Source organism: Erigeron canadensis, chromosome 4, assembly GCF_010389155.1.
Source record: "Erigeron canadensis isolate Cc75 chromosome 4, C_canadensis_v1, whole genome shotgun sequence".
Lineage (NCBI taxonomy): Eukaryota > Viridiplantae > Streptophyta > Magnoliopsida > Asterales > Asteraceae > Erigeron > Erigeron canadensis.
The window spans coordinates 32,127,966-32,269,883 of NC_057764.1; the positions used below are offsets into that span (position 1 = coordinate 32,127,966).

The 141,918-nt window shown below is 32.6% G+C and overlaps 21 protein-coding genes and 1 non-coding gene across 27 annotated transcripts in view; 12 read left to right on the top strand and 10 right to left on the bottom strand.

Annotated features, from left to right (window-relative positions):
* LOC122596517 overlaps positions 1-3,928 on the bottom strand; it is an 8,140-nt gene extending 4,212 nt beyond the window's left edge. Inside the window, exons 1-5 of the mRNA XM_043769105.1 lie at positions 3,839-3,928; positions 2,527-2,809; positions 2,273-2,350; positions 1,852-2,150; positions 1-122 (exon numbers count right to left, since the gene is read on the bottom strand). The exon at positions 1-122 is cut by the window's left edge and continues 421 nt beyond it. Coding sequence (XP_043625040.1) covers positions 1-122; positions 1,852-2,150; positions 2,273-2,350; positions 2,527-2,725 — 698 coding nt within the window. The 5' untranslated portion in view covers positions 2,726-2,809; positions 3,839-3,928. The remainder of the gene's footprint in view (positions 123-1,851; positions 2,151-2,272; positions 2,351-2,526; positions 2,810-3,838) is intronic.
* A 7,372-nt stretch (positions 3,929-11,300) lies between these two features.
* LOC122594945 (aldehyde oxidase GLOX) lies at positions 11,301-13,170 on the top strand. The gene has a single exon (XM_043767230.1). It carries the CDS (start codon positions 11,301-11,303, stop codon positions 13,128-13,130), a length of 1,830 nt encoding a protein of 609 aa, XP_043623165.1. The 3' UTR covers positions 13,131-13,170.
* Positions 13,171-13,579: 409 nt separating this feature from the next.
* Positions 13,580-16,270, bottom strand: LOC122598434 (protein NRT1/ PTR FAMILY 4.6-like). The gene is made up of 4 exons (XM_043771026.1): positions 16,186-16,270; positions 15,880-16,097; positions 14,900-15,337; positions 13,580-14,568 (listed from the first exon to the last, which is right to left on the bottom strand). Exons 1-4 carry the CDS (start codon positions 16,268-16,270, stop codon positions 13,597-13,599), a joined length of 1,713 nt encoding a protein of 570 aa, XP_043626961.1. The 3' UTR covers positions 13,580-13,596.
* Positions 16,271-18,800: 2,530 nt separating this feature from the next.
* LOC122596063 (protein PTST homolog 2, chloroplastic) lies at positions 18,801-22,025 on the top strand. Of its 2 annotated transcripts, none has more exons than XM_043768573.1 (7): positions 18,801-19,695; positions 19,785-19,945; positions 20,361-20,572; positions 20,658-20,803; positions 20,877-21,024; positions 21,178-21,246; positions 21,716-22,025. In XM_043768573.1, exons 1-7 carry the CDS (start codon positions 19,199-19,201, stop codon positions 21,812-21,814), a joined length of 1,332 nt encoding a protein of 443 aa, XP_043624508.1. In that variant the 5' UTR covers positions 18,801-19,198; the 3' UTR covers positions 21,815-22,025. The 2 variants fall into 2 exon arrangements, with proteins under 2 accessions (XP_043624508.1, XP_043624509.1); XM_043768574.1 differs by having other exon boundaries at positions 18,803-19,695; positions 20,364-20,572.
* A 1,070-nt stretch (positions 22,026-23,095) lies between these two features.
* Positions 23,096-27,451, top strand: LOC122596595 (keratin, type I cytoskeletal 10). Its single transcript, XM_043769206.1, has 4 exons — positions 23,096-23,905; positions 24,004-24,158; positions 26,469-26,543; positions 26,931-27,451. Exons 1-4 carry the CDS (start codon positions 23,170-23,172, stop codon positions 27,288-27,290), a joined length of 1,326 nt encoding a protein of 441 aa, XP_043625141.1. The 5' UTR covers positions 23,096-23,169; the 3' UTR covers positions 27,291-27,451.
* Positions 27,452-29,248: 1,797 nt separating this feature from the next.
* LOC122596783 (thioredoxin H2-like) lies at positions 29,249-30,298 on the top strand. Its single transcript, XM_043769415.1, has 3 exons — positions 29,249-29,435; positions 29,774-29,896; positions 29,975-30,298. The coding sequence occupies exons 1-3, from the start codon at positions 29,322-29,324 to the stop codon at positions 30,104-30,106; spliced, it is 369 nt and encodes a 122-aa protein (XP_043625350.1). The 5' UTR covers positions 29,249-29,321; the 3' UTR covers positions 30,107-30,298.
* A 1,479-nt stretch (positions 30,299-31,777) lies between these two features.
* On the top strand, positions 31,778-32,505 carry LOC122598669 (thioredoxin H2-like). The gene is made up of 3 exons (XM_043771253.1): positions 31,778-31,891; positions 32,081-32,203; positions 32,284-32,505. Exons 1-3 carry the CDS (start codon positions 31,778-31,780, stop codon positions 32,413-32,415), a joined length of 369 nt encoding a protein of 122 aa, XP_043627188.1. The 3' UTR covers positions 32,416-32,505.
* A 1,892-nt stretch (positions 32,506-34,397) lies between these two features.
* LOC122594812 (thioredoxin H2-like) lies at positions 34,398-35,016 on the top strand. Its single transcript, XM_043767121.1, has 3 exons — positions 34,398-34,511; positions 34,597-34,719; positions 34,810-35,016. Exons 1-3 carry the CDS (start codon positions 34,398-34,400, stop codon positions 34,939-34,941), a joined length of 369 nt encoding a protein of 122 aa, XP_043623056.1. The 3' UTR covers positions 34,942-35,016.
* A 1,375-nt stretch (positions 35,017-36,391) lies between these two features.
* LOC122595167 (thioredoxin H2-like) lies at positions 36,392-37,424 on the top strand. Of its 2 annotated transcripts, none has more exons than XM_043767492.1 (3): positions 36,392-36,567; positions 36,875-36,997; positions 37,089-37,424. In XM_043767492.1, the coding sequence occupies exons 1-3, from the start codon at positions 36,454-36,456 to the stop codon at positions 37,233-37,235; spliced, it is 384 nt and encodes a 127-aa protein (XP_043623427.1). In that variant the 5' UTR covers positions 36,392-36,453; the 3' UTR covers positions 37,236-37,424. The 2 variants fall into 2 exon arrangements, with proteins under 2 accessions (XP_043623427.1, XP_043623428.1); XM_043767493.1 differs by having other exon boundaries at positions 36,393-36,567; positions 37,104-37,424.
* A 305-nt stretch (positions 37,425-37,729) lies between these two features.
* Positions 37,730-40,231, bottom strand: LOC122595166 (dnaJ homolog subfamily B member 1-like). 2 transcript variants are annotated; one of them, XM_043767490.1, is made up of 3 exons: positions 39,491-40,231; positions 39,365-39,370; positions 37,730-38,479 (listed from the first exon to the last, which is right to left on the bottom strand). In XM_043767490.1, exons 1-3 carry the CDS (start codon positions 40,096-40,098, stop codon positions 38,023-38,025), a joined length of 1,071 nt encoding a protein of 356 aa, XP_043623425.1. In that variant the 5' UTR covers positions 40,099-40,231; the 3' UTR covers positions 37,730-38,022. The 2 variants fall into 2 exon arrangements, with proteins under 2 accessions (XP_043623425.1, XP_043623426.1); XM_043767491.1 differs by lacking the exon at positions 39,365-39,370 and having other exon boundaries at positions 39,491-40,226.
* Positions 40,232-51,999: 11,768 nt separating this feature from the next.
* On the top strand, positions 52,000-54,251 carry LOC122598334 (LEAF RUST 10 DISEASE-RESISTANCE LOCUS RECEPTOR-LIKE PROTEIN KINASE-like 1.5). The gene has a single exon (XM_043770928.1). It carries the CDS (start codon positions 52,200-52,202, stop codon positions 54,039-54,041), a length of 1,842 nt encoding a protein of 613 aa, XP_043626863.1. The 5' UTR covers positions 52,000-52,199; the 3' UTR covers positions 54,042-54,251.
* A 2,727-nt stretch (positions 54,252-56,978) lies between these two features.
* On the bottom strand, positions 56,979-57,050 carry TRNAQ-UUG. Its single transcript has one exon. It is a non-coding gene; the product is annotated as a tRNA-Gln (tRNA).
* A 707-nt stretch (positions 57,051-57,757) lies between these two features.
* Positions 57,758-63,939, bottom strand: LOC122595808. 2 transcript variants are annotated; one of them, XM_043768257.1, is made up of 9 exons: positions 63,716-63,939; positions 61,227-61,310; positions 60,761-61,114; positions 60,521-60,656; positions 60,244-60,409; positions 59,539-59,667; positions 59,261-59,455; positions 58,466-58,588; positions 57,758-58,059 (listed from the first exon to the last, which is right to left on the bottom strand). In XM_043768257.1, exons 1-9 carry the CDS (start codon positions 63,849-63,851, stop codon positions 57,952-57,954), a joined length of 1,431 nt encoding a protein of 476 aa, XP_043624192.1. In that variant the 5' UTR covers positions 63,852-63,939; the 3' UTR covers positions 57,758-57,951. The 2 variants fall into 2 exon arrangements, with proteins under 2 accessions (XP_043624192.1, XP_043624191.1); XM_043768256.1 differs by having other exon boundaries at positions 61,227-61,313.
* A 10,414-nt stretch (positions 63,940-74,353) lies between these two features.
* Positions 74,354-83,958, top strand: LOC122597417 (phospholipid-transporting ATPase 3-like). The gene is made up of 25 exons (XM_043770014.1): positions 74,354-74,536; positions 75,517-75,582; positions 76,190-76,251; positions 76,408-76,489; positions 76,588-76,698; positions 76,973-77,050; positions 77,227-77,323; positions 77,406-77,512; positions 77,603-77,668; positions 77,823-77,944; positions 78,017-78,182; positions 78,269-78,520; positions 78,639-78,743; positions 79,034-79,176; positions 79,295-79,396; positions 79,475-79,538; positions 79,625-79,837; positions 80,171-80,336; positions 80,436-80,515; positions 80,925-81,164; positions 81,256-81,477; positions 81,938-82,105; positions 82,230-82,583; positions 82,740-82,843; positions 83,214-83,958. Exons 1-25 carry the CDS (start codon positions 74,354-74,356, stop codon positions 83,515-83,517), a joined length of 3,657 nt encoding a protein of 1,218 aa, XP_043625949.1. The 3' UTR covers positions 83,518-83,958.
* Positions 83,959-87,408: 3,450 nt separating this feature from the next.
* LOC122598176 (serine/threonine-protein phosphatase PP2A-2 catalytic subunit) lies at positions 87,409-95,899 on the top strand. The gene is made up of 6 exons (XM_043770775.1): positions 87,409-88,222; positions 89,053-89,167; positions 93,159-93,267; positions 93,352-93,429; positions 94,588-94,779; positions 95,535-95,899. Exons 1-6 carry the CDS (start codon positions 87,970-87,972, stop codon positions 95,706-95,708), a joined length of 921 nt encoding a protein of 306 aa, XP_043626710.1. The 5' UTR covers positions 87,409-87,969; the 3' UTR covers positions 95,709-95,899.
* Positions 95,900-96,781: 882 nt separating this feature from the next.
* On the top strand, positions 96,782-98,862 carry LOC122596022 (probable inactive receptor kinase At1g27190). The gene has a single exon (XM_043768519.1). It carries the CDS (start codon positions 96,898-96,900, stop codon positions 98,710-98,712), a length of 1,815 nt encoding a protein of 604 aa, XP_043624454.1. The 5' UTR covers positions 96,782-96,897; the 3' UTR covers positions 98,713-98,862.
* A 10,070-nt stretch (positions 98,863-108,932) lies between these two features.
* On the bottom strand, positions 108,933-111,301 carry LOC122595178 (DELLA protein GAI-like). Its single transcript, XM_043767509.1, has one exon. It carries the CDS (start codon positions 111,257-111,259, stop codon positions 109,136-109,138), a length of 2,124 nt encoding a protein of 707 aa, XP_043623444.1. The 5' UTR covers positions 111,260-111,301; the 3' UTR covers positions 108,933-109,135.
* Positions 111,302-113,440: 2,139 nt separating this feature from the next.
* On the top strand, positions 113,441-116,608 carry LOC122596559 (probable serine/threonine-protein kinase PBL19). 2 transcript variants are annotated; one of them, XM_043769165.1, is made up of 5 exons: positions 113,441-114,414; positions 114,556-114,867; positions 115,006-115,341; positions 115,497-115,616; positions 116,393-116,608. In XM_043769165.1, the coding sequence occupies exons 1-5, from the start codon at positions 113,506-113,508 to the stop codon at positions 116,525-116,527; spliced, it is 1,812 nt and encodes a 603-aa protein (XP_043625100.1). In that variant the 5' UTR covers positions 113,441-113,505; the 3' UTR covers positions 116,528-116,608. The 2 variants fall into 2 exon arrangements, with proteins under 2 accessions (XP_043625100.1, XP_043625101.1); XM_043769166.1 differs by lacking the exon at positions 116,393-116,608 and adding an exon at positions 116,020-116,378.
* A 1,771-nt stretch (positions 116,609-118,379) lies between these two features.
* Positions 118,380-120,416, bottom strand: LOC122598368 (probable serine/threonine-protein kinase PBL1). Its single transcript, XM_043770961.1, has 4 exons — positions 119,403-120,416; positions 119,146-119,225; positions 118,777-119,056; positions 118,380-118,666 (listed from the first exon to the last, which is right to left on the bottom strand). The coding sequence occupies exons 1-4, from the start codon at positions 120,306-120,308 to the stop codon at positions 118,463-118,465; spliced, it is 1,470 nt and encodes a 489-aa protein (XP_043626896.1). The 5' UTR covers positions 120,309-120,416; the 3' UTR covers positions 118,380-118,462.
* A 2,139-nt stretch (positions 120,417-122,555) lies between these two features.
* On the bottom strand, positions 122,556-127,114 carry LOC122598543 (synaptotagmin-2-like). The gene is made up of 5 exons (XM_043771137.1): positions 126,991-127,114; positions 126,565-126,876; positions 125,825-126,160; positions 125,541-125,669; positions 122,556-122,777 (listed from the first exon to the last, which is right to left on the bottom strand). The coding sequence occupies exons 1-5, from the start codon at positions 127,033-127,035 to the stop codon at positions 122,658-122,660; spliced, it is 942 nt and encodes a 313-aa protein (XP_043627072.1). The 5' UTR covers positions 127,036-127,114; the 3' UTR covers positions 122,556-122,657.
* Positions 127,035-127,899, bottom strand: LOC122597418 (probable serine/threonine-protein kinase PBL25). Its single transcript, XM_043770015.1, has 2 exons — positions 127,093-127,899; positions 127,035-127,046 (listed from the first exon to the last, which is right to left on the bottom strand). The coding sequence occupies exons 1-2, from the start codon at positions 127,897-127,899 to the stop codon at positions 127,035-127,037; spliced, it is 819 nt and encodes a 272-aa protein (XP_043625950.1).
* Positions 127,900-132,871: 4,972 nt separating this feature from the next.
* Positions 132,872-137,204, bottom strand: LOC122597839 (transcription factor MYB1R1). Its single transcript, XM_043770410.1, has 3 exons — positions 136,752-137,204; positions 136,310-136,518; positions 132,872-133,550 (listed from the first exon to the last, which is right to left on the bottom strand). Exons 1-3 carry the CDS (start codon positions 137,032-137,034, stop codon positions 133,137-133,139), a joined length of 906 nt encoding a protein of 301 aa, XP_043626345.1. The 5' UTR covers positions 137,035-137,204; the 3' UTR covers positions 132,872-133,136.
* Between the last annotated feature and the right edge of the window lie 4,714 nt (positions 137,205-141,918).

Consider the following 141,918-nt stretch of genomic DNA (forward strand, 5'->3'; position numbering starts at 1 on the left):
TTCAAGAGATCTCCATATGGGTCCTGTTCCGAGTAACCCGAATTTTCATATTTTTCGAACTGAAGAATTTCCAAAACTGGATCTCTTAGAAAATCAACACAGATATTTACATGTAAAAGCACCTGCATCCTTCCAGATAAGAAAACAGAATAATAAGGAATAATGCATCCTTCCAGATAACAAATACGTCGAGGACCAGTGACAATGATTACATGGGTATTGCCTTATCCGAAAAGAAAATGTTTTTCACCGAAAAGAAAATGAGCCCCATTTTGCATGCTATCATAACAGTTAGATAATTTCATAACTAATTCTACTGCCACCCCAAAGAGAAAATGTGATTACATTTCAAGAGTCATATCTTATGCAATTTATCAAGGTCTTCAGTGTAAGTTGCTATGATATAGCAAAAATGCTAAAAACTAGACAAATAGAATTTCTTTTTCTGATTTGGCTATTTGAACAAGTGAGAGAGATAGAAGTTCTTTAAGAGACCTACGGTACTTGGATGTAGTGCCTTTGTATAAGAAGAGTACAGGAGTGAATATACATACAACTTCAGAAGATACCTATACTAGCAGAATATATGGCATCACTGAGTCATGTACCATTTGTAATACACGTGACTGGCACAAGGGGAATGCAACGACAGATATTGAATAAAGGAACAAGTGACATGTGTAGCATGTGACCATTTACTTACTGTAGATAGGCAGTTATATATAGGTCGTTCGGATTAAGAGTTAGTTAGATTTTAGAGTTTGAGATCATTGTGAACATATTCCCCATTTGTCTATAATCTTGAATTTGGTTCTTAGAACCTAATTCATATATTTTCAAGCGAAGAGGTGGGTTCAAGTCTCACTTGAGACATTAGCGTAAACAGCAGTGAGTAGGGATGTAAACCTGTTTTTCATAGAGAAGAAACAGCTACATAATTAAATTGGGACAATTTAATTGGTGTGAAGTCTCAATGTCTCATGTAGTTGTTAGAAATGGGAGAAGTCAGCCCATTATACAGCTCAAGCAAACTTATCTTAGAAATCATCTCCAGCCTTCTTTTTTACTTTCGAGACCCTCACTAAGAGTTAGAGTTACGGTATGCTTGTGTGTGTGTATACACACATACAGAAAGAGAGAGAGAGAGCAGTTGGTTCAAGCTTAATATTTAGCAAATAAAAGCAGACAATGTTGATTCAGCCTTAGAAATAGAGGGAGGAATACAAGAATATGAAAAGATCAAAGGAAAGCATGCAACTTAGAAAAACCAGAACTCGAAAGGTAAGAAGCGTATCCGTGTGTCATGCATCTTAAGAATTCAGGTAGGTGACATGTATAGTGGGAGCTATGCTATTAGCCAAGAGCTATAACACAGTACCCTAATTGAAGGAAGGTGCATAATTGGGAGTTTTGATGCTCTTACTAATGATTATGGCAAATGATGTTATAAAAATGAAAGTAATGATAATTTGCTTTTATACTTATTGGGGGCCATCAAATGTAAAGACCAGGATGTTCCTAAAGAAAGCAAAACGAAGTCTTACAAAGTCTACTAGTCAAGTTTAATTTCTCATCCCCGAGCAATTCACTTTGGACTTTTATTTATTAGTGGTCTGCAAGATCGCCAAGAATTTCATAGTAACAAAAACTAGCACTATATTTCCTCTAAAAGCATGTACAAATATGCAATTTGGTTTTGGCACAAGTAAATAAAAATAATAATAACTTATGCATTATAAACAAGAATAGAAATGCAGGACTTAGCATGCAGCTCTCTGTTTCTATCAAGGCAATAGATTAATATGAAGCTAAGCTGCTAAGGACATATTAAATATTGTTCACGAAACATACCACTATGTCTCCATTAGCAAGTAGACAACATTTAACGTCATTTTTTGCAACTCCACCAGAGGTGCTAGCATCGAGGGTTCCTCTGTCAGCTGGTACATCATCCTTACAGGATTCAACTGGAATGAACTTTCCTCCAAATGTTTCATCAGTTTTCCTTCTCGACCAAAGAGCTTCATCTGCCTCAGAAATTCGAGCAAAAAAGTGAGATTTTTTAAATCTTATCAACAACTCGTCTGCCTGATTTATGTATTCTTCCTGCTTGAACGTGGATAAGCTTGCTAAGATATGAACTTGTTCACCTGGGTTTAAAGGAATGTACAGTTTTCCCACGAAATGGAAAATGAGAGAATTAGGAAGATAAATTATAAAGAGAAAAGAGGTGAAATGCATAACTAGTTGATTATATTTAAAAATGAACAACCTGGAAAAACAAAAGAGCGATCAAAGGATCTAAATGATGTTATATCTGATTTTTCATTCCATATATCAGGAAGCTCCTCTGCAACGACATTGAACAACAATGATAATTATAATATGAACAATTATAAAAGCAGTTGTACATATAATATATGCCAATAAAGTTTCTTTTTAGAATAATTGTAGAAAATATCTAGTAACTTTCTGCAAAGACATAGAACAAAACAAAGAAATCAAGAAATATAGCAAAGGGATTACTGCATGGAATGGTAATGTATCCTTCGTCTTCGAGAACATCGATGTGCTTATCTACAATAGTTAAGCCATGCTGTGTACCTAAGGTCCCCAGTCTGCCATGTATACTCCCCGCTCCTTCACTTCTTCCAGCATAATCATTATTAATAACTGGATATAGGTTTTCAGCTATAAGATCATCTAACTTTCCACCTAATTTCATATTGTTTAATGCCGCACAAGCATCTTCCTCTTGAGTTGCAGGATCGGATGGCACTCCCAGAAAACCGGACCACCAACAGTTCCTCTGAAATATAAAAAGTAAGTCTTCAACAGAATTTGAGTCGGTAAGAACAGCCATAAGTTATCTGTTTTTCTAAAGCTATATTTTATCTCCGGGAATACACATAGTCACATACTCATTATTTTCATCTGCTTTGCTACATGCGATTTCTGATTATTTGCATTTTAACAATGCAAAAATCACATAACTTTCCCCAAACCAGAATTAAGTCCCTATGATATAAAAACATACGAGTGTCCTTCCTCTATTTTCACACTATAATAAGAACATTAATCTTACTTCTCATTTGAGATATCACTCTTAATTTTTCTACCGGGTCAAATGCTTAAAAAGTATCCAACCATATCCAGTAACAATTAAATCATAAATATGTATCCAACATTTAAATAATGCAATGATGAGGATCCAGCTCTCAGATACTGCCATTGTATGTATCCAGTAACAATTAGCTTAGACTGTTGTCAATAGATACGTTACATACAATAGACGTTGGACCAAAGTTAAATACGCTTTCAAACACTTATCCCGTTCTTTATTATCTTGTCAGTTGTTTACCATTATCTTACTAGTTCTCTATTACCACAACTTAGATGACGTTCCTACTTAAGCTCATTGCTAAAACTTCTTCTACTACCCCTTCATTACTTTGGCAATGCTAATAGATTACACCTATAACACTACACATAAGCATTTATAAATCATAATATGTCATCCGTTACGCGCATAAAACATAAATTTTTAAATTCTTCTTAAGCACTATGCAATGTACTTTTACAGCCTACTATCATTTAGATTTCTATAATTAAAATTGAAAATAACTATTAATATCATACATACTTATGAATTATAATGACTGTATAGTACTACTAAATTTATACATGAACTAACATTGAACTGGACATCGATCTACATGATTTGTATTGTGAATTACAAGCTAATTATTAGTAATTACAATGTGCAGGTATGTATATATATATATATATAAGGATTGAAAAAGGAATGAAAAAGAGTAATGTAGAAATGAAAGAATACCGATCGGAGAAGATGATGAATGAAGTGAATCGATCAATGTATTTAGGATGTATATTGTTGTAAAATCACTGTATGTATCGTGTATGTCATCATTGCACGTGAACACACTAAAACCGGTATTCCATTTCTTAAAAGAGCTTTTTTTTTATTAGTAATTAAAAAAAATTAAAAAAAAAAAGTTACAAATTAAACCTTTGAATTTGATAAGTATACATAGCTCCCTTAATTTTACATAACCTCCTCCTGAATTTTACATAATCCCCTCTGCTTTACCTAAGATAAGTATTGCATGTTTTACCTAACATTTTACCTTTAAAAAAAAATGAGTTCGATTCTTCGATATACGCAAAAGGTTGATATTGCTATAGCAAATACCGGCCGGTATTACCGGTATCGGAGGGTACTCCGGTATTTAAATCCCGGTATTTTTACGGTATTTTCACTATTCAATATCCGCCGGTATTTCCGGTATTCACGATATTTTCCGGCATTACCGTTCTGGTATTTTTAAAAAATGAATTTTAAAAAAATATATATTTTATGATATTTTAATGTTAATTTTTGTTATTTGTGAATTTTAAAACTTATATTTTGTAATGAAATACCTATTTTGTATTATTTTTGAGTAAATTTTAGTTGTATTTTGACTATCTATACTATCTTATAAAGCATTTTGCCCTTTTTTAAATCTTAAAAGATTATTTGAACTACCTAAATTATTCTCCTTCTTTTTTCATTAATTTAAACATCTCTATTTAATATACCTATAATACCCTTAAATCTCAACCACTCATTTTTTTCTTTCTTCTCAAATCTCAACCACTCATTTTTATCTCTCTTCTCCATAAATCATTTTATTCATCTAATTCATTTAAAATCTTTTATCTCAAAAACCATATATCGATAAATTATAAAATTGTATGAGGGTCCCCCACCATCTCACCGCCACATTGCGCGGGTACTATTGCTCATTTTTGTTAAATTGTAACAAGTTTTATAGGATTTTAATTAAAAAAAATAAAAAATAGGGATACCGGCCGGTATTTCCGGTAATACCGATAATACCAGAAATTTTTTCCACACTGGTATGATTAAAATACCAATTTTTAAAATATTGGGTTGTAGTTTTTAGTTGGCGATTTATGTCTAACTTTTTATTTGTGTGTATAACCAAGTCAATTCCAGCAAAAATGTAGACAATAATTTTAACTCTACCATAAATAAATATATAAAAAAGACTTCTTCTATACTTCCTTATAAAGGGAATTGAGATTAAGTATTAAGAACCTGATGTGACTAGAATGTCCTTCAGCTTACTACATTTATGCTCCCATATTGACCCGGTTGGACTAAACTACCCTCACCAATACTTACAAAAAAAAACCCTCTCTGTCGATCACTTCCTTTATCAGAAACACAAAAAAAAAAAAAAAAACCTCTGCCACCGCCATCAAAATCGATGGAGTTATGATTTTTTGCATACTGCAGATCGATATATACACCATACTGCAGATCGATATATACATCGCCATCAAAAGGTATGATTTTTTGTACACCCTACTGTTAATTATGTCATCTATTATATACACCCTATATATATATACATACTTTTATACATCGATCTGCAATATGTATAAAGATTTGGGGATAATGATAATTTTATGTTTGTTTATTAGAATTGTTGATCATGGATGTTTTAAAGAATGGATGGATGGCCACGAAAATTACTGCATTACTGTTGTAAAACTCACCGAGTAGAGTCGAGTATTTCCTGAGTACTCGCTACAAGGTAAGGTGTCGAGTTGGCCGATTACTCTGAGTACTTCCCGACTTGGCCACTTTGATCCCCGAGTACTCACTGCATACACCCGAGTACTCCCAACTCGCTTGTCAACCGACCTGCGAACGATTAACGATTTCCGCAACTTTAGCAAGACTAATGAATATAGTGCAAGTGATGTTTAGCCATGTGTTGATTATTTTCATGGGTGCAAATGATTACTTACTGCAGGTAGGCGCCTGATAGATCAAAACGGGCAGGGTTGACCCATATTCGCTTTAAACCCTTTCTTGATCGCTTTCTCCATCGCATCTCAATTTATATATTTCTCTGCAGATCACTTTATTGGCGTTCAGATTTATTATAAAGATCACTTTCTCAATTTATTATAAATTCAGTCCATTGGTGGTCAGATTTCAATTGTATCCACGGCGGTCAAAAAAATTCAGTCCATATGTATCCACGACGGTCATATTTTTTTATCGTAATTTTGTTTTACCTAAATTATTGATAGTACATATCAAAAGCTTATTTCATGAATTTTTTTCATTTATTTATGTTATCATGATTACATTTGTTGATTTTTGTTGATGTAACTTTCATACCAGGTATTTTGACTTTTATACCAAGTGTTAGCTACACCCCTGATCATGAAATTAGAAAAATGGAAGAATCAGTGCGAATACGAATAGAATCTGAACATGTAAAACTCATTGAAATGGTAAGATTTAGTCTTATTTGATTGTTATATTGGTAATGTCTTTTATCCTCTTATATTTCTTTGATTGAATCAAGTGTAATTTAGATGATACCCTTGAAAGGTTGGCTATTTCGACCCATTTACGACCGAACAAGTTGGAAGTTGGCTTAACGAGTCATCGTTTACTAAGTTATAATGGAAATGAGAGACTGCAGGTAACTCTAGAGAATTCAGAAATTTTCCCCTCTTTTTGTTTAAAATCAACTTACCTTATTGGATCTCCGTTTATTTTTGGAAGTAATCCTAATTGATTTGCAATTGACCCCTTTTTTTCTGGTAACTTTAAATATTAACAAAAACAATATTGATTTTGAATCTCTATATTTTTGGAAAATATTTTCCCCCTAACCTTGAATTTTGCAAATGCAATATATATATATATATATATATATATATATATAAAGCAATCAGTCCTATGGTATTTCATATAACCCTTGGTTCTTCAGTCATATGGTATGGTATATAAAGCAATCAGTTGCATTCAACACACTGATTCACTAACAAAGCAATCCAGATATGGCCTCCACCGGATCTCAATTTCCGGCTTCCACCACCAGACCTATAACCCCTGGTTCTTTTATACCCGTAGCCAATGCAATTACTCCACGCACCGATTCTACTTTAAACTATGGTATTTCATATCAATAACCCCTGGTCAGGTTTTTGGGGTAATGCACTATGTGTGTACATGCTATATGCTAATTGTATATCATCTATATGATTTTGAGGCTCCTACACACGTGCATAATGTGCTTAAAACACATTTGTCTGATCATACACTATGAGCGATATTTGATTGTTTTAGTAATTGGCATGATCATACATTATGGGCACACGTATAGAAGTTTTAGTCATCTCACTTTTATATACTATGATTTTTTATATATTTCAAAGTGAATTGGTCGGGTTTTTGGGTAATGCACTATGTGTGTACAGGCTATATGCCAACTGTATATCATCTATATGATTTTGAGGCTCCTGCACAGGTACAAAATGTGCTTAAAACACATTTGTCTGATGATACACTATGGACGATATTTGATTGTTTTAGTAATTGGCCTCATCATACACTATGGGCACGCATACAGAAGTTTTAGTCATCTCACTTCTATTTGATTGTTGCAAGAAAATGATTCAAAATCTTTTATGCATTTATATACATTATGGGCGATTTTTTACCCGTTTGACCTATATACTTTGTAACATCCTGAAATTTTAAGTTCATTTTGTTGACAATCAAAACTATTAATCAAAGTTGGTCTTGCATTTAGTAGCTGTATAATTGATGGAGATCATTATTGTGAGAATAATTATCATGTTATTATATTATGTAGCACTTAAGTAGAATAATGAGTGTTATTTATGTGGATAAACCCAATATATTTTCACTTTATTATAGTCTTTATAAATATTTATCATTAATGTTTGTTAAGGTGATGCGTATTCATATTTTATTGTCGAAAAATCAATGTTAGATGTTTTAAGGAGATTATTCGAGGTGGCTATTTGGTTAATAAAGTTAGAGGGGTGTTAAGTGTGGATTTGGTGAACTCGTACTGGTCGGGGATAAAATGACCTTATTATATATTTTAACCCTAAACCAAATTAAATATATTCCTCTTCAAAAGTAGCCGTCTATAGTTACAATAAAAAAACGAAGTCATAATACCAATTAGTTTTCATCCATACTGCCACAAAGAAAAGAAAAGGGTATGATATTGTGTCATGATTTGCCGATTGCAAAAAAGGATAAATAGAAAAATGGTTGTATTTTGTGGTGTAGCCGTCGACCTCATAGTAGAAAATATTAGAGATAGTTTGTTGGTCTTATGGAGAAAATAGAGATTGGAAAAAGAGAAATTAAGCGTATACGTGTTTAGCCAAGATTGGAAAAAGGTAGTCATATTCTTTGTCTTGTTTAATTTACTCTCAAGCTCCTAGCAATATTATAATAGTGAAATCGTTTTGTAATTTGGGGAGGCGGTCGAACAGGGATTTGATCATATCTTGTTGTCATGTTTTTTTTTAAATATAAGAATGAAACAAATGTTTCTTTTCTTTTGATGTTGTCAACTAAAAAAAAAGGGAAACAAATACATTGTTTTGTCACTTGTTTAATCGGAATAAGAGAAGACTTGTTGCAATATAATATATTATGGTAGTACTACTTATAATGATTCAACATCTAACAGTCTAGTGTATATTTTTTGATAGGCTTTTATTTCGGCTAGTTTTTTGGTTCACTTATTTTGATGTTCGTTTATAGGTTGTCGGTAATATATAACAAGCTTGGTAAACGATTATTATTTGCAGTTTATGAAGCGCAGAGGTAAGATAACTTACTTTTGACACATGATGAACACAACAAAACTTAGTTTTGATAATTAAACCCCATTTTATGTTGCTTAAATTATCTCATGCGTATGTTGGGTGTGGGATATATGAGGAAGGTTGACTGGGGTATTGTTTATGCATGTTTATGTAGCAATGAGATGTTTATTGCATGATTTACTTATGTAGCTTGTTGTTTGAGTTGTGAATATATTGTGTGGACTTGTTGACATAGAACACTAGACATGATTTAAGTTGCCATGTCACGTGCACGATAAGGGCCATAGTGTTGATGAGTAGATTTGGTTGCAACCTATTTGTGTAGATAAGTCTCGAGCATCGTGTTGAAAGAGTTAAGCTTAACCCACAGTTAGCCTATTTAGGCTAGTTGTGCTGCGTTGATCATTCAGGGGCACCGTACATGTTTCTCGTTTGACCCAATTAGCGTTGGTAGAGTAATTCCGGGTGAAGTGATTGACCACCAGTGTAGTAACGGGTTACTCATGGATTTGGTTATGCCTATCCATAACGACAATGATGGACCCCGTAAGGCTTACCCATCTAGTCGGGTGTGAGGTTTCCTGTTTGGCTATGTGGCCGCCTCACACAACTTATTTGTGCAGATTTTATTTGGCATAACCTTTGCGTTGATTGTGTTGCTTGTTCAGTTAAGTAGCTAGTGTTGATATGGAGGATTGCTAGACACATTATAGGATTTGATATTCCCACTATGCAGATTGTGTTGATATTGTTATTGTGCCTTTATGTATGCATGAGTTGTTTTATAATTGATTTAATTGGCAATCCTTTTCATTAAACTAACATGTTGTCTTACTCAGCTTTAATAGCTAACACTTGTTTTTGTGAAAATGTGTTGTGCCCTCAGGTTAGGCATTGATTGGCGACTTGGTAGCATGCTTGTGAGATGAGTAGCCTTACTGGAGTTTATGGATATTGACTTTAGTTACCCATAGTTGCATTATTTAAGTAGACTTATTATTTAGCCGTTTGGCCGTTACTTTGTTTATTTAGATTGTGGGTTTCATTTGAATTATTGTGATGATACTTGTTGGTAAACACCTTTTGAGACATTTATTATGTTTTATCGATTCCGTTAGGAATCAAATGAGATTTTTAAACGTCGCTTCCGCATTTTGCTAACGGTGTTATGTTTAAAGTTGAAATTTTTTTTTAAATCCACATTTTGATAAAGCAGGGTGTTACATACTTAGAAGCTGATTTCTTTTATCCAACCAGAACATTCAATATACAACATAACTTAAACTGACCCATTCTAATATAAATGGCTCAAAGATGCTGCCTTTAGTTGTGAAGCTAACGGATCAAGGCATAGACATAAACCGGTCATTGTTGCTTTATATGCTTTTCATTGGTGAGTGTTAGAGAATGACAAGTTCATGAGTGTTAATGTACCTTTCATGGCATAGACATAAATAAACCTGCCATTATCATTTTCAACCCTCTGTCAAACACGCATTACTATTACCAAAAAAACGTCATTATGTCCAGCAACCACCATTTTAGTTGGGTTTACACAACTTAACTGATGATACAAGAGTTATAAATAGTTACTATCAGTTGGCACTTACCCACTATGTAATTTAATGTTTTTGATTAGGTCACCTAATGTGCAAGGCAATATACAACACCGACAAGCCGAGAGGAAAGCAAATGCAATTCACTGGTCACTCTTTCTAGCATTCGTGATGCTTCGACATTTTAACACCTACCTTGATTAGTATTTAGCAATGCTACAAAATTTTTGGATCGAGATCGTAGCAATATTTGGCTATCTTTTAAAGCGGACTTTTGATAGAATTAACAACTGTTTATATCATCACTAATTTGATTCATTTTCTAAAAACTACATAAATCTTTATAAAGATCTTAGCTTCTTAATTTTCAAGTTAGAAAAGATCTAATTTACCCTAAACAATAAAAGATCAACATTCAACAATTTAATAATGATCGATATACAACATTTAGTAAGAGTGTTTGGCTTAGTAAAACATATAGATAGTAAAAAATATTTAATCCAGTTCATTAAATAGATATTTTCTTTAAAAAAAAACTAACTTATTATTATAGATTAATTTTTAGCTCATTGAAGTAACTAATTTTGTTTTAAAAAATAATAATCCGTATTATTATTAAATAAATCTAATTTAATTATCAACTAAAAAGTTTAATCTTATTTAGCCATTTCATTAATTGTGGAACACGGTTTTAAACAAAAACGCCATATTGTTACAGCTGTTTGATCAAATTTACTACCTTTTAAGAGATAAGTACCAATATCTGTTTTAAAATACTTTGATAATAATTGATAATAACAAATATTCAAACAAAAATATCATTCAGTAAAAATATATTGACAGCAGGAAATTTCTGTTATTAAAGATAAAAAGTTAACACAGACACACATATATATATACACATCCACAATTTCTTATTTCTTAAGCCTAAAACCCTACACAAATCCCCCTCAAAAATCCTTTTTTTTTCTCCACAAATTCAGTAATATATATATATACACATATATGTAACAGAAAAAAGTCAAAGAAAACAAGATGGCAACTTTATTCAAGATTCAAACTTTCTTCATCTTCTTTCTTGCAACACTTTTTTCCATCATCCCATTTTCTATCTCCGACCACCACCACCACCATCACCACCACCATCATATAACCACCACCCAACCACCGTCTCCAGAGGTGGTGGCGGTGGAAATCTCACCGTCACAACCACCCACATTCCCACCACAGAATAAGTCAACAAGATTGTATTTAGTCAACACCACTCCATCATCAAGAAACAACCACCACACTCCATTAGGCACATGGACACTATTACAAAAAAGTATAGGAATTTCGGCCATGCACATGCAACTTCTTCATAACAACAAAGTAGTCATATTCGATCGAACCGATTTCGGTCCGTCGAATTTATCCCTCCCGTTCGGTTCACCGTGTCGTCTTAACGACGAATACGTTCACCCCGATTGCACGTCTCATTCGGTCCTTTTCGACGTGGCGTCAAACACGTTTCGCCCACTTTACGTACAAACTGATGTATGGTGTTCTTCTGGTGCAGTTGACCCATCTGGGACATTAGTACAAACGGGTGGGTATCATGGTGGTGATCATAAGATCCGATTATTCGCTCCATGTAATGATCTTGACCCGTTTTGTGATTGGGTCGAATTGCAGAGGAATTTAAGTGTTCAAAGATGGTATTCTTCTAATCATATTTTACCTGATGGAAATGTTATAATTGTGGGTGGAAGAAGAGCTTATAACTACGAGTTTTATCCGAAAAACCCGGACGGAATGTCGAGTTTGTTAAGTCTGTTTAATTTCACTTTCTTGATTGAAACTACTGATTACCAAGAAGAAAACAATCTTTACCCTTTTTTACATTTATTACCCGACGGTAATTTGTTTGTTTTCGCAAACCAACGTTCTGTTTTACTGGATTACGTGCATGGCCGCGTAATCCGAGAATTTCCCCCGATTCCGGGGGAAAAACGGTCCTACCCGTCAACCGGTTCATCCGTTTTGCTCCCGATTTCGCTTGGTGGGAGTCCAGAAGATGTGGAAGTTATGATATGTGGTGGGGCCCAAGGCGGGTCCTTTTCGATGGCGGAAAGGGGGATTTATATGGCGGCGGCTCGGAGTTGTGGGCGGATGAAGTTAACCGAGCCGAACCCGGTTTGGGTTATGGAGAAAATGCCGCTGCGGCGCGTGATGCCGGATATGATATTGTTACCGACTGGAGATGTTTTGATAATAAACGGGGCGGCTCGAGGAACCGCGGGTTGGGAAAATGCGATTGAACCGGTATTGAACCCGGTTTTGTATGAGGTAAAAAAGAGATTATTTACTGTGCTTAGTCCAACCAGAAGACCAAGAATGTATCATTCAGCAGCTACATTACTGCCAGATGGCAGGATCTTAGTGGGTGGAAGTAACCCACACGTGTCATACGTTTTTACTGGGGTAAATTACACAACAGATTTAACTTTGGAGTCTTTTTCACCACCTTATTTGGACGAGCGTTATGCGTATTTTAGACCGACGATCTTAACCGTTGATTATGGGCTTGATGAGACGATATCTTACGGTCAGGAGTTTTCGTTGACTTTGACTATGAGTTTGACTGGTTTGGATAAAAGACTTATGGTATCATTGGTTGCACCATCATTTACCACACACTCTTTTGCTATGAATCAAAGGGTGTTGTTTTTACACATTGCTGACGTGGCACAGTTATCAGTGTTTGGATATAGAGTTACTGTACGTGCACCCTCATCTCCTAATATTGCACCCCCAGGTTACTATATGTTGTTCGTTGTACATGATGGTATTCCTGGTCAATCTGTTTGGGTCAAGTTGCTTTGACTCTTTTGTTTTTACCTTTTTTGAATTCTTTGATTAAATGTGAAGTTGGTGAAAGATAATTGACTTTTTTGGTTTTTTTCAGGTTTTGAAAGTGTTAGTGAGAAAAATGATGTTACTTTTGTATAGAATTATATATTTCTTTTCATATGTTGAAATGTTGAATATATCCATATCTATATAGAGCTATTGTTTTTATATATGATTCATGATCAATTTTATATCTATAGTTTAGGCCTAAAAGTCTAAAACTGCTGCAATAACATTCACTGATAAGGCATTTTAGTCCAGTCTTGGATAATTTGTAAATATGTGTGAATTTTGTATGATCATTTGGCTTTCTTAGAAAATGCAAAATACATAATGACAAGGTAAGATTAGGAAGATAAGTAGCAGATTGAATTTATGAAACATGATTACATACACATATTACATATGGTCTGCTAGAAGTATTAAGAATATATGATCTTTAAATGTTTGCTGATATAGATTTATACTTGTAACGATTAGCCCAAAAGAGATAGTTAACGAAATTTAAGATGCTAAAAGCACATAGTAACCAGTAAAACCTATCAAGGTGATACTGATTCAAGGTTTTACCCGACAACCATGAATGGTGGTGTCTTCCTGACCCCGTGATTCTGTTAACGAGTGACACGATAATGCCACTAAGGTAATAGCCCATGGCCAAAGAAACCCAAGAAAACGAGGTCGCTAGAGATCTCATTCTAACGGGTGCTTCAGTGAATGCAAACTCCATTAATCCAGCCAAGACAAATAGATCAGCAGATCCCAGAAACAAGTACTGAAATGCTATCCACAAGAAGGAAATAGGCAATGATCCGTTACTAAGTCCATGGGTTTTAACAACTTTCTTGCGTTTGACCTCAACTAAGCCTGCGATAGCCATGGCTATAATGGAGAAAAATAGACCTATGCCTACTCTTTGCAGATGAGAAATACCTGTTTCGGATTTGGTCCACTTTCGAGAATATGGGATTATGATGTGATCATATAACGGGGCCATGATCATCATGAAGACTATGGGGAAAATGGGTAGTGATCCGGGTGGGACAGCGAATGATCCAAGATTCGTGTTCATTGTAGTGGCTTGTTGAATTGAAAATGTAGAAAGTTGGGCTAAACAACAGTTGAGTATAATGCTGCAGGCAAATATAGGAAGAAGTTGCAGCATGATTTTGACATCTTCTACTTCTTGAACTGAGCACTCGAGTGATTTGTAGGCTGGTTTGTTTTCAGCTGCACGGTTTAGACAATTGAGATTCTTTGATAGGGTTGATGTTTCAGGCCCATCAGTTTTCATTTCATGTTCTTCCACATATGCTGGTATAAGAGGATACGGGTTTTGAGTCAAGTTGGTCATGACACAGTTCTTCTGGGATTTGGTTGTTGAAACATTTAGAGCTGCTGCAAGTAGAACCTGTTAAAAAATGTTGCATAATCAGTAAAGGTAGTGATTTTTGTCCCGTTAACTAGAATGGTTTAATTTGGGTTAGACTTAACCAATGGGTGTAGAAATAATCAAGAATGTAAAGGTCATATGGGTCGAAACTCGCCCAAATCTGAAATGTTTATAAGTTATAACCTTACCTTAAACATGTTGTATACACAAAAAAGTACAGATTTGTCTTACAATAACTTTAGGAATCATTTATCAGTAGAGCAATACCTATTTTTTTTTATGATGGTGGGTTAATCCATCTCATTTTGACACCTTAGACAATTAGCTTATAAAAATGTGGTGTTCTAACCTTAGCCATGGTTGTAAGAGGACTTCCTTTGGGTATCTTGCAGCGGTAGAACGATGAACCAGCAAGAAGTATTATAATCGACAACACAATTGATATGGTGGAAATTCCTAAACCCCACTGCCAACCTATATTGTCTTCGATCCATATGACAAATGTGACAGCAATTAGACCACCACACGACAAACAAAATACAAAATAGTTAAAGAAGGTTGATCTTTCCTTTCTTCCTTTAGGGGTACTTTCATCAAACTGTTCAGCTCCTAATGCTGGTAGTGAGCCCTTTATAACTCCGACGCCAATAGCCACAAGGTAGAGACCTATGAACAACATGGCAGCTTTTCCACCATGAACTTCTTCACATTTAGCGGTCTTGGATATGTCACATGATGCAGGTTTTAGGTAAGGTGAACGGGCTTGGAATGTGAGCATGATCAAACCCTGTTGTCACAATATGCTTGTGAAGGAATGTAATGAAAAATTTGACTTTTGAAGTCAAACACACTAATATTGACTTCAGAGGTTAAAAGTATACAGTACTATCTAAGACATAAGGTTTTGTTTTTATAAGCCAAACAGACTCAAAATTAGCTATTTTCTACCTTTATGCAAAACCACAACCATACCACTATAGATGGCAAGATGGTCGTTGAGGTGGGTTGGGTAATGGATCAAAACAACGGGTTGGGTTGAAACCCAAACCTATTTTTGTGCCGTTAAAAACTATTATCCCATTACTGTTTTAATAAATGTGATCATTTTGGAGGTTTACATGTTAACAACCCATTTGATCCATTTGACCCGTTTCCTATTTAGCCAAAAAAATATAAAATTCATTGACCCATTTTAGATAAAATACAACTTTAAATGACTCATTCATAGGTAAAATGATCAAGACTTCAATCAAACTTATGAAAATGATGATACAAGTTTGATTAAGAGATGATCAAATGCATACCAAGTGAGATACAAAGAACATTTACCAAAAACTCGATGCCTGCACTCATCACGTATATGTAGTAGCTCGTAAAGAAAGCATCTGACAAGAAGCCACCAACAAGTGCAAGAAGGAATGCAGTGCCCATAAAGTTTGTGACATCAATTGCTGATTTTGAAGGAGAAAGATTCATATGTTTAGAAAAATATAACACCAAATTACTTGCATTTGCTAAAAAGGCCAAGTTTTCAAGAACTTCCACAACTGCATGCATAAAAATGTCAACCTTAGTATATTGGTATCAAATTTGTTATAATATCAGTTTTGAATTTGAAAAGTAATGGGCTCATACCCAAGACAAACAAAGCCGCACGCATGCCACCATGACGACCTCTAAACGCAGGCTTGTACCTGTAATCTACATACCCTTCCCACATGTTTAGCTCATGCTCGACTTCCTGTAACGAAATTCTACTGAATCAACTCAAAAAGGACTTTGAAATTCACTTAGAAAAATAAGGATAAACAGAACTTACCATTATATCCTACAAATGCCAAGTATACTATGCGAAAGTAATCTTAAATCAACATATAGAACTTTACAGGTTGAATTTTACTCTATTTAGTAACAATATTATATTGTCGTACTGATATATTTTTAGGACACGTCTTTTATTATACATTTATGTTGACAATGCATTTTAAATGTACATATATGATATATGCATATTTATTGCCTTATTGGGACTTGGGAGTGATAAAAATAAACATAATGTGCATGAGAGTAAGCAATGCAATTCTTTTTTCTTTCTTTTTTGAACATTTTGCAATGCAATATATATAGTAAAGACTGAAGAGGTTGGAAGATGAACATTAAGATTCTAACATCAGCAAAGTAAATGAATAATCTGATCTCATTCATGATAGTTGACATAGGTAACAGCAAAACACAAACTTTATAAATCATATAGCTTATTTTTTGTTAAATTGCATTTATAATGAAATCCAGATCATTTTGAAATCTTTTATGTCCAATCCTTATAAATATTAAAGGAAAATGATAAATCTTCATAACTAAATAGCCTAATAATCCTTCTAAAGCATTAAGAAGGTGACATGTAGTATCCACTAATTCTATTTCTTAATTTTGCCTCTTGATTCTTCCACATGTCATCATCTTATGGTTAGAAAAATTATTATGATATTTGATTAGGAGGATTAATCATTTCCCAATACTAAATCATCTATTGATGGTTTATGAATCATATAAAATATAACAATAATATGAATAAAATAAGGGAAAATGATCCATACTGCAGACTTTATCTAAGATTAGGTACTGTCACATTGAAAAAAGGTACATATTAAACCTTTGAATTTGATAAACATACATAACACCCCCCCTCAATTTTAAATAATCCCTTGTGCTGTCACCTAAGATGGGTATTGCATGTTTTACCTAACATTTGCCTATAAAATAAATAACCTAAACTTCTATACTATATAATAAAAAAAATTAATTACTTAAATGTTATCTAACGTGTGCTCGATATTGTTGTTTTCATACCTTACATTTAGTTATTACGTGGATCATACACAACGTTGTCAAAATTCCACTCAGACCATACCTAGACCCAAACGCCATTAGCTGACCATCAAAACACACCCCCCACACACGACTTGCATGTGAGGGGTAACAATGTAATTTTACGTTTCTTAATTATTTAAATAACACATAACGTTTGCTCGATATTTTTGGTTTCATACCTAACGTCTAGTTTTTACTTTTTTTTTTGAAAAGTGAAATTCGCTTAAAGCTTCGTGTCGCGATTCGACATGGGGCGATCTAGGATATGTTGTCTTAACCAAGTCCACGCTAGAGAGCTCCTTCAAAGTAGAAATGACTATTTCAAATAGGCATTTCTGCTTTGAAGGAACTGTCTAGCGCGTAACCGCTTAAGACAACGTATGCTAGACCTCCCGCTGTCGAATCACGACAAGAAACTTCAAGCGAAATTCACCTTTCAAAAAAAAAAGTAAAAACTAGATAATGCTGGTTTCATACCTAACCTTTAGTTATTAATAAATACAAAATTAGGTATGAAACCAGCATTATCGATCAAACGTTAGCTACCATTTATGTAATTAATAAATACAAAATTACATTTTAACTCTCACGTGCAAGTCACTTGAGTATGATTCGCGTAATAACTAAAGGTTAGGTATGAAAACCAACAATATCGAGCTAACGTTAGGTACCATTTAAGTAATCTATATTTATCTATACTATTTTATAAAAAGAATAGTCCATGTTGAAAGTTACATAGTAAAAAATGTCTAAAATAACCTTAATAGTTATATTACACTATGAGTCCTTTATCTTTTAAATTATCTCCATTAACCATTTACATCAATTACTTTTATATCAAATACCTACACCACTCAACGTCGCCTTTACCACCAACAATCCCCCCCCCCCTCCACACACTGTTGCCGCCACGAACACCGCCGTATTGGGCGGGTACCGTGTTAGTTAACTCTAAAAAGAATAGCCCCATGTTGAAAGTTACATGGATGAAAATGTATAAATACCATTAATGATTATATTACACTATCATTCCTTTATCTTTTTAAATATATATCTCAATTAATCCTCTACATCAATTACTTTTACATCAATTATTTACACCAATCAACACGACTTTACCACCAATAGTCATCTCCCATCACCATACAGTCGAGCCATGAATGCCGTCATATTATGCAGGTACCGTACTAGTTAAGTTTAACACGTATAGAACGATAATTTGAAGGCATTATTGTTCAATTGGATACGACAAGTTTTTAACACGTTCTTTTTAGACGTGTTATTTGTATACTAGTCATTATGTTAACGAAGCTTACCTGTACGGAAAAAATATGTTACTCATATTCTATCTCTCATCCAATTGTTTGTGTGAGAAAAGCACATACTGTATCAAAAAATATCCAAATCCAAAATAGTGAAAATACCAATAAACATGGAGCAAAACTTGGAGTGTATTACTCCATGTTCATCTGCTCTCTCTTTACTCACTTAAGTATTGTTCTTTGCTTCAAAAACCCTTTTCCCTAGTTTCAAGATATTCCATCTTTTTCTGACTCAAAGTTAAAATCTCTAAAAATACCAACTGTTTGATGAAATGCCTCAAAGAAATTTTCTCTTATTACTTTGTTAGATGCACATAATTTGATGAATTCGTTGTTTAGTTTACTGGGTTAGAAGTATTTTTCAAGATTACTCTATATTTTATATATATATATAGTGCGCTTTATTGTTTTGGGTTTTAGTTCGCACACTAAGTGTTTGATGAAATGCCTGAACGATGGTTTCAGTTATTACGTTTACAAATGGGCATAGTTTGATTTGGCCTGTTGTTACTGTTACTCGGTTGGGTAGTCTTAAGGTCAGGGCACAAGCTGGTTTGTTAGTAGTAGTGAAAAAAGACAACTTTTCGGGGTTTAAAGAGTTGAAGAAAAAGGAAAGGTTTTGGGTGAACAAAGATAGGTTTTTGTGTAAAGGGTCATTAGAAAGTGATGCAGAGTTGGGCTTGGAGCAAGAGATTTTGGAGTTTATGAAAATTTCGAAGAACCCGGATGATTTTCCGACCAAGAAAGAATTGTTGGAAGCTGGAAGAGTTGATTTAGTTAACGCTATTGCCAAGAAAGGCGGTTGGCTTTCATTTGGTTGGGATGATGATTCGGATTCTGGTGACGAGAGTGAATGTGGAAAGCAGGAATTTGATGACCTTAGAGATGTACATACAAGAAATGTAAGTAGTCAGCTGACTAATGAGCTTGCTTCATCCTCCGGGAGACCACTGTAAGTTTCTCTCGTTTTTTTGACAAATATTTTGTGAAACATGTACATTAGAGAAAAGTGATATATTGTTATATGGCTATTATTATCAGAGAAACGGTAGTTCAGGATGATGCCGGGATTGAAGGTATACTGCATAGATTAGAAAAGTACAGAAGTTTGTCTTTTGGCATTAGTGGCGAGGGAAATGAACGTGGTATCTATGGTTTGAACAAGGATAATGGTAGTCACAGAGATTTGTCTACTAATGTGGGTGAGTAACGGTTAAAACTTATATGGTGGTGATGCATCTAGATGCTAAATCGAGTTTCAACCCATTTACTAATGAATGGATTGATCCTGGTTATGTTTACATCTTTAACGGGTCAAACGGGTAAAATAAAGAACATGGTCTCAACTGTTGGAAGTTGCCCAATGTGTATTCTAATTGTATATACCCGATAAAACATTTGCTTTTTTTTGATATACTATAAATTAATATGGTTTGGTAATCGTATTTCATGCACTATCTATTAAACATTAAAAGTTCTGGGTAAAAATATCAGGTTAACCCAACCAGATCAATACAAAATTATCTGTTTTGACTCGTTACAGAATCACCTGCCCCATTCATTTTGTGCTCACTGGGATAATTAAGTGTTGTAGCATTGTTGTATGTTGTCATTTAGCAGCTACCGATACCTATTCTGGCAAGAAGTCAGGTAGAGGAGATTACGAGGATTCGATAGATAAATTGATGACTACAAAAGATGGTGAACTTCATAAGAGACGTAATGAGATAGATTCAAATTACATAAAATCTCGACTTCAAAAAATGCAGTCTGAGCTTTCTTCAGCCATTTGCTTGTTTCGGTCCAAAAGTGAGACAAATAATCCAGATGTAATTCTATAAAATATGATATCTTTTACGTTTTATATCGCACAAAATATGATAAAATTTTGATCATCTTATGATACCTTACCAGGGTCATAAATATTCTTCCAGTGAGTTACAACATCTTTCTGATACATGGGAGTTTCAAGAAAATGAGATTATGAATGCCAAAGATAGGCTGAGATCTATACGTGCAGAACTAGCAGTATCAGAAGGAAAGATGGCATTATCAATCATGTATGCATTATCCATGTCTATTATGGTAATTTGCTTCAGGGAAACATAATGTACTAACAGTTTCCTGTTTCAGTGAAGCACACAAACTACTTGAGGCGAAACAAAAGAGAATTGATAGTGCATGTAGAACTCTACAGATTCTTCATACCACCTGCATAATTTGGCCTAATTCAGCCTCGGAGGTTCTCTTAGCAGGATCATTTGACGGTTGGACCACTCAGGTTCTCTCTTGTTACTTGTCAATTAAAATATGTGTTTTATCATTGTAGAACCTAATATTTGTAACAATGTCTGTAATTTTGACCAAGATTAACATTTCACTATTGTACGTGTTGCTTACCAGTCAAATCATAACTAGTTATGTTGTAATGCAGAGAAAGATGGAAAGATCACAAACGGGCATTTTCTCTCTGTCATTGAAGTTGTATCCAGGAAGATATGAGGTAGCTACTTTTCGCTAACTCATCTCATGATTCCAATTATTAGAGTTGACAATGTCTATCCAGTTGCCAGATGAATTTAGTTTATTTTGGTTGCCTTTTATATCAAATTGTCAAACAGGTTTATAAAAGAGGGACATGTCAAAAGGGTTGAAAGCCACTTTAAGTGGCATTTCTAATGCATACAACCTTCGAATTCAGTTTTATATTAGAAATTAGAAAACTTGGATTGTTATGTAAATTATAGTATTTGCTCGTATTTAACACATTACTATATACTACATTTAAAAAATCGAAGAAAGCAAAAGGGTTTGTGGGTCGGCCAAACCAACTCTGAAATAAGGAGTTAACAGATTGACCCAAATCTGTTTTGAATCGTTTCTCAAGTGACCCATTTTACCACCTCTACCAAAGATAAACAAATATACCCTTCCAAAGTAAACCTGGTTCCTCATTTTCTCTTATTTTGTAGATCAAGTTTATTGTCGATGGTGTTTGGAGAGTCGATCCTCTACGCCCTATTGCCAACAACAATGGTTATGAAAATAATGTTCTCATCATCCATGATTGAGCATGTGAGCAAAAACAGCCCGACGTGAAAACCATTGCAATGGCACTCGGTGGCATCAACAACTAGCATAGAATAGCTTATGTAGCTTCTTACCCCGTAACTTATAGATAAGCATAGCCTTGGAAGTTGACAGTTGTATTACCTTTGCCCCCTCCATTCTTTGAAACATTTGTCTCTACAATTGTAATGCAAAGTGTTTATATTGACTAAATCTGTTACTATTCACATTGATTTTAGAAGTTTGTACGATTAGAATCCACAATATAGGACGTGTTTGGTTTATGGTAATAAAAATAATAAGAATTAGGAATCAAACTCATCAATTCAGCAATATATTACATCACTACATCAGGGATGGCAATTTTCGACATGATCCGTGACATGACCCGCTATTCAACACAAAATAAATCTGTTTAGGTCGAGGCTGGATGGGTTTGAGTCATACATGCTCGACATGACTAACACGTTTAATATATGAGTTAGATTTGGTTGACCTTTGGTAACCAAGTACAACCCGCCAAACCATCATAAACTCCAAATAGGAAATCTAATTAAATTTTAATATGTTTAATTCCAAATATTGTATCGTTTCCTGTTTTTATATTTACATTTTATATATAATGTATACATTCAAAATATTATATGTTTATTTTACAATTTTTTTTGAACATGTTTATTCACAATTAAGTCCTATTATTGTGTGAAATGCCATTATCGTTGACACGAGTAGCTTGTAATTTGACAAAGTTCAAATTGGGTCGATACATCTAACTTGTGTATTAAGTAGGTAAAGTTCAGGTTCAATTTTTCAACATGATTATTAGATGAGTTGGTTTTCCACAACACGTCAACCTGAACATGTTATACCCATCAAGGATGGTAGATATATTTTAAAACTTGCTTTCGTCCCTACTCTGATTCATACTTAGGACGGAAAAAAAAAAGTAAAAGATTATAAATTAAGTTGTATATTTGAGTATATTATAAAAATGAAAAAAAAATATTGAAAATGGAAACAATCTTTTAGATGATTTTGTTAAACAAAATTTCTTTAAATTTATGGGATGATTGGGAAAAAAGTTAATGTCATTTTTTTGATTAAACTCAAAAATAGTGATACCAAATTTAAAACGCAAATACTTTTAATTTTTTATTTTTAAAAGTGTTATAAACATTTTTAAATTTTTAGAGAAAATTAAAAAAGAGATGATGATCCATATCCCATAAAGGCCTTATATATAGTCACTTTCACTCGCTACTATCCCACTTCCCCCCCTTTTTTTTTATCTTCCTTGCACTCTACAAACCCTAACCCAAAACCCTAACTCACTCCGTCGTCCACGGCGGCTCTCAAAATGTCATCATCAACCACCGCCGTCGTCTCTCCTCCCATCACCACCGCCGTTTCCGAGGCCGCCGATGGCCCTGTTCTAACCGTAATCAACAAACGAATCCGCAACCTCCGCAAAAAACTCAACCGGATCACCCAAATTGAATCCAAATCCGCCGTCAAAAACAAAGAACAAGAAGACCTTGTGAAATCCAAACCCTCACTTCTCGCCGCCATCGACGAACTCGAAAAACTCCGACAACCGTTGTCCGCCGCCGTCGATGAAGAAATCGCCCTCGCCGTCAATACTCATCTCTCCGTCTCCGACGCCCCAAAACCCGCCTCTGACGTCACCACACCCGACGCTGACGTCACCGATACGAAATTAGCTAACAATAATAACGAAAATGATGATAAAAAAGAAGATGAGAAAAATCAAATTGAGGATTTGTTGAGATTGGTTTACTTTGCTAGTATGTTTGATGTGAAATCGAATTCGGAATTTAATCGAATAATGTTGACTAGAAGCCATGAGAGGAATTGTTGTTTGACTTATGATTACGTCACTGATGATGATGCTGTTGTCATGCTTGGAGAGCATGATTTGGATTTGATATCTTTGATGGGTTCTTTGGTCATTTCTAGACCTGTTGATTCGACTTTTTCGCATCAAAATGCGTTGCAGAGATGTATCCAGCACGCCAAGCTTTGGCTCGAGAATTCCGATCAGCCTATTGACCCGAATTACAACAATGTGACTTGTAAGATTATATGAAAATGATGTATATTTTATAAAGTTTTGAACTTTTTTTTATTTGTTTATATTTAACAATGTTGGTTTTTTTTATAATGAATGTAGATGCTGGATTGAGGGAGAAGTTGGAGAAGATAATCGGTTCGGAGTATGTTAAAATTACTCCGGAGTTTAAGGTGACTGCTGAAGCTGCTGGGAATTACGCATTTCAGGTGCCTGTGCAGGTGGACACTTTGGTTAATCATCAGACTGAACAAAAGGTAGAATCTTTTTTGGATTTTCTTTCTTTTGGGTTAATAATTGTTAATGTAGGATATAGATACTTAACTATGTCAGCTTATATAGGTTGAAAGTGCACAGTGCAGAGCTAGTAGTTTGTAGTTGCCATGATGGTAGAATATGTTTAGTTTTTTTTTTTTGTTTCCTTATTGTTGATCTTACATGCCATTGTATGTTGATGACTTTATATCAATCTCTATGTAGTCTACCTAAACTTTTATATATTTGTATGCTCAAAGGTTATTGCTTCAGATATTACCTTTTCCTGGGGTATGCAGTATGATTTGTAGAATTTCGTGTTCTTTCTCTATGCTTGTAATTTGCTGTTTGGAATCATTCTTAGCAGAACGCTAATAAGTCGTCTAGCATTCAGTCTGGTAGATACGGTACTCAGAAGCCCTTTTCTAAGTCTTGTAGTAAGCTTTGCTTTTTTGAAGTCCACTCTGAATGAAATGCTGAACCTATTCAGCAGCTTTGTTTATCTTTGTCTGCCATGTCAAACTTGCCTTTCATGTTGCTCTTTATCAATCGAATTGTTCAAACGAGGGCAGCATACCAAAATTTTCTTTTCTTGACTCTATTTTTTCCTGTGTTTCTCTCTCTGCAATCACTTACTGTGGTCTCACCTATTATGTGAAGTTGAAGTTTTTTATGAGTTGCTAAGCTCTATATCGTTGTGGATTGTAGGTAGTTTTTTAATTTTGAGTCAATGATCCGTCTTTTGGGTAATTGGTAACGAGCACCAACTGTTCTATAAGAATGTTGCTTGCATATCAAGATATGTTTCATATCTTGCAGTCCCTTTACTCTTTGTACTATTGTCTCTGTTAGTGTTATTGACTTCGGCTTTGAAAAAAGCTCGGAGTTGATAACGGTACCACAGCTTTTGATAAATATACAACAACAGTTGGTCATAAAATTTGTTTTATTAAAAATTGTGGTAGGTTTATGGGCTCCTTGTTTTTGATTGTTTTCTTTTTAAATACTTGTGTGTGGTAATTCAGAACTGAATCATTCTGTTTTTACTTTACCAATGGTTCTGCAAATGTATTTTAAGGTGAAGCTTTTATCATTCTATCTGTTTTTGCATCTTAGGTGTTTTTGTTCTTTTAGTCATGTTACGTTGGTGCTTTTTTATAAAAATATCTGTCTTGAATTTTTTCTGGTGTTGACTCACACATACAGGATGACGAGATCATTGGTGCCCTATAAACATTTTCTGGTCATGTACAGTTAGAAAGACATTTGATGAGTTCACAATATCACAGTCTGCAGATAACCATGTATTGTGGCCAATTTTTTTTTTTTTTAAGAGTTTTCTATTTGAATTTACAAGTTTTTTGACTTCATGTTTGGCTAAGCTGCTAATACACCATCGATGTGAAAAAAGATTGGTCTTAGGGTTAGAACAGTAAGCCAGATTTATGCTTTGGAAGATTTTTGAAACCTGGTTTACCTAAAGATTATGGAAACATGCAGGAATTGAATTAGCGGATGATGTTCTAATATCAGTAGAGTCAGTTCTGAAATTTTCTTCAATCAGATGTACTGACAGGGCATCTCGAATTTCAGTGGTTGTCTTTTGTTCATTGTCATTTGACATCCAATGATATGTAGAGTCTCTTCAATGTATAATTTGAGAGGTTTAGGCTATAATATTTTTTAATGGAAAGCAGGCAGTGTAAATATAAACAACGTGGAGCACTATAAGGAAAATAAAGTAGTGATGAGTTAACTCTTAATATATTTCAGAGAGCAGATAAGGGACCTGTTATGTACTACTGATAACGTGACTCGTGTATACTAACTAAGCATGACTTAATGTTTTCTTTGTAGATGTATTACCATGATTTAACTTTCTGATAGAAAAGTGTTGATAATAGAAGTTTTAAGAATCAATTATTTGACTAGAGAAGGAGAATGTCTTGAAGAAAATGTGCTTGTCATGATAATGCTAATAGATCATATATGCAGGTATAAATTGTTATACGATAAAACAACTTTGTGTGGGTTTTTGTATATTGTAATATTTGCTTAATTTATTACATATGTAGAGAATATACTCGAGTTCAATTTATCAAGGACTCAAGGTATATGATCTTAGCTGTATTCCCCACTCCCTTTCACAAGTAGAGCAAGCACTGAAATCAATCTTGAATTGTATTTTACAGAAATGGATTTTAAGTTAATTACAATGACTTTAAATGATTCAATCGGAAGCCCAAAAACCCATAAGAAACTATAAAGCTGTGAAGAATAGTCGCTAATTTGTAATGCTGGATTGTTTGCAGGAAGACAATGCTACGGGGTTTGAAAGAAATGAGACCTACGAAGACCAATCTAGTCCGGTTGAAGAACATCCTAAGGTGCTGTTTGTTTCTTATCTTTGAATCTTTTTAGTAAAGGTAGCCAGGCTTTACTCTCAATGGAGAGTAAATAAAAAAAAAAAAAAACTTCTGCCTTTTTTTAACAAAAAATTAGCTTAAACTTGCAATGTTGCCTTTTAATCAGTCCTCAAGTTTTAGTAGTCATATACTAAAACCAAAGATAGATGTGTTCTTGGATTGACCTCGCCCGACTCACATTAGAAAATCTTCCTTCTTTGATCTGCTATCCAACTTGCCTGATCTGCTTAGCTCGTCACCTTCATTTTGATTACTTCATATTGTTTTTTGCTTATTTCCAATCTGCCGTTTCTGCTTTCTGAATATGCCGAACACTTCTAATTGAAATCCATATTTCGTTATAAACAGCATGAGATAGATGCTGAAAGTTCCATAGAAACTCCAGCCCAGACAGAGCAGATTGAAACACAGGCAGGTGGTACTGATTACAAGGACCAGCATGTACCTCGACGAGCATATCAGAACCAAAGAGGTGGTGGTGGCCGCAATGGTGGCATCGGTGGTGGTCGTAGAGGTTTTGGAAATGGGCGTGGTGGTCGAAGTGGTGGCAGAAGTGGACCTTACCAGAATGGGCGTAACCAATTCAATGACCAGCCTGGAAATTATTACCCAAGGAATCATCATGGTGGCAGGGGAAGAGGTGGTAGGGGAAACAGCGGCTATGCCTACAACAACCATGCTTCTGGAGTTGAAGTGGCAGAATCTTGATTTCTGATGGTGGTTTAGGTTTGCTTATAGTCTCTTTTTGGTCGCTAATCTTGTTGGGTAAATGGTGAAAAATGGTCTATCGTTTTACATGAAAACATGAATGAGTTCTGGACCCGTTGTCTTATTTCAAGTATAATTATTTCTGGATCTTTATATGGTAATTGATCAGGATAAGCGTTGCGTCCGGGAGCTTAATTGTTATCTTTTAGACTTGTGTTCATGGTTGATGGTTTGCTAGAGCAACTATCACTTGTTTCTTAATTTTGGTAAACCAATTAAAACGTTTGGAATGTGGGTCGTTGAACTTTTTGCTACATACATGATCATTGAACACATATATCGTCCGCTTTTTCTTGATGACATAAATTCTGTTGCATGACCTATTTGTCAAAAGTTCATTGGCTAGTTATCCATGACAATTTGATAGCTCTATGCTTTATAACTTGTGTTTGCAAATTATTTGACTGTTTCTCTATATAACTTGTTACTTGTGTATGCAATTGACTGGTTATCGGCTGGGTTTGGTGTAAATCAGTAAATGATCTATTTCATAATAAAATTTTGAAACTTTGCGACTACATGGTTTTGACTAACTGGTTTTAGTATGTAATGATATAAAGTAAGATACTTGAAAGTTGTATGGAGTTTAAGCCGTATTATTCTTTGGATTGGAAAATTTGCAAGAATCTTGTGTCTTTGGTCCCGACACATTTACAGTAATGGAATAGAATAGAATTTTAAGAAGAATTAGATGCCCTTGATGTCATGCGGAAAAGGTGTTGGCCAATTCACATCAATTTGGCAACTTAAACAATGTAAATAATGTGACATTCGACAATTTCTACTATTGGATTTTGTCACGTTTTATTTAAGAGTTACTATTAGAAACAACTTTTTTTTTTCTTCCTTTTGAACAGCAATTTCAGCACTTACACTTCCCATTTCCATGAGACTTGTGTTCACGATACAATTCGTTTCAGCATCTAATATTTTAAACCTCTTAGATAAGTGTAAGAAATCATGGATGGTTTATTGATCATGTCATGTTTTTCTAGTGTAACTAATGTCTTAAAATTGTTTGAAACAAGAGAACATAGAACATATGCTTTTGAAAAGTCTTATAGCTTTAGTTAGCGTTTGGATTTGAATTTAAATACGAAACAAGAGAAAATATAACATATGCTTTTAGGTTGCATTGACTGTAGGAGTAGGATGAATTGACCTTAAAATAAAAATAAAAATAAAAATTAAAACAAAAATGGTGAATGTGACCATAAAACATATAACATGCAGTTGAGTATAACTTTGCTGAAGCCACTTACTAGAATATTACACACATCTCGTTTTCTCCCCCTTCATCAAATCAGTTCAGGCCATAAAGTTTTGCTATTCAATTTGGTTTAGTTTCGGAAAGAAGTTAAGAACCACAAAGTAACTAGCAAGGCATCTTAAACATCCTCTGACTGTAGGCCGTAAACCTTTATTATGGTCTTTTCATGCGCAATATTTCAAGAGGCTTTTTGACAATTCAATCATTATATTACGTGGGTTAGGTTAAACTTTGTTTAATCATATTGTTCGATGATCCACAATTACACCTGAACTGTTTAGCACTGGCTATATCAGGATTATTACAGCTATGCGTACATATAATATCACAAAACGTCTTGTCTCAAACCAAGGCACTACCACATTTACCATGTACAGCTATAAACAGTATCTTATTCGAGCCCATTATATGAAGATATCCTATGTCACATTTCACCTTACATTATTCATACCAACAGCAGAGTGATGCATGTACAAAAGGTAGGAAAAAAGCTTTTTACTAGTTTAGAGCCTAATCAATGATGTGGACAGGAACTAGAATCCTATACCGTGTCAACTGTGAACATCTAAAAATAGTCCTCCCACTTGGGATCGAATCAAGTTACAATCTCTATATATATGTATGTGAGTCTAAGCATACATTGATATATAGATATAGTTTAAGCCTGTTTGCAAGAACTTTAAAAACTTTATACAAGAAAGATGGGAGCCGAGATTTCAACACAACATAGATCAGATGATGGAAAAGTGAATTCAGTTCATTCATTAAGCAACTGGAATACACAGTTTCAGAGCTCGACAACATCAGATAAACTGGTAAGAAAGCGATTATTTGGTTATCGAATTTAATTTGCACAAACAGTATGTAGTGTTTTGGTTGGTCATTTTTGTGATTATTTATGGGGGAAATAACTGGTTTTGTGTATATATATATTCGGTTTGGGATTGCATATTTGCAAAATAAGCACTTTAAGAAACCCCAACTTTTCCTGCAAGTAGCACAAGTTGGTCTACTTATCGAAACACTTACAAGTGCTTTTTGGCTTTTGAAACACTTATTTCATATTTTTAGAATGTCCATAGACATTTATAGTCTAATAGTTTTCTAATGCTACCGGTTTTTCTGATAATCAATCTGATGTTATGGAACTTAGATGGTGATTGATTTCTCAGCAGCCTGGTGTGGACCTTGTAAATTCATTGAACCTGCGGTCCATGACTTAGCAGTTGAGTTTTCAGATGTTGATTTTGTCAAGATTGATATCGATGAGTTACCCGTAAGTTCTTCTTTGTGCATGTTATAACTTCTAGACGAATTTGGATTTGGGTCTTAAACGTCGAGTGATTTGAAACAGGATGTGGCTAAGGATTTTGAAGTACAAGCAATGCCAACATTCGTATTGGTCAAGAAAGGGAAAGAACGTGAAAGGATTGTTGGGGTCAAGACGGATGAACTTCATAGGATGATTGAGAAACACAGATTCTAAGAAGTAAGAACCAATATCTATCCTGGATGAGGATACGAGATCATTGCAGCTTATTGAAGCTATTCCTATACTTCGAATAAAGTTTGGCTAGAAAGTATGTGTCTCAAGTCATGAAATTATGTTTGTACAATTTTGAATTCTTAATCTGAAATTATTGAAATACAATGAAAAGTATTCGATTGTTGTTTGAAATTTCATAAAGATGCTCTTTGATAACAAGAAAACACAAGAACCTTACTATCACTATCCATAACAGTAATAATCTACACTGTTTCTGCAAGAAAAAGACCGATGATCAAGTCGTTTATCTGTTGTTTGGTGCATATAAAGTATGACTCCCCTGACCTGTATAGCAAACACTGGACTTTCTAAACAATGTGATAGTTGGTTGGATACTTTGCAGTTTGAAACTAAATTATAAATCTATAATTCAATCAGTTCAGGTTTGGGTTTAGCCAAGATGGTTGTTTTGTGGACTTGAAATAAAACTAGTTTTCGACATTATTGCAAGAATCTGATGTATCAGGTCCCAAAACATCATAGTAGATACTCTAATAATTATAGAATAGAATGCTGTGTATATCTGATGTATTTGGTCCCTCAATATTATGCATGTACAGACAGTACTAATTGGTTAGGACACTTAATTAACAATGGCCAAAATGCATTTTAGTATCCAAAATTTCATGTATCATACATACAACCCAGAACCTCTTGGTTGTATGGTTGACAACTAAACTCGAATAGTGTCTGGTGAAAAACACGAAACAACTTCTGCAAAATTTTCTGAGTATTATTTCAAGAGCACTATTTAAAAGGCATTTTGACGATTTACAAAATAGAACTATGATAGCCTTCACGTCTAACCTCAAATCACTAAATCGTTATATAACTAAATTCACCAATTTTAACTAAAAAACCTTTCGTAATACGTTGATTAGGTTCAACTTTGTATAATCCAATTGTTCTGTGATCCACAATACCCTAAACTCCTAAACTCATCAGTACCGATAAATGCAAACTTTTTAATTCTTCTATATTTTTCAAATGTTATTAATACAAAATTTATTTACAAATTTACATTCACAATCATAAACATTTTCAAGTAAAAGTTTGCGTTTTATGAAAGCACGAAGAAAAGATGCGAAAACTTAACAAATTTGTTATAGTGAATATTCTGATAGGATTATATATCACGACTATGCATACAAAATCTCACATGCATAACGTGTTGTCTCAAATCGAGACACTGCGCTTTATAAACCAACATTGTATTTAGCTTTTTCTAAGATTAGAGCACATTTACCATACGCAAATACAAACAATATCTATTCTAATCAATTGAATAAGTTATCATTTCACACGTTTTGCCTTACATCATTTTTACAAGCAACAAAGTCGCTGTGTACATAAACTAATTGTACAGAAACTTAAAAGGCAGGAAAGAAAACTTTATGCTTTTTAATACTTTTCATTAGTTTAAACCTGCAAGTTAAATTCATCGATGACCTTAATTGGAGCAAGAATCCTGTACCATATAAACATTTAGATTTGGTCTTCCCACTTCTGAATTAAGATTCTATCTGTGTGTATATATATATGTGCATTCACTCGATATTCAGATATAAAGCCCGTTTGCAAGAACTTAAAAAACTTTTATAAGTAAGAAAGATGGGAGCCCAGGTTTCAACACAACAGAGATCAGATGAGAGAAAAGTGAACTCAGTTCATTCAATGCACCACTGGAACACATTGTTCCAGAGATCCAGAACATCAAACAAACTGGTGAGTTCTGAGAACACCATTATCTGATTACTGTGATTACTTTATGGCTTCTTATTTGAATCCAACTATTCTGCATAATCAAGTTACTTGAAAAAAAGTGCAGCTAACTCTTCTGTAGTCCAGTTTTCTGAACAATGTCTTGATGCTTCTGTTTTACTAACAAGTTTTCTGATATTTGGGAACTTATAGATGGTGATTGATTTCACTGCCGTCTGGTGTGGACCTTGTAAGTTCATTGAACCAGCAGTTCATGACTTTGCAGTTGAGTTTTCAGACGTTGACTTTGTCAAGATTGATATCGATGAGCTACCTGTAAGTTCTTATATTACGAACCCTATGATTGTTAATGAAAAACCTTAATATGGGTCTTAAACTTGAGTGATTTGAAACAGGATGCGGCGAATGATTTTGAAGTACAAGTAATGCCAACATTCATATTGGTCAAGAAAGGGAAAGAACGTGAAAGGATTGTTGGGGTCAAGACGGATGAACTTCATAGGATGATTGAAAAACACAGATTCTAAATATCAATATATGTATTTATAGCCCAAATGAGGCTTACAGGACACACATGATGATTGCAGCTTATAGAAGCCAGTACTTTTATACTTTAATAAACTGTGTCTAGCAAGTATGTTTGTTATGTCTTGAGATTTAATGTAACCTATTAATCTCTGAATTCTTAATCCTAAGTTATTCAAATACAAAGAAAAATATTTGATTGTTGGTTAAACCGTCTCAATGATGCTCTTTCATACCAATAACAATAGTAATCTGCATTGTTCCGTTAATCTTGTTGGGTAAATGGTAAAAAATGATCCACCGTTTTACAAGAAAACAAGGAGTTTTGGACCCATTGTCTTCTTTCAAGTTCAATTAGTTCTGGATTCTCAGTTTCGTGACAACATACATTTAGTTTCATTTCCTAATTACCAAAAGTTGATTGGTTACATTACCTATATAACAATGTGATGGTTGTTTTTTATACATTGCAGGCAACCTTTAAGCATATATGAACTTCACTGGTAATGTGACTTCTGTATGCAAATTCTTTGACCGTTACACCTTTGGGTTCCGCCTGAAAGATCTATTACATACCAAATTTGAAAACTTTGTGACTCTGTGGTTCAGACTAACTGGTGCAAGTGCGTAATGACTTAAAACTAAGATACTTGAAAGTTGTATGAAATTTAAGCCGTATTATTCTTTGGACTGCAAAATTTGCAAGAATCTGGCGTCTCTGGGCCAAAACGTCATAGCAAATACTCTAACAATAGAATAGAATTATAAGAAGTAGATGCCCTTCACTCCTCTATTGGAATTAGATGTCATGCAGAAATGATGTTTGCCAATTCACATCAATTTGGCAACATAAACCATGTTGACTATGTGACATTCAAAAATTTCTAATGTGGGATTTTGTCATGTTTTACTTAAGGGCTAATATTAGATACATCGCTTATGTTGGTAGGCATTTTGATATACACACATACCATCTCCAAATATACGTCTAATAGTTCTCAAGTGTAAATGAACAAATGACACTTATGCTTGTGTTCGTTCATTTAACTAATCAAATATTAACCTAATGGTTCATCATTAGGTTATGCCTGTGAAACTATGATACAGTTTTTCAGCATCCAAAGTAAAATCTCATTAGTCAGGTGTAAGAGGTCATGGATGGTAAATTGATCATGTCATGTTTTTCTTTTTTTTTTCTTTTTTTTGTTATTTCTATTATAACTAATGCCTTAAAAATGTTTAAAACAAGAGAACATAGAACATATGCTTTTGAAAAGCCTTTGAGCTTTAGGTAGGACTGGATATGATTTTAAATGTGAATGTTATCAAATTGATGATAAACATGCAATTTAGCAAAAGCTCAAGCCACTTACTAGAATAGTACACTCTTTTCATTTACAATCATACACATTTTTAAGTAAAAGTTTGCGTTTTATGAAAGCACGAAGAAAAGATGCGAAAACTTAACAAATTTGTTGTAGTGAATATTCTGATAGGATTATCACAACTATGCATACATAATCTCACGTAACGTCTGGTCTCAAATCGAGACACTGCGCTTCATAAACTAGCATTGTATCTAGCTATTTCTAGTATTAGAGCACATTTACCATAAGCAAATACAGATGGTATCTATTCTAATAATCAATTGAATAAGTTATCGTATCACACGTTTTGCCTCACATCTTTCTTTACAAGCAACAGAGTCTCTCTGTACATAAACCAATTGTGCAAGAACATAAAAGGTAGGAAAGAAAGGTTTATGCTAAATAATACTTTTCATTAGTTTAAATCTGCAATTCAAATTCATAGACGACCTTAACTGGAACAAGAATCCTATACCATGTTAAGACTTAAAAGTGGTCTTCCCACTTCTAAATAAAGTGTCAATATGTATGTATATATATATATATGCATGCATTCACTCAATTTATAGATATAAACCCCGTTTGCAAGAACTTGAACAATTTTATACATAAGAAAGATGGGAGCCCAGGTTTCAACACAACAAAGATCAGATGATGGAAAAGTGAGTTCTGTTCATTCAATGCACAACTGGAACACACGGTTTCAGAGATCAAGAACATCAAACAAATTGGTGAGTTCTGGGATCTGCAGTCTAGTTATTTAAACAATGTCATGATGCTACTGTTTTTCTAACATATTGCCGGATGTTTTTATAGATGGTGATTGATTTCTCTGTGGTCTGGTGTAGACCGTGTAAGTTCATTGAACCAGCAGTTCACGACTTTGCAGTTGAGTTCTCAGACGTTGACTTCGTCAAGATTGATATCGATGAGCTACCTGTAAGTTCTTTTTTTATAAACCCTATGACTATTATTATTAATAAACGTCGATTTGGGTCTTAACTCTTAAGCTTGACTGATTTGAAACAGGATGTGGCGAGGGATTTTGAAGTACAAGTAATGCCAACATTCGTATTGGTCAAGAATGGGAAAGAACGTGAAAGGATTGTCGGGGTCAAGACGGATGAACTCCATCGGATGATTGAGAAACACAGGTTCTAAAAAACCAATATATGTATCTATAGCCCAAATGAGGCCTACAGGACACATGATGATTGCAGCTTATAAAAGCTAAATTTATACTTGAATAAAGTTTGTCTAACAAGTATGTTTGTTATGTCATAAAAGTTAATGTAATGTATTAATCTTTGAACTCTTAATCTGAAGCTTTCAACTACAAAGAAAACTATTCGATTGTTGTTCTAAGCGTCTGAACTCTTTCGAAACAATAAAAATAGTAATGTGCATTGTTTATGCAAGAAAAAGATGGATGAACAATTATTTTATCTATTGTTTGGAGACAACAAAATATGAGTTCAATAATACATATGTTAATATTGTTTGATAAAAAGACTTGCCTAGCAATGTGATAGACTGATAGTTGCTATTGGGTTATTTGTTCGAAAATGACTTGCATACAAGTTTAAGAACTTTTAGGGCGCGTTTGGTTCGCGGAATGTTTTTGGAAGGAATGGAATCTTTCAAAGGAATTGAAATCTGAATGAATGGAATTTAACGAAATGTTTTTGATTTTTTGAAGATTCAAGTGAGGGACGGAATGAGATTCCTTCCCCCATCCCCAAGGAATGGAGATTCCATCAAATGAGGAAATGTAAACATTCCAACGGAATGTGATTCCTCCATCTTTAACCAACCAAACACACTAAGGAATGGAATTCAATTCCAATTCCATCAGATTTCATCAAATTCTGTGAACCAAACGCGACCTTAGATTCCACATTCATTTCGTGCTTTTTGTTGTTATCTATAGTATCATTAATGCCTTAGAATATTTGAAACAAGGGAACATGAAATTATGCCTCCTAGCTTAAGGTTGGGGCGGATATGAGTGTAATATGAATTGCTTTAGATGGAACCATTAGCTGAACTAACATGAGGAGAAGGTTATGTCTATCTATGACCTCTTTCCGAATGCGCTATTCTTTGGCATATCAATTATGATTGTGTTCACCTTAAAGATCACTAGATCGTTATATAACTAAAAGCATCAGTTTTAACTCACCAGCAATTACTACTCTGACTCCCACAGATATGCATACATAACGACTTCACGTGTATTAAGATCAATTTTGCATCAAATCAAGACACTGCGCTTTATATACCAAACAATGTATCTAGTGATTCGCCTATTCCTAGGACTAGTACAGATTACAAGCGGAATCTAGTCGATTAAACCAAGTTATCGTATCAGACACTTCATCTCTAGCATGATCAGTCTAAACGATAGAATTTATGTACGCAACCCAACCGTGCACAAACAGAAAAGGAAGAAAAAAACTTTATGCTTTATAATACTTTCATTAGTTTAAACTAGCGGTTGAAATTCACCGATGACTCTAATGGGCATAAGAATCCTATACCATGTTAACATCTAAAAATGGTCTTCCCACTTCCGAATGAAATTTCTATCTGTATATATATGTACACATACTTGATATATAGATATAGAGCTTGTCTGCAAGAAGTTTCATCTTTATACACAAGAAGTGGAAGATGGGAGCCCAGACTTCAACAAGGCTAAGATCAGACGATGGAAAAGTGAATTCAGTTCATTCATTAAGCAACTGGAACACGCAGTTTCAAAGCTCAAAAACATCAAACAAACTGGTGAGAACACGATTATCTGATTACCATATTTCAAGTTGTACAATCAATCAAGTGTTTGGTTGGTGATGTGTGTAATTATATAAAGTACTTTTGCAGCTGAAAAAGCGGTCTTTCCTAAACATAAAAAGCACAACTTGATTTACATATCCAAACACTCACGAGTGCTTTTTCGTTTTTGATAAACCACAATAAGCTATAAGCAAAATCACTTCTAACAAATCTCCATACTCATCTACCATCTGGTTTTTTATTAATTTCCTGATGCTTCCTGTTTTTCTTACAATTTACTTGATGCCTTGGGACTTAGATGGTGATTGATTTCTCAGCTGCCTGGTGTGGACCTTGTAAATTCATAGAACCGGCGGTCAATGACTTAGCAGTTGAGTTTTCAGACGTTGACTTTGTCAGGATTGATGTTGATGAGTTGCCTGTAAGTTCTTTGTAAACCTCACGACTACTATAACAGTATTACTACTATAATAGTATGACTACTAACAATTTGGATGTTAACCTTAAGTTAGAATGATTTGAAACAGGATGTGGCCAAGTATTTTGATGTACAAGCAATGCCAACTTTTGTATTGGTCAAGAAAGGGAAGGAGCGTGAAAGGTTTGTCGGAATCAAGACAGATGAACTTCATAGGATGATTGAGAAACACAGGTTCTGAAAAGCTATATACGTATGTATAGACCCAATGAGGCTTACAGGACACAAGATGATTGCAGCTAATAGAAGCTATTCCTATACTTAAATAAAGTTTGTCTAGCAAGTATGTTTGTGAGATAACGTATCCAAAAAATAGTTGAATTCCCTATTCAAAGATTTTCTAAATGACAAAACATTCTATTGTTGGTTATGTCCTCTGAAAGATGCCCTTTCGAAACAAGAGAACACAAGAACAATAACATCAATAGCAACTATAATAACAATCTGCAGAAAGGCCAAGCTTACAGCTTTAGAATTTACGAGATAATAAAATCATTCAAGAAATAATATATTAAAAACCTTTGAATTCCCTAGTCATTTTACAATTTCTGCATCAAAGTTTAAGGGTGTTCAGGCCTTTCTTCCTGAAACTAGAAAATGACCAATAACACGCTAAATATAATCTGCAGCAAAACATTTGCATAAAGAAGTACGATGATTTGGCAGACAAAACAATTACTAGGTAAACAATAAGCGCGATAGATTATAACACAAAATGTGTTCAATCCCCAATGTACATTCAAAAACAAACATAGCCTCTTTGCTTTAGGATATACAGATTTTCAAATGTGAAAATAGAGATTATTTAGTAGTTAGCTAGAGATTTTATAAATTAGGCAACAAGACTTCAAAGTATCACTACTATGCACAATTTGCTCACTTAAGATAGTAACCCATTGTATGTACAGTTGATAAAGCGTCGAAGTGTCAACAGTTAGAGGTACTCACGGTTTACTGAACACGAGATATTAGTCATCAGCTCTGCCTCCACCTCCCAAGACCCGTTTAAGATCCAACTTTTGTTCACTGGTTAGCCTTGACGGGAATTTGATATCAATCTTGATCCTTAAATTTCCTTTCTTTCCAGGTTCTTTAGAAATTGGCATTCCTTCATTCTTGATCACCTCCTCATGGCCCGGTTTGATCACATCAGTTAGCGGGATCACTAGATTTCTGCCATCTAAAGTAGTCACCTTGATCGTTCTTCCTGTCAGAGCATCCAAAAGGGTGATCCTTTTGGTGAAGACTAGGTCATTACCGTCTCGCTTGAAGGTGTCATGAGGCTTTTCGTCTACAACAAAGATAAGATCTCCAGGGGCTGCACCTGGCTCTTGGTTTCCTTTTTCAGGAAATGTGATCTTTGTTCCCTTTTTCCATCCGGGTTTGATGTGAATTGGTAATATCTCTTCAAGAGTTCCTGGTTTGCTGCAATTACAACTCATATATTACAAACCCAAGAGCATAAACATGGTCAATCATACAGATTCACTATGCAGTAAACTAATAATTACGTAACTAATAAATATAACAAAGACATACATGTAACTTTACACTACCATTTGATAATCAATTTTGTTGCAACTAAACCAAACTGCTTATTACATAAAACATGCGTTGAAACAAGTTTACCCAAACAAAAAAAGCTTATTTTTCCAAATTGATGACATATCCAGACACCCAAAATTCAAGTCAATGCTTTATCGGCAAAACTAATATCAAAATAGACAACAAAAACTGAAATTTCAGTCCAAATCTTTCATAAACTACGCAATCCGTAATAAAAACAAAATCTTGATAATTCCAAACCCAACACATGAAAGGTAAATCAAGGTCACCCAGCATCCTTCTCAGATGGTGCCCTGCCAACTAATTCAGACTCACCAAAGCATTTCTACGTTCTCACATAAATTCTTAGCTACACTTATATGATCAAATGTGACATGCTTCCAAATACTCAAATCTCATATTCAATAACTCAAATACCAAAAGTTTCCCCAAAGTTCAAAACTTTCAATTCTAAACAATCAACTTTAATATCCACAAAAAAAACCATCAACAAAAAACCCCAATCCCAATACCACTGTAAAACTCAACAATATCCAATCCCGAGATGCAAATACATTAAGGTAAGACGTAGACAATCATACCCCTACCCAGAAAAAGCACACATCTCAATTCCCATAATCAAAACAAACATAAAAGAAAAGAAAAACACCCCGAATCCCAATACGACTAAAAAACAACAACAATACTCAATCCCGATGCAGGTACGTTAAGATAAGATACATAACTTGATACCAAATTACCTACCCTATCCTGTACAGAGAGACCGCTTCCATAAAAACCGTCATTTCAAAACACCAAAAAACAACCAACAAAATTATTATAGGATGATAAACTAAAATAAAAGTACTCGTAATTGAAAAACAGACATACCCAGAATCATCTAGAACAATCCTTGAAATCTGCATTTTCCTTTTAGATCCTTTATACAATTCCTCCAAACTACAACTCAACTTATTCTCCACCGTTTCAGCTTTTCTATTATCATTATTATTAATCACACCATTCTTCTTATTATTATTATTATTATTATTATTATTATTATTATTATTATTATTAATCTTATTCTTATTATCATCAGAAGATCCATAAAAAAACTCATTAAAAATCTCATCAGCATCTCTCGGGTCAAATCTATACCTCGAATAATTACCATTTCCACCACCACCATTATTTCTAAAATTATTACCACCACTGGGTGAAAAAGTATTACCATTATCATCAAATTGCCCAGATTTTAACCCATCTTCACCGTACAAATCATAGATCTGACGCTTTTTAGCATCGCTTAATACATAATAAGCTTCTGAAATCTGCTTAAACTTTGATTCAGCTAATTTGTTTTTGTCATGATCAGCTGACGATGATGAATGCTTATCTGGGTGCCATTTCATTGCTTGTTTTTTGTATGCTTTTTTTAGCTCTTCTTCGTTGACCGTCTTGTTGACTTTTAAGATTGTGTAATAATCAACCCCTCCCATTTTTTATTTTTCTTATGTGTTTCTGTGTGTTTGTGTTTTGTGTTTTTTTTTTTTTTTGGGAATTCCCAGATGGGTTTTTCTAGGATTTGATGAAGAAGAACATATATATATTTTTCTAGGATTATGTTTTTTTTATATATATATATATAAAAATGGGATGATGAAGTAGTGAGAGAGAAGAATATGTGGATGGATGGAAGGATGATGAGGTGGCAAAAGTATTTGACGGAAATATCAACGGCGTGTCGGCCGTTTCTTTTCATATAATTTTAACGCTTTGACATTCAGAAAGGAGTTATGTTAGGGTTACGCTCACTACTTTCTTAATTCCTTTTCTCTAATTAAGGTTTTTAGCTACAGATTAATGGGTATACATTTTTTTTTAAACATATTTGTAATGGCTTTTTTTTCGTAATTTTGCAACTTTTCAAATTACTTACTCCATCACAAAATAAATGTGAAATATCTATTGGGAAAAAAAATTAATATACACTTGGTCTAGACAAGACATAGTATTAATTTTAATAGCGTGAAAATTAATTTTAAGTTAAGAAAACAATACTTGTGTAGAAAACAATGACATAGTATCGCACGAAGTATAGAAAATGATGCTTTGACGATTTTAAAAAAATTTATTAACATTTTTCAAGATTAATAAAGTTAATATTAATATATAGTATATAATATACGTTACAATAAGTTATTTATAATTAATTACGCCAGGCCAACAAATTAAACTAATATCATTATTATAAGTACTCGTATTTGAGATGTTTAAAAGAAATATTATCAAATTTTATAATTGGAACCGGTTTGATGGCATTATTTTTAGATTTTCGTACATCTGTGTTTACTACCTTGACTCTGATAGCTACACAGACCACCACAATAGTCATTCCGGTGTGTCAAGTGATATCAATCACTTTTTCTACAAACAATTGATAATTTTATTACATTCAACGTAAAATAGAAATTTAAAATTTTATCAAATCAAGTTTTGATTTAATCAACAATAATATGTTGCTCACGTAAAGGCTTGGTAGATGGTACTTCTGTAAGAGAAAGAAAATTACATTTGCGACGGTTTATGAGTATATAAAAAAAACTATGAGAGATGTAGAATTCGGTGAAGATACATTATCATTAGCTAGTGAAGAATCAAATGATTATGTGCAAGATATTCTTGATTCGGATGGAGATATACACTTGAAGTCTGTAGTCTGATAACATCTTCTTGATCAATCGTTTGATAATAAAAGCAAGTGGAAATGGAACGTATGCAACTAGAAAAAGCTAGTCCAAGTGGAATTAGTTGTTGAGCACACGAAATTAAGAAGCTAGTTGCTACAACTTTATCAGGGTCAAGTGTACAGGATTAAGCCTTAATTATTACTCTGAAGGCTTGGTGATCGAGAGTCCATGGTTGGTGCCTAGAATTACTAGTAGTATTTTTGACTAAATAAATTATACATAGAGCACTTTTTAAATTCATTTATTCATCCAAACACAACATATCATTCTTAAGCATTCTAAGAGCATGTTTTTTTTAATCATTAATTGATTTATGTTTGTATGTATTAAGTCAATATAATTAAATAAATTTTTTATTTGTTAAGTTACAAGAACAAACACTTTTTATTATGTTAATGGACTAAATTTCTTTTATTAATCTTTGTAATTAATGAGAGTTGTAACTCCTATATTTTTAAACTAACAAAATATCCGCGTAATACGATGACGATGACTATGAAAACATCAAATGGTGTAGGTAATTGTATATGCGTTTGATTTACAAGGGATAGCAGAAACATTTCATAATATAACAGGCTGATGGTATCATTTAATAATTAAGGTTTGGTAGTGATTTAATTCATCAAGAGTAATTTAGTTAACTTACATGTTCCATTTGTGGTGATTTATTTCATTAAAGGTAGTTTGGTCATTTCATGTGTCTTAATTTTCTTAACTTTTAATTAACATAGAGTGAATAGTTATTATAAAGAAATATAGATAAAGATAATAAACGGTTCTTTCCTTACCATGGATTTTATCCTCTTGGTTTTCCCATGTTAATTCTATATGTCATCTTTCTAAAATTTTTAAACCCGAACAAAAGATTAGACATCTTTTTCATGTAATCTGGATAGAGAAAACCTTATCCGTCTATTAGTATTTCAAAGACAAATAATTTTGCTCATATATTTGGAATAAACAAAATCTAATTAAAGTTTCATATTTCTTCACTAATTCAACAGTGTACGTATAGTTATCAACTTCATACTATCTCACTTTTTTTCTGAATGATAGTCTAGAATTGAAATAAGTTATTAAACATAATGTACCCAACATGGGGGCTTTGAAGTTTTTAATTTGGACAGGAAAGATAGTTCGGTACTACGAAATTGGGGCCAATTATGATCGAAATAACCTTACATTTGTCCTTTCAATAATATCGAGCACGTGCATATATGTTTATTAAAAGAGGGGCATATTTGGTGTAGTGATCAAAAGCCGATCTAGAATCAACTACTTATTACCTGATAGTTTGATTAACTTAAGTTAATGGCGAGCGATGAACCAAGATCAGATGTGACCTCGCTTCGTTAAGAGGGATATATAAGTCGAATATTAATTAGAGATGTTATGTTCAACGTATAGCTATTGATGTATCACATTCAACAATGACTTTTTGATGAACATTCGTAACATATGTTGGCATACAAGGGAGCAGTTGATCGTGGTGGTTATTAGGTACTATTTGAAAACGATTGAGAAAACACTTCAAGCCTAAGTTGTGGAGTTCGGTAGTAAAATTTTGTCCTTTCGCAGTTCAAGTATCATGGAGATGTAGAATTCAAAATTAGAGAAAGTAGGTGCTCCATTTTAATATTTTCCTATACAATTAATTAGGTTATCTATTCCAACTGACGTACATTTTATACATTATTTGGGAGATCTTAACACACCGAAACGACCTCTTAGAGTCTTATTATATCAAGAAGTTTCACCTATAAATCACTTTTGATCGATTTTATATATCATATTTGATTGACCATTTCGTTCACAAGTTTGGTACACTAATATTTTGAAATCTCTTCAGTTGACGCTTATCTCATTTTGAGTAGAATTGATTACCTGGCATTACATGGTTAACCCAGATCAAAGATCATGGATATAAATGTACACTGTAATCAGTGGCGAAGCTAGGAATTTTTTTAGTGGGGGTCGGGATCTAAATTTTTTTTTCCTAACTCTATTTTTCAGGTAATATGTTCGGGTCAGTGATTCGATTCGGGTCGGATAAAAAATTGGATACTATTATTATAAAAAAAAAAAGTTTCAATCACGGCAAAACTAAACATTTGTCCAAGACAAGTAAACATTAAAAAGAAGACAAACGGTTGGTACCTGATTCGATTCACTAAAGAAATTAGAGTTCAGTCTTTCGACCTTTAAGAACTTGAATTCAGTGGGCTAAATTTTTAATTAAGTAATGAGTTTTAGTTTGGGCTAAGTAATTTTGTTGGATTATGTAAAATGTAATGGATCAATTTTATTGCTTAGTATATAAAAAAAAATTCACAATTAAGATGGGGGGTCGAAACCGAGTATATCGAAATTTTCTACACGAAAACAATATACCCCCTACATCACAAAAAAAATTTCAGGGGGTCGGGCGCCCCTCCCGGCCCCAGTGTAGCTACGCCCTTGTCTATAATCATCATATTTTTCCAAAACAAAACAAAGAAACTCACCTAGGTCATGTCATTTTTATTTTTTTTTTCTTACGGCAAATTTGGATTCATTGTTGTTACTTTAGTAACAAAACTCATTACTATGTAAAACATCAACCCCTTTCCTTTTCTTAAATTACAATTTTCATTTTACCCAAAATATCCCTCTCCTTTAGTCAATATTTTAAACATCTCTACCTAATATACATATAATACCCTTAATGAAATAATTACAACATAAATCCTTCAATCTTTTAAATAACTACACTACCTCCTTTAACATCAATTACTTTCACCTCCTTTAACATCAATTACTTTTACATTTACCATCATTGCCACCCACACCACCCGTCACTGCCACAACCAACGTTGCCGACCCCACCGCCACCATCTGTAGCCACCACCACCATCACCGTCGCGTTACACGGACATATGACTCGTAAAAAATAGAAAGTTTATCATCCATCATTCCAAAGTACAAGAAATCCATTATTTTTCATTTATCACAACTTTTTTCTTCATTCGTCATCTTTAGTCTTGCACTTTTTTTCCCACATCATTAATTCTCTCAATATCATTCATCATCTCAAATTACAAGAAATCCATTATCATTTTTTGTTAGAAAAGAAAAAAAAATAAAATAAAAAAGTGAGTGGATAACGGACACAAAAACAAAAAAAAAGAGTGGGTAAGGAGCGGGGGTATACTGATTAGCTTTTTGCGAGCTCCATGGAAGAAGGTCGGTGTTTCTGCCGTGACGCTTCACAGCCGCACCCTCCCTATGATCATTCTCTCCTTCGTTAAAGCATAAGTTTGTTGATAGTAACTCAAATCATTTAATAGACACTTACTAGATTTTATAGGAGTTTCCGACATTATTAAAATTAGATATTAGTTCATCATTCGTTAAAATTTAGTTTTCTACTTTTATTAATAAAAAATTGATCCATATATTAAAACTTTGCATTTTACATTAAAATATTTTTTAACAATATGTCTATCAAAGTTATATATTATGACATAATTAGTGATATTTGAATATCACAAAATCACAATATGCTGATCGAAGTTATAAATTGTGGCATGTTTAGCGATATTTAAATATGAAAAAATCATATTGGATCACTATTACATGGTGTATTACATTCTTATTTTGCACTATTAGAAATAATATCTTATTATTAGATGAGTTATATCCAAAATATGTTAGCATTATGTGTTTCCCATAATGATCGGATTTTTACATGTTTTGTTTTTCTTATATATATTATGACAATAATTAAAAAAAACTTTAAAAGAACAATAATAATACAACCACTTTAAAAATCTTAATATATATACATTGATTTTTGTTTATTTTTAACTAATTAATTTTGTATTTATAAGATAAAACGTATTAGTGGGATATATTAGCTATTATTGTATTGGCTATATATAAGCTATTATTTTATTAGATATATATTTAATATTTATTTATTTATTATATTGGAATTATTGGTTAAAAAGTATAAACTAATGTCAAAGATGAAATAAAAGTCAGTCTTAAAAAGTTGAAAGTTGTGATTGGTCAATCGGTTAATTTATTATGTTTACAATATATGTATTTACCATAATAAGTGATAAATGTACTAAAATTTATGTTAAACATTCATTATTACTTTTTAATACAAACATTTGATGACACTTCACCATACAGTAGTGAAACCCTATATATAATTTAGACTACAGTATATAGAATATGAGTCGTTACCGTGATTCAAAAACTCCATGATACGTCATTTTAAACTCAAACTCATAATCATAAGTAAAGTCGGGGATAAGTCCAACTACTTGATTTAACCTTGTATCGTTTCCTTCAAGTTGATATCCTTAAAGATTCTTTCTAGCCGTGGTCCATGGAAAGTGAGTGCATTGATGGACTTTAATCATACATGGCAATTTAAATCATTTCTTTATATCGATGGTTAGACAATTCCAAAAAGTAATCTATCAACTATTGAAGCAATGCGTATGTTTTTAATTACTTGTATATTTACACTGTGGAAATCTGTTTGTGACCAAGATAATAATAAAAATAAAAATAAGTACATGGATGTTCTTTTTCAGTTTGGTTACTCGAAAATGAGTCTTTTTAAGTCCAATGTATGTGACCATATCGATTAGTTTTGACCGGATATCATGAGATCTTTACTTAGAAAAATATCAAATGAAAAACTCTTGTGTAAAAAATAGAACACATCACCGTTAGTCCATAGTAAGAATATGAATTAGCTTTAAAATGGATTATAAAGATAGGTGTGTGGGTGAGGTGAGAATTTGGAGAGATTAGGTGACAGTCATGTTAGGTGAGAAATCTGGTGGATGAGAGAACGTGCAAACGAGTGATCTTAGAATCTTTGATTTTGGCGTCGCTGGCGAGTTTAGTCGGCTGACACTTATACAACACAGTATCCACAGAATCTTCTAGTTTTAACTTCTAATTTTCGATTTACAATCATTTTGGGCCAAAAACAAAATGGTCCAACTTAATGGCCCGATTTAACCCATCTTTCCCTTTCGTTAAATCACTTTGTCATTTTTATCTTTTGTTGTTTTGTAGCCCGGAGAAGCGTCTTCAGCGATGAACTGGACCCAACTCCTCTGAAAGGGGCACTAGAGAGGGTGAGAGCCCCGTCGTGCCTAGATACTACGAGGTACTGTCTATGAGTCAGGTTATTTAGGAATACAAAACTGATAAAAAGATAAATTTTATATAAAGTTAATACTGACGTGAGAGTATGAGACTCAAACTATTATCACATATTATTATGATTTTGTTTCTCATAGGGAAAAAGAATCCATTAAACAAACAATTCAGTTTTAAACATGTTATGAAAAATTACTTTATGCATTAAGAATTTACACATTAGACGTAATTTACTTCTAGATTTATGTATGCATATAAAGATCTTGCATATAACCTTTTCAGTAGTTTCAAAATTATGTTTATCATTTTATAAAAATCTATTTTTTCATAATTAGCATTCTTTAAAAAAGGTATAATCTGTAATAACAATAGAAACTAATAGATTAACTTAGTTTTGTATTTTTTAAGTATTCATAACGGGTACAAATATTTTACCTTTTTTTATAATTATACTCAGTGTCAATATAATCGAGTTAATTTTATTTCGAGCTAACAAGCAAGTTAACTTTTGAGAATTAATTTACTTACAAAATGAGTTAGACACTTATGCTATGTTCTCTAGTTTTAATTTAAAAGAAATGAAATGAATGGAAGAGATGGGAATGAGAGAGAAGAGATCCTTCCAAATCATCCCATATTTGAGAAGAAAGTTTGGGAATAAAAACTTAAGAACACAAATTATTATAAAATCATTTGTATTCCTTTTTCTTCTTTCCTAAAATAAATTCAAGAAATCAGTGTTAAAGTTACTATAGAAAAGTGTATTTGTTATGTATAATGGTATCAAACATATATTTTTACGAATGATCAAAAATTATTTTAAATTTATATCTTCCTTCAAATAATGGGTACTAAAAGAGGTTTTCACTTTTACTTTTACAGTCATGCACTGATGCACATGCTCCATATTTCATCATTTAGGGGTTGAATTCTAGTTAAATGGGCCCATTTTTCAATTGAATTTGGCGGGCCTGTCATTGTGTGGGCCCAATGCACAAACATCAACCACATCACAAACTTGACTTCCATAATTCTTTATTAAAAATATATTTATTTAGGTTTATAGAAACTCAGTCAACATCAATATTCCTTAATACAAAACAAAATTAGTATTAAGGTATAAGAAACCTTAATACTATCTTATCAATCTTCTAAGTGACACATTGTCTTTATAATACATTAATGTATACGTATAAGCTACTAGTATATAATTTCTTTTCATACAAGACTATAACTCAAACTCAAAGGTACCACAATTTATCTATACTATTCTTTCAAGATTACACCACCTATATCGAAAAATCACATCTTTAGAATTTGGAATTGATTTTTATCAATGATTAAATTATACTATCAGTTTTTTTTATCATCAATAATATCTCCATTACTATTTATGTCAATTACTTTTATACCAACTATTTATATCACTCGTTGTTGCCTACACCACCAGCAGTCGCCCCACCACTACATTGCCGCCGTTACAACCACCGTCACGTTACACGAGTATCATGTTAGTTTATAGTAATTTATAACTTTTTTATTATGTTATATAAATCAATAGGTTATAACAATTATATCACTCCTAAGTCAAAACATATCGTTTATAGGTCATCTACATCTAGATAAGGACTAAATAAAAGTTTTAAGCTTTTAAGGGACACATTAAACTTGAAGCAACTCGCGATACCATCTAATGCTTTGCTGAACTTTAAATTTATAAAATCAATTTATTATTTTGTCTTAATCGAGTCCGTGCTAGAGAATCTCTCACCAATACCTAGTAAGAAAAGCCCCTTAATAGTTCGTCTACAAAAATGAAAGCATATTAGACTATTAGCCTAAGAAAAGCCCCCTAAGAAATTGTTACCTCTTAGACTCGAACCTAAGTCTTTATAAATCGAAGTTCTCACAGAGTGACTTTAATATCGCTGAGCAATTAGCCTGTTGGTTGTTTTTAATTTAGCATTTGTTTTGCTTTGTTAAGACTTAAGAGTAATGTTATCAGTAAGTCAAAAAGAAGGAAAAGAAAGACCGAGAATATAATGGTAATCAACTCCAATATAAACATGGTTAAAACGAAATACTTGTCTTTGATTAGTGCAATTTGGATATAAAACAGGGTTAAAACGAAATACTTGTCTTAGATTAATGCAATTGGGTTATCTGTACTTTGCCCAAAATACAAATCATAACATAATTCCAACAAGACAAAAAGATATTTCAATTGATTAGTAGTGGCCCATATTTTTAAAGCCATCGTTGTTTTCTGTATATATGCTAAAAGCCTAAAAGCACTATATTGACGATATTATACAATCATATACGATTACAAAAGTCCATTATAATTAATGATTTTTGGAAACTTTTTCAATATGAATCACAACAAATTTCTTAATAACTCTTCAGTTTGATTTATTCTGTCATGACCATGCAATATAACTTTGTTAAAATATGTTTCTTGCCAAGCGATTTATTTGTTTATTACAAATTGTTTACTTGCAAATAAATATTCGATGTTAACTTCTTTATATAGTACTCCTTAAAAGATACCTCAAGGTGAGAAATATCAATTTAGTTTACACAAAAATTGTATAATATATTGAATTATATTATACATTAATATGAAAAAGGGTAGTTATCTTATTTTATTTTAAAATAATCAATCTGAATGGACCACTCATATCAAGCAATAATGCACCAATCTGTATATAAAAACAAAGAAAATAAATAACTAAATAATGATCAATGTGAAATGAACCACTCATTTTCTCATTAAAACTTAACAATGGTTCCGCATGTACAAAAAGAAATAAATTCAGATTTATAATAATTATAGAGCTAGGATAAAGTCTTTTAATGAATTACGTTAGTGCAGAAGAATTGATGGTATTAGGAGTTAGGACTACTTTATAGTTGATAGCCTAGGGGTTTGTTTTTGGATGGGAAGTGATTTTTATATAAATAGTATTTTTTTATATATAAAAAAACATATGTTTTGTATAGTCATACAAAACAAAGATACCATAAATATATTTTATGGGTAGTAAACATTTTGCATAAAAATTGCTATACGATTATATATTTTTTATGTACTGGATAGATGTCCTCATGATAAAACAACGATAATAATAATGACGGTGAATAGTGTAAGCCATCTGATATGAGATAATTGATATAAAATAGTAGTATTAACATTTTATGAGTAAAAAGACAAAGATTATAAATTATTTTATTAAAGGTATTTTTAGTAGATATGTGTATTACTTGTTATATGTTGATAGTTTAGTACAATAATATATTAGGTAGATTAAAGCAGCTTGGCTAGATCAATGGTAAACACTCTGGCTTTTGAAGATAGAAGTTTTGGGTTTTATTCTCATTTCATGCAAAGGTTTGAGGGCTTTTTCTATCATTTAGGTAGAAAATGAAAGCATCATCTCTACTAAGGTAAGTTCTGCATGCATCTTAACCTTCCCCATACACCGTCGAAGTATTAGGACTCAAAACCCGTAAAAACCAGCACCGAGCAAGTTTTTTTCTTTCTTTATTTTTAGTAAAGTTGTAAGTTGAGAGTAAAAAGGTAGGAAATTACTTTTTTTTAAAATATGGATAGCAGAATTGTTTTGTGCAAAATTCACTATTTATCATCAAGAATTCTTACATTTATGTGACATCTAATTTTGTAAAAATTGTAAAACAAAGGGAATGTTAGTATTTATCACACACCATCATACACATATATATTTAGTACTAGATTATTAACCCGCGTAATATGCGGGTGAACATATATGATTAATGACATGTTATTCTTTTCATGATATCAAATATTGACATGTTGAGATGAAAAATGTTGAAAATAGTGATGTTATCATTTTTAAAAAAATTATTGTATCTACTCCATATAAATAGTTAGTCTTATTTATTAACATATCTTATAATCTTAACGGTTTTATTATGTGATATCATAAATGTTTTATATACAAAATTACAATTTTAGTAATGACGGTTTTAGTTTTTATTTGTAATGTAACAAAACTACATGTATGTTTTATATTTTGTTTAATTACATACATCTATACTTTTTATAAGGAACTTATGAATTACTCGTGAATATAAGAATATATGTTGTCTTAATTGCATATGTAGTTGATTTGATTACATTGGTTAAGCTTAAAAAAAACTACTATAATTACGAAAGAACGTGAAAACCATTATCAGTCACATATTTTATTTAATATTCACTCATTCACTTACACATCCGAAAGTTACGCAGTGACATTTTTATATATAGTGACTCTATTTATTTACTTACATATGTGTAAACAAGTGCATTTAATTTTTGATAATAATGTTCTACGCATGTGTAATAACCTTACAAATGTGTGTGCATATTTTCGACAATACATAGGCGTCATTTCAAAATACAAGTAGTAAATTGAAACAAATTTAACATATAACAAACCATATATAAAAACTAATATATAATTGTTTAAACTAATATAAAAAAAGTAAATAAAAATTAAGCAATTAAGAAAATAGAAAAAAAGTATACATATTGCAAAAAAAAAAAACAATTTTAAACCATCTGAACTTGAGAAATGAAAACATAACAAGGAAAGCAAAACCAAAATAACATTAAATAATCAATCAAACCAATATAATTTGTTGTAAAATAAAAAAATATAATAATAATTAATAAACTTTGAAAAAGAGAAAAAAACGGGTGAAGGAACGTGATTGTCATTAGGTATTAATTTGGAACAACTTTAGTTATTAAAGGATTGGATTAATTATTGAATTAATCAATTATAAGATTTATTAATGTAGTAAAAATCTAAATAAGGAATATGAAGTCATCAAAGCAATCTAATGGTTATTATTTAGTTTTTGTTTTTCATCCAATGGTTGTTTTTTTAAAAGAGAATTTAGGTGGCTCTTTTATAGTTATTGAAAGATTATATTTTAGTTTAACGTTGTTGATTATACTTTCCATTTGACAGGTTAAATGCTTTAGTGCTTTACTATCCCAAACTATTAAACATGAACTATAGTAAGTCTCCAACTTCATTAACTAAGGTTTTAGCTAATTAATATATAATTAATTTTTCTAATCAAATGGCTTAAAAATCATATTAATAATAAGATTGTGACATTTTGTCAAAATCAAATAATGAAATTAAGAGAGAAGATTAAAAGAGATTAGGATATTAAAAAAACTATCAGAAAATTATTAAGAGAAATTATCGTTTCCCGTACATAATGTATTGATACTTGGAAGATGTAAATCCAGCAATTTTATATCATTAACAAAAGATTACATACAAAATGACAACTCTTTCCAAGATTTTCAATATTTTGGATCACTCTTCTACCCACCAATCCTTTATTTATTAAAGTTATACCTACATATAAAAAGAAAAGACTAAATCAGTTCCCATTTCTCTTTTTCTTTTCACAGTCCTCACTCACTGACCACCTTTTGTGGGTCTTTGTCTTCATTCTTTCCTCCTTATTCACGTGAACCTTCTCACAACACACACATCTTTCTCTTGCTCCAAGAATCTAGGTTACTAAACTCATGAACTCATCAAGTTTAACTTTGTAAGTATAGATTTATTTGAACTTTATATTCACCAATACTACTACTATTTTTTTTCAAGATCTATTTGAAAAAAAAAAACATGCCACAAGCACTAGTAACACCACTAGTCCACATTCACATTTTAGCTATTTTTTTAACTTTCATTTTGACCACTATCTCAACATCACCCTCATGTCCACCCTTCACCACCATACCGCCACCCTACCCATTCTCAACCACCCCTTTTTCCGGCCACCCATTTTTCCAAATCAAATGCTCACCACTACCGCTTTTAGCCACCATTATCATCAACAATCATAACTTCTCCATCCTCCGCTATGACCCAACCACCACCTCCCTCACCCTGGCCCTCCTCCAAACCACCACCACCACCAACTGCAACACCACCACATCCATCCCAACCCAACCAATCAACTTCTCAAACACACCATTCAAACCAGCTGACTCGTTCTGTTCAAGACTTTCTTATTTAACCCCATGTCACTTACCCACTTCTTTAAACTGTTCACATTGTCCTTGGCAATGTAAAATTACCAAAAACCCACTTCAAATCATACACTCTTGTGGATCTACACACGCTCAACATCTTTCTAAAGAAGGTTGTCAAGCTGATCTTTTGGGCTTTCTTGATAGTTTCTTGAAATTTGGGATTGAAGTTGAATATGATGTTCAAGATTCTTACTTTTCAAATTGTGAATCTTGTAAAGCCCAAAATGGTGTTTGTGGGTTTAGCCCATTTGCCCCAAACAAACCTTTTTTATGTCACAAACCACCAATTTCTTCAAACAAAAAAAGCTCAAAGTTACATATAGCTATGATGTCTATATCTATACTATTTCTATGTTTTTTTATATTTATTTTAACAAGTATGTACATTTCAAAAAAAAGAAAAAACAACTCTCTTGTTGAAGATCCGACGATGGTTTATCTCCACCGCCACCGCTCCGCTAGTCTACTACCACCGGTGTATACTTTCGAAGAGTTACAAATTTCAACTAATAATTTTGACCCGACCCGGAAAATAGGTGATGGTGGGTTTGGGTCGGTTTATACGGGTCATTTTAAAGACAACAAAGTTTTTGCTATCAAGTATTTGCATAAACAAAACCCCACATCAAATTCATTTTCAACAAAGTCTTTTTGTAACGAGATTTTGATTTTGTCGTCTTTAAACCACCCGAATTTGGTAAAATTGTATGGGTATTGTAGTGATCCGAGAGGGTTACTGTTAGTGTACGAGTTTGTACCTAATGGAACCCTCTCGGATCATTTACACCTCGAAAAGAAGAGGTGTTTAAATTGGCAACTTAGAGTTGATATAGCGTTACAAATCGCGACCGCTATAGAGTATTTGCATTTTTCGGTTGTACCACCTATTGTACATAGGGACATTACGTCTAATAATATATTCGTGGACAAGGATATGATGGTTCGGGTTGGGGATTTTGGGTTGTCTAGGTTATTAGACCCAGGGTGCGTGTGCACGGGCCCACAAGGTACCCCTGGGTATCTGGACCCAGATTATTATCGCTCTTTTCGTTTAACTGAAAAGAGCGATATTTATAGTTTTGGAGTTGTTTTATTAGAGTTAGTGACTGGGATGAAGGCGGTAGATGTGAGGAGGGATAAAAGGGAAATGGCCTTAGCTGATATGGCGGTCGCTAAGATACAGCTAGGGTTGTTGAATGAAGTGATTGATCCGCGGCTCGCCACGGTTGACGGTGGTGGTGTGGCGGCCGTGGCTGAACTTTCATTTAGGTGTGTTGCCGCGGATAAGGATGATAGGCCGGATGCTAGGGAAGTTGTGGCAGAGTTAAGGCGGATTAAAGGGCGTACACGTGGTGGTGGTACGTCGATAGTGGGTCCAGTTCGAGTGTCTAATTCGAGTAATGTTGTGGTTCCGGCCAGTTTGATGGATTGAAGCACACCTGAAAATGGGTACATGTTTATTACCTTCCGGTATTTTGTAAAATGTAATATATACTTTTCTTTTGATATATTTTAGTTTTTAGATTAGATTAGTAATGTACTCAACCAAATGAATCTAACATCGAACAAGTTCTGAAGAAAGATATGTAAATTCTGAAGCTCACGTGTATTGTTCTTGGATCTGACAAGTTTTGTTCTTTTATTTCTTGCTAGTTTATTCATGCTTTAAAACAAGATATATATATATGTAAAAAAAAAAGTACTATAGATATTTACAAATAATAGTAATATCAATGAAATTGAACTTTACAATGAAATTGTTTGTAGAGAGAGGGAGCGTATCGACTGCTCTAAAATGCTTGAAATAGGTTTATCGACACTAACTGCTTGTACCAAATTTCATGTGTTTGGGGGAGCTTTTTTCATTCTAGATTACCATGATTTTTATCGATTGAGGGCTCGTTGTTGGATATATCATTAAAACTCGAGACTTTCACTCATACTCGATACGTTTGGTTGTACAGCTAGCCTATTGTACATGAAGTCTAATAATATATATATGTGACTATGATATGATCGTGAATATAAATCAGAATGTTATTTATGAGGTGATTCACTTGAGTAGCGTCGGAACTCGAACATTGTTATACGGCGTAAAAAAATATTTTGTTTAAATTAAATGTACGAGGTAAATACATATAAGTTTTTTCTTAAGCATAATAATAAATAATTACTAATTGAAATCCAACTTTTTAAAGAAGCACAAACCCCTTTCCCGGGCTTATGAATCTTCCACCACCACTGATCCGCAGCTTGTCACAGTTGATGGCTGTGGCGGAAATTTCATTTTATTGTGTCGCGCTGGCTAGCTAAGGACGACAGACCATATCTAAAGAGGTGGTGGCGGAGCTAAGACAGGTTAATAGTGGAGACGTGGATGTGGTACAAACGTGGGGCCCATAAGGATGGCTAAATTCTAGCTGTCAATGTAGTTGTTCTTGACTAAGTGATGTGGGATTGTGGGCTGTGACTATTGAGTAGCACGCGAGTGTAATTGGACTATTGGGTGCGGTTGTAAAATTAAAATGTAACTTTTTGATAAGTCTTTACTGTTTTGGTTTGAAATGTTGATAATTATTTTTTTTATTGTCTTTGGTTATTTTTCTAAAGAAGAAAAAAGGTTAGTTAAGATAGTACAAGTTTTGAAGCATGATGTATATTCTAATTTTCACGTGTGTTGAGCTTAATTATTTGTAGTACACTGACAAGTTTTGTTTGTATGTTTTTTTATTGGAAAAATGTTAAGTAAAATATGCAGTACCTATCTTATGTAAAGCAGAGAAGGATTATGTAAAATTCAAGGAGATGTTATGTAAAATTCAGAAAAGGCTATGTATGTTTATCAAATTCAAAAGTTTAATTTGTAACTTTTTTTAAAGTGGCAATACTAAGTTTAGGTAAAGTCTGCGGTACAGATCATTTTTATTTTTCATTTTGCATGTTTGAACATGATATAGACTTATAGAGAAAGTAGTGTTTAATAATGGAAAAAGTAGACTGATTTTTAGTTTGTGTTCAAGATTTCATTAAAATTAGTTTGGTTATTATAAATTGTTCATTTAAGCCTTTAAGGTGATCCAAATGATGTGTCTGCTAGCTCGTATAAAGTATATTTTATAGTAAAATTGACAATTGACAATAATATATTTAAGTCGTACTGGATTCTAGTGACAACTAACATAATTGACAACTAATATAAATTAAGTTAAGGGAAATGATTAATCTTCCTGATCAAATAGCCTAATAATTCTTCTAACTGTGAGATGATGACATGTAGAAAAATCAGGGACAAGGTTAGAAAAGAAAATTAGTAAATATCACATGTCATCTTCTTAATGTATTAAGAAAGATTATTAGACTATTTGGTTAACAGGATTTATCATTTTCCATAAATTAAAACACACTTATTCTGTGGTTTAAGTGATGTTTAAGGATATATATGGTCATCTATATACGATGATTAGAACTTTGACTAGTTTGACGATACAAATTTTATATAAAAACAACACAAATAAATGTACTAAGAATGGCGATTGAATAGCCATCATCAAGTGTTGTATTTCTTCATGAGAAGTCTCAGGTTAAAATCTTGTTAAGACAAATATCTTAAGGATGGTCAAAGAAATTGTTGAAACGGCCATGAAAAAAATACATATTATGCCATTACATTTGAGCCAAAAAAAATGGTCCGTCCAGTAAAAACCTCTTCTGGTTGGCGATTGAATAAAGTGCATCACAATTCACAAATATCATGTGATTTGCCTAAATTAAATTAAAATTATGTAAGAAACTAGTAAGTCTAAAAGATATAACCCCTAGTCCTACGAGTATATGATTGGTTTGGGTCCTAATGATAGCGGAAAAATTCACTGAAGATGTTGGCAAATGTTTCAGAAAATCCGTACATTTTTTCATGGATTGGTTGCAACCTTGTCAATCTTTCTAGATCAAGAAATGAGTTCATTTAACGTCCATGGCTCCATGCGTCTTTCCCACAATCCCACATCTACCTGGTCTCAGGTCACGTATATACAAGATGAACACATTTGTTAGTTGTTTGATCTGTTCTTTTCAAATAACAATAATTGTACATATTAGTCACAATGATATGATGCATGAAGCAGTTACTAGCTAGCTTAGTATTTTTGACTAACGTTCATCAAGTTCATTTCTACTATGGCATAGAGCCATAGATGCAAACCGATCATAGCACAAAACAAATTTACATTGTTTTGGGCATGGAAGGTTTTTGCTGGTTTGAGGGTCAATATACTTATATGGTAGTGGAACAACTTTTGTAGTCTAACCCTGAAAATGTTTTTGTAGGTAGAGAAAAAAAAGGATACATGAATTTCAAAAGTTCAAAAAGAGGTCCTACCGGGAGTCGAACCCAGGTCGCTGGATTCAAAGTCCAGAGTGCTAACCACTACACCATAGAACCAATTGTTGATGTAAAATGCTTTTGTATGTATATATTAGATGTTTTATCTATCATCTATTTTTTTTGTATAATAGTTTGTATAAAGCTTTTGAAAAATGTAAAACAAGAAACTAAAGTTGAAGCATGTATTGTTTGGTTTTTGATTGATTACATCTATATATCCAACATAAGATCGACATTACTTGGATATATAGATGTAAACAATAGTGTGTTATGTTGCGATAAATCGACATTATTACTTGAAGAGATGGTCACACGACGCGAGTGACATTGAATCGTCTTTGTAACTCATCTCTTAACCTTGTGGTAGTAGTGAAAGAGGCGACTCACTTTTCTTAGTCTTATATGTACATTTGCTAGAAGTAATAACGCTTTCTGGCCTGGCTTTGTTTCTTACCTGATTCATATTCTTTCAGTTTAGCCTTGGACCTTAATGTCTTAATCTATTGATTAATAAGTTGGTCACCAACCAGACGTGACCAGACTTGTCATATAGACATATACCATCAACCCATCTTGGTCTGAATTTATTAAATCCGATATGGAGCCAAGTTTGGCAATGAATAATATACATATAATCTTTAGTTTTTGAGTTAATGTGGGTCCAAAATGGTCTCTCTGAATGTAAATTAACCACATAGGCATCAAATCATTCTTTAGCAATTATATATAGTGAATTGATTTTAGTGGGTCATCCAACTCTTCAATTGTTAATCAAAATCAACATTGATCATAATTGAAAATGACATTACAGATAGTTGTTAGCTCTTGCCCTACCAATATACAATGTTTCAAGATATTTTATTTCATTAGAGATAGATGTAATCTAACTAAATGACACATGAGCATAGCAAAGATCATCTTGAGTTAGCTTCACATTATTCCCATGCCTATCTCATTATCATAGGGGATCTTGGGTTAGCTTTAACATTTGATAATTCATGTAATCAATACCATTTAACCTTACACAACATAAGATCTGCTCTGGCAACTCCTCTTGCTTGTTTCCCTGATAAAAAAAAAGGAATTTGCCGATAAATATCTAAATTTGAAAAGAAAAAAAAAATAGAGAAAGAGATAGGGCAAACGTATCAAACAACCACCAAGGTGGCTTGGTGGTCAGGCGACCTAAGTTGTCACAGGTTCAAACCTCACTGGGTAACATCTTGGGCCAGGGAAAAGGTTTGGAAATGGCCACCGATGTATCCTAACTATGGTTTGTGAATCCGAGTCAAAAAGACTTGCCCTTCCCGGGTAACTTGAGCATGGAAAGCAACTCGATTTACCCGTTTATGTTTTTCAAACTAATCATAGTTTTTGTAAAAATGCCAATAAGACACTATAGTTTGGCACAATGAGTGATTTTGAAAAAGGGAAAATGGAAAGGTCGATAGGGAAAAAACCATTGTACTTACTTGAATTGTGAGGCCAAAATCCAAGATGCAGTTCTTTAGTCTCTCTTGAAATGCTTCAAATCCTTTTCTTGAAATGTAACTAAATCTGTGCATATCTAAGTCAATCTCAAGGTAGTTGTCGCCCTGAAAATTTTACACTCGTGTTACATTTTTTTCTATTACAAGAAGTACACTAGTATATCATTAGAATCAATGCTTTACTGAGTCTAATACTGCCTCCTTTACAAATAACAGGCCAACAAGGGGTGGATCCATATGGTCTTTAGACTTGAAGGTATGTTGTGTATTGTAAATATGAAAATGGATTTGCTAACCATTGCCGCAATGGCTAAGCATACGATGATTAGAAATTACTAGTCACTAATGAACACTTGATTTTCCATAACTATCAGGAAAGTTATTGTTTTCACAAATTCTAGAATTACTTATCAGTATAAAAAAGTATTGTGCTCACTATTGACTAATTCTAGTGTATATCCTGGCCACCAAGTTCAGTTTATGACTTTTGAGACTAGTATAAGCTATATTTAATCTTAAAAAATGATGAAATTCATAACCAATGTGCACAAATTTATTATTTACTATATGTAAGTATGTAACAATTTATAAGCAGTAATACTGCAGTATTGTAAAACTGGCACAATGGATGGTTGGGTAAATCGAACAGGTTCATGTCCAAAGGGTGATCTTTTTAGAAAGGGAAATAGGCCGGATTGACCCTCTGATATTTTTTTTATAAAATAGTTAGTTATGAATAAGAAATTGCTATGCATTCACCATTGTTGAGCAACTTACTTGGTAGAACTCATGTTGTGGGCGTGAGAGCACGGGTTTTTCGTTGTAAGCATTCATAATTTTCCTCTCTGTTGCATTTAACTGAAGGTCATCTACATTTACTACACGACCCAATATCTTCAACCTTTCTCGAAATGGTACTAGTGTATCTAGTGGGAAACCTTTGACTTTTTCTATTTCGTCATCAAGAATCCGCTGTGTTAGCCAACTAAATAAATAAGTGGACATGAATTGAAAAATGCAGTACTGATGTGCAATAAGATAGCAATGAATCTTACCCTCATGTTGTCTTGAAATTGGAGCGAAAGTTCCTTAGAGTAACTATCAGAAAGCTTGAAGTATAAAACAAAACTCATTCCTTCACCATTAATTTCGCCTTGGAAAAAGGCAGTAGGATATAATGGAATCTGTTAAACAAAACAAATATATAAGGTTGCAGAAGGTACAGATCAACAAAGGCAAATCGTCCGTAAACGTGTTTCCTGCAATGAACCCAGTATCCCTCACTCAGATGTGACGCCTAATACTAAGGGTATAAGTGCAAAATGGGTGGGTTGTGTAACGGGTCAAAACATGTAACCTTTAATCCCAAACGAAACGCATCGGGTTGGGTTGACCAGAACGCTTTTTGCCTAGATTTTTCAGACGAGATTAATCTGCTGAAAATGATTACAAACTTATTCTTTCAAAGCACAAAAACATTATTTGGATTAAAGATTCAGGATGTTCTGTGCACTAAAAACATACTTCAGAAACGAACTCAGGTAAATTTTGACTCCTTTTCTTTTTTGTTCTCTTTCTTTCGACATGTAAGATACTAAGATATAAAAGATATCCCAAATCACATCATTCATAAGTAAATGAGTTGAAACTTCCACCTCTATCTCAAAGCAAAGGGACAACTACAAACGAATGTGCTCGGATTCCCAACCATAAATAACTGTTGATTGTGAGAGAATGAAATACTGAATGCTTAGTAGTACCTGGATATTTACTACAAGAATTGATGGGAGTTCTCCCGAAGAAGGATCAACAGCGGGGAGTTCTACAAACCGAGCAATGTGATCAATTTTTCTCCGAGACAAAAAGACATCTACACCAAATGGATTATATGCTGCAGTGTTAGATGCATGCTCCTTCTTTTTATCCCTGTTTATCCAATGTGGCACAGAAAAGAACAATCAATATTTTAAGACACATTTTATTTAATGTGTTTGTAATATGTATTAGTTGTACATACGCCAATTATAATCTAGTTACCTAAGATAATTCTTCCCTCGTATTCTGAAAATTTCTGGTTCAACATATGACCATGAATTGAGAACTTTTTTGTCAGCTGGGCAGAAAGGTACTTGTGAACCAGCCAGCGGTCTTTCTAGATGACTCTTTGAAGAAACTATGAAAATATCAGAAATATTTTAGTTAACTTTTTGAAATCCAATAGCCAGCATGTCACTAAAGATAGAAACTGAATAGCAATGCTAATAAGTAAATACTTACATATAGTGGAGCTGGGGTTCCCGTCCTTCAACTTGAACGAAAGTCTTTGCACAAATGTTTTTCTTGTAGTTAGAGAGTTAGAACTTAGTGAGCTTCTTTTCTCAACTGATGGAACTGTATTAGCAAGAAAAGGCAAACAATTGCTAGGAATTAGTCCACCACAGTCTAACAAACCATCCTCCCTTACAGTATTGTCATCACTGGAAGACGATTTTTCATCAAGGACAAGCTTCATTTCATTAGAAGATCCATCAATTTTTGTCAGCAGGTCAACGTCTTCTGGATGCACTGAACTTCTGCGCAACTCAACGCTAGGCCTAGAGGTACTTTCAGAACCATTTGTTGACAACACGTCTGCAGGTATATGGACTTGTAAGACTAAGACAAGCTCACATGCAGATATTAACAATTTAAAAGTAATTATAGATCTTAGGCACGTAAGATTGAAGTATTAAATGATAGGTACCATCAAGAACGCTTTGGAAATCATCATCGCTGCAATCAGATTCAAGTACTGCAGCAGAATCAAACCACAACTCATCAGAGGTCCCTGCTAATGTCAAAAGCAAAAATTCAGATAAGGTAAGTATAAGGAAGTCTGATGCTTTGCTCTTTAAGAAAACCAAAATCTTAAGCATGAACAAATTACACAAGACAGAAGCTGTATAAGTCAACTCCTATGTCGAAATGAAAGAGTTCAGAAAAGATAAACCTATTTGCATATCAACAAAGGTCGTAACAAGAGACCTCATTATACTATTAAGTTAGTCGGATCAGTAGCTGACAGAGTTTTCAGTTAATCAAAGTTATACGAAGTGTCTTGGTGCGATGAGCAGATTACTCATTGAAGCCTGGCCAAATTGATCATTGAGCACGAATCTCTTATTTTATAAGAACATGTACATCCAGTATTACAAACCAGTATACTCTAAGCATTGCCTCATAGAACAAAATCTTACTCATAATTGCGGTATAAGTTATTGTTTTTAGTTTTAATATTGTAGTCCTTTTCAGAATAATCGTGATTATGTTCATATTTAGGCTGCCAATCTAAAAGCTGTCACAGACTCACAGGCAAATCTGAATTTCAGCGTCCTGGAAGCTAAAAGCTAAAGCCTGTGCACTTTGATCGTTCAGTCAGCCATTCTGCTGGGTAGGCTTTACACTGAATAACCAAACTTCTGAAATACACCTCTTTCTTTTTTTTTTAGATTAAGCATCTATGAGTAACATATATACCTTACATTATAGATATGTCAACACACATTAAGTAAAACAACTCGGAAGTCTTCCTGAAAGCAGTCTCTCGGGTAGATGACTGTCAACATCCCACCTCTCACATACCTCACTCTTTGTGGGATTGGGTATCGTTGTTACTATCTTTTTTGAACGGATTGTTATTATAGATTTACTAAAACAATTGATAGTATTTTCTTACAAAATAATTGGGTATCATTGTTGTTGTAGTACATTAGTTAAATACATTTTTACAAAACAACTGTTTGCCATGCTTTTCGACTAGCTACGGACATCTACAACTAGTACAGTATACATCTTGGAGTTAAGCCTGAAAACTGAATTTACACAAACTGAATGAGTAAACAGTTGGATCACTAAAACAGAACACAGTGCACAGTTCATAGCTCACAAAGTTACACATATTTAATGTTTGTATTCAAGTTTCTTCGGTTTTAAAATTCTTTAGAAAAACATAGAGTACAAATTACCCAATCCAGAAAAGAACCACCCTTGGAGCTCTAGTTTATATTGGCCTGCGGGCCTGGGCCCTTTTTACACAATAATTTTAGTGTAATTTAATACTCGTATAAGTTACATGTAAATTTGTTTATGAACCTCATCATTTATCCAATAAGCCTTTGATAATTTTTGATGATAAATCCACTCTACAAAAAATTCCCTCTTAGGATATAACTAAGAATCATCATTTTTATCAAGCCATTAGGTGTAACTAAAATACTAAATCATCTTTTGTTGGGCATATATATCTCACTTCTTCCATACCCGTTTATGTTGTGATTGGATACTGTGTGCCAAAAGGGTTTGTTAATAAGAAATTCATCATACTACAATTAACAAGACCTGAAATATTGCTCTCTCAAGATTTTAATATTGAACAAACTAAATTATCTTAGAAATAACTAGAAGGGTACCGTGCAATATGGTGGTGGTGGTGGTGTTGGCGTGCAGCGGTAGTGGCGGTGGGGCCGGTGACGATGGCCGAAGCGATTGGTGGTGGCGGCGGCGATTGACGGTTTCAGCAAATTGGTACAATTAGTTCTCACAATTTTACATGAATTTTTATGTGTGGTTTTGGTAGACAAGAAACGAATGAAAAATTAAAATGTGGATAAAAAAATTGCTTAAATTCTTAAAAGGAGGAGGGATACTGGGATAGTTCTTTTTATAAAGTGGTATAGGCAATTTGAATACACATTAAATCAAACTATTGATAATACAATTAACTTGAGCTTAATCATATAAATATCGGATAAAGATCCCTTCAAGTTATCCCAACTTGAAATGTAAAGTCAGGAGGATCTTGACTCTCTTGAGATCTTTTTTACTTTACTACCTCAAGTTACTATTAACTTGTGAGAATTTTTACCCATAGATATTGCTATAAAAAAGAATCATGCATGATGCATACAAGTATACTAACTATAAAAAATTTTATGATTAAATAAAATATCATTTTTGCCCTTGTGTTTAAGGCAGTTTCGCCTGGAAATATGTAATATAATAGACAAAAATGTAAATTATAAATGTAATTATGTTAGTGGATAATCATTTTAGGACAAACAATCTTGATAATTAAATAGGACTTCATTAATCATGAGACTACGCTAGCTAATAAAATGTCTATGAACATACATATGATATCGACATAAACATAGATATGAAATTGTAATTTTGATGATTTAAAGTAATAGTTACCAGATGGTTCAACTTTCGGTTGATCAGACAAAAGTAGCAGCGAACGACGTCGTTTAGGAGCTTTCTTCCGATTCCTAAACTTCTTCGTTGACGAGTTTCGGAGGCAAGTCCCCGGGAATGATAAGCAAGCTCCCATCTCCGGTGACCGGCTTATATAGTGAGTTACTGATCACAACATATGTATTGAGAGATTATGAAAAGAGATAGTTTGAAGGATGGGCGTGAAAATGTGAAAATATATATAAATACATGCATGTGTGTGATTGTACTCTACCTATATATCTAACCAATCAGATTTTTTTTAGATTTTCAATATTAAACTTAAAATTTTAATATTGATTTTAAGTTTATCTCTAAAATATCTCTTTTATCTATTATATATTTACTTAAAATAATTATAATATTTTTTCTCTCTACTCAAATCTTAGTCAATCATTTTTTTCTCTCTTTTCCATAAATTATTTTATTCTTCTAATTCATTCAAAATCTTTTATCTCAAAAAACGTACATCGATAAATTATAAACATTATATGGGCATGCTATTTCATTAGAGTGGTCATTTGATATACGGCTAAAGGGTGGAGCCCGTCAGATTGATCACCCCATCACCGCCGCCGCCTCCATTACATCACCACCCCACAGTCACCTCTATTACCGCCGTAACACACAGATACTGTTCTCGTATTGTTGAAAATGAAAGAAATTTAGTAACTTTAGTCTAATACAGGGTATTAATAGAATACTAGCTAGTAGCATATATCTTACGTTCGGTTTATATATCTTACTTGATTGCTTAAATAAAGAGACAAAATATAACTGGTTAACTTTTCAATATTATCTCAAGACTGAAAGGGGGGATAAGTAAATATTTTGTAATACAGTAATATTTTAGTTAATCAAGCATATATCAAAAATACACATAAAACGTTAATAATTAGAACGAATTGCATTTTTGGTCCTTGTGTTATCACACTTTTTGCAAGTTTGATATAAACATGTGCAAAGTCACAAAACGCATCCCTGTCATATCACACCTATTACAATTTTGGTCCAATAGTAACATTCCGTTTATTTTTACCATTAAAAACATCATATGCCTCTTACGTAAAGACTAATGCTGTCTTTTCATATAAACAATGACTATTTCTGCGACTAACCAAAATACGTATCTCATCACCCTCCTCATCATCATCAAACATACACAAACATACCAAAAATGCAATATATAAGAACTAAAACCCCCTTATATATTTAGTTTTATATACAGTCGTCGTATTCTTTCTTCCGCCATCTCTATAACAAGTGTCGCCAATTTAATAAGAACTAAAACCCCTTTCGCAAATCACTTTTCAATTCCCACATTTATCATTTATTACTCATTATTTCCTTATGATCAAAACTAATTTCTTTGATTTCTTATTGAATGAACCAAGTTGCACTTCTTCGAGATAGGTACAGTGGTTGTACTGTTGTAGCAGAAGATCCTCGATTTTGATGAAAACAGTATGATGAAGCAGATAGTGCGAAGACGGTTGGTTTCTTGGGTCGTTAACGCCGACTGATTTGTAAGTTAGAATCGGTCACCACTTCACCACCATCCACCGTAAACTGCCACCGACACCCAGTCTCCCATATCTCGGTCACCTCTCCATCGCCACACCGTATCTCCGGATCTATATCTATATCTATACTAACCATTGTTCCATATCTATATCTATATCTTAAATAGATCATCGTCTCAGAAGATCAAGGTGAAGAAGATAATAGTCTATCCATGATGAAGAATAACTGTTACTACTCCGATAAGAAGATCCGATTACTACTCCATTGCTCACCCCTTTCATTCGGACTATATATTTATTATTATTATTTAGATGATTTATTTATCATGTTTAGATTACTTACTTTATTTTTGAATCATTAGCTAAATCATTACATCTAATTTTATTTTTTTATACAAATGGATTTTGTACTTGTGTCTGATTCATATAAAGAGGGACAATCTATAATAGAGCCCTGCTATAGTTGTTGGGTTTTGTAAATGGATTTTGTATTTATGTTTAATAATAATAATATTGATGAGATATGTATCTTGGTTGGTTGCAGAAATAGTCATCGTTTATATGAAAACATAGTATTACCCCTCACGCGAGAAGCACATGATGTTTTTAATGTTAAAATAAACGGAACGTTACTGTTGCACTAAAATTGCAACATGTGTGATATGACAGGGATGCGTTTCGTGACTTTATACATGTTTGCATCAAACTTGCAAAATATGTGATAACACAAGGACCAAAAATGCAATTCGTTCTAATAATTAAATCAGTTAACATTTTCTTTCTTTTTTTAAATGTGATTTGAATCACAACTATAGCTCACCGTACAAAATGAGTGTCATTCAGTAAATTAAGTTGTTTTAACTGAATCTCCATTACAATTTAATGATTTCTTGAAAGAAAAAAACTTAGATGCATATATGATGTATCAGCAACTCGAATTCACATCTAGTAGCTTCTCACCTCAAGATTCACCCTTAGTTAATTAGGCATTATAACATATGTTTTAATAGTTGAATAATTATGTTAATTCAACATTGTTTATAACTTATAAGTTATTTATAAATTTTAAACCAATGTATTACTACTCAAAGTATTCATAAAACTTATTAGCTGTAAATCTATAATAAACAAATAGTAGTATGTGTTGATCGACATGGTATCCAGTAGTGCTCGCGCCACGTTGGGCTGAAGATTATTTGAAAAGTGTCACTTTGTACGTAAGTCGGGACCGACTGCCTGGCTTATAGTAGTTGCGTACAGTTTTGTTTCTCTTTTCGCTATTGGACAAGCAGCAGGTCTTAGTTGACTAAACACAATTTATTTTTAAGGAAAATATTAAGAGTATATATTTTACCTCCCAAAAATATGATACGTACTTGTCAAATCTTCAGTTTTTAACTTAGATCATAAAATTTTTATTTGTATCATATAGCCCTTATTAAAAATATATGGACGAATTTTATTTAAAATATACTTTTCGTTTTATAACTTTCATCAACTATATATAAGACAAATATAGGTATTTAAGGTCAAATTAAGTTGATATATTTGGGCAAATGAGATTAACTCGAAAATATCGCCATTGGGGTGTTAGTCTAGTGGTCGGTTTTCCACAAAGTGGTTTCCTCCTGGGGGTTTAAGGTTCGAATCTTGTTACATGCAAATGTGGTAAGCAGACCTTAGCAATGCTATAATCATCTAACACATAGAGAATAAACCCTTAAGGTATTGCCAGGAGTCGAACCAGCATGGACGCATCCGCGTCATTCATCTTTCCTCTTATAAGACTTTTATTTTAATAAAGATGTCATAAACCTCAGATGATTAATAGAGATCCTAATTATTTATTGGAATAAAATGATTTTTTATAATGTAATAGTTAATATTATTTATACATCATTATATCGATAACAAACATTACATACATTTTTTTTAATATATTTTTTGTTATAAAGTTGTTAATTAAAATACTTCAATTGAACACGAGTTTATTAGCTAGTATATAACAAAGTAAATATCTCCCTACGACTTGTTTCAAATGTCTTAGTTTAACTTTTTAAATCTTTAATTTTCAATTTGACCGTATATATATATATATATATATATGACAAAGGAGCGTGTTAGTGACATAAGAGTAAGTAAACAGATCAAAATCCCGAGACTCTCAGTCATATATATATATATATATGTTTGTATCATATAACCATTGATATAAGTGTATGAGATTTAAATATACTTTTCATCAATTTATAAAACTAAATGTCAAATAACACACTTAAAATATTAATATCCTACTGTAACTTTGCTCTCCGGCCAGTCTCACCTGTTATTATTTATAACTTCACTGCATTTGTTTAGTTGAGATTTGACAACATGAAGAATGAAAGTTTAACCACCATTTGACTAACAAATTTGATTTTGGCCAAGGTGACGTGAAACATGATCAAAGGTGTAAATTTTCTATGTTTGTTAAGAAAATAAAGACGATAACCACAAGGATAGTTTTATACAATGACATTGAAAATTTGAGACCAGTTGGATTCACTCGATCAATTCAGTAAAAACGTCAATCATTTTTTATGTGCGGTACTACTAACTTGGACGATTCTATAGCTTTTCAAAAAGGTAATAACTTTAAAATATATATATATATATCGCGCCCCATATCGCGACCTCCTTATTTAGTTATTTGACCATCTACTTTTTGAAGCGAGAGTCGTTGTAAAAAGTTTTGCCACATCAGCTTTCCACTACCACCGCCTTAATTGGTTTGACCGGTTTAAATTCGGTTATTGCAACGAGGGTCGCTGCAATAAGTTAAGTGGGACTCGTTTTCGGAATAAAAGCTATCCACCAGCTAAGTTGGAATTTGTTCGTCGTTTGATTAACACATAACCAAGTTGCAATGTTGTACTTTTGGCCCAGTTGAACAATTCTTCGTGTGAATCGAACACCTAAAATAGTTATTTTTTAAATTATCATTAAATTGTATACTTATAAATATCTAACATTTTACATATGCAATCAATTTATCAACGAAACACATATTAAATAGTACTAAAATATAAATTGTTTAATGATATTTGGTATAAAAAAATAAAGTGATTTCTTTTAATGCAAGTATTCTTTATATTTAGTGGGAAAATAGGTGATTTTAAAAGTTAACAAGGATACATGATCGGTGTGAAAAACCCTAGCGCCGTAGTCAAAATGAGGGGCCGCCTCTGGTATCTCAAATTCTTCATCAGGTTCTTCTAAGTGAAGCTCAAAACCTTCCACACCCATTTCGCCCCATATACTTTCAAAATCCATCTGAAATATATATACATATACATAAACAGTATGAAAAATTTAATAAACATATCTATATATGAGGATATATTCCCTATAACTTGATGGTAGTAATTTGTCTACAATAATATCTTTACAAAATTTAAAATATCTATCATTTTAAAACCTCTAAGTTTACTACTGCTAACATATTTGAGAGCCAACTTTTCCCAAACTATTATTTAGAATCTTTATTATTTAAATATTATTTTGGTTCATGATAGATATCCATCTATGCCCTTTATTTTGGTTCATGGTAGATAGCCAATAACTACACTTCTATATTTAAACATATATTTAAACAATCCGTACATCACGGGTATTATAACTAGTATATATATATATACCTACTATATTTAAACATATATACATATACCTGAAAGCAAAAACGATATTAAAAATTAAATAAAGCATACATATATAAACCTACTATATATATACATTGAAAAATTAATATATATATATATATATACCTGATGCAAACTTAAAATGAATGTGTGAAACGAATGCGAAAACAAAGTATGAAAATGACAAAGCGAAGCCAAGCGCTTTACATATATAGAAATCCTGTGCACTGTGAACTTGATGGTCAATAGTGTACGGGTATGTACGAGAGGTTTTTACAACGACGGTCGCTGCAATAAGTGTGCTCAAGTTACCATAAATATATACCGGGCATTATTGACTTTTTCAAACCGGGTACATCATGTTTTGTGAGTGTCTACCAGCTACCACAGTCCATTAATTTTTTCATTTGTTTCATAGAAACTTTTAATTTTGGCCGGTTATTTAAAAATTTTAGTGTTTTTATACTCCGTATAAATGATAACATTTAAATCTGTAAATAAAAACTAATTTGATACTCGTATATTAGATTTATACTTGTTATGAAATTCGGGGATGGTTATCTAAAACATGACTAAATGTTACACATTAACGTAATATTATTCGTATAGTTTGGGTGATCCCGTAATTAGTCAGGATATCGCATGGAATAGTAGTACGTTAATGTGAAATCTGCCCGAATATATACTGTTAGATTTTTAAGGTTATTATTATTTTTGTATGTTTGATGCAAATTGCAAAATAATTAAATGTTCGAGATGAAGTTAAGACCAGGGCTAAAAGCTAAGACCAAGACCAAGTCTAGAGATCGAATGATTTACTAGTCTTTATTTATGGGTATGCATTTTTTAGAAATGTGATTTAGTGTGCAGATCAATTACTCAAAAAAAAAATTATAAAAAATTTATAAAAAAATGAAACTATTTGTACATTATGAGATTTTTCTTAGGCCACTCGTAACACGTAGGGAGGGACTAGTGATTAGGGCGGCGACCAAGTGAAACACCCCTTTGAGTGGTGAAAGAAGTGGTGGATTGGTGGTCATTCAACTAGTTTCTTAAGGCGTTGAAAATTCAGACTGGTTAGAGAATTACTGATGTCCGGTTTCTTCCCGGCCACCTCTCACCTTTTATTGCTTTTCAATACTAACATAGTAAGTTAGTAAATTATCGTATTACTTTACTCCATATTAAGTTACAAGCTAATCTTCAAGTGAATAGCGAAGTCTGCAATCTCATTCTTTTTCAAATCAAATATATACTAAATACTACATTCAAACAATTGGAATTGAAGTCTAATTTATTCCAAATTGCCTACTTTTTTTTTTCTCCAAAGATGTGGATTATTTACACGCAACAGTGGATCTAGCTTATGTTGTTTTAACCGGGTCCATGCTAGAGAGCTCCCTCACCCTCAATACTTAGTAGGAGGAGAAATATCCCAACTAAACGCCGAAAAGCACGACATTTAATTGAGATAAAACCCTGTGCATGACTCAAACCTGCTTCACTGAGATACTTTATTGTGAAATTCCTTGAAATGTCTTTCTCATGTCTCAAACTTGAAATTTTCATCATGTAAAGTTGATGCTCAACTTTGCATGCTATAATTTGACTCATTTCAGCCTACATTGTACCCTTACATATAGCTTCCTATTACATCAAAAATTATAGCACCATCGATAAAGATGTGAATGAAGTAAAAAGATAATTTCCACGAATAAAGAGTGACAAAAATAGCATGGATTTGAATGACAAGCCATTATTCGTCATGTGAAGTATAGTACAATTGTATTATTTGGCATAACACAATAATTGTTGGTATACATGGCCAGCCAAGTAGTACCAAAATAGTAATCTATCAATATCAGTGGAGGACCTACATCTACCCAAGCATGCCTGATTTTGAGGACTTAAATTACAACATTTTAGCACGGAGCCCACTCATATCTTATCTGTATTATAATTGTAAAGTGATGATATAATTTGTATATGTCAAGATAAATTACAAAGGAAGTGACGTACCACATAATTTAATAAATCTATAAAAATGCATGTTTATAACATATTGTACAAATATTCAATGTATCACTTCCCAATTATAAAAGGTAACGATGACATACATAATAATCAAGATATTTAATGACACCTAATAATTAGAAGGACTTGATGACAATGGCAGTATGGTACATATATGATGGGACTAAGTTACGATATTATACAGTCTAATGGTACACATGTTTGACCAGATTAAACATTAGGAAATAATAGACCTTATTAAAAAAAATGAATAATCCTTTTAAACTAATAGCTTAAAAATCATTCTAATTTTTTAATCATAACATGTGAAAAAATCAGAGGGTCAAAATTAGAAAAAGATAATTATTAGATATCACATGTTACCTTTTATAGTTTTAAGGTGATGTTTAGGCTAATCATCTTAACTAAATGACCTAAAATTCCTCCTAATTATAAGATGATGACAAGTGACAAAATCAAACAATAAGATTAGAAAATATAATAAGTGGGTTACACTTGTTATATTTTAAGATTGTTAGAACGATTATTAGGCTAATTTAAAGAGGATATATCATTTCCCAAAAATTTATTTTAGTAATCATTCTAATATTGATTACATGACAAAATGTAATTTATTTATAGTTTATTTTAATTTCATTATTTAATTTTATCAAATATCATAATCAAATTATTAGAAGTATTATTAGACTAATTTTTTAAGAGAATGTATCATTTATTTAAATATTTTATAGTGTAAAAATATATTAGGAGTCATATATATATAACTTTTTTTTTCCAAATATACAAATAGTTTATAACATTTAAAAAATAAATTAAATTATTAAATATACAAATTTAAATGTAAAATATATAAGTAAATTTTTTTTTACAAGATTATATTTTTAAAACATTGAACACATATATTGTATTTCATCTTTTAAAATGTTTTTTTTTAGATAATATTTCATATTTTGAATTTTTTATTTAATTAAATGATGAAAATTAAAGAAATATCTTCCTAAGTTTAATTTATTTATAATTAAATTAAATAATGACAAAAGTGATAATCAATTTGATGAAATCGAGAGATGTGATTGGTCAATAAGTTATTAGTTCAACTATATTTTTTTTCCCGAAGTGAGTTTCGATTTAGATGTATTGAATGCAATTTTAACCAAATATTTATGGACCTACAACAGTCCAACTCCATTCTCATGAAAAATACTTTTGAGACGAGAACTCCAAAGCTCGAACCCGAGACCTTGGGTAAACTCACCTCCAGGGTCCATATAATGTATTTAGAATATATCTCTGGCCAATGAGGTTTAAACTAGTGGTTAGTTTAACCATCTTTTAGTATATATTAACACTAAAATAACATTAAGAGGGTGTTTGGGGTTACGTTTTGAGCTTATTATTTGATTATTGCGAATGTAAAACACACATAATATAAAAAAAGTTTTTGGATGAAAAAGTGATTATCTACTATGAAAATGCAGTTTAAAAGTTTTTCAAACGCAATTTTAAAAAGGCAAAATCTATTTTAAAGACGCATAATTTATTTTGAAAACGCAACACCAAATACCCCTAAGATTATGATACCTAATACATTTTTTTTATTTTAAATCTGCCACTGGAACATTAACATTTCTCTTACAAGTCACAAGTTACAAGTTACACCCAGTCGATCTTTGCAAGGTGGGGAAAATGGAAATGCCCCTATTCATCTTGGGCCAGGCCGTGGAAACATATTTCAAGTCCATTGTGAAGCGGTGAAGCACTGAAGCCTCTAAACCTAAAAAGGTAAGGCCCAATTAAGAGACTACTTTCTATGTGTATCAATTTTAATTCGGGAGAAAATTACATTTTTATATCTTAACTTGGCAACTTTTCCACTTTTAGTCTCTAACTAAAAAAGTTACAATTTTCATATCTAAAGTTATGCGTTTTTTTCAGTTTTGGTACCACGTTCATACGACATTAAATATTGTCGTTAACGCCTTCACGTGACAAATACGTGAGGGGTATTTTAGTCTTTTGATCCCTTTTTTTATACTATATTATATTATATTTTAGTATAGATATACTTCTATATCTATACTATATTATAAAAAGAATAACACTTTATTTTTGAAGTGTTGAAAAATATGTAATATTTTCATTTAAAACCCCTTAAAATATTTTCACTTACACTACCTCCTTAACATTAATGATGAAATTACACTATTAATCTTTTATCTAGTAGAAAATCTCCATTAACCTTCTACATCAATTATATACACCATTCAACACCTCATCTACCACCAACAGCCACCCCTGCCACCAAATCATCGCTGCACGACCATCACCGTATTTGCACGGGTAACATGCTAGTCATGGTTTATATATTTGCACCAGTAGGTTTAGTTGGAAGATGGAAATGTATAGTCTAGCGGTGACAATACGAATAAGCCAATGATTTATTTTTATTATTTTTCGTATTCTTTTATTTACAGAGATCAAGTTTAATAGTTAAACTAACATGATACCTGTGCGTTGCAGAGGATACCATTAACATGATGCAAATAAAATTAAAAAAAAAAAGAAAAAAATTGAGAGAGTATTGTTTGTGTATGAATTTTGCTATATATAGGGCAGTTTTTTTCAGTTTTAGAAAGATCAATTATATATCTCACATAACTAAATATTGTCTTTATTGTCTTTAACCATCATAAATTAAATAGCTTATTGTGAAAACGATTATAAAAATTCAAAATTAGTTTATATTTATAATTTTAAATAATAACTTCTAACTTGTAATGCTCGGTGTGTTCTCAAAGTTTAAATTATAAAAGAAAAAAAAATAATTGGAAGTGATTTTATCTTCTTTTCAAATCATCTTATAAACTTTTTTAAAAAGATCATCTAGAAATTCCTATAATTTGATTTCAATTTTTTCTTTAAAGTAGATTAAAAAGACAACTTATTTTGTAATAAGTTATTTATTATTTTTCTTTTCATCTTTAAAAAAAAAAAAATTTAAAACATAGCGTAAAAGTGATGAAGAAAATAGTATAGCAAAATCTTGATTATTCCCACGCGCGGCCCGCATTGTAGATTTTCCGTTCTAATTAAGGAACGACGATCATAACAAAAACGACGTCGTAAATCGTAACAGATAAACAAAAAACACGTCAAATCCCATTACATAAATGGCAGATTAATTAACCCGTTTCAACACCAATTCAACCACAATTCCTTACACACATGCATTGATCTCAACACCACATTCATCTCAATTTTGATTATTTGAGTTTTTCTTCTTCTTATATACAAGTAATTATATACTTTGATTAATTTTGGTTGTTGAAATCACGGGATTTATAACATAAATCAGGTGATCGATGTCGGAACGAAAAACGGGATCTAGCAGGTCGTCATCGTCGTCAAGAGGAGCTACGCAAACGGTTGTGGATAGTATTTCGTCGTCAGGTAGCGTTCAATTCAGCCGCGTTCAGCCGCAGTCCCCCGGTCATCGTACCGTTCATTGTAACGATCGTGAATATAACTATCTAGCCAAATTTCTGGTCCGTACGTCTTATCTCTATATCTCTCTCTCTATATATATATACATATACACATACATATATAGATATAGATTATGTATATATGTACACATTTTACAATAACTGTTTTTAATATATATTTTTATGTGATTTTAGAATTAGCTGCATGCGTTTCGGTTGTGAATATGATTTCTCTTCAATGCGTGTAAAGTTAGAAATAGATATAGATATAAATGTATATATATATATATATAGATTACTCCGATATTTCACTGTATCTGAGATTTCAAATTAAAGTGATATAGGTTAAAGTGATCGAACGAAACATAATGAAGTTGAAAACTAGCTATTTATGTTTTAATTAGTTCACGTGTGAATGTGTGATTGAATCGGTTTATATGTGAAAAGCTTGGACTGCTCCATGCATATGTTAATTAACTGCAGTTTTGGACTGGTTATTCAATCCTGGATGGGGATCAAATAACATGTACGTTTTGTCTAAGCGTGAACTAATTCTATGGTAGACTATGACTAGAAGACGTAATTTAATTTGCCACATAGGAATAGAGTTGAATTCCGCTTGGCAAGTGTTAAGATGAAGTATGATCGATCCGAAATTTTGTCTTTCAGTTATGCTGGATTGGATTGTAGCTGGAAGTCTATGGTCGATGAAATAAAAGTTACTTTGTCTGGATGAATTAAATCTATATATGACACTTTGTACGTGTGAATAGTGTTTTTGATAGGGTATTATGGGACCGGCCTTTAGCACAATAGGATGTAGTTTAAAATCATCTTATTAAGATAAATACAACAAATGCCGGTTGCTTTTTCTTCATACATGTGTATTTTTCGTTGTGTGTAAAAGTGCAACTGATTTTAAGAATGAATATATGTAGTTAATTATGCCACTGTCATGGACATTTGTTGGCCTTTTCTAATGTACCTGGTATTCTGAAGTAATTTTTAAGCTTAATTAGTATATTATTTGGTGTGATCAGGGAAATGCAGTATCAACAACGAAGTACAACCTTTTTACATTTTTCCCCAAGGGTCTGTATGAACAGGTAAATCATACAAAACATTCGTTAACAAAGTATGAAGTGGTCGTACAATATTGAATGCCACAAATACTTTTCAGCACTCGTGAGATTTGTCATATCCATTTCCATGTTGTTTATGCATACCTTATAGTAAGACAGCTGGTTTCAGAGGACAAATATGGTGAATGTTATGTTCACCAAACAGGGGCACTCTCTGACTTTATTTGTAAATCTTAAAACGAACGAGTAATAAAGTTTTCATGTGCTTACACGGACATGGAGTTCCAGTGGGTTGTTTTTTTTGAGTCATGAAGATGATATTAGTTGGGGATCAAAATACAGAGTAGTTTTTTTTTTTTCAAATATACTTTTTTGCCGTTCAAAAAAAAATATTCCATGTTTGATAAACATATATTGAAACTATACAAATGGGTCATTCCATGCTTAGTTCATTACCACAGATGTTCCTTCATGTTCCAATCTCATTTCATATGTGTCTACAAAACACAGCTTGCAGTTATGTAGTACTTCATAACTTTGTTGTATACTGACATCATTGAACTTAATTCAATATCTGAAGTCTGAACCTTACCTTAGATATTGAAATATCATTATTGTTTATGACCTACAGTTCAGGCGGGTGGCGAACCTTTACTTTCTTACAATCTCATGCTTATCATTTACACCTGTCAGGTATGCTTTCTCAGAAAGAGCCTATTGTTAGGGTTGCTTTTGGTGAGAAGTTTAATTTGCTGTGAACATAAATTTTAATGAACTGAATTTTTAATTCTTTTCATTTGATTCTAAAGATGCTATCGTTGACCCTAACATTGTTCCTTTCTTGTGCAGTCCTGTTAGTCCAATTACAAATGTAATTCCGCTAAGTATTGTGCTTTTGGTTTCCCTAATCAAGGAGGCATTTGAAGACTGGGTAAGTATTTTTCAACAGTCTAATACTTTCTTTTAGACCTTGTCCGTTTTTCACTAAGTTATGCTTTTTTGTCCCTCACAAAAATTAAACTATAACAGAAGCGACTTCAAAATGATATGACGATAAATAATTCTCCAGTTGACTTGCTGCAAGACCAAAAATGGGTGTCTGTCCCCTGGAAGATGCTGCAGGTTGGGGATATAATTAGAGTAAGTAAGCTGCATACTGTTGCTGCATATTGTTTAATATTTTAGCCACTAGAGTGCATATGGTTAGTCAATGGCGAGAAGCCAGATTTTTGTTGCTATCATAAGTTATAAGATGGAAGTTATGATTTACTTACGTGTACGAATAAATATCATCCATGATTTATAGTTTACATATGATACGACTAACAAGATTATTGTTGACACTGCTGATATAGCTAGCGTCACTGGCTTCATTTGAAGTTTAATGCAAATTATAATTTCATCTGGTTGTTAGGTGAAGCAAGATGGGTTCTTTCCAGCAGATTTAGTATTCCTTGCAACAACAAATCCTGATGGTGTTTGTTACACTGAGGTCTATTTTTTATATTGGAAATATAAACTTATATCCTAGCATCCCCCTTTCTTAGTGTATTATATAAATGTTGCGTCATTTACTACATTTATGATTCTTATGGAAGAAAATTATACTGTTTGTTATTGATACATACCAATATATTCATTTTCCTTGTTCTGCTTGATGGTTTACAGACTGCAAACCTCGATGGTGAAACAAATCTTAAAATTAGGAAAGCTTTGGAGAAGACATGGGACTATGTAACCCCCGAGAGAGCATCAGAATTTAAAGGTTGAAGATGATGACTTATTATGTGCATAATAGTAAAAAGGAAAGTTTTTACATCTTGATGATGACGTTTTACCATTTACAGGAGAAATACAGTGCGAGCAACCCAATAATTCACTTTATACGTTCAGTGGGAATTTGGTACTTCAAAACCAAACTTTGCCCCTTGGTCCAAATCAAATTCTGTTGCGGGTAAGAACAACCAAATCATATAGTATACTGAGTCATTTATTTAAAAACTGGAATATTTTATGGAATCATTTTGGGGTACATGGTTTTCAGGGATGTAGTCTCCGGAACACGGAGTATATTGTTGGGGCTGTAGTATTCACAGGACATGAAACTAAGGTTTTTCCAATGGCTTTCTTTCTCATATTATATCTATATCTTTTGTACAGTCAAATCTATTATCATTATTCTTTTGAATCCATTTTATTTTCATAGATCTTTATATATTATATCAAAACAAAAAAAAACAATGTTTCTACTTTCTGTTATGCAGGTAATGATGAACGCAATGAATGTCCCTTCGAAAAGGAGTACACTTGAAAAAAAACTGGACAAAGTAATAGCTACTCTTTTTGGTGTTCTCCTTTCATTGTGTCTCGTTGGGGCTATAGGCTGGTAATGTATAATTCTCACAATTACTTTTCCCTTTCGCCATGATGTTCTAATTCACTATCTGAAAAATTGCAGTGCTATTTTTGTAAATGTGAGGCATTACTACTTGCAGCTTGATGTTAATGATGAATCTCAGCAGTTTAATCCTGGAAACAGACTTCTTGTCTTTGTTCTGAGCATCTTTACCCTGATCACTCTCTATTCACCAATTATTCCCATTTCCCTTTATGTTTCTATTGAGGTACATTCATTATTGTTATATGATAAATAATTGTTCTTTCAGGGTCTTTAGTCTGACCGAATCTTGTTTTTTTTCTTGTATTTTAGATGATCAAATTTATTCAGTCAACTCAGTTCATCAATAATGACTTGCATATGTACCATCCGGAAACCAATACCCCTGCATTGGCACGGACGTCCAATTTAAATGAAGAACTTGGGCAGGTGGAGTACATATTTTCTGATAAAACTGGAACTCTTACGAGAAACCTAATGGAGTTCTTTAAGTGTTCAATTGGTGGAGAGACATATGGAACTGGTGTTACTGAAATAGAAGTGGGAGTAGCAAACATGGAGGAGGTACATTAACTCTCTAACTTGGAATAAGGGTCAACTTGATCCTTAAAGTATGAAATTTGTTTTTTAAAGAAAAAAAAGAACAGAAGAAGTATGAAAATCTGCTTTAAAAATTTCACAGGTACAGAATCCATCAACCAAAACACATGATAAGGGTTTCAATTTTGATGATGCTAGGCTTATGTGTGGTGCTTGGAGGAATGAGCCTAATCCCGATATGTGTAAGGTAATTTACTTACATAATGATTCTCAAAATGAAGCTTGTAAAGTTATAAAATAGTATCTATTGATTTAATCTTTATATATATGAGTAATATTTATGGGCTGATTTTGTCTTTTAAAAGTTTAACATTATCCTAGAAAACTGCATGCATTGTGATATCTTGTATACATGTTTTTAGTACAACTTGTTTCAGATATGGTTCATTGTTTGTATATTTTTTATCTTAGTAAGAAACTATTATGGTAGATGTTTGTGTTTCCATTTTACCAAGACCAATTTCCTTGTTTGTTTAGGAGTTTTTCAGATGCCTTGCTATCTGTCATACTGTCCTCCCTGAAGGGGAAGAGACCCCCGACAAGATTCGATATCAAGCTGCATCCCCCGATGAGGCTGCTTTAGTTACTGCCGCAAAAAAATTTGGCTTCTTCTTTTACAGGTATATGTGATTTTATTACACTTCAAATTACGTACAAGCTGATGAAAGTCAATGTGATTATGGAGTATAGATTTTGTGCATTGGTCATCATATAATGCTTAGATTTAAACTATTTTAGGCGTACACCTACAATGGTATATGTTCGTGAATCGCATGTGGAGAAAATGGGGAATGTTCAAGATGTTTCATATGAAATTCTTAATGTCCTTGAGTTTAACAGGTATGCTAATGTTTTCACTAGCTATCCTAGATGCTTGATGGAATGTACCCTGACCATTGTTATAATTGCTTCTTATAGTACTAGAAAACGGCAGTCTGTTGTATGTCGTTACCGAGATGGAAGGCTGGTATTGTACTGCAAAGTAAGAACCTAATAAGCCTCCCTTGCAACTTGAACTTCTTTCTTAAGATGTAAACTGATGCTAATCAGATTATATGTTGATCACAGGGGGCCGATTCTGTAATTTACGAGAGATTAAGAGATGGAAATGATGAAATAAAAAAGATTACTAGGGTGCATATGGAACAATACGGAGAAGCGGGATTGCGAACTCTTTGCCTGGCTTATAGAGATTTAAGTCCAGATATGTATGAAAGCTGGAATGAGAAGTTTATCCAAGCTAAATCTTCTCTACGAGACCGTGAGAAGAAATTGGAGGAGGTGGGTCACTTGATAAGTTATCCGTTATACTTGACTATATGTCTATATAAGAGGGGGGACTTTCAATCCATTTACCTTTGAATGGGTCGATTTTGGTTGTGGTTTATTTCAAATGGGTCAAATAGAAAATGTTAGCTTACATGGCCACTGCTCCACTAGTTTTAATTTTCTAAAAGTCTGTTTTTAGTGAATACAGTGTCCTACATTGCTTTTAGTTCTAAAAGTCTGATTTTAGTGAATACAGCTTCCTACATTGTTTTTAGTCCTCCATTCACCCAGTTTGTTACCTGTAGAATTATATCTATGTCTGAAATCATGTGAAACTTAAAACAGGTGGCAGAAATGATAGAAAAGGATCTTAGTTTGATTGGGTGCACTGCTATAGAAGACAAGCTTCAAGAAGGGGTACCAGCCTGCATAGAAACTCTTTCTAAAGCGGGTTTAAAGATATGGGTGCTTACAGGGGATAAGTTGGAAACAGCAATAAATATAGCTTATGGTATGTCTTTTTTATATATGTTAAGATAAAATTCATACACGTTATTTCCTTAACATCTTATTAGTGTTTTTTTTTTTTTTTTGTTCTTTTCAACTTCAGCTTGTAAGTTGATTAACAATGACATGAAGCAGTTTACTATCAGTTCAGAAACCGACGAGATTAGACACGTTGAAAGCAGAGTAGGCACTCTCCTTTCTATTATGTTTGATTTATATATTAGACTAGAGGTGGAAAATTGGGCGGGTTGGATAAGGGGTCAAATGAATTTTGGTTGAGTGGGTAGCTCATTCCTACTGGTTGAAACGGGATGGATTGTGTTTGCCCTGACACACTTTTTGTCCGAAAGCTTGAGTATGTCTAGCGTGTCTAATATGATCAGAAGAGCTCTATAATGCACTAATAATCTAACCTCTTTTTTTTTACCAATATAATTTACAAGGTTACATACATCGAAAGGATAATACTTTGTTTGACTTTTGACACGTTTCCTTTTAAGCTGTCTTTTTTCTTTTACTTGGTTGATTTTTTTCTGGATAGAACATAACCTGAAGAGATCCATTCATAAACTGAAGTCAAATTTTTATCCAGGGTGACCAGGTGGAAATTGCTCAATTTATAAAAGAGACGGTTAAAACCGAATTACAGAAGTATCATAAAGAAGCACAAAGGATCCTTAGTAGTCAATCCGGTCAAAAGTTGGCTCTTCTTATAGACGGGAAGTGCTTAATGTATGCTTTAGACCCGAGTTTGAGGTCGATGTTGCTTAATTTGAGTTTGAACTGTAGTTCAGTTGTCTGCTGCCGTGTTTCTCCTTTACAGAAGGCGCAGGTAATCTCTATGTAAATTTAGGATTTTGTTCATCATAATAAATTACTTTTTGGTCATACAAAGTATCTTTGCTTGTCATAAAAAAACACAGGTGACAAGACTGGTGAGAAAAGGTGCAAACAAGATAACTCTAAGTATTGGTGATGGCGCAAATGATGTTGGAATGATTCAAGCAGCAAATATTGGGGTCGGGATTAGTGGTTTGGAAGGAATGCAGGCAGTGATGGCTAGTGATTTTGCAATTGCCCAGTTTCGCTTTTTGACAGATTTACTCCTTGTGCATGGACGGTGGTCATATCTTAGATTATGCAAGGTTCATCCTTACTTCCTGCCTGAACCTTTAAAACAGAGGTGGCAAGATCTATCCGTTCACTTAGAACGGGTGGTTCGGATGATGTTTTATATCTTACTGGTCAAAAGGGGAAAATTAGGCCAAGCCAAGTAAATAGGTCAAATGGTTCAATAGTTGCCCAACTGTATTTTAAATGCATTAAATCCTGTAAATCATTTTAGTGTGTTATTGAAACAATATGATTTTGGTGATCAATGTTTGACTAACTAGTTATTTATAAAAGAAAAAAAGCTACTACATCTTGGGGGAAAAAGTGTTTTGGGTTTACACTATCTGACCTGAGCAAAAAAGCACATGTTTTGGCCAGGCCTCATTTAATCCATTATCTAGCCCACCTGCCCCCGCCCATTGTGCACCATCCACTTTAACAGTTTATGCATCTGCACCCCATGCTCATTGCTTAAAAACACTTTTCTTGTAGGTCGTGTCCTACTTCTTTTACAAGAATCTTACTTTCACGTTGACTCAATTTTGGTATACTTTCCAAACTGGGTTCTCGGGTCAAAGATTCTATGATGATTGGTGTCAGTCTTTGTACAATGTCATTTTCACCGCCTTGCCTGTTGTCATTGTTGGACTGCTTGACAAGGTATTTTCTATGTTTTCATGAACACTAAAACGAACACTAGAATACAGCAATTTTAAATTAATTAGAGATTCTTCACAGTACTTGAACTAGAAAGGAACTTTAGTTTCGGCAATGATCTTTGCAGGATGTGAGTGTATCCCTTTCAAAGAACTATCCACAGTTATACCAAGAGGGAATAAAGGATTCCTTCTTTAACTGGAGAATTGTCGGTACATTGGCTTTCTTTGCAGTTTACCAATCAATAATCGTATACAACTTTGTGGTCGTTTCGAGTACATCGGGGTTGACCTCATCAGGATTGATGTTGGGCCATTGGGATGTTAGCACATTGGCATTCACGTGTCTTGTGATTACAGTCAATTTGCGTCTTCTTATGATGTGTAGCACGGTTACAAAGTGGCATAACATAAGCATAGGAGGCAGCGTTCTATTATGGTTCATATTCATATTCATATACTCCATCGTTTTTGTAAATAAGGTGCGTGTCATTTCATGTATTCATAGTGTTTTAGATCCTCAGAAGTAGCTTAACTCTCTTTTGGCGTCCTAAATAGATTATTTATTATTATTATTTGGTTTACATTGCTTGCAGTCCACACCTAATTTGGATGTATTTCTTGTTTTTCAACTTCAGGGCACCTTTTTCACCATATATGTGCTAATGAGTACCGTCTACTTCTATCTGATGGTCATTCTTGTACCAACTTTTGCACTTTTAGCAGACTTCATATACCAAGGGTAAGCTTTGCTGGTTTATAAATTACAAGTAGCAAAATGGGTGGATCTGGTGGATTGGACAATGGAAAAACATACCGGGTTGTGTAGACAGAATATTTTTGTCCAAAATTTTTCAATCTCTTATAAATATTTAGTTACTTGGATATGATCACGAAATTAATATTATTATAGTAACAATATAATGTTTTTAAAAAAGTGATTCAACAGATTTTATTTTTTAATTATACACTTTGGGCGATTTTCATTCAGTTTGTTTCTTTTTTAACTAAAACCCGCATATCCTGTAAGCGGAACAAGCATAACCTGAATAGCCTCGTTCATAAGTAAGCATTCTGACACAAGAATCTGTAATTTCTTTGTTTGGGTTCAGGTTCCAGAGATGGTTATTCCCATACGATTATCAGATTGTTCAGGAAATCCATAGGCACGAGTCAGATTCTGTTGGTGTAGGATTGCTGGATATAGCTAACCAACTGAGCCCAGAAGAAGAAAGAAGGTATGCATTTGCTATGCTCCCAAAGGAGAAGTCAAAGCACACAGGTTTCGCCTTCGACTCACCAGGATACGAGTCATTTTTTGCTAATCAGCAAGGAGTGGTTGCACCCCATAAAGCTTGGGATGTCGTTCGAAGAGCTAGCATGAAACCAAAGGACAAAAAACCTTTAAACAGCTAATAGAATAGTGAGAGGTTTATATAGAAACGCACGAAAGAACATACATATAGAGTGAGAACTTTGGAAAGAGAATTAAAAATCCTTCTGTTTTGGTTAGTATTAGGTTTCTACAAATTTCAACTTTATTTTTGTTCACAAGGTATAGGCAGTATAACAATAGTGATGTCAGAAAAAACAAAGAGATTTATCAGTCGCGGTTCTTTCCTTATTCGTTGATCGTCATCTTCTTTTAGCTTCTTTAGGTTGTACGAACATCGTCCAGACCCTTAAAATCGACTTGTGTACATTCCATGATGAATGCACAGGGATGAAACCTGTGTTAGTTTCAATTTCTGTGATACATAGATGTAATGCCACAAACTACAAAGAAATGTATTCTTTTAATCCATAAAGTGAGGCATCCGATTAAATCTATTCTCAGCATAACCAGTTTGTTTGCTAGTTGCTACTAAAATTTGTTCTACTACACTAGCTTCCATAATAATATTTTTTATTCTATCGACTGTTCTTGGTTAATATGTTCATGTTGCCCTTCATATTTTTTATCATTAGCAAAAGTTCTTAGCCTTGATATTTATCAGCGAATTGTCATTCTATTTTACTTGCAGACACAAAATTTTGAAAAATACAATTGAAACTGTTGATCCAACACTGTGAGTAGGCCTTGGGAATATTTTTGGCTGAAAGACATGATCTTTGTTTTACCGGTAAAATAGTTATTTTAGGTTTTTTTTTAGGGTTTTTGTTAATGACAGTTTGTCAGTAAAAATTTATAAGTTTTTAAACATGTAATAAGTTGCTAGTGATTGTAATTATCATTTTCCTTTTTTTAAAAGAAAAATAAATCTAGACACATCCTAATATAACTCTTTATTATAATTTAAAAGTTAATATATTAACTCTTAATTTTTTTTTTTTTTTTGAAAGGCATAATGAGTTCTAATTGGTAGTAGTCATAGAACCTTACCCAACGCGTACCATTTTATCATTGTCAGATCAGCACCACGTTATCTCTTTCTTATTTCATATTTCATAAAATATCAATACCAACCATACCTTTTACTCACATCTTTTTAACCTATTTCTCAAATATTTTAATACTTTTAACTATTGGTTGAAAGTGACAGAAGTCTTCACCTAATGTTTTCTTGCACTTTTTCATGAGGATATAGTTACTTATTTTTTTGAAAAAAAACTTGAAAAAAAATTGAAGTCAATCACTTTTTTTTGAAGAAAATGGTTTGAGAAAACTATTGAGAAAGGGAGAGTTGGGAACGGTCTATATAATAATATTTCTATAAATTTTGTTTTTCTTTAAAAAAAATAGAAGATAGACAACTTAAATATTCTAACATTTTTCCGTTCAAAAAAATCATACTAATATTTTAATATTTTAAGGTCACAAAGCTTTAGTTTATGCCTATGACCACATGGTACAATTGTGATATGGAGTCGATGTCTAACATCTCCTCTACTTACATATCCTCCATCCCTGTTTTTTTTTTGCTTTTGGGGTTAGCCTAGTCCCTCGCATGTTGATATGTGATTTGTGACATAAAATTATTATGCCCCCACTATTCTGAAGTATGAATTTCACATTTTAGGCTCCTAGAGAATTTTTCACATATTACACTTTAATAATTATCAAATGAAATAATAGTCATGGAAGCCTGCTTTCTAGAGTTAAGATTTTTATAAACCCAGCCTCTAAAGTTATGTTGACTATCGAAAGCTTTCTAAATTTAGTGTTTATCAGTATTAAAATAACTGTACATTGTGCTTGGAATTTCTTACCTTGAAACAACAAACAACATAACTAAATTCCAAACAATAACTTAATTGAGTAAAATATAATGACATAATAGGTTTCATTCGGAAAAAAAAAAATATTGAAAAAATAACCCTAACCTCTCATCGAGAAGTACCATGTCAACCTTAAAGGTTTGATCCCATTTACAGATTATTCAAGCCTTCATATTTCAAAAGTTGTTGGCAACACTCAAATCTTCCACAAAGCTGAATTTTTGACCTTCCATGTTAGTGAGTTAAGTAAGAATACAATAAGGAAGAAAAGTTAGGATGAGAGATTCCGAGGGAGGATGTCGTGTTTTACAAGGAAAATAGATCTTGATTATATTGTTTAGCAAGATTAATCTTGAGAACACACGAAAATCAGAGCATTGACCTTGTGTTGATAAGTACATTTGATTACTTGACTTTTTGGAAGAAAAGAAAAAGACTAAAAAGCCTTAAACTTGTAATTAATAAATCATAAAACAATTTAAAATTTGAATTGTTGATTAGACTTAGGGCGCGTTTGGTTCGCGGAATGTTTTTGGAAGAAATGAAATCTTTCAAAGGAATTGGAATCTGAAGGAATGGAATTTGACGGAATGTTTTTGATTTTTTGAAGATTCAAGTGAGGGACGGAATGAGACCTCCTGCCCTCATCCCCAAGGAATGGAGATTCCATCAAATGAGGGAATGTTAACATTCCAACGGAATGTGATTCCTCCATCTTTAACCAACTAAATACACTAAGGAATGAAATTCAATTCCAATTCCATTAGATTCTATCAAATTCTGTGAACCAAACGCAACCTTAGTAGCTTAACGTCTTTTTTTGCATGGGAAACATATATGCTTTCTGCCTTGTTGCTTTTAAAGTTCAATAAAAAGTCAAACTCTTTATAAACTTACTACAAAACCAAGGCAATAATCTAGCTTAAACCAAACTAAAGAGCTAACTTGTTTACTAACTAAATTTGATGTCAACAATTAGGCACTTTATATTAACGTGGGTTAGCTAATTGCTTAACAACATTTCATTATGAGGTCATGGTTAAATCTCCTTTAGTATAAGTAACATATTATCTGATAGTTGACTTGGTAACTAAAAACATCCAAATATGTTTTTAGTATTGAAGATGATTTTTCTCTTTGAGAGATTTTATTAAGAAGATATGCACATCATATGGGCTCTCGTTTGAACACCGATATAGATAATATATGATAGATTTTTCGATATTTATGAGTAATCTACTATATTAATAAAAAAAATTTGTAATGACATAAGATGTTTTTAAAAATGTATACTCTGCACATCCTTTTGATTTAATTATGACATTATCATACTTTTTTAATTTTAAATAAAAAAATATTTTTCTTTTTTTAAATATATATCATTAATATTAACATTAATGTTCAAAAAAAAAATCTTTTAACTTTGATTTTTGTCAAATGATCACATTATAATGTTAGATTTTAATCACCTTTATTTATCGTTATAATAAGACGGTAACTATAGTGTCTTTCAGGATAATGGTTTTACCACCAACTGTATGCGTTTCAACATATGTGCATAACTACACAAATTTTGTTTCCGTTTGGTTTTATTTTTTACATCAAAACTTATCACAACTTTTCAACTTATTTAAAACTAAATACAATGTATTTAAAACATGCTTTGAATATATATGTAATTATGTATTTAAAATGGAATATACATGTAAATCTCCCTACAATATAATAACGTATTTTAAAGTTAACCGGATATCATTTGGTTTATTTATAAAACGTTTATAAGTTAAATCGGGTTAAACTTGATTAGCTAATTAAAATTTAAGAGAGAAACTAAAAAAACATGTCAGCATCGTTGATTGAAATAACCTCCACGTGGCATAACCATTGCAAACACCACAATCTTGACCAAAAACTTCATCCTAAATTGACTACGAGTATTTTTTCTCTTTCAATTTTTCACCAATTTCCTTTTCATTTTATTTTCTCACTCCGCGTCTTATTTGTTATTTCTCTCTATCATCTCTGCAATTCCCTTTTCTTTTCCATCACGCCTGCAACCTATACATACAAAATATCTATATCTATATATCCATATTAATATCCATATCCACACTCACAGAAAATAAAAAAAGTAATAAATCTATCAATGGTTTCAAATTTATATATCTATATATCACAATCAAACCCTAGCTCTTCAATCAATTAGGTTTAGCTTTTCCGTTAATTTCATGATTCCGATCTCCGATCAGCTTGCGGCATATACATACAGATTTCTGTATCTATAATAATCCTATCAATTTTTATTATGTTTCTTTTCTGAAATTAATTTTAGGCTAATTTTGTGATTCCGATCTCCGATTAGCTCGGCACCTATACATACAGATATATGTATCTATATTCCTTTTGATTTTGATCATGCTTTTTTCCTTCAATTAAGTTTAGCTTTTCGTTAATTTCGTGATTCATTTGTGATTCCGATCTTTGATTAGCTCGACGCATATATATATATATACAGATATCTGTATCTATTATTCTATCCGTTTTCGATAGGTTTAGGTAAAAATTTGTATCTGTAATTCTATCGTTTTTTGATAGGTTTAGGCTTGTTTGATAAGTTTGTGATTGGTGAATTATTGATTGGAGGAAAAAATGCCGTCGCACGCGGATATTGATAGACAGATAGAGCAATTGATGGAGTGTAAGGCATTGAGTGAATCTGAGGTGAAAGTATTATGTGATCAAGCTAGGGCTATACTAGTTGAAGAATACAATGTTCAACCGGTAAAATGTCCGGTGACTGTTTGCGGTGATATCCATGGACAGTTTTATGACCTGATTGAGCTTTTCAAGATTGGTGGAAGTACTCCTGATACTAATTATCTTTTCATGGGTGATTATGTTGGTGAGTGGTTGTTTTTATTTTATTTTATATCATCTATTTTTGTCGTGGTTGCTAAAGTTGGGAACTTTTTGGAAGTGTGTTTATAATGCGGTTGAGTTTTGTCGTTTATATGTTGAAAGTTTGGGTATCGATGATTTTATGCAATTAGTGATGGAAAACTTTGAAGGCTTGCATGAATTAGATATGTAAATGAGCTCTGTGATGACGTAAAAATGAAGTTAATACTTGTGTTTTCTCAAATTTAGAAACTTTAGGGGGTTAATTATTATTAATTAGAGTTTTTTTTTTTGTTGATAAATTTGGATATTTATGTAAGTATATTGATGTAATTTTGAAGGCATAAACAGGATTGGAACTTTATAGTTGATATATTAATGTAGTTAACTTTAGTTGATATTTTTTAATGATTGATATATTAAATGCATGTAACTCTCTTTATGTAAAGTCATAATAATGTAGTTAACTAGCTGTTCATGAATTGTATTTGGGAGTTAAGCGGAAATTTAAGGTTATAAAAGAAGATTATAGTGTTATCAATTGGGAATAACTACTATTGAAACTTAATGATTCAATTTTGTCAAAATATTATATTTTTCTTCTGGAAAGTGGTCCGGTTTTACATCAGCAATGATAAAAACATGTTCTCACATTCAAATTTATTCTCTCATACTAGTAGTTAATTGGCCTCCAACAGCTCTCTGCTAATGCACATATTAATATGGCTTTTATTCAGATATTGAAACCTCAGACAGAATTTCGTTCTTGAACAAAAATCCATTGATTGATTTATATAGGTTTGTAACATCATACTAATTATAGTATTACTGCAGATCGTGGGTATTATTCAGTGGAGACAGTCTCGCTATTAGTGGCTCTTAAAGTTCGTTATAGAGACAGACTTACGATTCTTAGAGGAAATCATGAGAGCCGGCAGATTACTCAAGTGTAAGGCCTTTACTTTATTTGTCTTTATTATAATATTGCCAATTGAACATGATCTCAGATATCAATGCTATTAAATTGTAGTTCTTTACTGTTTAATTAATCCCAATACCGATATAAAAGTAAAAATATAACATTAAAATAAGGAAAGCCTCTGGTTGTGGGGTCAGGATGCCATTTTACAGGATTTTTTTCTTCTTGCGTACGTATAGAGATTGATGCAAGTATATTCTTAATACATATACTTGGCAAATTTATCCTTTGTGAGGAGAATTTAAAGGTTGCATGCATACATGGGCATAAATAGGATGAAGTACATATTAATTTTGAAATGATTGCAATAATAGCAAGAAATGTTTAGACCAATTTGTCAAAATCTTCAAACAGTAACACAGAACAACACGACATATTCTACTTTAATAATCAAAAGGTCCTTTTTTAGAGTAGTACTGATTCGATCAATAAGAGCAAGAAGAATGGAAATTGAAGTCCAGATACTTGAAAAGATACGTACCTTATCTACAAAAGCGATGGCATGTATAACTATGTATATAACAATAATAGCACATTGTCGCTCTTGCTTATGTTGCGTCAGATGTACTGTACACATCATTAGGAGACACCAAGTGGTAGTTTTTGTGACGACAGCTGAATGCCACTATACTACTACTAGTGGCTCAACATAAATCGTTGATGAAGTTAAACCCATTAACCTAGAAGTGATTATAAAGGTTGTAAATTCTTGTAAAAAAATATAGAAACTTGGATATTTATTTTAAAGGATAACCATGATTCCAGCAAGTTATGTGACATATTAAAGGCAAATATCTTATTATCCAACTCGTGAATCAAATAAATTCATACTCTTATTCCAAGGGTGTACTAGACTACCAATTTTATTAAATGTAGTCTTCAAGTTTTTACCCGAGTAAAGTTACATTGAACCAGGTTACTTGTCTTAGAGATATAAAATCCAGTTTTAGTATTAAATTAGTAATTCTTACCTTGTAGTTCTTCTTTAACATATACACGCCATATACATTACACATATTGACACAAATATCATCGTCACTTGATTTTTTATGTCGCCTAAAAGCCTAACATCGGGAACACTAATAGGCATCAGATTGAATTGGATGACGTGCACCAGCCCACAAACGTGAAATATTTTCCCTGAAGTTGGAAAAAGGATTACAGAGCCCATAAACGTGAAATATTTCCCCTGAAGTTGGAAAAAGGATTACAGATATTCTTGTCATAGTTGTAAACCTTGGGTGGTAAAAACTTCTAGCCTATATTCAATTTAAGAGTACGTATGCTATCTAATTCATGAAGCAGCTAAAAAGTAAAATCATTTTAATGCATAAAACAAAATTTTAAAATCATGTTATGCTCTAAAATACTAATATTGATAATTTCTACGTTTTAGTTTTTCTTTAACCATATGTACTATTCAGAAATACTCAAATATCTTTCATCTATACATCATAAAGATTCTAAAACACATGTACAAAGAGAAAGAACTTTTTGACTTCAAGGGTGAAGACTTTTAGACTACAGAAGCTAGAGTTTAAACTAATGATTGATGAAACAAATTAAGACTAGTGTGGACACAATGATCTCTCTCTATGACACCACTATACAAATTTGTGGTTAAAATTGTTTCCCTAAAACTATCTGAAATCATGCTTGATTCTCTCACATTTTTTTTTAGTAACCGACATGTACATTTTTTTCCTTTCATTCGTGTGTGTAAACTCTTTTTAATACAAGGTTGACGTTTATTCTTTTGGTTCCATGTTAGCACTTCGAATGACATCCCTAGAGTGTTGGTCTTTTGGGGTGCAATCACTTGACGTTTAATAAAAATGAGTCATATCCTGACCCTGACCAGTCAAAGGTGTGACCAGTGTGCTTTAATTTTCCTTTGAGTGCATGGAAAAGGCATACATTTTTCATCTTCTAGTCTCAGTTGGTTACCTATGTTCATAAATCTGATTCATGCATATGGTAGTAACTATCTCTGATTGAAGCCAAAAGAAAGAATTAAGCATATGGGTGCTAAAATGCGCTAAATACTAAAAGGAAATATTATTTAGATTTACCAAAAAGTTGATAAAAAGATAGCTAAATATGAATCCACATATAGGTACAATAGTGGGTACGAACATGGCCATCAGATAGAAGTAGACATAAATTGTGAAAAGTTCCCCTGAAGTGCAAAACATGAAATATAGACAGATTTAGGTGTAGATTGTAAGCATTCAATACCAAAATATCTAAAAGCTAATGAATAATTGTTGAACTTAAAAGGTGTATTAAGCTGCTTCTATTCTTCTGAACAATTAAAACACATCTTACAATTCTCTGGGTAGATCTTTTGTTCAGAGCGTACAAACGTAGCTGAGGTGGTATTACTGCTGCCAAAAGCCCGACCCACATGTGCTTTAGGTTGCATGTCTAGGGTTCTAATCTGTTCCCGCGCATGTTAGGGATTAAGATTTGTGGTCAGGTGATCTACAGGCGATGTTTCTGCGGGTGGGATTATGGGTAACAAAGGTATTGGGGATCAGGGGGTTCCCTCCAATTTACCCCTGAAAGTATTAATGTCTATCTTGACTTTTACAAGCCTAGTACCACATATTTTTTCTTATATGAACCCCCCCTCCCCTAGCTTTTACCGCTCGGAACAATTAAGTGATATATTTCTTAAAATCCGCTGTTGTAATCTATCCTATGTGAAGGAAGTTTAGAGGTTGCATCACTTACAAGGGTAAAAATAGAATAGAAATTGCTTTAGACCAAATTGTTAAAACTCTCAAGGACAAGCTTTTCAGCTAGGGAGGTTTTAAATTAAAGAGTTGAACCCAGAATATTTAATATCATAGCGACTACTAACGAGATTTACAAAAGCAGGAAAAATGGAACACAAAGTTTTATGCTTGATAGGATATGTAATATTATATAAATTGCATGCATATATATGTGTATATATATATATATATATATTAAATGCAATTCTTCATCAGTTGATTCATGAAATAAGTTGCATTGGTACTCTTATGTTAACAGGGCTACTTTTAGTTATTCATTTTTTCCTAATTTACGTAAAACAATATTGACATGAGAATAAGGCATGCACATATATCATTGATTGGATAACATGGTCATCGTTTTTGACTATGCATGCATGTAATACCACATGTTGTTCTTTATATAAAAGGTGTTACTTTTTGTATCATTTTCTAATTTACGTAAACTAAAACATGCGCTTTATTCTGTGATTGGATAATGTTTTGAACTTCCAGACATATCATAACACACAGTTGCTTTTTATTTGGTAATTCTGCTCCAAAATCTTTTTTTTTCCACTTTTCACACACCCAGTTAATAAACGTCATAACAAACTTGAGTGCCGTGTAGGATGAGAACGACTTTTGTAAGATGTTCGTGCATAATATTGCATATAATTGTACATATATATTAATATCATTTAGAGGTGGCCAATGGTGGATGGTTGGAACTGGTGAAATTTGTGATCGTTATAATGGGTACTTCAATGTGCGGCTTATAATAAGTAACTTTATTGTGTACGGCGTAATGCTTTACACTCTTTAAATAGTTAATGTTTTGTTTATGATTACATGATCTGTTATTTTTTTAGCTGCAAGATAGTTAATGTATTGGATATGTTGTTAATGAATGGTTCAAGATGACGCAAAATATTGTGTACGTGTTTAGAGACTGCTGATGCGTTTAGTCTCTTCTACCCAATAACCCATTCCATTTAGTTAGTTTTTATAGTGAAAACCAATATGACCCGATATTGACAGATGCAACCAGAAATGACCCAGTTTTGTATAAATAATTAAGATTGACATCCACTTTTAAGTGCAATAATTCCTTTATGATTTTTTTTCTTAGATATTTATTGTTATATTTATGCTGTGCTACTTTATCTTTTTCTTGTGGTAACCAATTCTATTCAACTCAGGTATGGTTTCTATGATGAATGTTTGAGGAAGTATGGGAATGCAAACGTTTGGAAGTATTTCACTGACCTTTTTGATTACCTTCCTCTTACAGCACTTATTGAGAGTCAGGTTAGAACAATGCATCAACTTTAAACAATGTCATGCATATTCCCATATACAATCAAATTTACTGAATTTGTTGTTATGTTATAGGTATTTTGCTTGCATGGAGGACTTTCACCATCGTTGGACACGCTAGACAATATTCGATCCTTGGACCGTATTCAGGAGGTGCATATTTTCTGTTCTAAATTTAGTTCTAAAATTGGTGCTTGAATCTTGATTATTTTCTTTAAGCCAAATGACTTAACACGTTTTGTTATTTTTCCTTGTGTGCCACATAAGGATATAAGCGGTTACATGTTTCTGTTCTTTCTGTGGTAGAGGGAGATATGAAGTTCTGTTCCTATATCCACGTGATACATTATTATAAGATTATGTATTTGAGTCCATCTCCAAATGCTGAGAAATATCTTCTATTTTTGGAATCTCTTCAAACATGTATAATCCGCCAGATAAGGTTTGGGTGATAAGCGATATGCATTAACTATAAAGTGTTGTAAATCTCGGTTATCTCGGCCATTATATTGAATCTTGGCTAACTACCCAGACGATATATCCCCGATATATCCAATATATCCCCGATATATTGCTTCTCGGTAGTCAACCGAGATGATACCGGAAACCGATATTTACAACCTTGTATAATTACCAATTGTATCTCATGCATATTTTGACCGAAATATGAAGTCATCTGTCCAGTTTTGTTCTTCTAAAATAAATTTATGCTGGTGCTCATTAATGTTAAATATGTACGAATTTGGCAATCTTCGGTCAGAAAGGAAGACTAGTGGGAATCAAGGGCTTGTTACTACTACCCAAATACTGTGATATTACTTGATAGCACATGGGCAAAGGAATAGTATTTCTATATGTATTGGAGACAGTGAAACATTTTACAGTGCATCTCTTGTAATCTTGTATTGTGTTGTTGCGTAAGTAGGGTTTTGTTTGGTGGCCTGTGTAGAGTTGGTAAACTGGCAAGCTGGTAACATGTTCTAGTGAGTAATGTTATAGTAGAGGTCAAAACTGAGGTTGACCAATATTTACTTTTTGCCCATTAAGAAGTATGCATTAAAATACACTTTGGGTGCCTTTCAACCCGTTTGACATGTTGTGACCCATTCCATTTTTCGAATTATATTGTTGATTCAAGCGATTGAGATTGAGCATTACCTAAATCGGCACATTTATATGCTAGTAGGTCGAAATGCCATCTCTTGTGTTTCCATTCAGGTGATGTGTATTTATGCTGTAGCTGATGGTTTTTATAAATGCTGTTTAAACTGTTATGTTTGTTAGCTTCATTTTTGGTGGGTGACTTTGTAGGTTCCACATGAAGGACCGATGTGCGATCTCTTGTGGTCTGACCCAGATGACAGGTGCGGGTGGGGGATCTCTCCCCGTGGAGCTGGTTATACGTTTGGACAAGATATTGCAAGTCAATTTAACCATACTAATGGACTCAGTCTCATCTCAAGAGCTCACCAGCTTGTCATGGAGGGTTATAATTGGGCACAGGTTTGTGAGCGTTTATGATTTAAAGAAAACTTTGCAAGTCTCGATAAGTTATAAATATCATATATATATATGTTTTTTTCCTCATCTATTTCTTATTTTCATATTGCTAGTGATAAATTAATTAGGTTGTTACTTTAGATCTTATTTGCCTAAGCTGGGATACGCAATTTATGGGGCCTTCGTTTGCATGATGCAAGTATTATGTAGGTGTCATTTTAGGTCTTAATTGATGCAAACAGAAATGAAGATGGAATTCACAATATATAGAAGATGAATATAGAAGAAAGTGTACAAATGACATCTTTCAATTACTATCCAGGATACACAATACATACAGTGGCAATTCAAACCCATTTACTTGTTAGTTTGATTGATTGATTAAAGTGATGTATTATTTTCAAAAGGTAAAATAGAATTATTAGCTTAATAGGAAACAACTCAAATGGGTCAGAGGTATCCTAATTGTATTCTGTAGTGCATGAACCTTTTAATATCATCGTATTCAAAAGGTAAAAAATTCAGTAACATAACGGCTAATTTTATCTATATTTACACAGTAATTACTCACGTATTAATTTTATTGGATGAAAAAAGGAAGTGTTTTGGGATAACTCGGCTTGTTCCAACCAGTACAAAAGGTTACTCGTTTTGACCCGTCATCACACTGACACATTACGTTACTGTGTGCCATTATGGAATGCCCATTTTACTAATCTTGATACATATCTGATCTTGTTTCATGTCAAATTTCTCAGGAAAAGAATGTTGTGACAGTATTTAGTGCTCCAAACTACTGTTACCGATGTGGAAACATGGCGGCGATTCTGGAAATTGGAGAAAACATGGAGCAGAACTTTCTTCAGTTTGATCCAGCCCCAAAGCAGATTGAGCCAGACACCACCCGCAAGACCCCAGATTATTTTTTATAAACATAATTAATTGCTGCAGTATGAAATTTGTAATACTCTTCGCTTGTTCTTTCTTGTAGAATAAGTGATGTAAGAGTACCAAGAGTCTTTTTTTTTTTTTTTATTTAAAGTTTTTACTTTATGTTTTGGTACTTTTGTATTTGTTGTCCTTGGAAGTAAAAATGCAACCAGTAATAACATGCTATTCCCTATCTTCTTAAGGTGAACATGGGATAAAGATAGGATTTTTGTTTGCTTTTTTGAATATTTTTTTTTGTTTTTCAGTTGAAAAAGTGAAAGGTCTTTTTCCCTGTTGTTAAAGGTTAAATAGATTGGAGTCGTCATCAAATCAAAAACAGTATATTACTAAAGGTTTGCTGATTACTGCCGCAAATTTAGGTCAAGTTAATGCATTATTTAATCTCAAAGCTTTTCTATTGATTCAGAATCAAGGTTGAATGTAAAATTTTAGGTTTTTAAAATTTAAGTACAATTTGCTTTTATGGTTCTGGACTTGTGGTTGTGCTATGCAAAATCTTACTGTACAAGAAACGAATACTGTTCACCTTTGTTATCAGTATCCAGTGAAACACTTCGTAAAAGAATTTTGTATTACTTGCCGGTACCGGGTTTGGTACGGTACTGAGATGGATCAAGAATTGGGAATTTTTTGCTCATCAAAACGTGTTTACTTAAATTCATATATAGGCAGGCTGGATGCATTTCGTAAGACAAGGTGGTTTTAAAAAATCAGCATTCTATCTTATCCGGTTTAATTCAGGTGACATCAAACTTGTATAATTCTGTTTGATTCAATGTACGCTTAATGTTTCAATTGCATTTTTTCCGACATAACTCAAACTAGGAATATAAAAATTGTTTTAGTTCGACTATGAGCTGCTGGAGTGAGTTTAAAATTGAGTAAAAAAACCCCTCAAACCGAGCCAAACCCAAATAATTGCTACTCCAATAATTTAACCCTGACCCAAAAGGCCAAAACAGATACCAAATTATTCTCTCTGTCAAAAAAAGTAAAAAACCTTTTAACTTGAAAAAGAATCCAGTCAAACCAATATCATAACTGGTCAAACACACACACACAGCTCATCCCTGTCTTCCCCACTCCTCAATCCCAACAAAAACAATCACTCCCCATCAAAACTAATCACATCCCATGCCATAAAATCATTTCCATCTCCATCTCCAAACCATGAATTTACATTTCCACCCCTACATTCTCACTTTTTTCATTTTCACCACCGCCATTTCCTCCATTGAAGATGACACCAGGTGTCTCCAAGGCCTCAAAACATCCTTATCAGACCCACAAAACAAACTTGCCACGTGGACCTTCTCCAACACATCATCAACATCTTTATGCAAATTCACAGGTGCTTCCTGTTGGAATGAGAAAGAAAACCGTTTGATATCCATTCAGCTACCTGATTTTTCACTCTCAGGTACATTGCCTGAATCTTTACAGTATTGTACATCTTTACAATCTCTTGATTTGTCTAAAAACATGTTGTCTGGTAACATCCCGACACAGATCTGTTCTTGGTTACCTTATTTAGTTACATTAGATCTGTCGGGAAACATGTTGTCGGGACCTGTACCTGTTGAATTACAAAACTGCAAGTTTTTGAATAACTTGATTCTATCTGATAATAAGTTTGATGGGGAGTTGCCTTATCAGTTAGGACAGTTAACTAGGCTTAAAAGGTTGGAACTTGGTAACAATGAGTTTGTTGGGAATGTTCCTGATGATTTGACGAGATTCGGGTCGGATACGTTTGACGGAAATGACGGGTTGTGTGGTTCGGTTGTTGGGAAGAAATGTGGGAAGTTTGGTGGTAAGAATTTGGTTGTTATTATCGCGGCCGGGGTTTTGGGGGCGGGTTTGTCGGTTTTTTTGGGGTTTGGGGTTTGGTGGTGGTTTTTTGTTAGAGGTGATAGGAGGAAAGGGAAGGGGAAAGGAGACGGGGAAAGTGGGGGTTCAGGGAATTGGGTTGATAAGTTGAGACACTATAAGCTTGTTCAAGTGTCTTTGTTTCAGAAACCGATTGTTAAGATTAAGTTGAATGATATTTTGGTTGCGACGAATGGGTTTAGTGTTGGGAATGTTGAGATTAGTACTAGGACCGGTGTTTGCTATAGAGCCATGTTGCAGGATGGGTCGGTTTTAGCGGTTAAGAGATTGAGTGCTTGTAAGATTAATGAGAAACAATTTAGGTCAGAGATGAATAGGTTAGGGCAACTTAGGCATCCAAATTTGGTTCCGTTGTTAGGATTTTGCGTTGTTGAGGATGAGAAGCTTTTGGTGTATAAGCATATGCCTAACGGGAGTTTGAATTCGCTTTTACACGGTACTGGGAATAATGTTGAGTTGGATTGGCCTTCGAGGGTTAAGATAGGTATCGGTGCTGCTGGTGGGTTAGCTTGGTTGCACCATGTTTGTGAACCTCCTTACCTTCACCAAAACATAAGCTCGAATGTGGTTCTCGTGGATGATGATTTTGAGGCCAGGATTATTGATTTTGGGCTGGCTAGGCTTGTCGGTACCCGTGATTCGAAGAATAGTTCATTCCAAAATGGTGATTTGGGTGAGTTTGGTTATGTGGCTCCTGAATATTCTAGTACCATGGTTGCTTCACTAAAAGGGGATGTTTACGGTTTTGGGGTTGTCCTTTTAGAACTGGTAACGGGTCAGAAGCCCCTTGAGGTGAATAACGGAGAGGAAGGAGGGTATAAAGGTCATTTGGTGGAATGGGTTAATCGACTTACAGGGTCAGGCAAAAGTAAGGATGCCATTGACAAGTCTTTAAGAGGAAAGGGACATGATGACGAAATTTTGCAGTTTTTAAGGATTGCTTGCAGTTGTGTGCTTCCTAGACCTAAAGAACGACCAACCATGTACAATGTTTATCAGTCCTTGAAAAGCTTGGCAGACGCACACGGGTTTTCAGAACACTTTGAAGATATTGCAGTGAAATACGCCAAACAAGATCATCATCACAGAGATTAGCCTTTCAAGAAGATGGTACTGTTCTAATTTCTTAACTTCTAAGTTATTTGATGTATCTTATTGTTTGTAGCATTATCTAAAATTTAGAAAGCTGATATTGATATCAATTTTATATAATTGCTTCTTAATTTATGTCTAGTTTGATATGCATTTTTAGGGTTTTTTTTATTAATTTTTCATTTGGTGTTTTATTATCCATGTAACTGCTAATTTTCTATTGTATGATACTACGATGATATAATTTGTTAGCACGTGTGTTCCATTATCTGTTATAAAACACATGTTTTTCAAAACAAAATGATAGTTATAACATAATGCTTATACAAAGACCTGCAGAATAAATATCTAATCGTTATACAATCCAAATCAGTAGATCCCTAGATCAGAATGAATAAATATGTGTTCTCTAGTTGTATGTGTAGGTTGCCACTCTGGTTGGTTCGCAACAATATAAATTTATATCCATTTCTTATAAATAGTTAATGCTTTAGTTGATAATCTATATTAGGATATTTATCTACTGTAAATCTTTGAATAAACTGATTTTGCATGCTGAAGATTTGCACATCCAATCTGCATTTCTCATTTAACTTGTTCCCATATTAGCTAAAATATTGATTTTACTTGTTTGAGATAAAGCACAACCAAATTTGTTTCATTCAGTGATGAATGGGCTGAAATGGACTCCTTGAATATGATTCATGGGCTTATATGTATATGATAATATTCTGGTTGAATTCCTGTAGTGCTTACTTTGCTTGGTATGAGAATCTGGCTAGAGATGGAATATTATTGCTTTTATTTCTTGCCTTTTTTAACTATAAGGATTAAGGCCGGTTTTAACTAAGATAGATACATAACTACATGGAATAGGGAACATTATTGTAATTTTTATCGTTCCATGTGACTTGTGTGTTTGAAGTAAAGTAGCGAAAGCGTGTGTAGGGAGACAATTGTGAAACCAACCTACATAAAGAGATTCTCAAATTAGTTCTAATATTTAAGAATCTAGTCCTTCATATGAAGCACATGTTTGAGTGAACTGGAATCAAAGTTAGGTTTTTTACTTCATTTGGCTTTTGGTTCTTTTTTCAAAAGAGACCAAAAAGAAAATTATTCGTAGTACAAGTACCTTTTATTATTCACACCAGGAAATACATAACAAGTGGGCGATACAAAAGACCTATAGGCTGTTTTAGTGCTAATCAATTAGTTGGATAAAATGGTGTTTATTTTGTCAAGGTTGTCTTCGAAATTTATGGTTGGAATCAGGTCCAGATTATTTTTCAATCACTTTGAACTTTTCTACTTTTAGTAAATGCTCTTGCTGTATAATTTCCAATCTTATATCATATTTCATTTGTTATATCTGGGAATTATTACTTGATATTTGCCATGTGTTATTATATCTATGAAAAATGAAATTATGTGTTGAAGTCAAGTACCCCCAACCAGCAACAAAGTGTCAAAGACAGTCGTACCCCTATCCCATACCAACAGTCGAGTTCAGTCTAAATAGTCTCATGATCTATCTTGGGTATATGCTTTGTGTTGTGTGTTTTAAGTGTAGTGTTTAGTTTCATGACATTATGGGCATAGATAGATTTACAGTGTTACCAATCATCTGAAAATAGGTCACTTGGCACACTTGGTCTGGCATAAATTCCCAAAATGAAAGGCTGGATAGTTTGGGTAACGGGTCAACTGGTTTTGGGTTAAACTTAAAAAGGATCCGTTATTGGAATTTTGTTAAAGAAAAAAAAACATGTTGGGTTGGAGCCAGGTTGGTTGATTTTTATCTATCTTCTGCAAATACTTGATGTGCCAAATAGGCAAATTTTCTTGAGTACAAAAATTACATTATTTTAGTAATAATCCAAATTTTTGAATAAACTTATCGTCCAGTATTTTGACCGACTCATTTGACATGTTTTTGAGCTATATTTCTGAGTTTTATTTGCAAGTGTGCCTCATTAGAATTAAAAAGAATAACAGAAATTGACCCATTTAAAAGTTAATTGGTTCCGCCACTTCTGTTTTGAATGGAGCAAGGCGAAACCTACATAATTTAAGAGCAGTGGAATTCATCTGTCACCGACTCACTGTCATTATTTGAAACCTTGTCTACAGGTCTTGTAATTGAGACAACTTTCAATCACTTATTCACATCTACTGTATATCATTACATAATTACATCAGTAACAATCTAAAATTTTGGATAACTTGATTTTAGAAGATTATATGTATTCAGAATACACTTGCTACAGACTCATTTGCTCAGTTTCTTCACTTTCTTATACTTGTTTGATATGTTGGACTGTTGGAGATACAAAGCATAACATAAAGGACCATTTATCTTTGCATAACATAAAGGACCATTTATCTTTGCATAACATGCAATCTTAAATGGAGTATGGCCAAAACTCATTTATCATCATACTTCATTTGTTGTGTGTATTCGATCCCTCATCAAGAGGATCTAATGCTGGAAATTTTGCTAATTACGAACACCGAGAATCCAATCATTTCTTTGGGACGACAAACAGTATTTTCTAATAACCGTCACCTCCGGCTTTTTTAACGGACTATGATGTGAACACAAAGATTTACACTCTTTAAACTAGAATCCTGTTACAAAAAGAGTTTATTCCTTTCTTTTCACATTCATTTCTTAACAGACGGATAAGAAGAAAAGCCCTCTATCTTTTCATATTCCCATCAAGAAAATGATATACTTGAAGGAATATTTCCTACCTTTTTCTCTATTTCTTGTCATATGCTTCACAACAGAACTTATATAAACACCCATGTGGGTTTCAATTTTCATCACCCATAGTCACTTCATAGTTCATACATGACAATTGATTCTTCCCATAAGAAGAGATTTTCATGTGGGAAGTTGATGCAATTGTTAACTAACCTCTTTAAACTCAGAGTTCCCCCCTTACTGACAACTGAAGCTAGAATGGGTAGTTCTCTTTCACCGCCACATAGGCATAATACCACTATGAAGGAGCCCGGAAAACCTGAAAAGCAGACCCCAAGAAGGCAAAATAGCCGCCATTTGGATGGTTCAGATGGAGGAGGAGGCTCATCTATCAAGATTCATGGAATCGAAAACTATGACAGTGGAACAGATGATGAGAATAGCTGTACTAGAATGCAATCAAGTGAGCTACAGACATCAGTCACAAATCTTAAAGCTTTGGATTATATTCGGAGGTTCCATGAGAGGAACAAACATGAAGCTGTTTCGTTGGTGCTGCCACCGCCGCCGCCGCCTCTGCCACGTCCTGTTCAAGACAGATTTTTCTTGAAGTGATTATTACGAGTATAAGAGAATTCGTGTTTTATGAATACAGATTTAAGTGTTGGTTTTCAAGCTGTTTTTTAATACATTTGCTGTCATGAGTGATGACTCTCCACCCATTCAACCCTTATGATCCATTTTATTAGGGAGGGGATATCTACTCAAGTAAACAACCCATTTAAAATGAACTTTCGTGTTTTATAAATATATACATTATCTGTACTGTTGGTTTTCAAACTGTTTTAAATACACATGTAGATTTTGTTTGCATTGTCTCCAACCTTTTAACCCTTTTGACCCATGTCATTACTCATTAGGGATGTGCCAAGTATAAAACTTTTGGTCATACAAAACAAGTACAAGTAGCATACTATTCGGTGTATGCGTGAAGGATGCATTTATTGTGAGTGGCCAAAAATTGTTTGTGTACGTATGATTTTACCCATTCCGTTATATCAAGTTATTTTTGCTTATTTTCTTTGTGTACGTATGCTAAAACTGCTTTGTGTTGATATTTTTGCTTATTTTCTTTAAGTGACATGTGTGTATGTTTGAAGTAAAGCAATATAAATCACATGTTGGAAAACAATAATAATTATTGAAACTAAAGCAGAGAAAGTGAGTAACACTAATCACGAATCTTGTCCAAATTCTTCCTTTAATAATCATGAAGCACAAATCTTTGAAATTTAGTATTTCCTTTTGGAAAAAAATTTGTTTGGATTTATTTTTTCGTGGGTCTTTTGTGTATGAGTATAGGGTAAACGTACGACATCTACAATGCTTATAATATTGCTATGTGCCTCACATGTCTCTATGGAACGTAAGATCACATTAAGAGCAGCCCGAAGTCTCATAAGTTGAAATAAGTTACTTTTAATCGATTATTTTCACTATGTAGCACTGTGTGTATATTTTAAGTAAAGGATTACGAAATGTTTAGGGAGACGAGACGACTATGAAAACCAACCTAGAGAAAGAGTTACAGCTAGAATCTTGTCCACATTCTTCTTCATTATGGAGCACAAATTTAAGTAGATTAGAATCAAAATTAGGTTATTACTTCATTTGCATCTTTTTTCAAATGATCCAAAGAGCATATAATACCCAAAATGCTAAAGACTTTTGTCGTCCGCAACTGATTATTCGTATTTGAGCAATTTGAATGACTTGTTATCCATGAAATTTCAATCAAAGTGTTGATTTTTGGTCTATATGACAGCTCCATCTCCCTCCCTCCATAGTCCATGGTTGGAATCCGATACTATACTATTTTTCCCTTTGTACTTAGGCAGCAAAACCTCACTTCCTTTATATTAATCATTTATATTATAATGTTTATTCTTTACCTTTTGTTGGATTTTTGGAGAAATATTACATATCACCAGAAAAAGTCCAAGAATGGTCCTCTCAAGAGCTTAATTTGAAAGTTGATTCCTTTAATCTTTCACATTCATTCATTTCTCAAAAAAAAAAAAAACAAAACAAAACAGAGAAGATTAAGAACAGGACTTTACCTTTCCATACTTTAAGATATACCCTACAGAAACTTTGGCCTCCCTCCCAACAACTTTATATCTTGTTATAGTTCACAACAGAAACTACTTAAATACCATGTGGGTTTCAGTTTATATTACTGAAATTTGCTTCAAATATGACAACTGATTCTAGCCGAAATAAGAGATCTTTATGTGAGAAGCTTATTCAAATGATGAAAAACATCGTAAATCTTTCATCTTTTTCCTTATAAACAACTAATGTTCGATCAGATACTTGTCATTCACCGCCACATAGGGACCATACCAGTGTGAATGAGCCCAAGATGCCCAAAGATTATAGCCCGAAAAGCGAATATAAACACCACTTGGATGGTTTAGGTGGGGAAGGAAGCTCATCTTTGATCAAGGTTCAGGGAATAAACCATGACATTGGAAGAGAAGATGATGTCGATGGGTATAAAGGTTTGCAAACTAGTGACCTGAAGACGTCAATCACAAATCTTAAGGTTGCGGATTATGTTAGGAGGTTTTATGAGAAGAACAGGCACAAATCTGTATCGTTGGTGCTGCCACCACCACCGCCACCCCCACGTCTTCCTCAAGACAGGTTTCTCTTGAAGTGATTATCACCCTCTTATGTTTCTTTTCTCGATGAACTTCCAAATTAGTCATCATATCCAAGTTGCTCATTTGACCCGTTAGAGGTAACATAACCTGAATCAATGGTAACTTAACAATTCCCAACTCTACATATGTATGATTTATATGATTTCATCCAATTTGAATCCTAATGCACCTATTAATAGAATTTGGCTCGGTCTAGAAACATTTTTGTTTTTAATTCTTGTTTCTTCAAGTTCAAACCATATGGATAAGGTATTCGGGTTAAAATCAGAATACATATGTAAGAACACCATTCAATAAAAGAACATTTTACTGATAATCAAATTCGAATTACAACAAGATATAACAAGTAAATTAACTATTAACTAATCAATACAAGAAAGAAAAATAGAACAGAAACATAAAACAGAAAAGAAGAAGGCAAAACGGCCCGAGGGTTCTGTTAAACAGATGGCCCTTAAAACTGATTTCGGGCTACCCAAGTAAACCCGTCAGTTTCCCAGGGTACAACAGCCAAAGCAGTATGTATTGCCGGAGTAAACCAACAACCCGGAATTTACCTTCAAGAACAGCTTGAAGAGAAGTGAAAGAGAAGAGTTGATGATCTAGATTTTTGAAGTGTTAGTGTTATCTTTTTGTTGTTGTTAATCTGATTCATATATATCAGACTTTTGAAGTGTTAGTGCAAAGTGCACCACTAAAACGCCTCATCGCCCACGCTTCCGGTGTCACACCCCACCTTAGGCGGAATAATAGGATATGACGAAAAGATATAACATAACACATGGAGTTTATAATAGAGTAATACTAAATGAAATCCAAATAAATGTGATTCCCATAAGCGGGATAAGGCTAGGCAACACGCCTCAAATAGCAAAAGAAAAATGTAGCAAATAGCAGATAGAGTTTAATGATTCAAATGCAAACTAGGAGTCCATGAAGGATCCCTTTATTAGTCTTCCTAAAGTCCTTATGCTTAGTCTCCTTAAGCATTGTTATTACCTGAAAATGAATGTTCGAAAATGTCAACATAATGTTGGTGAGTTCGTAGGTTTAAAGTAATACAAATGAATCTGCTGTGCATGATATATATGAGGTTTGGACAATAGTGTAAATATAAATATGTAGCAGCTTGTATGCAATCCAAATACTGATCAATGCCATCATAGTTATCCAACAACACAATCCTCATCACTCCTGCCAACAACTTAATCACATCACTTGCCAACAACTCAATCACACACTGTAATACCAACAACTACCAGCTGGAGTATATAGTTGGTCGATAGATTTCAAATAGTCTTCAATAGATATCAACAGACATCTATTGCATCATAGAATCAACACAAGCAAGCTAGCATACACATTTCATAATTACACGTATTTGTCCAAGAAAACAAACTAGTTTTGGCACAGCTAGTAAAGAAATGAAAAATGTTTTGAGCATCATTTTTCCCCAAAAAAATAAAATAAAAAGGGGCCACGAAACTCACCTCAATCAGCAAGCAGTTGTGCAAAGTCCAAAAGATCACCAGAATCTACACAACATATACATGTACAACTTACAATTATGGACATGGTCAATAACCGTCCATTGTAACCCGCATTTGATGATATACATATATGGCTACTTTCAAAATATTCACAACTGATTTGTCATGTATTATTAAGTTACAAGTCACATAACTTAATATAGTATATTTGTTTTAATGATATACCATTGGTTTCTACAAGTTCATATTCACTGAAATTTTTGGTGACTTTATCTATTTTTTATTAGGATGAAACGACCAATTCAAGTTTTCAAATCTTAACTACTGTAACCTTAGAGTGTTATAAACTTACATGAATTTTTACTTAATTTATTTCGCACGTTAACTATTTTTAAAAAATTCCATAATCACATACTAGTCAGAAAATTCACTGTTTGTGTGCAGAAAAGTTTTATAAAAGTTAAGGGTCTTCGAAGCTTCAAAAAAAATCCAAATTTTTACTGTACACTCTTAACATGTTAAAAATATCTCCGAAAAAAAAATAATCTTCCAGTTCGTAAAATCGACCAAGATATGACTATTTGAATTTGACCTAAATCTGTTCGGAAAACTCAGCTTTGTGCAGTTTTGTTATAAAATTCGTTTGATAACCTTAAACTTCATATTTTGACACGAAACCACATCCACCAGAAAGTAGACTTCCTGAAACTAATTTTAGACACCAAAAACATGACTTAACCATCTTCCATGATCAAGATACGACCTTTCAAAGTTAACAAACTGAATCTGTCCAGATTCTGAAATAACCCAAACTTACTGTTTTAAAGACTACTACAACTAATATTCATATATAAACTTTCAAATCTTTCCAACACCTATTTACACCTGTTATTATTATTTCCATGCCTTCATAATTGAATTTTATCTAATTACATTAATTATTATGATACAATAAATACATAAACTTTTAACATTAATATGATTTATACTTCAAGTTTTTGATTTAACCCTAAAAAAAAACCGTTTCATTCATTATTATAAATTTGCCATAATATATTCATCAAATAGGTTACTTATAAATAAAGATTAATAAATAAAAATATAGTTATATATATAAAAAGAAAAGATAAGTAATTTACCCCAAGATTGATGATCACTCCTTAGATACCTTGACAAATAAAAAATATTATACTATAAGAATTTTAACTATAAATTTTATATGATAATAACCTTTGAAATTTTTTTTTTTTTTAGAATTATATTAACTTACCAAATAAAAATCCAAGGATCCTTTAGATGAATTCTTGGCAATTGAAGAATTACAAATTTGTTTTGTGTTGTTGGTTTGAGTTTGACGGCAGTAGCAAAGAAAAAGGGTTTTGCTTTAGATTTTTGTTTTGTTTTGATAGTTAATTTATAAATGCATGTATATCTTCTTATTCCTATAGAGTTAAGTGTTTGAGTTAGTATGTATTTAGGATAGCTAATTACTAATATTAGCCAAAATTCTATTTGGAATAGAAATCCCTCATGATCGTAAATTATAACCAGGAGGTTAAAAATTTGTATTTTGATATTTGATATAACTAACTTAATTGCATTTGAGCTTTTAATTGTTTTATTTACTTATTTATTTAACCTATAAGTAAAAACTATTTTTATTATTAATGTTACTTATAATTCTTATCATTTACTTTGATGATTATAGACTTTAACCCACTTAGTAGTGTATAGAGATTTATCAAAGTCTATAAATAAATATGACTAACAACTACGCGTCTAGAAATTACGGGGATAATTATAGTCATCTACGTTTAGGAAGATCAAATATTTAATTCCTAAACTATTGAAATCCAAGTAATAGAAATCCCATATTGGAAATGATCACCACATTTCTATGCTTGTTATACTATATAGGCATATTGACTAGTCAAGAAATTTGGAATTTGAGTTAGAAACTATAATAAATTATCAGTTTTGGTGACGGATGTCACATCCGGTCCCGGTCATAGGCGCGGGCGCGTCGGGTGCTTCGCACCCTCCTAGCCCACTTGGGGTGTAGTCTCTTATAAGGAATTATAATTCCCCCAACACTCCTCCTTATAAACACATTTAATGTTTATTCTTCTACCAATGTGGGACAAACTCACATTAGTTAATTACTCTTTCAACTCCTTTTAACATATCTATTAACTTGGATATTCTATGTTATTACATAAAATTTTCAACAACATAAACATAAACTTCAATATACATGCCAATGAGTTTTTGGTCTAATGGTTGAAGGGAAAGGTGAAAGGCTTTGCCACTGTTGAGGTCATGGGTTCATATCCGGGTAGCAAACTAAATTGGGGAGAACTAACCACTAGCTTTTACCGTATGATTGAATAACATGGAATCAAAATAACTTGAATATACATTAATGCTTACTTTCCCCCCATGACGTGTTGGAGTGTGATCATGTTAAATAATAAACGCATGTCTGGAAATAATTTAAGCTTACGGGGTCACACGAAATGACACGGTAACTCTATATTATTAATTAGTATATTAAAGTAATATATTAATTAATTAGATCACGAAATGATTAATATATATATATATTAAGGGGTTAATTATATTTATTTAATTAAATGGAGGATTAAAATGTGAAATATGAAAATTAGAGTTGGACTCTAAATCCATATGGGGGGCCGGTTGGATTAAGACTTGGAAAACCTTAATTCTAACTTGTTTTTTAAAATTGTTATAATCTAATTATCCCCTGTAAGGCTTAATTCAAGGTTTTAAAACAATTCCTTCACACAATAAAATCTCTCCTCTCTTTCCCTTTAGTTTTGGCCGTAGGAAACCCTCTAAAGGGGTTTTACAATTTGTGCCTTTCAAATTTATATGTAGGACTACATAATTAATTAATGCATACAAGCATTAATTATGGTCTATTTGATTGTCGGCTACAAATGATTTTCGGTTCAAGGATTTCGATTTAAGGGTATAAACAAAGGGTTTGTTGATCATGATCGGGATACTAACATATAGCATAGGGGTGTCTAGTGTGTGATCGTAGAAGAGTTTTGCTTTAAATTTTAAATAATAATAATCTTATTATTAATAATACTATTGGAAGCTTTGCGCAAAAGTACACGTTTTGATTCTCTCTTTGTTAATTAATAATATTGTATATATGATTCTTTCCGCTGCATACTCATGAATTGTTATATGTTTATGTGCTGATATTTTAACATGACGTGTGAATGTTCTGCGTGAACTTGAAGGTAACATTTTGGACTTGAGTAAACTAAATCACCAGTGACGTGTGCCGACCCTTAATTTTCAAAATATATATATATATATATATTAAAGAAAAAAAAGTAAAAAACGCCACTATGATGAAAACTAAAAAGGAAAATCATAAGATGTGGACATCTCCAAATTTCCTTATTTCTTTTTGATGTGTCGAGTTGTCCCGCCATCACCGAATCAACTCATCCCATAAGTCACCGAATTTTCCATACTGAGGTAGTGATTAATGGCCGAGTATGCCATCCGAGAATCAAACCACCACTGTTTTCCTCAACTTGATACCCATCACCACCACCTGCAAACAAAGTCATCAACATTCTCGCTTGCTTATACGCATTTGACCCGAAATGAACCTGTTCAAACCCGGCCAAGTCGAGTCGACGCGTCCACTGAGTCAACGTCTCGTGCCGTTCAACTCGGTCTATTCCTTCACATGCCACCACATTACAAATCTGCTTTCCCAAATACACTTCTGACAAAATTTTATCCTGATCATTAGCTGGCACCATCCCCTCACCACTGCCATCTCTCGCACCCACGCCCGAGCTCTCGAGCGATTCAAACATAGTCGAATAATAATGCAATGACTCAGTAAACCGGTCCAAGAAAACCAACCCATTATGATTAGCCTCTTGTTCCACAACAGTCAATATCTCGGGTTTGATATCCTTAACCAATGATAAAACCTTTTCAACTGAACCCGGTCTAGCCAACAACTTATGGAGCTCGAAAACCGAATTAACCGCCACGACTTCCCCTGTTCGCAAATCAAACATACCCGGTTCAAGATCAGCCAAACTATTAGCAACAAAGCCTCTAAACTTAAACTCAATACTTATAGTATCAGCCAATTGGGCCAACTTCCAACCCACTTCTTGCAAATAATCTTTCCCATCTTGACGATGTGGTCCAACCCCAGTTAATCTAAAACAAGGCGGACCACCCGGTCTAAGGGCCAATGCCTGCATCAAAGTAGGCCATTGCATCCCTTGTTTTAGCCCAAAATCAATCACATGTACCTTCTTTTTCCCCTCAAACCTTTCCAAAATGGCTTGGTTTGAGGTAAAATGGGCAAATTGTAAGTAAGGAACTGTTTCATAAAAATGCATTTCTAACAAGTCTTGAAACTCGGATAGATCTTGGTCGTTGACCGGTGAAAACCAGTAAATTTTTCTAACTAAAGCTTCCAAAAAATACGTATACACTTTCCTCTTTTGGCCGGCGGCTTGCAACACGGATAACATCTCCGCTTGCTTCAACAAATTCTTGGCTAACCCTATTTTTTTTTCTTGTACGGCTTCCGCACAAGCCATGAGTGTAGTCATCAGCTGGGTACCATTTTCTTGTGCGTCCATTATCACCACCGGGTTCGGAGTGTCAGCCAAATAGTCCTGGACAAAATAGCTTACTTGACATTGCAGGGCAGTTTGAAGTTCCTGCAAGATGGCACTCATTGATGGACGGTCTTCACGGTCCCTCTTTACACATTGATAAGCAATTTCCGTAAACACCTTCAACGATTCAGGATTCAATCCGTCCTTAATATTATCATAAACGATTTCATGTAAATTGTTTTGTTCATAGGACTGCCTCACTAATCCTAGTAAAGGCGGAAGCTTGTTTTCGCTGTAGTCCAAACACGGCCTCCCACACAATACTTCAAACAGAACTACACCCAAAGAGTAAACATCGGACTCTTTTGTTAAAACCCCGGTCTCAGCATAAAGCGGGTCCCAATACCCAAGCGTGCCTACAGGGCTCGAGATAAGAAATGTGTATTTTTGATTGGCAGGACCAAATTTCGAGAGACCAAAATCCGAGATCTTGGCATTCCAAAGTTGATCGAGTAAAATGTTTGAACTTTTAATATCACGATGCAATACTCTTTGTTGGGTCCCACCTGCAGTATGAAGGTATGCAAGTCCATGAGCTGCCCCAATGCAGATCTTAAGGCGTTTAACCCATGTCAGCTCAGTGCTATCGAGATATCGATCAAGGCTTCTCCTGGGGACATATTCATACACCAGGATCTTCTCACCGTGATCATCACAATACCCTAACAAAGAAACTATGTTTTCATGTTTGTATTGAGAAAGTATCATGATCTCCTTCCAGAATTCAGGATTTCCTTGCCCAAATTTACCATCTAAACGCTTCAAAGCTACCCATCCGTACCCTTCATAATAGGCAAGTTCTCCCTTGTACACTTTCCCGAATCCTCCTACCCCAATGCAATTTTCTTGGGCGAAGTTGTTGGTTGCTGTTTTTATATCTTTTAGTTGTAGTTCAAGATGTTTGAACTCTTTTATATGAGCCATTATATACTTTGATTGTTTGATAGCAAAACTTACAACTCCCAAGTGTAGTTATATATAGTTGGACGACTTTGAAGGGGATGTAAATATGTACTGTACGAGTAAATATTAGAAGAAGCGAGGTTCCTGACGCCAACCTTGAAAATTCCAAACAGTTGTTTTGATAAATACGTACAATGACAGCTATGCACTCATCAATATTCCAAACAAATTCATGGCTTATTTTATTTGATTTTTAAAGTTTATATCTATACTTACGACACTTGGATTTAAGTCCATGTGCATAGAAACGTCAAGTAGCACTGTAGCACTACAAACAAAGTAATTTCAATAAAATAAAGTATGGTGCACTACTATTTGAAACCAAAAAAAAAAAAAAACCCACTAGTATGATACTGTATAAAGCATCAAACTTTTTTTCTTCTCTTAATTAAACATGTATATTGGAATAACATAACATGGAATCAAAAGAACTTGAATATACATTATTGCTTTCCCTATATATATGGCCATATATGATGTGTGCATGTTCGATGTTAACTTGTGGGCAAAGCATCTTGGGCTTGTGTAAACTAAACCAGAGAACTGAGTGACTTGCACTATATAAGAATCTTATCAGAAGTCTTTAATTATGAAGCACATATAAATGTCTGAATAACATATATATCACATATATAAGTTACCATTATTTGGATAAAGGGATGTTTATGTGTCAAGATGACAACTCAATCTAACTCGAAAGTCGATCCATGATTGGAATCGGGTACTATACGCTTTCTTTCGTTTTATATTTTCTACTTTAAGAAAAACTCCATCTCCTGTAGCACAAACCTCATATTAAATTTTCTTGTTCACTTTCGTTATTATAATTCAAGTTGGAAATAAAATTGGCTTGAACTATATATGTGGCATATGTTTCCCACTACTTGTTCGAGTTACGTATTAGTTTGCTACTTTTATGTTGTTTAATATGCCCAATATGGTTGCTTTCGTATATGTATTTGTATTGTCAAACATGTTTCTAAGATATCGGTAGGACGCATGATTGTTAAACGTTTGACCCGCATAGTAGCCGGACCCAGCAGACAAATATTTCTTCTTTCCAGATTCTCGGCAGACAGGTATGATTTTCTAAACATTTCTCATTTTCCGTCTTGCACTCCTTTGTGGCCGGAGGTCCCTATAGAAGCAGTCTCTCTACCTTTGTGTAGAGGTAAGACTGTCTACAGCTTACCTTCCTCATACCCCGTGTAGAGATTGAGTCCTGTTTGTTGTTGTTGTTGTTGTATATATGTGGCATATTCGATGTACCACTTAAAATGCAGGTTATGTTATAATTGAGTTGAGTCCAAAATGCAGGTTATGTTATATAAATAATTGCATTTTTAATTATTAGTTAAGAGGTGAGTTTTAGATACAAAAGGTACAGTTTTTCTTTTTATGCATGTTACAAGAGTAGTTAGCAATTCCATTGGCATTTATGAAATGTGAACATTGGCTTAAGAACTTTGACTTACTGTAGTTAGAAGAAGAAAAGACGCTAGATATGTTTCCACAATTTAGCTTAGCGTAGCTTGCTTTTACACAAAATAACAAATTAAGGCCCACTACAATAGAGACACAGAATTATCAAAATTATAAATCAAAATATCTATTCGGATTGGATTGCACATGGTTACTTGTTTTTTTCCCCTACGAATATGCCAAAAAGTGATTAGTCAATTGCAAAGTTAGCTGCCATATAAAAATTAGTAATTGATAAGTTGGAAGTCAAACATTATTACGAGTACAATGAAATTATGTGGGAAAATAAGTTGTTTCTTTTTGTGTCGGCAACACTTTAGAATACGAGATGTAGACTATAAGTCGTTACAGACGATTCAGAGAAAAACCTACAGACTTATTAATCCTAAAAATTGAACTCAAGACCTGTTTGAAAAACCAGGGATGCATAGTAAAAACATGCATCTACCATTGTGTATGTAGCTACTTTGAGAATTTTGCAAATTTGTTTTAAATAAATTGTAAGGTGGAGATCTATATATCATTGATGATTAATTGGTCAATTTGTTACAGCTGGAAATTAAATTTGTACATAGAATCGTGGGTTAGTCAAAAGTTCCCAAAAGTCAACTTCCGAAGCATATATAGTAAGATATAGATAAAATAAAAATATACTCCGTGATGTATTAGCATTCATTTCAAATTCGCCAACATTTAGCTCTAAGCCTCTAACACCATCAGAAATAATGGCTCACATTAAACACTTTGAAAACCTGAAAATACAACTAGAAGCTATAAAATCAGCAACCAACAACTTTGCTAACGATATGTGCATCGGTGATGGTGGATTTGGAAAAGTTTACAAGGGAGAAATCATCCATTCCAACGGCCAGAGCATGGTCGCTTTGAAACGTTTAAATCGTGCCTTTGGGCAAGGAGATCCCGAATTTTGGAAAGAGATCATGATGCTTTCCTTTTATAAACATGAAAATATCGTCTCTCTCTTAGGTTATTGTGATGATTGTGATGAGAAGATCCTTGTCTATGAGTTTGTATCTAAGAAAAGTCTCGATTTGTATCTCGACAAAGATGATTTAAATTGGGTCCAACGTCTTAAGATATGCATTGGAGCGGAACGAGGATTGGCATACCTTCATAGTCCTAGTGACACCCAGCTTAGGGTGTTACACCGGGATATTAAAAGTTCCAATATCTTATTAGACGAAAACTGGAATGCCAAAATATCAGATTTCGGCCTGTCTAAGTTTGGTCCTGCAAACCAACAATTCACATACCTAGTATCCAATCCCGTGGGCACAATTGGGTATTGCGATCCATTATATGTAGAATCTGGTTATTTGACAAAAGAATCAGATGTTTATTCTTTCGGTGTGGTGTTGTTTGAGGTATTATGTGGGAGGTTGTGTATTGGCAACGATACTAATAAGTTGCGGCCTTTAACAAGATTGGTACGAGAGCATTATGACCAAAACAGAACAGATGAGCTTATTTTTGGCAATATAAAGGATGAAATACATTCTGATTCTTTGAAGGTATTTGTAGAACTAGCTTATCAATGTTTGAAAGGAAACCGTGAAGAACGTCCATTAATGACCCAAATTGTGAGAGTTCTTGAAATTGCACTCGAGTATCAAGTAAGTTGTGTTCATCTATCGTGCTTATAACTATATAATCAATATTGTTTCTTCTTTCATATGTGTAACGCCCTTTATTTATTACAAGTGATTGATGAGACTATATGAACATAGTGCATAACTTATGTTTTGTTTAATTAGTGCCTAGAGCCAAACAGAGCAGGAAGAATCCTAAATGTAAATCTTTTAAAAGAAATGAACTTAAAAAGAAGAAGAAGAGCTGGAATACTGAATGTGAAAGTTCTGCGAGCAATAAATGTCAGAAGAAGAAATCCGTTTGCTGCTTGTAATCCTTATGTGATACTCAGACTAAGTCATACTAATCTTCCACCCACGAACAAAACAACTGTGAAGCGCAAGAGGAGATATCCAGTATGGAACGAAGAATTCAGTCTGTATGTCGAAAATTTTGATATTCAATCTCTACACATCTCAGTTAAGAGTGCACAATCGGTATGTCTTAATTATATTCAATATATGTTTCATATATACAATGACGGTTATTAATTTACAAATGTCACACTAATTGCAATTAATTTACAAGTATCATGACTTTAATTAGGAGTATATATATGATTAATATTGTTGTAGGTTGAGAAGCATGATTATCTAGGGACGACTCATCTGAAATTGAAAGATGTTACTCCTGAATATCCCAAGACTCATAATCTTTTGGTAATTACAAATTTCAATAATTTTCATGTTTGCCACCTCGAGGTTGAAACGGTGTACAAGCCTTTCACATCTGATCGAATTTTGGCTGATGATGAAGGCGTAAGTACTGTAATGCCAAAGGCTCCTGTTGGGACTCCTGAAGGCGGAGGATTGCTTGTAGTTATAATTCATGAAGCTAAACATCTTCATACTAATGATCACTGCAATCCATTTGTTACCTTGCTTTTTCGGGACGAATTAAAAAAAACACAGGTTTGTTTTGACTTATTGTATATAGTAGTGTGCTTTGGATAATATTGTATAGTAGTAAAATGAACAGCTTCGTTCTGAAATTCAACTATATATATTCTGACAACTACACATAGACTAAGCTCAGAATTTGGAGTATGGATTTGGATTTTTTGCAGACTATGAAGGGAAATCGATATCCAGAATGGCGAGAAGAGTTTACGTATATGCTAGAGCAGCCACCAGAGGACGAAACGTTACGCTTGAAAGTCATTAGCATGTCGTTCTGGGGACAAGAGGTATATATGGTTTACAAATGGATTTGGGTATAGGTTTGAAAGAAAAAATGGAAAGAGGAGAAGTATTATAGTGAAAAGTTATTTTGAGAATTTTTTTTTGCGAGAATCTTTGACAAGTATTATATTTAACGTAAAAAAAAGGTTCTTAAAATAACTTTACCCAAGTATTATATTTAACATTCGTATTAATTATAATACTTTTTCCTCTTTAACAATACAGTTTTATTTATTGTGGTAAGAATGTTTAAAAAAAAATACAAATATCACTTCCGGTCCCATCAACATTCAAAAAGTTACATAACCCCACAATATGGTTGGGTTTCTTAGAGACAAAGGTATAATGACAATTTTTGATAGCTTTTGGCAAAGTTTCGACTAATAATTAAAGCCATGGATCTAACAGGTTTTTTGTCAATTCATACCAAAAACTTGTCAAAACGAAAGGTGTAGTGCTAAAAGTTGATGAAACTTACCAAACACAAAAAACAAAAAATAACGGGGTCACAAGCTTGCATTGAGGAGCCAAAAAAGTTGTTGATAGATGCCACAATCGGCTCTATTTTGCCCATATTCATTTTGCCAAAATGTACCAATTGCACCCTTGCCCCTTAGTACTTATATGGTTTTACAAATAAATTGTTGTGTTTTGAGCGGACAGATTATTGGGTTTTTCCCTCTGTAATAATTTAAAACATCTAAAGACTCGATGCGACACTAGATTCGTCATTTAAGCGGGTTATCTTTAGTCAATGAATTACTATGTCTTTTATTATCAGCAATCATTGGGATGGGTTGATATAAGCCTTCTGGATGTTGTGAAGGAAGGACGGATCATCGACACATACACGCTTAAATGGAATTGTCAGCTTGATGTGGAGTTGCAATGGAGAACCTCCACCCAGATTCTATAGTTAATGGTCACCATGCATGTGAAACTCACATTTTTATAACTTTCCACATCAACAAGTCAAATTTGTTATCTTTTTCTTTCATATTTTCTTTAAATTTTGCGTTGAGCTACATGGATTTTGGATGACGTGTTTTATGTAGAAATTCCTAGCAAATATTAGGGCGTGAAATCCAGGAAAATTAAATGAAGTAAGGAAATAAAATATGGTGAAATTAAGTTGTGCTTAAATTTAGCCCAACTAAACATAGTACTAACTATAAATAATAAATTTAAATGTAATATGATATAAATATAAATTAAATTAATTTATATATGGTTCGGTTCGGTTTTTGATCCGTTTTTGGCATGTGAAACCAATTCGTTCGGTTTTTAAAAGACGAAAACCAAACCAACTGGTTTAATATAAGGAATGGAAAAGAGAAAGAAATATAGTGGGTATCATCTTTGCCATTTTGTTGCTTGGTTTTCATTTATAATATAAATTCCTTATTGATAATAACTATAATAGTAATAATAAAAATAAAAGTATAACTATTAAACGGCGTAATCAAAGACATAGGTTGGTTTCTTAAATTCGAACAATTAAATGGTTGATTTTAATATTCATTAAATCCTTTTTGCATGATTGGTGTGTTTTATTATATAGCAAATGTATAATAAATTAGATTAAACTTGCACGTTGTACGAAGCTAACCGAGAACGTAAACTAAAATTAATTGAAAATTACATTATTATTCATAATTTATAATGATATTAAAAAATAGTCAATTTATAACTTATGCAAATAATAAAATTATAATTTATTAATATATAATATATATTAAAAATGTTAAAGCATGACTAATGAATCGTAAATATTTCAAATTATAAAAAAATTTATGATTTACATTTATTAAATATAATATAATAAACAATCCCATCTGAAACAATTATAATTATCATTGAACTGATAAAAAGACGCATTCTAAAGCATATAAACAATTTTGTGCTCATATATTATCAAAATACGGAATCTTAGTTATATAGAGATAAGTTACAAATATAGATTTAAATATCAAAAATATGTGTGTGGCCGGAATAAAGTAGATATCTAATTTAACATTGATAATATGATCGGTTAGTAAAATATTATATGTAATTATCAATATAATATAGTTTTATATTATATTAAATTAAATTATATTTCACGTACAAAGATAATTAAATACAAAAAAATATAGAAAGAGATAGGTTATAATGATCGACAATATATTATCAATATCTTTTAATTAGTTTTAATATTTAAAAAATATCTACCGTAGTTTGCAAAAAATAACCAAATACTAAGTTAGATCAAATAGTTTGCGCATAATATTAAAAGTCAGAGGTTATAAGTTCTAATCTTATATTATTCTTCATTATCTCCAATTTAGTGAGGAATGCTAATTACCTTGTATTGGTTAATCATAATATTGCATTATATTCAACCAAGCTTAGTTAATGATTACCTTTTTCATTCCCCACCTTATAAAATCTCTAACCAAGCATCCTTATAAAATAAATAGAAAGTTCTAATTACGTAAACATAAAATTTGATGGAATCAAATTATGAGATTAAAAAAAAAATACACTTAGTTATATTTTAAGATTTTAAAAAATATTATTAAATTATTTATTAAGAGGATATTCATTTTTTAAAATAAGTTATGAAGTAAATATTTCAATTACAAAAATTATTCACCAAGTACAAACACTACATAGTCGAGAAGCTATACGCCTATACAAGTCCTCTATTAGTTTATCGAATATCAAATACGGAGTATTTAGCATTAATCAAACAATTGTTTAAATCCAAACAAAAATAGTTGAAAACATTTGTTTTATCATGTTATTCAACACATGCAATCGACTTTTAGTTAATTATATACAAGATATTAGGCCCTGTAGGTTTTCACTTTTAGTCACCCCGGACCCCCTTAATACCGACATTATAAAATGAGCTAAGAAATTGCTTCATCTTTGGCTTCGGTTCCAGTGGCGATGCTGATGGTTCCCATTGTAACTCTACATGAAGCCGGCCTTTCGGAAGATTGTATATTTTGTTGATATGTCTTTCTTTTACCACGTCCGCAAGGATTATATCAAAGTCACCCATAGTCTCCTATAATTATTGAAAGCAAAAAAAAAAATTAAAAATAAAAAATTAGTATATCGCTTATATAAATGATTGAATAAAAGGTAAGTTAATAATTAGAGATCTAACATTCATACCGTAGTACTAGGAAATATGAAATTCGACACACGAGAACAAACTACCATATACAACGTAGTTTTTTTTGTTGGCGGCTTCGCTATAGTAAACTTGAACGTTTCTTCCCATACCGGATTACGATTATTCTTAACCACCGTGGATTTTCTGAAGTCATGTCCAACACGGAGCATGATGAACGGATTCTTAGTTTGAAGATCATAGGCTTTATGGATTGTGACAATGAGAAAGCCTCCAAAGGCATTTTCTTCAATTCTAGTCCTGGCCATGGCCATGCTTATACTATATATATACGAACCAAATGCTTCGTTAGTTATACATATATACTTTTCCGTGCAACGAATTAAACCGCTAGATGGCGGTGTACTTACTTTGCACTATCCAGATCAGCCTGCCTCGAAAGGGCATTCGTCGATAAATCTACTTTTTCAACTTGATCTATTATTTGCTCCTAAAGGAAGAAAAGAAATTAAGGTCATCAGCAAGGAATAGACAAGTTAATTAATTTTTTTGTTTAAAAGTAAAAATTATCCAAACATTTTAAGGAAAGGAGGGGGAAAAAATACTAGTACATTATAATATAAGAGAATACAAATTAATTTAGCTAGGCAAACAAATTAAAATTTACTTGAATTTCGAGTGTATGTTCAAGGGCTTCGACGATGTGTGTCATCGATGGACGTTCTTTACGCTCTCTTTCCAAACATTGATACGCGATTTTTACAAACACTTCCAAGGCATTCGGATTTATTGTGTTCTCTATTTTATTATAAATAAGTTCACTTATTTTCTTTTCTTCCTTATATTTTCGCACCATTGTGATTAAAGGTTGTGTGTCGTTTCTATGACGAATACACAACCTTCCACATAATACCTCAAACAACACAACGCCAAAAGAGTAAACATCAGACTCTTTCGTTAACAAACCTGACTCCATATATAAAGGATCACAATAGCCAAGTGTGCCTACAGCGTCAGTGATAAAATACGTGAACATTTTATTTGCAGGACCAAATTTAGAGAGACCGAAATATGATATCTTGGCATTCCAATTTTCATCCAATAATATATTGGAACTTTTAATATCGCGATGCAATAGTCTAAGTTGGGTGTCTTGAGGATTATGGAGGTGTGCCAACCCACGAGCCGCTCCAATACATATCTTTAGACGTTGAACCCATGTTAGACCGTCATGGTGGAGATACTGGTCAAGGCTTTTTCTAGACGCATACTCGTACACTAAGATGTTCTCCTTAGAATCATCACAGTATCCTAAGAGGGAGACAATATTTTCATGTCTATAAATGGAAAGCATCATTATTTCCTTCCAAAACTCGGGATCACCTTGCCCATGGTCACGATTTAGTCGTTTGAATGCAACTATGGTATGACCCTTAGCATGTGTAATTTCTCCGGTATAGACTGGTCCAAATCCTCCTTGGCCAATAAAATTGTCACGAGAAAAGTTGTTGGTGGATTTGATTATATCTTCTAGCTTTATTTTGAGGTGTTCAAATTCTTTCACGTGAGCCATATTAAGTTGATGGTCAAAGGGAAATCGATATATAGCAAGTTTTAGAACTGTGTAGTGTTGTGGTTTGAAAGTTAATAGGAATTAAGGCATGTGTGTATTAATTAATGTGAATATGAAAATATATATTCACACAAAGTCTGCTATATCTAGATCGATACAGGCCTTTGAGGAAATAAGAATGGCAACCACCACTATCTTGCGTCGTTGTTTCTTAAAGAAATACTTGTATGATATTAATATGATGTATAGTATGTGTCCAAATTCCATGAGCCACCAAAATTGATAAAGTCATAAAACAGACCAAGTGCCAAAAGTCCACTCCCACAGATTTAAAACCAAACGACTCATAACGCATCAATGATCCATAATATATTGCAAGTAGATATCGACTTGTTTACCATGAGGTAAAATATGTTACTTTCTGAGTATTATAGTGAAAAAATTGTTTTTTCAAATATATTGTAAATTCTCACCAAAACTTTCAGTCGTTTTAGAATGAGTGACTTAGTTTTTTTTTCCCCCGTAGCTATAAATGAATAAAGCTAGTAGAGTAATAGTCAATTTATCAATTGCGCGCAATATAGTATCATGGGGCCGGAGAAGCCACATATTTAAGTTTTTTGTTACACAATTTTATTACTTTTGTAATTTGATCAATTGATAACGTACAAGAAATTTTTTGCAAGTTGGATAACTTGTTTTGTTAAATTAATTCACTAATTGTTGGTTTATGAATTCTGAGAATGGACTTCTTTAAACCTCTTGCATACTGTATCTATCGACTAGGAAATATACTCGTAATATTTTGGAACTAACAAATAACAATGATGGTTGGATTAGTGGTAAACACGCTCGCCTCTGGAGACAAAGGTCATGGGTTCGATCCTCATCCCATGCAAAGGTTGAAGGGTCTTTTCTACCATTTAGGTAGAAACACCGTCGAGGTATTGGGGTTCATAACCGACAGAAGACGACACTGATGTGTTAAACTTTTTTAGTAAAAGTTGTGTACTTTGAAAAAGTGTAACGGATGGACTTTGCAACTGAGGCCCATTAGATTTATATGGATTAATGGTAAGTCCATGAAGTTCAACATAGTTTAAAAAGGACGTATGGCCCAAACAGGCTTATACTTTTCCGATTGTTTGTTTTACTAGATAAAGAACGCGAGAACCAATCCTGGCCATTGATTTTGATTTTGATGATATTTAATTTTCTCTCTCCTCATTTTCACCCAATTCATTCAAATAGTTTTATCTCATAAACTGTACATCGTTAAACGAAAAAAAAAGCATGGGTAGTCTTAAAATTTCGTGCTCTTTCATTAGAGATGCGACTTGATATACTTTTGACAAACTTTTAAATTTCGATTTTTTTTTTAATTTTTTTTTTTAGCGATAATCCTACACATGTGTAGGATGTATATCCTACACATATGTAGGACGTCCTACACATGTGCAGGACATGTGTATGGTATACATCATACACATCCTACACATGTGCAGGTAAAAAAAAAATTTCAAAATTTAAAAGTTTGTCAAAAGTATATCAAGTCGCATCTCTAATGAAAGAGGACGAAATTTTAAGACTACCCATGGGTTTTTTTTCGTCTAACGATGCACGGTTTGTGAGATAAAACGTTTTGAAAATTTTGGATGAAAGTGATGAGAAAGAAAAAAGGAGATGAGATGTGTGACCCAGATTGGTTTTCGCATTCTTTTTTTTTTTTATAGTTCTCAAAATAACCCACCCCTAAAGTCATAAAATTAAACTTTCTATGACTGATTTATATGACAATTATAAAAACAATGGACCAAATATTTTGTCCGTATAAGCGATTTTTTTTTCTTCTTTAATGTAGGTATATGGTTAAAAACAAAAACAAAGTAAAAGTAATCGATCAATCATCGTAGTGAATTCATCATTGTTGGCATTCTTTATGCACCACTTTCGAATCTTGATCAAGAAACCTTCTCTTTTTTCATATTTCGCCTTTCCCCCCTTTTCTTTTTTTTTTTATTCCATCATGTATATATTTTATTTCACATTTGTTCTAAATACTTATATTCAAAACTGAAGAAAAAAAATAATTTGGACTTTTTTTTTTTTTTTTGAACGACAAACCATCAAACTTTATTTTTAAATTACACGCATTAGGATGGAACTTGGGGCTTTTGAAAACCGCTTAAATATCCATTGTTACAAATATGAAAAGTAAGACTCGAATCTGGACGGGAGACTCCAATATCGAGAACCTTATATGTGCAAATTAGAAAATATATTATTTTTACATCGTTGAATTTCTATCAAGGCATGGTGACCATTAACTGTATACAATCTAGGTGGAGGTTAGGTTCGCCATTGCAACTCCACATCAAGTTGAGCACCCCATTTAAGCTTGTATGTATTTATGATTCGTCTTTCGTTAACAACATCCAAAAGGTGTATATCAATGTATCCCCAAGAATCCTGATTAAAAAAAAAAAAAGATATCATACGTACCTTCGAAATTAAACCCAAGGAGGTGTTTGTTTAATTTTAAGAGATTTGATGTAATTATATCTGGGTTTGAGAATGAATAAAAACGAGGTATTAATCTTGTGCTTTGCCGCAGTAGTAAACTGAACAATTTACAGTTTTTATTTTATTCAAATCTTTAACAAGATAATTTCATGTCAAATTTTAAAACTAAATGATAAATGTATTTGTTAAATAACAAAACATATATAACTATAACTATACTTATATTGGTAACGACACTTTTCATACAATGATAAAATGTGGTAATAATTAAAACTTTCATAGTGACATAATTATATGTAGTGATAACAATAAAAAAATATATATGTATATATATGACAATAAAAAAAACAACACGTAACATGTAATAAAAATAAGAAAATATATGACAATAAAACATTACTAAAATATTAATAATTAACTTCGATAGCAATAATAAATTGTGTTATTAACATCTAACATGTGACGTTAATATAAGATAACATACGAAGATAATATGATCAAAAACAAAGTATAAAACAAATAACTCAAAGCTTAATTAAAGAAGTTTATTATTTGTGAAATGCAATCAAAGAAGAAATTGTTAATTATTAATGCTAAGTTTTGTATTAAGTAAAAAGGAATATATACTGAAAATACGTAAAAGATAAAGGGTGATAAAAATATTTAAAGGGACACAAAAATTATATGACAAGCAATAGGGTGCAAACATTAATTGAAAAATAAAAAAGAAGTAAAAAATATTATAAGACTCACACGAAAAATGATGCATGCCTGTTAATATATACCAGTTTTGTAACTAGGGCGTTGCCCGGAATAAATAATATTTATTATGTACGATAATATTGCTATGATGTGTTACGAACATAACGTATACTAATAAAAATGACAATGATAAAAATTACATCGAACTATAAAACAAAATAAAACTCTTATTGATATTAAACACATGTATTTTAAATAAAGACATGTCTATTTGGTCAGATGTAGGCTAGTGTATTGTTTCTATATTGGAAAATATTATAGTCAACGTAAATTAAAAAGTGAATACGATAAAAACAACATATTAACTTGATATAAATTAAAAAAAGTATAACATAAAAAAATGTAATCATTTTATTTAAAAATAAATAAATTTATATGACCTTATGTATTAGTCAAAAACATTTATACAAAAATGTTAAATAACATGGATTACATATACACAAAAACTCTTTTGTTAAATCATTAAAACACTTGTATAATGTACATTAAAAAGTAAATATGATAAAAATAACATATCAATATGATAAGAATAAAATAAGAAGTATATAGAAGAAATTACTATATTTAAAAGTATAACCCAAAAAATATATTTGACTTTATGTATTATTTAAAAACATCTATATGAAAAAGATAAATAAGATGAAGTGCATATAAGCAAAAAACTTTTTTGTTAAATATCCTATATATACTTTGTATTAATAATTATATACCTAATTTGATTGAACTCTGGCATGAGTCCAATTCAAATAAGATAGTCTAGACCTGTAAAATTGAAATTCAATGTTTGAAAAAAAAAATAGATAGAGAGTAAAGAAGCATAATAATAATAATAATAATAATAATAATAATAATGGCTCAAAAATTCACACACCTAATTTACATTAAAAAAAAACGAGCATGGTACCCGCACGTACCATGAATACCATTAACAGGGCATCTAAACAAAACTGCAGTGGAATACAGGTGTCTCTATTTTCACTGGTGATTGGAGCTCATGGAGACGTTTCGCGACGGTGGTGGTGTTGAAGGAAGGTGGAGGCGATGGACGATGGAGGTGATGGTTGGGTTTTGAGTACAGCGGTGGAGATGTGTGTGTATATATGTGGTAGAAAGAAAACAGTAAGGAGAATAAATGTAAAGAATAATAAAGGGTAAAATGGTAAAATCGCATATCCTAAATCTTGTAAACTTTCAACAGGAGTTGATAATTTTTAATAGGGAGTATAGATGGATATGATAAACATAACATACCAACATCATAAACAAGAAAAAACATAACTACTTTATTTTTAAGCATAACCCAAAAAACATTATATTTGACGTTATGTATCATTTAAAAACATTTATACGAAAAAGTAAACAATATGGAATAAATTATATATGCAAAAACTCTTTTGTTAGATCTCATAAATACATGTGTATATATATATGAGGGAAAGAAATATGTAGCTATCTTGTATCTAAGTTTGGGTATAAAGCTCTTCACATGTTATTTTTTTAAACATTGATATTTGAATTTTGAGAGGATCTATACCTAAGCTTGGGTAGTACATGATAGCCACATTTTCACTTTTCTCTTTATATATACTATGGTTTTAGGTAAAATAAAACAAATATTAAAGTAAAACAATATGCTTTATATAAGTAGAAATCACTGTGTATCATAAATATCATCGTACATCAATTGCTTTCTGAATCTTCGTGCATCAATTTAACTATGATCATATCTAAGGGTCAAGATCTTATGTTATTTGTTTTACTTAAATAGTTGTTTTACAATACCTAACCCCTATATATAATATTTGTTTTAACAAAAAATATCTAATTATACGTAAAATAATAATAGAAACAGAAAACTATAATTTTTCAAATAAACCAAAAACACCCAAAAATCTTGATACTATTGTAGTACTCTAGACTAGAAGTTAAAGTCTGATCATATCATACCTCTCGATGATCAAAGAACCCTGACGGAGCATTAATGACTTCCAAGCGTAACGTTTCGTCCTCTGGTGGCTGCTCTAGCATATACGTAAACTCTTCTCGCCATTCTGGATATCGATTGCCCTTCATAGTCTGCAAAAAATCCAAATCCATACTCCAAATTCTGAGCTTAGTCTATGTGTAGTTGTCAGAATATATATAGTTGAATTTCAGAACGAAGCTGTTCATTTTACTACTATACAATATTATCCAAAGCACACTACTATATACAATAAGTCAAAACAAACCTGTGTTTTTTTTAATTCGCCCCGAAAAAGCAAGGTAACAAATGGATTGCAGTGATCATTAGTATAAAGATGTTTAGCTTCATGAATCATAACTACAAGCATTCCTCCACCTTCAGGAGTCCCAACGGGAGCCTTTGGCAATACACTTAATATGCTTTCATTATCAGACAATATTTGATCATATGTGTACGGCTTGTACACTGTTTCAACCTCGAGGTGGCAAACACGAAAGGCATTCGTTTTCGTGATGACCAGAAGCTTATGAGTCTTCGGATATTCAGGATTGAGATCTTTCAATTTCAGAGTAGTCACTCCTAGATGATCATGCTTCTCAACCTACAAACAATCATGCTTTTTAATTCAAGTCCTACCAGTAAATTGCAGTTAGTGATGTTACATTTAGTCTAACAAACATATATCGTATACTTATATAGGAGGATTATTAGGTTCCTCTTTGCCAAGGACTGAACCCTAGTCAAGAGGCAAGAGCTTCTATCAAGTGTGGGCTAATTCTACTTTGACAAAATCCTAAATAAATAAATAAAAATACAAACTCTGTTTTCCTAAAAGTTTAGGATCTGGATTAGTGGATAACGTTGATTAACGACCTTTATTGTGCTGATAATTAACTATAATCCTCTAAAAAGACAAGCAAATTGAGATTGTAATACTATACTACGAATTAACTAATTAAGATTACTAAAGTGATCAGTCACTCCATTTAGTTTTTGAAGACATACCGATTGTTCACTCTTAACTGAGAAGTGTAGAGTTTGGATGTCAAAATTTTCGACGTATAGACTGAATTCTTCGTTCCATACCGGATAAGTCTTCTTGTGCTTCACAGTGGTTTTGTTCGTTGGTGGTAGATTACTATGACTTAGTCTGAGTATCACGTAAGGATTACAAGCAGCGAACGGGTTTCTTCTTCTAATATCTATTGCTCGCAAAACTTTCACATTCAGTATTCCAGCTCTTGTTCTTCTTTTTAAGTCCATTTCTTTTAGAATATTTACATTCATGATTCTTCCAGCTCTAGGTGGCTCTAGGCACTAAAAAAAACATAATTTATGTAACATATAGTTTTATGTTCATATATATAACCTCATCAAGCAACTTGTTGTATAAGGGCATTACGCAAATATGAAAGAAGAAGCAAAACTTACTTGATACTCAAGTACATATTCAAGAACTCTCACAATTTGGGTCATTAATGGACGTTCTTCACGATTTCCGTTCAAACATTGATAAGCTAGTTCTATAAATACCTTCAAAGAATCAGAATGTATTTCATCCTTTATATTGTCAAAAATAAGCTCATTTATTCTGTTTTGGTCATAGTACTCTCGTACCAATCTTGTTAAAGGCCGCAACTTATCATTATTGTTGCCAATACACAACCTTCCACATAATACCTCAAACAACACCACCCCGAAAGAATAAACATCTGATTCTTTTGTCAAATAACCAGATTCTACATATAATGGATCGCAATACCCAATTGTGCCCACGGGATTGGATACTAGGTATGTGAATTGTTGGTTTGCAGGACCAAACTTAGACAGGCCGAAATCTGATATTTTGGCATTCCAGTTTTCGTCTAATAAGATATTGGAACTTTTAATATCCCGGTGTAACACCCTAAGCTGGGTGTCACTAGGACTATGAAGGTATGCCAATCCTCGTGCCGCTCCAATGCATATCTTAAGACGTTGGACCCAATTTAAATCATCTTTGTCGAGATACAAATCGAGACTTTTCTTAGATACAAACTCATAGACAAGGATCTTCTCATCACAATCATCACAATAACCTAAGAGAGAGACGATATTTTCATGTTTATAAAAGGAAAGCATCATGATCTCTTTCCAAAATTCGGGATCTCCTTGCCCAAAGGCACGATTTAAACGTTTCAAAGCGACCATGCTCTGGCCGTTGGAATGGATGATTTCTCCCTTGTAAACTTTTCCAAATCCACCATCACCGATGCACATATCGTTAGCAAAGTTGTTGGTTGCTGATTTTATAGCTTCTAGTTGTATTTTCAGGTTTTCGAAGTGTTTAATGTGAGCCATTATTTTACGAAGTATCTACAAATGGAAAACTTGATATGAAAGCTATCTGTATCCATATATGCTCTGCAAGTTGACTTTTGTCAACTTTTAACCAGCCACGTACTTACATATCTATGTAGAAATTTTATATTCCAGCTGTAACAAATGGACCAATTAATCATCGATTATATTGATTTAATAATGTATATTACTCTTATAAGATATACTAGTTTGGCCGAGTTATTTTTTGTGTGTATGATCATATCTACCATTGACCCGGTCACCTCTAAGTAATTTTCTTAGAATAGGATTCAAACATTAGCCTTCAGCATAAAACTCTTTGTCATTACACTAGTTGATAATGTTTTGCCACACATAAAAATAAACGATCAACTTTTTTTCCCAACTAAAATTGGTTTTAACGACAATTTACTTTTCTAATCATAAAAGGGTTACATGAATTACTTTTTTTTTTATTTATTAATGTTTGACTTCCAACTTATCATCTAGTTACTCGTATATCGCAGGATTAGCAGCTAACTTTGCAATTGACTAATTAATTTTAGGCTAATGATAATGACGGTTGTCCTTAACAGCTTATTACATGCATAAAAAGTAGTACTTTATATATTAATAACCGCCCCTAAATTTTCACAAGACAAAGTATAAATTTTAATACATCAAACTTATTAATAGTGACAGCCCGTCATTAACAAACCTCTTTTAAGCATACTCGTAGGTGATTTGGAAACAAACAAGTAGCCATATGCAATCCAATCCATCCTTGAAAAGATATCTTAATTTATTATTTTTCATAATTCTGTGTCTCTAATGTGGACCTGTGGTGGGGCTTAATTTGTTATTTTGTGTACAAAAAATCTACGCTAAGCTAAATTGTGGAAACATATCTAGCATCCTTTTTCTCTTTTTAACTATAGTAAGTCAAAGATATTTAGTCAATGTTCACATTTCATAAATAACAATTACACAGTAATGACTTATTGTATGTGAGACAGTTAGTTAATAAATCTAGAATTCCTATATTCTAGCCATGATCTAACTACATGGTTTGCATATATGGTTAGTTACTTGTTCTAATTACTAGTTCACTTTGAAGGTGTCAAATGTCAATTATCAGTAGTGCCTTCCTTCAACGTCCCGGAAACATAAATAAATATAGTACTTATAAAAATGTTTTGAACCTAAGAGTACTCTTTAAAAAATATTTCTCCGTCCTATTTTAAATGTTTTGATTTGACTTTTAAAGTTTTTTTATGTAATTTTGACCGTAAAAATTTTTGTTTGTATTACTATTTGTTGATAAAACTTATATCAATCTAAAATATATTTAAAATCCATCTCATTCATATATTGAATCAGAGATACTCACAATACACTCAATTTATGTGTAACTTTCTGATTACATAAAACTGAAAATATAGATACATATAAATAGGAAACAAATACTGTTGGCTATCCCAACTTACCCACTACTTGATACCTAAAAACTGGAAACCACTAACCTAGTAAGCCACTACTCCTAATAACTCGGTCAAACACAAGACCTTTTTCTTAATCACCAACTAAACAATAATGACCAAAATAAAATGCCTATATCTACTAAATAATCAAACGTGACATAAGTCACATATATAAAACTATGAGATTTAATTTCAACATCGTATACTTTACAAATCAAATGTGATATATAACACAAACTAATATATTTATAGTTAAATTTAAAAGACAAAAACTTAAAAATACAAATTAGAATATTTAAAATGGTACCAAGAATTGAACCGAGAATGTGAGAACTGAGAAATGCATCACATTTAAGCCCATGATATGCACATTTTAGAACAGAGGGCCCAAGCCCGTACTTCTCTTTCAATTCACGGCCACTCGATTTTGTTAATAAATTATAGAAATTTACTCTACAAAAATTATTCACAAGTATATAAACACTACAAGCTACAAAGACTATAGATTTTGTTAATAAAATTATAAAAAAATTTTGCACAAAAATTATTCACTAAGTATAAACACTACAAGCTACAAAGACTATACAAGTCATCTAGTCTATCGAATATCAATCAATATCTAACATTAATCGACACTTAATTGCTTGATTAAATCCAACAAAGTAAAACAGTTGAAATAATTCGTTTTATCATGTTATCAAACACCAACTTATAGTTATTCGAGATATCAAGCACGTAGTTTTTCACTTTTATTCACCACGATCTCCCTTAATACCTATATCATAAAGTGGGCAAAGGAATTCCATCTTCTTTGGCTTCGTTTTAAGTGGCAATGCTGAAGGTTTCCATTTGAACTTCATAGTTCATATCAAGCCGGCCTTCCGAAAGGTTGTATCTTTTGTTGATCTTTCTTTCTTTGACGACATCCTCAAGGCTTATTTGAATTTTAAGATCACCCAAAATGTCATAATGAAAGAAAAATCAAAGGACGTATGGACCAAACAGGTTGTATCTTCTGTCATTGAGGCCCATTAGATATAAATGGATTAATATAAGTCCATGAAGTTTAGTATATATCAAAAAAGGACGTATGGGCCAAACAGGCTCTTACTTTTCCGATTGTGCTGAATAAAACTAAACTTTCTATGACTGATTTACTCATTACTATATCATTAATGACGACGCTTATGAACAGTGCCACGAGCCATGTGGCGCTATTCTATTGGTCTCGCCTGTATCCTGCGTCTTTCTTAGATTTTATCATATCGAATTCCGTTAAGGTTATTTTTTGTTCGGTTTTTCTTCGTTTCCTACATAGTTTTTTTTGCTTTTGTGCTTTCTTTCTATTGGTCCACCTATACCCACGTTTTTTCGGATTTTGCTATATCGGATCCCGTTAAGGTTATTTTTCTTTCGGTTTTTGTTGGTTTATTACATAGTTTTTTTGCTTTTGTGTTTTCTTTCTATTGGTTCATCGTATACCCCCCATCACTATTTAGATTTTGTCATTTTGGATCCCGTTTGGGGTTTTTTCTTAGTGTTCATCATAGTTTTTTGGCTTTTGTGTTCTGAATTAATATATTGGAAACTTTTACACAAAATTTAATTTTTCCTTTGTTATTTCTATTTTCGTTAAGGTTATTTATCTTTTGGTTTTTCTTGGTTTTTTGATACCTTTTTTTTGCGTATATGATCTCTTTTATTAGTTCATCATATACCCCGCAGCACTATTTAGATTCTGACATTACGAATCCCATTTTGAGTTTTTTCTTTCGTTTTTTTTTTTTTGCATGGTTATCAATAGTCACCATGCTTATTAAAACTTGACACGTCGCATCGGCTATAAAGTGACACATCGCACGTTTCCTATAGTTTGGATTTTGCCACATTGCATCCTGTTCGGATTTTGTCACGTCTTTTTCTTTTTTAGTTTTGTTTTTCTTTTTCGGATTTTTTATTACGAGTTACTTCTTTTGTTTTTTTCACACTTTTTAATTGTCATTCAACCTTATTGTGATACACCCCGTACCACTACTTGCATTTTGCTATATCACATCCACCTGATATCTGAATTAATATATTAATACTTTTGTCATATCACATCCCGTTTAGATTTCTACTACGGGTTACGTTTTGTTTTCTTGCATACTTTTAAACAAACATATTAATGACAAAATTATTTCTATTAAGCTGTTGAAAAATTCACGGCATATATACTAAAATAACGAACCGTTTTAACAAAGGAATTGAGACCCCGCAACGCAGAGTACAAAATTTTCTAGTTTACATGACAATTATAAAAAGAATGTACCCGAATATTTGTCTACTATTTTAAGCGAAAGTTATTTTTAAGTACGATATATGATTAAAAAATAACAAGTAAAGATATATGAATACTTAAGGTAGTTGGTTGGACCGGAAGCAAGTAAAACTGACCGGCCATGATGCAAGTAAAGATATATGAATAACTAAGGTTGTTGGCTGGACCGGAAGGCTGTAGCTTTGCGTTAAGTTGAGTCGGAAATTTAATTACTCTATAGGTGGACATCTATGTTTTATTATATTAAAATACAGTTGCTCTCGATTTTTTAATGTTGATTTTTTTTTTCAGCTTTGACTTTAATTTACATTTTTTTGTTTTCTATCACAAATTTACACTTTTTACCCAATAATTTTAATATGATAAATAAATAATAATAGCTAACATATAATTGATATAATAATATCTAATATTTATCTAATAAAATAATCACTATTATATATCCAATAATATGTTTTATCATATATGTATAATTAATTATTTAAAAATAAATTAAATTTAATGTAAATATATTAAGATTTTAATAGTAATTGTACTATTTTAATTTTGATTTTAATTTTAATATATACCACAAGTAAAAAATAATTGAACTAATGACTTATTAACCAATCACATCGCTCAATTTCATCATATTGACTCTCAATGATGTCATCATTTAGTTTTTTACATAATTTTATTTAATTAATAAAAAACAAATGACTAAAATAAATATTTTTACAATGTTATTAAAATTGTTTTCTATCTATAAAGCTCGATTTTCACACACGAACAATTATACATTGCAGTATCTCGAGTTAAGTCGAGAAGAGGCTTTAAGGTGTTAACAAGTGACAAAGATCAGAAGACAAACACTACAACAAATTTTGTCTATAAAGAAGTCTTTCAAATGATGAAAGAGAGTATATATGCTTGCAATGTTCTTTTATTACATTATTTTTCTTTCAATTAGCGTAACATTCTTGGCATTTGAATCGAACACTTAGTATCTACTTATATCTCCAACTTTGAACTTATAAGCTTTTATGAGTTACATTACTAATAATGTCATAAGTCTCATGTCTAGTGTTGGACACAAAAATCAAAAATAAAACACAATTACCAATTCAATTATATGCATTATGATCCGATCGTTTCATGAATCCGGGTAATAAAACATCTAATTATATCAGATATTGATTGAAGTACTCGACAATTCAAATGTCACATCTCTTTTACATATTTATATAAATCAACAAAATGTTTTCAACCTTCTCAAAAACAAGAAAAAATTAACTTTATATAGAAATATTTCATTGAGTAGACCTACTTAATCTTGTAATTAGCTAACATCATATCTAGCTACCTAATCCAAACTTAATTCATATAATGAAATATCTCTCTCTTTCTCTCCAAGACCATAATTTACAAACACCAACACTTACATGTCATTAATCACAACATTCCAACTAATAATATCATCATGCAACACTAATTATACTTTCCCCATTGCTACTATTGAAGCTACCTGACATATCTTGATAAGTACCCACCGTATTCCTGGTAGACGAGGATGGTGATGATTGTTGGTCAGAAGATGTTGATGGTGTGGAGGTTGAGAGATTTAGTGTTAAGGGAATCGGTTGGTCGAGGTGGTCATGATCTGTGGATGAGTTTAAAGTGAGCTTAGCCATTTTTGAGGATGGGGGTATAGGCGGCGGAATAGGGGGCATAAGATTATTTCCCATGGTCTTGGGTACTAGTTTAGTTGTGGGTGCAAGTCCGAGTGTAAGGCTTTCAAGCCTCGTTGGAAAAGATGATATCGGGTACTTTTCTGGATCATGTTTTGGATTTGGTGGTGGCTTTTGATCGTCATCCATTGTCGAGTTCATATGCTGCAAGACCATGAATTAGTTAGGACATATAGTTATGCAACAAATTGGGCAAACCATCATGGACTAATTAATGTATTTTTATGTATTAGGATTCTCTCATGTTTTTATTTTTTTAAGTTTAAATTTGTGAGAGTGAGATATATGAATTCAATTATTCAAATGTTACTCCTTCAATTCATTGCATAAAGTAACTCATTTTTAATGATAGGGTTTTATTAAATTAAGCCTTAAAAAATGTAGTTAAAGTTCATTAAATAGTTGTACAATTAGCATAAAATTTTAAAAAAGTTTTTTGATATGTTAGGGCTACATTTAACGTGTATAAAAATTTGTACTTTTTATATCAAAAGCTCACTCTCTGAATTTTATGCTAAGTGTACAACTATTTAATGTACCTTAACTGCAACCCCAAGGGTCGCGTTTAGTAAATCTCAAATTTTTATACACGTTAAGTGCAACTCTAAAGGCTGTATTTAACCTTTTCTTTAATGATATTATAGATTTATATTGACGACACCTTATATATATAACTAATGTGGTTAGTGACTGAATGTGCAATGAAGTTCGACGATTAGAGTAAACTAATTAAATGATTATATAATGTTGTATAGTATTTTTATTTTATTTTTTTTGATAAAATTCTGAGAATATTTGGTTTTATTTTACATAAATTTTTACTATAACCAAGGCTATCATAATTCATAAATAAACAAAAATTACCAAATACATGACCTAAGAGATCACTAACGGTTTTTAAATTTTATGTGGTTCATATCAAAGTATTAATCATTGCACTTTAGCAACACCACGATGCATAAATTACATTAAGAAATTTAAAGAATTATACAATATATATATATATATTCCCATATAACAACACATCAATATAATTCTTTGTCACATATTTAATTTGATAGTAGGATTAGCCGATCAAAGATTGATCGAATGTTGACTCTCTTTATACATGCTTTATGCATTGTGTTTATTAGATTGCTCAATTGATTTGAGCCAACAGATTGAATATTGGGTGGAGCAACGTACTCCAATCACACAAAGAAGTTGTGGGCGGTGATTATCTTAGTGGCCTTAAAGAATCCATCCATCCATATCAACTTTTTATGACCAATGATAATAACCAATCATTTCACTTTCCAAAAGATATGAAATCAGGGAATCCATATATTTTAATTTGGAAACACCAAGACCAATAGATATAAAACTAAGATAATCTTATACTACCTTTATTTTATTTTTATATATGTTTTTCACTAAATTATATATTCATAAGGATTTGGCTAGTTAATCATAGTTCTAATAATACATTGTACATCGCGGTTGGTTATTATTTTTAAGAAACATACGTGTGATAAGTTACGACGTGTGAATTAAACATAGCCGGTTCTACAAAATCCTACTCCTAAAAACAAAGGATTTAAAGAAGAAACACAATAAACATAGAGTAGTATGAACAAGCCTAATTGTAATTTGTTTGACAAACTTATACTGTAATTATTAAGGGAGAAAGGAATATGATGTTGTTAGACATCTAAGTTGAGTGAAAAAACTCTCACATACCTTTTTTTAAATCATAAAAATCATAGGGGGCCAAACATTTATTCAAAATATTAAAATATTAGTATGTAAAGGGTTTTCACCCAAGTTGGGTGCATAACAGCCTCATAATCACTTTTCTCAATTATTAATTGGAAAAAGGTTGGTTAAAGTATGCAGTACCTATTTTCAGTAAAACAGGCGGGAAATTATATAAAATTTAAGGGGAGATTATGTAAAATTCAAGGAGAGTTTTGTATGTTTATCAAATTCAAAGGTTTAATTTGTAATTTTTTTTAACATAACAGTACCTAAAGATAGGTAAAACAGTGCAGTACGGATTATTTCCCTTATTAATTTGTTTTGGCTATAAATAATTATCATTGGACACATTCATTTAAACACGTTATCCAAAACCAAAGCAAGCAGCATATCGTACAAAATGCAAATGTATCTTTACTTTTTAATTATTATATTTTGCTAAAGTACTGTGATTATCGAAATTGAACAATTATGTGTATTATTTTTAATATAATTATAGAACTAGGCAACTAGCTAGTTGCTGACACCATGTGCTAAATTGATTTTTAAAAGTAATGATTCTATATTATTGTATTAGATTAGATAACTTAATTTTGGTACGAAAAGTTATATATATAGTACTAAATAAATGAATGATGGATATCGTTTTAAATTAATTTAATTTTTTACTAAGAATTAGCTAAACATTTGGTCTAAGCTAGGTTCCACCATATTATTCGTTTGTTTGCTTAATTCTAAAGCAGCTGCTTTTTATGTACATTAAGATCTAGTCAATTAAGCATATCAAGAAATAATTAATCACCATATGATAGATTAGATCACATATTATATGTGCAACTTAAATTTAACAAAAAAAACGAACAAATGATGATCATGCGTATAATTGACTTATAATAAGAAAATACAATAAATGCAGTATATATAAGAATTAGTTAAAATTACATAAACTTCTCATATATTTTTTTTTAAACAGTAAACAAATCACATAAATTTTGTAACTTGGTAGATAGTAATTACTAAACAGATTAATTAGTTTTTGTTATATGTAGTACCTTTGTTTCAGATATATGAATTTATGGCTCGTAGCTAGGTTCTTTCTTAGAAATATGTGGGTAGCTTGTCGTAGGATTATATATAAACATGAAATAAGATAAGTAAAAAAGTACCGTATCAGTGGTAATGTCGAATAAACTAGATCTCCGGCGACGCCTGTTATGGTTGGTTCGCCGGAGAAAATACTTTTGAGCATGACTCGCCACCTGAGTTGGCGTTCGTGTTTTCACGAAGTTTCGTGAAATCCCTCTCCAATCACCTTTCCCTACCTTTTGTAATCCCACTAAAAACAAACGATGTTCCTCTTCAGTCCAAGGCACTCCTGTAGACATATATATATATATACGACGTATTTGATAAAAATTCAATCAGAATCCTAAAACTAATAATCGGGTTAAAAAATTATTAGCTAGTAAATCAATCTAGAAAAAACGAAGTAAACAATCTTACAACTTATAGGCCTGTGATATATATAATTGTATATACGCGTGGAAATTATTAGGATATATTAAAAAATAATAATAATAAATAGTAAAATAAATGATCAATTAGTACCTCGTTTTCGCTCGCGACTACGAGCTGAGGGATGAACAACATCGTCAGAGGCATATCCGGGAGCATCAGGATTAATAGATTCCTCCTGTGGTTGTTCATCAAATTGAGCTAGATTATTCATACTAGCACTTTTTCGAAAAGAAAATCCTCCGCTGCCGCCGCCGCCACAGCCGCCTTCCATCAATCTAACGCCAAACAACATGATGCCTTTACCGCGAATTTCGGTATCGTTATTAGTGGCCGATGAGCCGCCACCACCACCAGAAAGTGGAATTGACGACATTGTGTTTGTGTTTGTCTCTCTCTCTTTCTCTAGAGTTGAATGATGATGAGAGAATAAATGGATTGAGAGAAAGGGGATATGGATTTGATAGGTGGGTTATTGTTTGTTGTTGTTGTTGTTGTTAATATTATTATTAAGAAGATTTATTTATTTATATTCTATTTAGGGTTTTTAATAGTAGAAGAATACCAAAAGAAGATTGTAGCTTGGTAATAAGCATGACTTTTTGGAGGGAGCCCTGCTTAGATGTTACGCATGACCAATGGTTTACATGTCATCTTAATCTCCACCGTTCATATTGGTCTTACTTCTTTTACCGATTACTTCCTGATTAATCTTTTTAGTTTCTTAATCTTTTTATCTTTGGAATACCCGATGCATAAAAAAACTAAAAAGGTACCACGCTATGTGGCAGTGTAAAGGTAACAGTGGTGATGGGGGTGACGGGTCATGGTGACGTGCAGTGGCGGCGGCGGCGGTGGGGCCGCCAACGATGAGGATGGACGGTGGTAGTGATGATGTGTGTATGTGTAAAAAAGAGAGACGTAATTTCGTGTTTAATGTGTTATGGGTGATTAGGTGTATGAGGACTAGTTTGTTTTAATAGTGAATGTAGAATTGTATCTTTCATACTTAAAGTTCATCCTTTAAATTTTGTGGTAAGTATCCGAATCCAATCTGTTCATCCTTCAAGTAATGATGACACCTGGAAATGGAATCTTGACCAATCTTCTTGCTTCTCTGTCAAATCGATGCGCTATCGACTGGTAAATGCTTCAAATGGACCCAAACATTGGGTCTTTCCATGAAACAAAGTTGCACCTATCAAAATTAATATTCTTGGATGGAGAGCTGAAATGGAGTTTAGCTATTGTAGATCAATTAACAAAGCGAAATATCTCAATCCCATTGTCCATGTGCCCTTTATGTAAGTTACATGAAGAAACAGGTGAGCACCTCTTCTTACAGTGTCAATTTGCAAATTTTCTCTAGAGTTTTATACTATCATGGTGTCGCCCATCGATCACGAAACCTCAGTGTCTCAAAGATCTTTTCGAAACTCACAAGAAAGTCTTCATCAACTCTCGTGCACAAAAGCTTTTTCAACTTGTTATTCTGTCTTACATGTGGGTGATTTGGAAAGCTCGTAACAACATTCTTTTCTCAGCCAAGAACCCTTCTCTGCGACATGCTACTAAATAACTAAAAGGAACAATTTTTCTTTGGCTTATAAACCGCTCATCTGCCCCAACAATTAGTTAGTCCCAATGATGTTCATTTAATTTGTAATTTTCCATATACTTACTTTCCCCATCTTTTATTTAATTCTCTGCCAGTCTTATGTATTTTACTCTAGCATCTTGCTAGTTTTTGTTATAATAAATTTAGTTGTTCGAATATATATATATATATATATAAAATTATTCTAAGTATAATATATAGGTTGAGTTTAGCAAAACCTTCTATCTCTACATTTAAGTTTTTCTTACATGCAAATTAAAACAATTTTTTTTCATCATTAAATGGTGAGTATCTAATTCAACATTGAATAGTCATTGTCTTTTTGATACTACAAGCCAACTAAAATGTTCTAAAAAACCTTCACTAGATGTTCTTTTAGATAATTATCATGATTTAAGTGTTTAACAACACATTGATCCATCAAAATTAAAAAAATCATGTTTTTTTTGTGCATTCATTGCATTGAAAAAATCATGTTTTTTTGTTTTATGCATCCATTGCATTCAAGATGGATGCACAAAACAAAAAACATGATTTTTTCAATTTTGATGGATCAATGTGTTGTTAAACACTTAAATAATGATAATTAGTTATACACTATGTTAAAATGAAGTTTTTAAGTGTTTTTGTCATGTTCTCATGTAAATGGCCCCTATATATATGTATATATGTATATATATACATATATTGTATATTAATATATTATTTAACATTATGTAGAATATAATATACTAACTCACATATATAATCTTGATATTTAATTCATGTGATATATACACATGTTACTTAAATATCACATTGTTGATCAAAAATTATTTTTATTTTCTTTTCCTATGTCGACAAATATGAATAAACAATCATTTTGTAATTGTGCCTAATTAATTAAAGACAAATTATCTGTTAGGCTATTTTCAATGTTAAGGTTGTTTTTAGGTGTCTTTGAGTTGTCACATCATCTTTACAAATTTTTTAAATCCTTAGACATCCTTAAGATCTTTTAGTTTTGCCTCCAACCAAACAAACATTCTTACATATTCTAACAATACAAACAAAAATATAATATTGAAGATAGCCTAAGGAGTAAGTTAGAACATACATCAAAAAGTATTTAGTTTTGGACAAGCTTGAATGATAAAAAATATACATGGACAAATAAAGACACCCAAAAAAACCATCATTGACAATAGTCTTATAACTAGTTTGGTTTAGGGATGGCAATGGTAACCTGATTCAATGAACATCCACCCAATCCAATTCATTATTGGTGGATATGAATGACGTTAAGTGGATAAATATTGGATGTGGAGCGGATATGGATGAAGATATGTCATCAATGGATGTCATCCATTAACCCGAAATTAATTAAATGTGTTGTTTTTATTTATAAATTACATATATAAATGTATATGTATTGAATACATTTTACATTTTTGTTAATATATATATATATATATGACTTGTAATTTTTAAGGTGTCAGTGTTTTTGAAATCTTGGTGTTGCAACCAAAAAATATACAAACATAATTAAGTTAAACGTAATATCTTAATACTTTTGTAATTGTATTCAATATTTAGACTTTAGGATTGCAAAAAGTGTGAAACATAAATATATCTTTTGGTTGTACAAACTTAGAAAACCATGACTTTTGATTGTGAAAAGTTATAACAACATATTTATTGATGAGAACGATGTTTACTACACACTTTAAACTATTATTTTATTGCGGAAATATTTTAATGGCATCATCCAATGGATATCCATTTATCCATCTCATCCATTCGATACGGATAAAAAACTTTTTTAAATGGATATGGATATGGATGCTAAAAAAAATGAATATAGATAATGATTTGACCACATTTGATCCATTGTCATCCCTAGTTTGGTTTTTTCCTTACCAAGTGAGGTCACTTTCAAAAAATAAACTATTATTTATATAAAATTAGAAAATCATTATCATCTAGGTACAATATTTATTCATTAAAAAAACATGTCATAATTCATAACATCCCTAATATCTCAACCATACTTTTTGTATCATAACCAAAAAGTGTAGGCCCCCATATTTATAATGATATATATGATAGAGTAAAAAGTGGGTCCCTGTCATTAATAATCTGACAGGTTATCAAAATAATGGTCGGGGTACCAGACGCCATTCATAAAGAAAGGGCATGAAACAAAATGGGCAACTCTACACCGTAAGTTTGGAATATTCCAATATCTTGTTCCTTTTGAAGAAAATGGGGACTCTTTATTGCTAAGATACGAGAGCTCACAGTCACACAGTCATATATCTATGATAACTTAGTTATACATTACCGTATAAATTTATTTTTATTATAATAAATAACTAGATTATATCTGCGTGATACGTGGACAGACATTCATAATTAACAAAAATACTAATTTTTCATTATAACATATATCGACAAGTTATAAATAAAAGAGGTTAATACTATAGGGACTTCAAGTTTAATGTGTCATTAATTCACTATGATGATGTTCAAATATTAAACAGATTGTAAGTTTTCAAAACTTGTAATTATATTTACTTGTCTATTAAATCTAAAAATATTATATTATAAAAGGTATATAACGTCAGCATTTTGATATAATGACTTTAATTAAAAGTTGATATTTATCTATGGGTTCAAACTTTTTTATTTTAGAATCAAGGTTTTCTTTTTATATATATTTAGAGATCAATAAAAAAAGACTTGTCTTTCGGAGATCTCATGTTCAAGTTTATTATATGTATAATTGAATGAGACCATATGTTGTGTATTTGATTTTTAGGTACGTTGGGTTTTGAGTGAATTTTCTATTTCAGATCTCTATATTATAGAAGTTTCTTATCGAGTAATTTAAATTATGAGATCTAATTTGTGATGAAGCTCTTTAAGACGAACCCGATTAAAACCAAATACATAGGACCTTCTGTCATTCGCAAGTAATTTTATTTTTTATTTGAACAGCGAGTTAGTAGTTATTAATTATCAGTTAGCATTCGAGACACCACGGTGACATCCAATTGGGCAGTTTGCGATTGATACCTATAAAAAATAAAAACTTATACCGATTCATTATTTTTTTACTATTTTTAATTTTATTGTTTTATAAATATATAGATTAATGGGAAAAAAACATATTTATTTAATTTATTTGAATAAAAAAAGGGTTATCGTTTTTATTTAGAGAATCACAAATGCTAATACGAGACTATTTAGATAAACATGTAGATTTTCTAGCTAAAACAATTTAGCATTGAAATTATTCTTTGGAAAGTAATTATAAAGTTGGATAGATCTTAACTCAATCTTGAATCAAAATCAAAAGTTAAAATTTAAAATATTATTATTAAATTTTAACTTTTAATCTTGATTAAAAAAAATCAATATCCCACATGCTTTATTATTAAAAGGAATTTTCTAATATATGCCCTACGACACATGTAATAAACGTTTATTATGTTGAATATTTTTATAGAAACTACCAATTTATATTAATTGCAATAATCCTTTACTTTTTACCATTTTACCCTTCTATTATTTTTTTTTAATTTTCTCTCCATTTATTCATTTATGACTACTACAGTACTAATTAAATTTTTGTCATTCCCATTAAAATTACTATCAACT

Excerpts from the sequence above, each read along its gene's own strand:
- LOC122598334 (XM_043770928.1), top strand. The coding sequence starts at position 52,200 with ATGCCACAAGCACTAGTAACACCACTAGTCCACATTCACATTTTAGCT.
- LOC122594812 (XM_043767121.1), top strand. The coding sequence starts at position 34,398 with ATGGGAGCCCAGGTTTCAACACAACAAAGATCAGATGATGGAAAAGTG. Across the intron at positions 34,512-34,596 it reads CAAGAACATCAAACAAATTG|ATGGTGATTGATTTCTCTGT; the intron begins GTGAGTTCTGGG and ends ATGTTTTTATAG. Across the intron at positions 34,720-34,809 it reads TTGATATCGATGAGCTACCT|GATGTGGCGAGGGATTTTGA; the intron begins GTAAGTTCTTTT and ends GATTTGAAACAG.
- LOC122598368 (XM_043770961.1), bottom strand. The coding sequence starts at position 120,308 with ATGGCTCACGTGAAAGAATTTGAACACCTCAAAATAAAGCTAGAAGAT. Across the intron at positions 119,057-119,145 it reads GCTGATCTGGATAGTGCAAA|TATAAGCATGGCCATGGCCA; the intron begins GTAAGTACACCG and ends GTATATATATAG. Across the intron at positions 118,667-118,776 it reads TCATATTTCCTAGTACTACG|GAGACTATGGGTGACTTTGA; the intron begins GTATGAATGTTA and ends CAATAATTATAG.
- LOC122596559 (XM_043769165.1), top strand. The coding sequence starts at position 113,506 with ATGGCTCACATTAAACACTTTGAAAACCTGAAAATACAACTAGAAGCT. Across the intron at positions 114,868-115,005 it reads CAGTTAAGAGTGCACAATCG|GTTGAGAAGCATGATTATCT; the intron begins GTATGTCTTAAT and ends ATATTGTTGTAG. Across the intron at positions 115,617-116,392 it reads TGTCGTTCTGGGGACAAGAG|CAATCATTGGGATGGGTTGA; the intron begins GTATATATGGTT and ends TTTTATTATCAG.
- LOC122596595 (XM_043769206.1), top strand. The coding sequence starts at position 23,170 with ATGTCATCATCAACCACCGCCGTCGTCTCTCCTCCCATCACCACCGCC. Across the intron at positions 23,906-24,003 it reads GAATTACAACAATGTGACTT|ATGCTGGATTGAGGGAGAAG; the intron begins GTAAGATTATAT and ends TAATGAATGTAG. Across the intron at positions 26,544-26,930 it reads CGGTTGAAGAACATCCTAAG|CATGAGATAGATGCTGAAAG; the intron begins GTGCTGTTTGTT and ends CGTTATAAACAG.
- LOC122598669 (XM_043771253.1), top strand. The coding sequence starts at position 31,778 with ATGGGAGCCCAGGTTTCAACACAACAGAGATCAGATGAGAGAAAAGTG. Across the intron at positions 31,892-32,080 it reads CCAGAACATCAAACAAACTG|ATGGTGATTGATTTCACTGC; the intron begins GTGAGTTCTGAG and ends GGGAACTTATAG. Across the intron at positions 32,204-32,283 it reads TTGATATCGATGAGCTACCT|GATGCGGCGAATGATTTTGA; the intron begins GTAAGTTCTTAT and ends GATTTGAAACAG.
- LOC122595167 (XM_043767492.1), top strand. The coding sequence starts at position 36,454 with ATGGGAGCCCAGACTTCAACAAGGCTAAGATCAGACGATGGAAAAGTG. Across the intron at positions 36,568-36,874 it reads CAAAAACATCAAACAAACTG|ATGGTGATTGATTTCTCAGC; the intron begins GTGAGAACACGA and ends CTTGGGACTTAG. Across the intron at positions 36,998-37,088 it reads TTGATGTTGATGAGTTGCCT|AATGATTTGAAACAGGATGT; the intron begins GTAAGTTCTTTG and ends ACCTTAAGTTAG.
- LOC122597418 (XM_043770015.1), bottom strand. The coding sequence starts at position 127,899 with ATGGCTCACATTAAACACTTCGAAAACCTGAAAATACAACTAGAAGCT.
- LOC122598434 (XM_043771026.1), bottom strand. The coding sequence starts at position 16,270 with ATGTGGGAAGGGTATGTAGATTACAGGTACAAGCCTGCGTTTAGAGGT. Across the intron at positions 15,338-15,879 it reads GTGCAGGCATCGAGTTTTTG|GGTTTGATCATGCTCACATT; the intron begins GTAAATGTTCTT and ends TTGTGACAACAG. Across the intron at positions 14,569-14,899 it reads CTCTTACAACCATGGCTAAG|GTTCTACTTGCAGCAGCTCT; the intron begins GTTAGAACACCA and ends ATTTTTTAACAG.
- LOC122598543 (XM_043771137.1), bottom strand. The coding sequence starts at position 127,035 with ATGACCCAAATTGTGAGAGTTCTTGAATATGTACTTGAGTATCAA. Across the intron at positions 126,161-126,564 it reads CAGTTAAGAGTGAACAATCG|GTTGAGAAGCATGATCATCT; the intron begins GTATGTCTTCAA and ends GATTGTTTGTAG. Across the intron at positions 122,778-125,540 it reads GGTTCTTTGATCATCGAGAG|GATTCTTGGGGATACATTGA; the intron begins GTATGATATGAT and ends TTTTTTAATCAG.
- LOC122596022 (XM_043768519.1), top strand. The coding sequence starts at position 96,898 with ATGAATTTACATTTCCACCCCTACATTCTCACTTTTTTCATTTTCACC.
- LOC122595178 (XM_043767509.1), bottom strand. The coding sequence starts at position 111,259 with ATGGCTCATATAAAAGAGTTCAAACATCTTGAACTACAACTAAAAGAT.
- LOC122594945 (XM_043767230.1), top strand. The coding sequence starts at position 11,301 with ATGGCAACTTTATTCAAGATTCAAACTTTCTTCATCTTCTTTCTTGCA.
- LOC122596783 (XM_043769415.1), top strand. The coding sequence starts at position 29,322 with ATGGGAGCCGAGATTTCAACACAACATAGATCAGATGATGGAAAAGTG. Across the intron at positions 29,436-29,773 it reads CGACAACATCAGATAAACTG|ATGGTGATTGATTTCTCAGC; the intron begins GTAAGAAAGCGA and ends TATGGAACTTAG. Across the intron at positions 29,897-29,974 it reads TTGATATCGATGAGTTACCC|GATGTGGCTAAGGATTTTGA; the intron begins GTAAGTTCTTCT and ends GATTTGAAACAG.
- LOC122596063 (XM_043768573.1), top strand. The coding sequence starts at position 19,199 with ATGGTTTCAGTTATTACGTTTACAAATGGGCATAGTTTGATTTGGCCT. Across the intron at positions 19,946-20,360 it reads AGATTTGTCTACTAATGTGG|CAGCTACCGATACCTATTCT; the intron begins GTGAGTAACGGT and ends GTTGTCATTTAG. Across the intron at positions 21,025-21,177 it reads TTGACGGTTGGACCACTCAG|AGAAAGATGGAAAGATCACA; the intron begins GTTCTCTCTTGT and ends GTTGTAATGCAG.
- LOC122597839 (XM_043770410.1), bottom strand. The coding sequence starts at position 137,034 with ATGTCGTCAATTCCACTTTCTGGTGGTGGTGGCGGCTCATCGGCCACT. Across the intron at positions 136,519-136,751 it reads TAGTCGCGAGCGAAAACGAG|GAGTGCCTTGGACTGAAGAG; the intron begins GTACTAATTGAT and ends ATATGTCTACAG. Across the intron at positions 133,551-136,309 it reads TCGACATTACCACTGATACG|CATATGAACTCGACAATGGA; the intron begins GTACTTTTTTAC and ends ATGGTCTTGCAG.
- LOC122595808 (XM_043768256.1), bottom strand. The coding sequence starts at position 63,851 with ATGGGAGCTTGCTTATCATTCCCGGGGACTTGCCTCCGAAACTCGTCA. Across the intron at positions 60,657-60,760 it reads GAACCCCAGCTCCACTATAT|TTTCTTCAAAGAGTCATCTA; the intron begins GTAAGTATTTAC and ends ATATTTTCATAG. Across the intron at positions 59,668-60,243 it reads TTCTTGTAGTAAATATCCAG|ATTCCATTATATCCTACTGC; the intron begins GTACTACTAAGC and ends TTTGTTTAACAG.
- LOC122597417 (XM_043770014.1), top strand. The coding sequence starts at position 74,354 with ATGTCGGAACGAAAAACGGGATCTAGCAGGTCGTCATCGTCGTCAAGA. Across the intron at positions 79,177-79,294 it reads TTTGGCTTCTTCTTTTACAG|GCGTACACCTACAATGGTAT; the intron begins GTATATGTGATT and ends AAACTATTTTAG. Across the intron at positions 82,106-82,229 it reads TTGTTGGACTGCTTGACAAG|GATGTGAGTGTATCCCTTTC; the intron begins GTATTTTCTATG and ends TGATCTTTGCAG.
- LOC122595166 (XM_043767490.1), bottom strand. The coding sequence starts at position 40,098 with ATGGGAGGGGTTGATTATTACACAATCTTAAAAGTCAACAAGACGGTC.
- LOC122598176 (XM_043770775.1), top strand. The coding sequence starts at position 87,970 with ATGCCGTCGCACGCGGATATTGATAGACAGATAGAGCAATTGATGGAG. Across the intron at positions 93,430-94,587 it reads CCTTGGACCGTATTCAGGAG|GTTCCACATGAAGGACCGAT; the intron begins GTGCATATTTTC and ends GTGACTTTGTAG. Across the intron at positions 94,780-95,534 it reads AGGGTTATAATTGGGCACAG|GAAAAGAATGTTGTGACAGT; the intron begins GTTTGTGAGCGT and ends CAAATTTCTCAG.